At 45.7% G+C, this 144,179-nt stretch overlaps 1 protein-coding gene across 4 annotated transcripts; it reads right to left on the bottom strand.

Annotated features, from left to right (window-relative positions):
- Nucleotides 1-33,425: 33,425 nt before the first annotated feature.
- Nucleotides 33,426-138,037, bottom strand: LOC135910235 (uncharacterized). 4 transcript variants are annotated; one of them, XM_065442284.2, is made up of 19 exons: nucleotides 137,641-138,037; nucleotides 132,641-132,692; nucleotides 129,718-129,785; nucleotides 127,812-127,891; nucleotides 117,323-117,398; nucleotides 106,185-106,279; nucleotides 102,317-102,495; nucleotides 97,679-97,725; nucleotides 94,459-94,520; nucleotides 88,432-88,535; nucleotides 83,767-83,881; nucleotides 75,584-75,672; nucleotides 72,963-73,038; nucleotides 67,576-67,737; nucleotides 64,202-64,336; nucleotides 61,165-61,209; nucleotides 50,760-50,804; nucleotides 41,836-41,880; nucleotides 33,426-33,573 (listed from the first exon to the last, which is right to left on the bottom strand). In XM_065442284.2, the coding sequence occupies exons 3-19, from the start codon at nucleotides 129,758-129,760 to the stop codon at nucleotides 33,475-33,477; spliced, it is 1,497 nt and encodes a 498-aa protein (XP_065298356.1). In that variant the 5' UTR covers nucleotides 129,761-129,785; nucleotides 132,641-132,692; nucleotides 137,641-138,037; the 3' UTR covers nucleotides 33,426-33,474. The 4 variants fall into 4 exon arrangements, with proteins under 4 accessions (XP_065298356.1, XP_065298357.1, XP_065298358.1 ...); XM_065442285.2 differs by having other exon boundaries at nucleotides 83,767-83,878; nucleotides 137,641-138,035; XM_065442286.2 differs by having other exon boundaries at nucleotides 41,831-41,880; nucleotides 137,641-138,031.
- Nucleotides 138,038-144,179: the final 6,142 nt, after the last annotated feature.

The raw sequence follows: 144,179 nt of genomic DNA, 5'->3' as shown, positions 1-144,179 counted from the left end.
TAATTCAGCCGCCCTTTCCACAGTGTTTACATTACCTCTGTCTTGCACCCACAGTTTCACAGCTTGGGGGATGGTTTTGTAAAACTGCTCTAGACACATGCATTCAATGATCATGTCTCTGCTGTCGTATGCTTCCGCGCTTTTAAGCCACTCGACTAGGTTGGCCTTTAAGCTATACGCAAACTCCGGATAGCCCTCGCTATCTTTCTTGCCTGTGCTCCTAAACCTTTGCCGAAAAGCTTCGGCTGAAAGGCGGTATTTCTTCAGGAGACTAGCCTTAACTTTTGCATAATCATATGCATCCTGCACACTCAATCTGGCGATTACTTCCGCCGCCTCACACGGCAACATAGACAGCAACCGCTGTGGCCATGTACTCGGACCGAAGTTCATCTTTTCGCAAGTCCTTTCAAAATTGCATAGGAACAAGCCTATGTCGGTCCCGACCTCAAATGGCTTTAATAGCCTGTCCATGCGGTACGATTCTGCCTCACTTGATCGACCCAGAGCGCCTTCACTTCCTTGAGACAACTCCAAACGTCTGTTTTCAAGTTCAAGTTGCATTTTTCTTAACTCGCGATCTTTATCGCGTTCCTCTCTCTCTCTATCCCGTTCCTCTCTCTCTCGTTTTTCTCTGTCCCGTTCTTCTCTTTCTCTTTCCCGTTTCTCTCTCTTTTTGAGAAGTTCCAATCCCATTTCAATATCTTGCTCACTGGCCTGATTGGAAATTAGCTCCAATAATTCCGATTTGAGCATTTCCTTGCGTACATCTAGGCCCAGTTCCTCACCAACAATCAACAACTCGTCTCTCAGCAGTGTCCTTAACTCCATGACTGCTGCTTTACTGCCTTGATTCTGCTCTCTAAATCTAGCTAGGAAAACACAACCTAGCTAACACACAACAATCTAGCTTCCCTACTGTTCTAAACAGAACAACCACAAAATGAAGCCTAGAAAGTCAAAGCAAAAACCAAGCACTCACCGCAGATACAGCACCATGTCGCAAAGTCCATCTCACCGCTGTCAGCCAGTTGTCAGGATTGGGGGCTCAATCCCTTCGTCCGTGGTCCTTTGCCAAGATTGGAGTACGGCATGAATTCGAAGGTAGCTGGCCCATGCCGTCGTCCAACTTATTTACGCTGAGATCGTTGAGGAAGTGAAGAACTGCTTCTCATCGAGAACGGGGAAAAGGGTTTAATTACAAAAATTAACTCAGTCTAACATGACTGTTTGAGAAAAAGAGTAACAGTCCAACATGACTGCTCAAGAGAAGTGTACCAGTCTAACATGACTGCTCAAGAGAAGTGTGTCCAACATTCGCACAACCACAGTTTTTATACACTCGATCCGCCGGTCCTACGACGCGGCGGCTGTTCGTTTACACATCACCAACTCGCAGCTGCTCTGAAGACCAGTTTACAGACACAAAGGCACACACATTCCGAAGCCCAAGCGACGGCGTTGAAGGGGGTGCCGTTCCGGAAAGTTTCGACGCCGCTCGAGGGTCGCTCGTTGTTTTACGTCATGCAGAACCGTGAGAAGCGCAAAAATAAGTCGTTCCCGCGGTAGCTTCTCCAGGCGTGTCAGATCAGCTCCGCGTTGGGGATCTCTGGAATCATTGTCCACACACCAAACTCGTCCCGTCACAATGTCGAAGGGGCTGGAGGAAGGCGGCGGATTCCAGCGCAAAGGTCGCTTCTTTGAACGCCTCGCAGCTGCAGCGACGGAGAGGGGGAGGTGCGCGTCTTGCACCCCTTGTCGTAATCGGGTGGCAAGGTGGCAATCTTGTTGCGCAACTCGCCGTTCTTGACATCACTATCGAAACGGAAGCCAGTTATTCTACGACGGAAAAATTCACCAACGATTACGATACCCCCTAATGCGAAACTTGAGCGCAGCTCTATACGTGTTTTCGTTATGTCCGTATTATGCAGTATGATTATATATATACACCCTTCATGTTAGGAAGAAAACGCTGCCAGAGCGCGCTAGCAGGCGCCGACAGTCTGTCTCGCGCGGCATGTTGCAAACGGAGCAAAGAGTGGCGCGACTGCCTCACTAATCGGAAGATCTCGAGGGGCAGCGCGTGGGCGATGCGTGGGCGCAATTCACAGCAGCCGCCGCAGACAGACCTCCACTCATGCAGCGCTTTGTTTCTATACAGACGACACGCGCTACTCTGGCGCCATATCGTAGCCATCGTCGCCTTACAGTCTGTCTTGCGCGGCACCAGGCTTTCCTTCTCACGCTTTCCCTCACCAACGACGAGAGCAGCCATTAGTCGCGTGGAAATCCTGCCACCAGTGTCAGCGGCGACAATAAGACTCAAGGCAGCGTCACATCGAGCCTTAAGACATAACCACTGGTATGCGTCAGCAAGCTTCGGCACGCGCCTAAGCGACAAAAGCGTCGTTCGGGAACAGGGTGGAGCATGGCGACACGCAGAGATTTTGTCAACTTCCGATGTTAGAAGTTCGGCAATGCGTTGCGACCCTTCGCCGACGTGCACCAATCAGAGGCTGCGAGACCTCCGGCTGCTATGCCTATCATGGCCGCCAAAGCGAATACGCCGACACGAACGACCGTCCGAGTTCTTTGAACGCACGACACGCACCACAGTGTTCCTGAAAGAGAGTGTTGCGATAGTATATAGGCCGACAACGAAATGACCGACGGCCGTGGGTTGTGGCAATGCGATGTGGATCCAAACCAACTTCGAACGGCGCCGACAAATCCAACCTGTCCACTGGGTTCTGCCGGTCTCCGTGCGATTGTCTGCTAAAACATTCAACCGAATCAAGATTACCGCAACGTTTGTACTTGGTGTATGTGTATTTTGTTTGCTCGAAAAGAATGGAAACATGCTTCCGAACTCCGAAGTCTGGCTAATCAACACTCGCCTACCGCCGATGTCTAGGTTACGCGTAGGCCTAGCGCGTCCATTGACTTCGTAACTGGCGAGTGAACGAGCCCAGCTGAGAAACTCTGTCGAAGGAAATGAATTTTCAGCTCCGTATGGCGCTGTAGCGATATAAAATATGGCACTCCTGACTTCGTGCCGCCCAACTGCCAAGTACGTGATCGGAGCTTGCCCAGGGCGTCCTCAAGGGGCGCTCCGCCAGGCAGCAGGCCGCCGCAGCCTGTCCAGAGGACGCTCCCGCTCCAGGGGGCACTCTCGCTCGGGGGTCAGGATCCAGGACACTACCTAGGCCGATGGAGTCAAGCAGAAGCCTCCAAGGGTAAAGAAGGGTTCGGCGCCAGAGCATAGCAGTCCTAGAGGTGTTCACTTAGAGCAGAAGAATGCGCAGCTCAGAGCCGCATTTCAGCAGCTCAAGGTCGAGTTTCGAGTCCTTTCGCGAGTCAAGTTCGTTCACGTCGACCGCGCCGGCTCCCAAGAAGCTCCCCGTGGAGGCGCCGACACTGGCGCGGTCCGCCAAGAAGCGGGCCCTCACAGCTCCCGGTGAGGGAGAAGGGGACCTCGAAGAATTCCAAAGTGGGATTAGGAACTCTATGAAGGAGGTTAGTGAGTCGGCACACAGCCTGCAAGGCTCGGTCATCAACTTAGTAGAAGCGGTGTCTGCTCTCACGAGCGGGGTCAGCACCCTCGAAACTAGGGTCGGTCTCGGGGAGTCGACTCCCGGCTCCTTCGGCGAGGTTAGAAATGGTCTACCCTCAGAGGCAGAGCGTTACAAACGCGGTTCCCCATATGCAAGGACAAGCAAAAGCTCCAAGCAAGGCGGGTTGGGATAACGGATTCCTAATCTGGCAGCGGAACAGCGCCGGGTTCTTGCCAAAAAGCGCGGTCCTGCAGCAGTTCGTTCGCGCGAGCGCAAACCGCACACGTCATTTTATTACGGGAAACTCTCCGGGAGACAGTTTCGCTGCAAGGTTACAGGTCTCATTCCGCCTTTGGCGAGGGCAGGAGGTGCATTAGTTTCCTCGTGTCCAAGCGATGTTCTTTTGTCGTACACTCCTTGCGCATGGACCACATCAAGGTCGAGCTTTCGCTAATCGAAATCACTTGCAACAACTGGCTAAAATCCAACATCTTTATTATTAACATATACAGTTCCCCCAGGGACGAAAGACACCGCTTTGCGTCGCTTGTGGCAAAGGCAGAGGGGCTGGCGGCGGGCTTTCCACTGGTGGTCGCGGGCGACTTCAACGCCTCGCACCGCGAGTTGGGCTATCCGTCGTCGACCGCGAATGGGAGCGACCTCTGGCAAAGGGCCTCTTGACAGACCCGTCCTTCCCCACCAGAATGGGCACTTCGATCACCAGGGAGGGACTCCATGCTGGATCTCACCTTCTTAAAGGTGATTGGGCCGACCTCGTGGAGTAACCTGCACGAGAACTTGTGTAGCGATCACTTCAACCTGGCCACCTCCTTCGAGGTGTAGAACAGCCCCACCCGCGAATTTAGGGTCACGGATTGGGACCTCTTTCGCAAAATCAGGAAGAGAAAGACGGCGGATCACACACACTTTAACGAATGGTTGTCGCACTTGAAAAGGGACGTCGAGTCCGCCACCAAGACGGTCCGCACGGTCCTCAAGGTGGACAGGAAGGACAGTCATCTAGCCCACCTCCTCGAGGCCAAGGCTGCTCTCCTGGGCAGGTGGAAGGGGCAACGGCTCAATCGTAGACTCCGTAAGAGGATAGCTGAACTCAATCGCAACAACTGAGGAACATTGTCGCACGCTCGCTAAGCAACAGTGGGACGAGATTTCTAATTTCGTTGACGGGCAAATGCGCACTGAAGGCAAATGGAACCTCCTGAAGCAGCTCCTAGACTAACCGACTTCCAAGTCCAACCAGAGACTCGCTATGGATAGGGCAAATGGAACCTCCTGAAGCAGCTCCTAGACTAATCGACTTCCAAGTCCAACCAGAGACTCGCTATGGATAGGGTCTTGCACGAAGCCAAACGGGAGGGCTCCACGGTGGAGGACATTATCCCGTCGTTGGCCGACAGATCTCGACCCACGGGCCCCTCGGGCGACGCGGATTATCCCTGATACTGGGCCCTCGAGAGGGAGAACATGGACGGCCCTTTAGCCAAAAACGAGGTTATAAAAACCCTTTTTAACCTTAACGGCCGATCAGCCCCGGGGCTGGACGGCTTCTCGAACAGTCTGCTTTGCAATCTCGACGAATAGTTCACCGCCACGTTAACGGAGGAGATCAATCGCGTGTGGGACACGGGTGACGCCTCGGATGATTAGAAGCGCGCGGCGGTAGTTATCATTCCAAAGCCACGTCGCACTCCCAGCCTAAACAACCTCCTACCCATCTCGGTCACTTCGTGCGTGGGAAAGGTCGCGGAACATGTCATTGATAACCGGATATCTAGGTACATTGAGGAACGCGAACTCTTCCCCTACAAAATGGTGGGATTTCGCCCGTCCCTCTAAACTCAGGGCGTCATGAAACTCATTAAACACCACATCATCGATAGGGATACCCGAGACGTCAGAGTTATCCTATCGCTGGTCTCGAAAAGGTCTTCGATAACATTTCGCATAGGCACGTCCTCGATTCATGTTCGGACATGGGCCTTGGGTTTAAGTTCCACGGGATCGTCAGTTCATTCCTTTGGGGCAGGCGCGCCATTCTCAAGGTGGGCGAGGTAGTCTGAACCCTTCGAGCTGGGGGCGAAGGGCGCCCCTGAGGGGTCAGTCCTCTTGCCGCTTCTCTTCAACGTCACCATGCACGCCCTCTCCGCGCGTCTCTCCAAGGTGGACGGCGTTAATCACGCTCTTTACGCTTACGACATCACGATGTACTGCGGCGGCGGCAGCAGTGAAGCCAGAGTCGAGGAATCAGTACATGTGGCCCTGAGCTGCACGAAAGAATTCTTGGCGGGCACGGGGCTCCGGCTCTCCCCGTCGAAGCCCAAACTTCTTTTTTATCGTCCGACAAGGAGGGGGTGCAACCCCAAAGGGCAGGTCCCTCTCGGGAAGATCGGCATCTCCATTCGCAAGGCCATCGGGGAGGTCATTCCCAGGGAAGAGGTCATTCGCATACTCGGTTTGCTGTCGAGGCTAACCGTAGTAACAGAAAAACGATCGCTCGTATCGACACCAAAGCGAACAACATGGTCAGGCTTATCACTAGCGTTTCCAATAGTCGCGGAGGGCTGGGGGAGGACAACCTCCTTAGGTTGTACTATGCCTTCCTAATGAGTCACATCACGTACGTGACCGCCGCGCATCGCTGGCACGGATACGACAGGGCAAAGCTTGAAGCGCTGATGCGCAAGAGCATCAAAAAGGTGTTTGGCATCCCCATGGGCGCCAGCACGGGGAAGCTCATGCAGCTGAGAGTCCACAACACCGTCGACGAGGTTGTCGAGGCACAGCAGACGACCCAGGTTGTCAGGCTCTCTTCCTCGCCTGCGGTAAGGCGGATCCTGGAGGGGCTGGGTTGCAACTCAACTACCGTTAGGGAAAGGCGGTTTGCACTCACGGCGGGGATGCGGGAGGCCATCACGATCTCGGCGTTCCCGCGCAACGTGCACCCGCAAAACAGTGTAGGCAGACGCCGGGCGAGGGCGGCCGCGCTTCTCGGGTCCATCGCCGGCGATCCATGGTCGGTCGCGTTCGCCGACGCCGGCCAATACTGTTCGCCCGACCGGTTCGTGGCAGTCGTGGTAAATCACAGGGGTGACCTAATACCGCGTCGGTGCGAGGCTCCTCCCCGGCACTGGCTGAACAGGTCGCGGCGGCCTTCGCCCTCCGGGACGGGAGCCGACCGCAGGTCTACACGGATTCTCGGTCGGTGGCCAGGGCCTTCGCCACGGGTTCGGTCTCGAGGGAGGCGGCCGCCCTGCTTTGCGGCAGGCGCATCGTCGCCCCTCACGGCATCAATTGGTTCCCGGCCCACATGGGGCCTCGCGTCTCCCCCGTCATTACCGACGCCAACGAGCTGGCCCACGCCCGAGCGCGCGAACTCACCCACCGCACCAGGGAAACGCTACCTGCAGGCGCAGACGCGGACGCAGGGCTCCACAAGGACTCTCCCACACGTTCAACAAGATTACAAAGCATTATCGATTCGGCAGGAGGGTCTATTCCCTGCCTCACACCAAGCTCTACAGACCACAGTCGTCCGCCCTTCGCATGCTGTAGACCGGGTCCTATCCCAGCCTAGCCAGGATCAGCAGGCACGCAGACTTGTTCGAGCCCGATTGTCCGGACTGCGGAGATCCCTTCTGCATTTTAGAACACATGCTCTGGCGGTGTCCCTCTTTACGGCACCCCAATCATCTCGCCACTGAAGAAGAGTGGGAGGGGGCGCTCAAGAGTTCCAACCTCGCCGCTCAGCTACGGGCCGTGCAGAGGACCCGCGGAGCGGCGGTCAGGCACAGCCCGCCGTCCCGACATGGGAGCGGCCCGCAGCGGCTCCTCCCTCGTAAGGGGGTTTCGGAGTTCACTGCCTGCCTGACTTCATGTGGTGTGTGATGTGGTGGATGAACCGTGCGGAACTTCGGGTGCTGAACCGCGGCGTGTTTCGTGTGGTCTCAGTGACTCCAGTTTAACGGGCGAGCTCTGCTCTATTTCCAGTGGCAAAGATAACTTTCAAAAGCGGAAGACACTAGTAACTGAGCAATGGGAAGAACATCTGTCATCACTCATGCCATCTGTTTCAGCTGACAGTGCGCTGTTCTATTCGGCATGTGAATCCAGTTCAGTACAAGTTCACAGTACTTCTTCGCTCACTTTTTTCAAGTGCATGCATCTTATCGGCTAGGTATCGCTCGTGAAGCACTGAAGAACGCTGACGCACTGAGAAAAAAAATTAAATTATGGGGCTTTACGTGCCAAAACCACTTTCTGATTATGAGGCACGCCGTAGTGGGGGACTCCGGAAATTTAGACCACCTGGGGTTCTTTAACGTGCACCTAAATCTAAGTACACAGGTGTTTTCGCATTTCGCCCCCGTCGAAATGCGGCCGCCACGGCCGGGATTCGATCGCGCCACCTCGTGCTCAGTAGCCCAACACCATAGCCACTGAGCAACCACGGCGGGTACGCACTGAAGGAAACATGACACAGCGCAGTCATGTTTGAGTCAATGTGTCCTTATACTTGAGCACTGCAAAGAGAAATGATCTGTTTGCAATATGTGCACCATGTGCACTGCATAGGAGGGCCTGCATCATGCAAGATCTATGCACGCAGCCGCGTATACCAGGATTGCTTCAATGCTTGCTTGAGAAGCAGCACATACTGAGTCAATAAAACTGTAATTGGCTTTTTTATCTCGTTTTCTGTTTACGGAAAGAGCAGATGGTGTGAGTGCACTGCGGGGAAAGTGCAAATGTCTTTTTTTTATTGAAGTAAATGTTAGGAGAGGTTGGCGCCTTTATGGCAAATGTCTTATTAGTGCTTCGGGCAATTGGTATGCTTAAACTGCCCAAATCACTTCAGCTTCCACTAAAATGTATCTCGCTGCGACCAACTCAAAATCATGTTCCTAATGCATCTTCGCAGAATGTGTTTGATTACCAAGTTAACACTTCTACCGCAACTTTATGCTGATGTACAGTACAGCGTATGCGCTTGAAATAAATACATTTCGTAAAGGTGAACGACTGGGCCTACAATAACAAGCTTTGTAGGAGCACTGCAAGAAGTGCTGACATGCGTATCAGCCTCAACAAAGCTGCTGCTTGTCCAACCTACTTCCTCGGAGGCACCCCTATGAAGACTGCTGGGGCCCTTTTCATTCTTGGTGTAACATTTAGCCCTTCTCTCGACTTTTCCGAATATGTCACCAAAACTGTATCTAAGGATCGTCGCATTCTTGGGTTTGTATCACGTGTCTCCCTTCCCTGTGGGCCAGAGGTTTTCCGAGCACTCTACACTCCTATCATTCTAACACGGCTTGAGTACTGCTCATCAGTATAGTCCTTGCACCAAACCCGCGTCGCTGACGAACTTGAGCTTATTCAGCGCAGGGTAAGACGCACTCTATACTCCCATCTGTTCGGTCGTCACAAGCGCACGCCAATCTACGAGGATTGGCTCAAAGCCCTCAAGGAGCACACCCTGCAATACCAGCGCAACATTGCACTAGTATGTCTGTTCTGCAGGGTGCTTGATGGCTCTCTGGGCAGCAGTCATCTTTCTCCTTCAATCTGTCTGAACAAGTGGTCAGCACAGCCTGAGCCTTATCCCACCTGTACGGCCCGACTTCTCTCCACCCCCCAGGTGGAGAGACCCTCGCGACCGGACTGAATTGGCACTCCTGTGTGTTGTTCACCCGTCGACTGTGTGCATGTGCCATGCTCTGCGATTAAGCAAGTGCGTGCGTGTGTGTGGGGGGGGGGACGCTACAGGTGTTTCAATTCTTTTCGCTCACTTTCTATGAGCTCACCTTTTCAGGTTTCTTTCATACACCAACAAGCTTAAGTATATTCACCCGCACACTTATTTATCTGCATCCAGTGACCATATTTCACTGGCTAACAAATGTTAAACGTTATTGCTCGGCGCAGGACGCGCCTGCACATATCGGAAGTTTCGGGAACGATATCTATGGTTCTATCCGTTGTCTGTTGTCGACGAATTTTGTATAATCTGATTGCATACGCGACACGAGTGGTGTAGTAGTTTCTCGAAGGCGCGCTTGCACAGGCGAATACGCTGGAACTTTCCACGACTGATATATGAAAGCCGACGCGCTTGACACGCAAAACAGATTTTCGACGAACGCCGACTTTTCTCGCCGCTTTTGTTGCAATTGAGCGTTAGTTGTTTTGCTGGGAACAAGTTCGCCCAATAAAGAGTTAAATTTGTAACTCGCAGTTCTGATCCAGCCTCACCCTTTGCTGTCACTACAACGTGACAATATTTATAATACACATTTTTCAATGATACATTGCACGCCTAGTGCTTACATAGTTGGCTCTGCAATGAGGCACCAAAAATGAAATCGGACGAAAGCCATAAATTGGCAGCGTGGGAGAATACTCAGTCACACTCAATTTTTCGAGGCCCCACACTCACTCATGTTCACACTAACCTCCACACACACTCACAAGCGCCCACTCACGCTCACACTCACTCACGTCCATTCACACTCACTGACACTCACTCACACTCACCTCCACTCACAATCACCGGCACTCACTCACACTCACCTCCGCTCACTCTCACTGGCACTTGCACTCGCCTCCACTCACACTCACTGGCACTCACACATACACTCACCCCCACTCACACTCACTGGCACTCACTCGAACTCGCACTCACCTCCACTCACTCGCGTTCGCACTCACCTCCGCTCACAGTCATTGGCACTCACTCACACTCGCACTCACACCTTTGAAATGAGTACGAGTGAGTGAGTGAGTGCGCCGACCTATGAACAGCTGCTGATATGAAATGGTATGGTCGTGCAGGTGTTTGCAAAGCGATCCTGCAGACAGACGACGACGCAAGCGCAAGCGCTGATGTCGCTATTTTGCGCAGTATTGTTATTCAAAGGTGAAAAGAAACCAGTGCTGCAGGCGTACCTTCATCAATCAAACCTGTTTTTTTTATATCTAAAAGAGCATACAGATCATTAAGCTATTTCTTCAAGCTCAGTTTAAAGAAGGGTGTTTTAGGCCGAACTTTGACGGATGAAGACAAAATAGTCTAGCAACAGCGAGCTGCAGCAGAGTAGCGAGCGTCCGCGCGCCTCGGAGCGTTTGTCCAGTGGTTGCGTGCCATCTTTCGCCTACCGATTAAAAGCGATGAGTTCTCTTGTCGGCGTGTGCCGAAGCTAATGCATGCCAGTGGTTGGGCTTTACTCGTAGACGTTTGACATCAGCCCTCGCAGCAGCAATGATCCGCGTCACACACGCTGATAACGCACACTGACCTGAGCAGCTGACAGCTCGGACGACCGTAGCCCTCCCGACCTAACGCAACCCTGGCCCCTCCTCTAAAGCGCAGATGAGATCGAGCACGCGGCTGCGGATGCAGTGGCTGCGCGCAAGTCAGCGCATGCGCAGGCCGTCTCCCCTCCGCTTTATGCCTCGTGCTTTCACTGTAGCCTCTTCCTCTACTTTCCTTCTTGCACTCTCTTCTTTCATTTCACGCTGCACTCGGCATTCGCTTTCATCTTTCGCTGTGGTCATTCGCTCGGTTACAAGGTACGGCGCCGAGGCACGCCAACGCTCAACGCAGGAATGGGTAGCTAAGAACTGCGCTCTAAACGAATGTATTGCCATCGTTTGGGCAACTATAACATTTCGTCCTTACCTATACGGTAGGCTACTCAAGGCTGTGAGTGACATGAGGCGTTGTGCCGGCTGGCAAATTTAAACCACCCTCAATTCAGGGCGCCAAGCACAGTAAAGCCTTACATTTCAATAATTTTACGTCACCGTGGTCTATAAATTCGAACGGTAACACTGACGCCGATCGCCTGTCTCGCGCCCCCATCGACCCACTACCGCAAGACGCCCAAGACCTTTCTGGTGATATGCGCCGACGGCTTCACCGAACAGTAGCGAGAAGACCCTGAATAAGAAGGCTTGCTTAGTACTAGGAAGCCAAGACAGACTTTGTCCCGAGGGCATGCCCTGATCGGAACACGCCCTTGGAGACAATCGATTGTTAAAACAATCGATTGTCTTCATTTTCGCTACAAAACCGCGTCCTCCAAAAAGACTTCTCAACCCTGTTGTGCCGCAGCACCCTGGCCAGAGTCCTGCACGCTCTGCATGATGATCAGACAGCCAGGCACCTCGGGTTTTCCCGCACGCTCGCAAGAATTTTACTATTGGCCTGACCTGACCACCGACGTCGCCCGTTACGTCAAGACATGCTGAGACTGTCAGCGACGCAAGACACCAGCAATAAGGCCAGCAGAACTGCTACAACCAATCGAGCCTCCTTGCCGATTGTTCCACCAAATCGGGATGGACTTGATGGGGCCCTTTCTGACGTCAACAACCGAAAATAAGTGGATTGTCGTGGTGACGAACTACCTCACCCGCTTCGCTGAAACGAAAGCGCTGCCGAAAATTAGCGCAGCCGAAGCTCCTAAATTTTTTGTCGAGAATATCCTGCTGCGACATGGTGCCCCCGAAATGCTCATCACCGACCGAGGAACGGCTTTTACAGCTGAGCTTACCCAAGCGATTCTGCAATACAGCCAGACAAGCCAAAGAACAGCTGTCCACTACCCGAAGATGAATGGTGTTAAGGAGCCGCTGAACAAGACCTTCGCCGACATGCTAGCAATGTACGCCGACGTACACTATGTACATAACATCCATGGATGGATGGATGGATGTTATGACATCCCCTTTGGAACGGGACGGTGAGTATTGCGCCACCAAGCTCTTGCTATTATATTGCTTAATGTCCTACCTAGGCTAGAAAAGAAAGAAAAACCCTATGAACTTCCACAACCAAATTTTCTGATCCCCTATTGCGAACTTTGCTTTTGTATGTCTTCATTTTTTTGTCGTTTCCTTACTTTTCTTCCACCAATCTTCCAATCACCTCTCACTGCCGCGTCGGCGTGAGAGCACCGCATGCGAGCAAAACTCAACTAGCGGGTGTACGCCTCTCCCATCTCTTGTTCACACCGCCTTGATTGCCTCTCGCACTGAGCGTGTTTGGGCATCTTTCGTGCCGCGCGCGGTGTGTGCTTACGTATGTGTGCGTGGACGTTTTATTCGAAGGACGATCGGTACGCTTGACGGTTATTTTCATGGCTGCAATGCGGCGAAAGGGCAGCGTCTGCTTAGCCATGCAAGTGACACCAATGCTTTGGTGACACTGAGCAGGAAACAGCATCGTATGTGCCGCCGGAAAAATCGACGGCGCATACGATGCGTTAGTTAAAATAATTTTTGCAGTTTCCCACAAGATGTTGGCTACAAATCCGTGTTCTCTAAGATGGCGACAACGGACTTCCATCGATACTGTACGGAAATAAAATGTATCACCACATAGCACAAGTACGACACGCACACACAGCTTTAACTAGTACGTGCCCTACAATATAGTATAAAGGCTGCAATGTAAATAGCTTGGCCATTTTTTAACAGCGCTCAAGAGACAGAAGCTGAAAGTATTAGTAATCATTTCTGCTTCAGCAATGCCGGTGCGACCAACACGCGCGCGTGTTTCATCCAGTAACTCGATCGATGGGTGCAGTGGTGATGCAGGAATGAACTCCGGTCATGTTCAATCCATCGTGCACATATTCAATTTCTCGGCACGCGTGAACTTCGGCCACTGCTAGCGCATGCAACAGAAGTGGTTTCCATTCTTGGGCAGCGCACACACAAACGAAACACGAGAAAAAAGACAGGACAAGCGCTGGTCGAACAACTGAAAATTTTCATTTTAATAAAAGAATTAGATACCCAGCAATCATGAAATTCATGTGGATTACATGTAAAAACCGTCATACACTTACGAGTGATCAATGAACGAGATCGCTTCATTTGCAAGTTGTTTACTTCATTCGGCGCACCGCAGTAATCCGTCTGTCGTCTGCTTTTCTCGTACCGCTTTCTTGTGAATCGGCAGAATGTCACTGCTGGCATCAACCCTTTCGTGTTTACATTGCTGTCGTTACAGTTAACAACACAATAATAATTTACAGTCATCCAAAGTAGCGCCGTCGCAAACAAGAGACGTTTCGCGCGCAACGCGAACTGAACGCGGGCGCGACCTTGAAGAGAAGCGGCAGAAACCTACACCCGTTGGAGGTGAAATCGTTCCGCCAGGGGAGAAACAAGCGCTGGCGTCTAGGATGAAACTCACATTGGGCGCTCACGGGAAGACTACAAATGAAGCTGTACAGGGTGATATGGGCTGGACTGGTTTTTAAGTGAGGGAAGCTCGCAGTAAAATTGAGTATGAAGAACGGCTGAGGAATATGGAAGAAATTGATTCACAGTGGAGGAAAAGAACTAGGAAGCTTACCAGCAAGTATGCGACCTGTAGGGTGGGCAACACAGCAACAGAAAAGGTCAAGCGGAAAGTCAGAGGCTGAAATAATCTCATGGGTGGCGGCAACGGAAAGAAACCTGCCATCAGTAACAACTTAAGAGGAAAAAACGAAATCAGGAAAGAAACAATTTATGATAACTCAAAGGGAAGCTCATTATTTTTCGAAGCGAAATCGTATGCCTTAGAACACGCACCTATAAAGCGAGATAGAAGAAGGCATAAGAAGCATGTGCTTGCTGCCGTAAACCTATGGAGCATGCTTTATTAGAATGTGAAGACGTCTACCCGGTGGTCGATTTAGGCACCACTGGCCTCCTTGAAGCCTTTGGGTTCAGCGAGAGCAGTGGAAAAGTAAACATGTCCACAATAGAGATTAGTAAGAGGCGATTGGAGGATTTGTGGAAGTAGGGAAACGACAAAAGACGGAGACGTACAAAGGCATAGTTCGCAATAGGTGATCAGAAAATTTGGGTGTGGGAGTTCATAGTCCTTTTTTATTGTTTAACCTAGGTAGGACATTAGGCAGTATAATAGCAAGAGCTTCGTGGCGCGACCCACCGTCCCGTTGCAAAGGGGACGCTCACAACATCCAGCCATCAAAACTTGGCGTGCGGACATGGGTTGCGCGTGACGTCAATTCCCGCTTTCAGAGCAAGCGAGCGCCATATTTAAGAACACGGAGAGCTTCTTGTCGACATGGCGAAAGAAAACGTGCACGCGCTTTGCCCTTCGTACTTTCAAGAGCTCGTGGGACCGACCCGGGTACGTTACCGAGCGAAAATTGAAATGTGTGATGGCATCGACCCCTACGAACCACGCATTGGCGAGGACGCTGCACCGAACGTCGATCTGCTGCCTGCCGTGACACACGGCGACATCGTCAATTATTTGGTACTTTCGACAAGCCACGTCACTCTGCAGCAGATGAAGGCCTACAAGTGACTGGACGGCCACAACTACTTCACCAGCGGATGGGTAAAGAGCGTAGCGGCAAAGCAGCTTGAATCGCAGCGTGTCATTGTTCTAAGCGAGGTTAGTTGACGCTGTTTCATGTTGCGGCCGAAGTAAATGTGAATTTTTTCGACGTCTCTGCAGTTGTGCTCATTTGGTTCCTGTAGAGAATGCCTGGTTTGTTTTCCTTTTGTGCGCTACGATTTTGTTGCTTACAACGGCCGCACGCGGCAACGATAAAAGTGATTCAGTGGTCAGAAAAAAAATTGTATAAATTGTGAGGACATGACCAGCCCCAAATGTCGGTAGCATTAAATGAAAGCTAGAGCTCAACGCTCATTCCTGGAGGCTACTTCTTGGCTTGCCTGAAACTAGTAATGCACAAAATCAAAATCATCTAGCTCCTGTAAATTTTTAAGTATGTTTGTTTATGAAGTAGCATGGAACCACACAGCCAGCTCTGTTGTATTCAGCACATTCAAGCTGTCATTTGAAAAACAGTACTTACTAAGATTTCAATCAACCTTTCAGGTCAACTGCTCCCAGCGCCTACGAGAGTCACCGTTGAATGTGTGGATTTCGGCCAGAACAGATAGCACTGTTACTACCACTCATTGCACTTGCATGGCAGGTGTAGGTGAGGAGTCTTCGCACGTTGCCGCGACACTTTTCGCCATTGAAACTGCTCTGAGGCTGAGGGACTCTGTGACTTGCACAGAAAGAAAAATCAATGGCTGCCACACCATATCCGAAATGCTGAATTCAAGAGGCTAAGGAACATTGACTTCTCATCAGCGAAAATGAAGAGGAAAATTGACAGCATTACAAACAGCAGTTATGCTGAAGAAGCCCTATCTCCACAACCAATCCCAGCTCCAACGAAGGTAGAGATTGAGTGTTTTGCAGCAATAGCAAAAGCAGGGGCCATGCCAGCGCTATTCATGCTATATGAAGAATATAACGCCCTTTATCAGCCACCACAAAAGAAAGAACCTGTGATCCTCCCTAACCTTATGTGTGAAAAGGCCACTTCCGAGGATTTGTCTGCCCTGGGGCGCCGGGCTGAAGTGTTTTTTTTTTTAAGAAATGGTCGTAACAGAAGAGCTGGCGCAGCACGTGGAAGCCACAACAAGAGAGCAGTCCAAATGTGCCAAGTGGTTTGCATGTAGAGCAGGCCGGGTAACTGCGTCTGTTTGTGGGGCCCCCTTTTGGACCCCTATCTCCTGTTCACGCGCGATTTGGGCCACTTGCCCTCGCGATCGCTGGGGACACGCAGTTCCAGCCTTATTTTGGATAGCGTACGTTCCCCGCTGGCGCCGGCGCGTCGCGGAGCCTGCTGCTTGCGCGCGCGGCTCACGTTACGCCGTGAGCCGCGCGTAGGAACAGTGCCTGGGGAGCGGGCCCCTCTCGCCCTCTCTTCGGCTTCTCGCCTTCGCCCGACAGATTTACTTTCGCTGCTCTTGGTTGTCGGACGTGCGGACCCACGTGGTCCCGTGCCCTTCTGCGCAAGGCGGCCCCCCTTCTGTGTGGCGGTGTGGCGAACCTGCTCGGAAGAGCCAGCGTGGCGGAGCACACTTCCCAGGAGCTTTCATCCGCAGTCTGCGACTGCCACCCCAGTGCGGTATTCCTGTATTGTACGTGCATTTTGTACATAGCAGGGAATAAAGCCCCATTCGTTGGTGCCACGGCTGGAGTCGTCTCTACGCCTTGCCGGTGAGTCAGCGAACCCGCCGCGGCGCCCCTTTGCGTGCGCTGTGGAGTGGGGACAAGCTACGTGTGTCCTTAGACCTTAGCTAGCCGGGTCCGGGCACGTTAGCCTGAAGCCCCACATGTTATGAAGCGTGTGTGCAGTGCAGTGTGTGAAATGTGTGTGCACAAGCCTGAGCCAGCCGGCAATTAGTTTATTAAAAAAATATGTTACCCAGAGAAAAGTTTTCTTCTGCAGCGACAGAAGGGGGACGTAGGCATGAAGGCACCGCCATCTCCGCCTACCAGAAACAAGCAGCGCAACACCACACCATTATGACACTAAAAAGAGTTGGTGTTTGTTTAAGAACAAAGTATCCCCACCTTGCTGCATCCCCAGATGCTCTTGTCAGCTGTTTATGTTGTGGTGAAGGTATTATTGAGGTCAAATGCCCCTACACTGTGGCAAAGTCTGGGATAGAATCTGCGTTAGAAAGCAAAGATTTCTGCTTGGAGACTAGTACAGACGGATTTCGCTTAACGAGAACTCATGTCTACTTTTATAAGGTGCAGACACAACTGGCAACGTGTAGTGCAAAGTATTGTGACTGTTGTTTGGACACCTCGTTCAGTGCATATTGAAAGGATAATGAAAGACAATGCATTCTTTCATGGAATTGTGGGATCTGCAACACAGTATTTCACGCATGTTGTCCTACCGGAGATGTTTCCAGGGTATTTCACCCGAAAAGATGCACCGGAGGCTGGCACTAGCTCCCAAAAACCTGTCTACAGCTACTGTCAAGGCCCAGAGACAGAGAATATAGTGGCACGCGGTGGGGAACTCTGCCGATACAAACGGTTCCACTACACCTGCATTGGACTAAAACGAGCACCAAAGCAGAAACTCTAGTTTTGTGCAGATTGTGAGCCACTAAAGAAAGCGTAGGAGAGTCCCAACGGAAGGCGTTCAGGTTTCCAGTGGACAGAAACAATTACAAGCACTATCCATTCATTTGTCTCCCCACATGAATGTTCTTCATCTTGCCTAAATTTCCGTGTTGCATTGTACAAATCCACACTGGGCTGAAGTGAGAAAGTGCCGCATATTACTTTGTGTATCAAGCAAGCTTGTAGCATGTGTAACGTAGGAGAGAGTAAAGAAAAATTATCTCTGTTACCACAGCAAAATTGATGATGCAAGCAAATAACAAAGCATACCAAAAGCAGGACAACATTTAATGCACAACGAAAGCATCAAATATACAGGATAAAACTCTGCAATAATGAGGAGTCCTAACTCATTTGTCAGACAAGTGCAAAAAATATAGGCTTTAATGTGCACTTGATTTAATTTATACATGAAGTATTTACTGGCAGCAAATAGCAATTGAAGTGCTTGAAGAAAAAAAGAAAAACATCACACTAGTCTCTGAACTGTCATCATTAAGTTGTGGCTTCAACTACATTTGCTTTTATGACTCACATCATGTGACAATAAAAGGATGTCATTTGCAAGTCTTTTAATTTCTTCTGCACATTTTTATGTAATTAAACAGGGTGTGCAAGTAAACATGAAGAAATATTTTCTGCATGCAGTCAAAATGGACAGAATTACGGACACACTTCAATGAATGCATGCAAGTACTGCCATTTACAAACTAACACGAATGTGTCGCAAACTTAGCCACATAGTTTTGGATTAGCAGGAACGACAGACTGGCAGAAATTAGTACACAGCACATGACAGCAATCTTGCCGGGTGGAGTGAACTGGTGTTCCGCTTTGCGAGTCACATACTCTAGTGGCAGGACTTACTTCATTATAACATACTTGTTCCTAACAAGGCCGATTACCCTTTCTATATGTATTCTAACATTGGCAAGTTTAACTGTCTCTACATCTACTGCCGAGAGTTGCCTTTTGCCCTTTTTGAATGTAGGAATGTGCAGCCTTGCACAGTACAGACCTACAGTGTCCGCAGTGTTGAAGCCTCGATCAGCCAACACCACGTCCCTTTGTGACAAATGGTTAAGAATGCCACTGAATTCGGTAATGTGCTTGTCAGGGGTCCTTCCTCCCCAGCCCTCAGAAATGAAAGTGATCACACCCTGGGGACATATTCCTATCAGGTACTTGGCTGTATTACTGCACTTGTACTGAGACCAAGTCTCACTCCTTGGCTATAGAGATGACCGCCACTCAAGTTTGATCTCAAAGCAGTCGAGTATTACAGTCACCTTTCCTCCGAAATATTCGAAAAAGGCCTGTGGCATTGTCCTATTATACATGCCTTGAGGGCCATGCTATTAGGAGCTGAAGTCTAGCAAATGCAACATGCAGCCATTTGTCGAATATTCGACTTACAGTTGATTCAGACACACTGAAGCGGTAAGCAAGGTCTTGGAATGGCAGATTCAACATCAGCTTCATCAGGAACACCAAAAATTCCTTGAACTTTCCCAATGGGTTCTGCGGTATGTGCTTGACAAACACCTACAAAAGGTTGAACACTGACAGAAGCACCGCAAAATTCGAATGTCCTGTGTAAAAGGCCACCTTCTCGGCCTGTTCACGAAGGGATACCTCTTACATTAACGCAGACTATTTTTGGCTTTTCAAAGTGGCCAACTCGCTGGTTAATTTCTGGTAGTCCTCTTGTAGCGCCTGAAGATCTTGGCACGTGAGGTCGGTTTCCACTTCAACTTCTGCAAAAGGTAATGAAATGAGTCAGAAGTGCCTATCAGCGTGAACCCCAGGCATATAAGAGGAAAGCCTTAAACAGTACAAAGTATAACAAGTACGGTGATTGTGATTTGTGGTATGAGAATGAAACAGAGGAAAGAAAGCACGGATGTTACCCAGTCAGGAGCACAGTTGGCTATGCTATGCTCGGAGAAGGGAGATAGGGAGGTAGGATATATAAATGGACATGGACGATATGTCTATCGTGAGCAAAATAATCAGAAGGTTGCACCAATAGAAGGGTAGGCAGCATACAGCATTTTATTTTATAATATATTTGATAAATTATAGAATATATTTATTAACATACCATCGTTCGCCCGAGCATTACAGGCAGCCGTGTAACGAAAAATTGCTACATTACGTGAATATAAGGCCAAGAAAACACATAATGGGCAACTTGATGCCTTTCACCGTTTACTTGGCGTTTTTGCGTTTCGTTTCACGAGAAATCGCTTTGTACTCTGAACCGAGGCATTGAATGATTCCCGTACAGTCGTACTGATTGTTTATGGTAAGGGGAGGTAAGATAGGTTGCCTGCTACAAATAATTATGGGGTTAGAAAACAACGATGTCCTCCCAGAAATTCATGAGCTCTCACCTTTCTCTCTTTTTTTGACGCGCTTTCAAGACCATGGCAGGGATGAAATTATTAGATTGTGATTTGTGGTAAGGAAGAGATGCTACTTTCTGCAGCCCTTGTAGGGAGCACTACTCAGCGTCCTTGGGTGAAGGTGAAAGGGAATGAAAGAGTGGAAAGAATAAGAAAGCCGTAGTGGAGGGCTCAGGAAACATTTGACCACCTGGGTATTTTATTGTGCAACCAATCTAAGTATACGGGCCTTTAGCGTTTCACCTCCACCGAAATGCAGCCGGGATCCCGTGACCGTCGGATACGCAGCCAGTCAAGTGCCACAACCACTTACCTGATTTGGACTCCCGAATGGGGCCTACTGGAGAGGGCTCATTGCGCTCTGGTTCTGTGTCCATGGCAGGCAATACGAACGATGTTACAGGCTCCGTGGACGGTCTGCTCGCTGCGACAGCATCCAGCTTGCTTTTCCGTCGCTGTTTACAGCGGTGAAAACGCACGGTTGCTGCGCCAGTAGTCCGGTCATAACGGCCGTGGCCCAGTCGTAGACTCGGCGCCCAGTCGGGGTTTGTGTCATCCATTAAATTTGCAGGTTTCTCTTTTGAAAATGGACACGTGCACATATGTTGCACAGTTAAGCCACAGTTAACAATTCAAGGCACATTTATTCAAGGGGAAAGCTAGTCTGAACGTCAGTATGAATCTCGGCAGCAATAGGAGAAGCGACGCAAGTGCATCAGTAAACGTGTTAAACCTGGGCATAACTTGAAAATATCCTTCCCTGCGATGAAGTGAAGACTGCAGACACGGACGTATTTCTCGTTTTTCAAGTCTTCTCTGTTAATGCGCGCCAGCCAAGTGTTCTGGCACTGTTCGGACAACAGCCTTGTTCGTGCGCACTGATTTGTGATAATTGCGGGCAAACTAAACTTCTAAGGCTTGGCTGTGCCTTGTCTTTAGAAAAACAAGCTCCACTTCTTGCTCTGCAGACGAAAATAGCGCAAATCGTCATGATGAAGCCAGACGCGCGTCCGCAGAACACATCTCGTCGTTGCGAACTTCTACGATTCCAAACAGTTGCAAGTGTTCTCAAACATGGCGGTTTCCGGTCCTCTAGTTCCCCGTTGTGACGTCCGTGCAAACCATCTATAGCGCTCTGCGAATCGACAATAGAGGCGTGGCTGAGGCAGCCTAGAGAAGGGAAGAGCCCCGTCGGCAGGGAGACGGACTTGAGAAGAGGTGCGAGGAGGACGTGTTGGCTTGACTCGGACGTCCATGATCGGGAGGCCAACGGCTGTACGAGGGACCCGGTCGAGAGCCCACGCACGAGGGGACCTCTAATCGACACATCTTCTGCTCCCGTCAACCAGCCAACCAACAGGTCTCCGAGAGCCCGCCAGGCGCCTTCGCTCTTACCGTTGCGTCTTACCGTTACCGTTACGTTACTGCGTCGAGCGACGCAACCTCAACCAAACTGTGAGCGCGCGGAGGCAGTCGCGATGAACGCTGATCTTGCTCTCCCCCAGGCCCTGCGTCTGTGTATTTGTCTTTTGATGTTTGAATCTATGTTGGCGTGCGGTGAGTCTTGCCGTTTGTCCCTTGCTGCCCTCGGAAGCGTCTCTGACTTTAATTTTCAACCTTCTCCCCGAACCACATCATAACAATGGCGTCCACGACAGCAGTTTCTCTTAAAGCTATTAAGAAAGTCGGAGCAGCACAGTCAGAATCCGTAGCTGAGGGCTGCAAGGAAAATGGACATGGCTGGAGAGGCGCAGAGCTTAGAGTATGGGCCGAGGAGGACGCAATGAGAGCACGTGACGAGAAAGCGCAGGCACGTGAAGCCTATAACCTTAGGCTCGAGAGAGCGTGATGTTTTGCATAAAAAGTTGCGCCTTGAAGAACTTCGCGAGCAACGACCTTTGTCCAATGCAGGTGCCATGGTTGAGTAACAGGCGACAGCGCCACCCAAAAACCTTATCAGCCCTCACAACCTTATTCCCCTCTTTAATGAAGAAAGGGACAACTTAGACGCCAACATTGAAAGCTCCTGCTTTTAGTATCTGTCTTTCGGGAAACCCTTTAACTGTTAAGGCAGGATGTTCCCAGAGGAGACCTTAGATTATGAAAAGCTGAAATTGAGCCTTCTACAAGAGTATCGTTACACTAGTGAAGGCTACCGTGAGAGGTTCAAAGGAGTTATGCTTGAAGATACAGAAACAAGCCGCCACTTTGCAGCAATTAAGGCTCTCACCAGCTTGCAGCAAGGATCTCAGGATACTTCGACAGATGGTTGGAAACATCCAGAATGGAGAAGTCATTCGAGGCTTTGAGAGAGAGGATTATAATAGAGCAGAACATGAATCACTTCCACAAGGGTGGTCTCGATGTTACCTCAAAGAAAGGAAATGTTCTTCACTTAAAGAAATAGTATAGCTACAACACCTACTTACCTAGACGCACACAGACAAAGAACTCTACATCGTAGGCAAGCTTCTGGCACCGATGAGAAGGTTTCAAGAGAAGGAGAAGATAAACCTCCCCGAGAAAGTCTGAATTTTAGTGTACAAAGAAATGTGACCTGTGCGACAAACCAGTGCGGCTGATTGCCGTCGATATACTAAGACTAATACTTCATCGGCTTGTGGAAAACGTGGACGATTTGGCCACCGCGCTGACAACTGTCCGCAGTGCAGGAGCGGGGCCGCTCAAGCCTCCTGCATGGTAAACCCTCAAGATGGAGAAGCATTTGTCAAGCTGGAAACGGGAGAAAAAATTTCCGTCGTGAATGCAGCATTCGGGAAACATGGCCTTCTATCGGTTACTTACAGGTGAAGAGGGGACGAATGGGAGATAGAATCATTAGCGTTCTTCGAGATACAGGTCGCAAAACGGTGATAGTCCGCAAGGATCTTGTACCAAGTGAGAATTTTACTGGTAAGAACAGCCCTGTGTTCCTGCTGGAAAGAACCGGTGAATACCTTTCAGAAGCTGAAACTGAGGTCGTGACACGGTTCTTCTCAGGAACGGTCATAGCCAAATGTATTAATGATGTATCGTATCAGTTCAACGAGCACAAGCTATCTTTGCGTGCTGGAACGACACGTGCCTTTCCTTGCCCTCTATTTCCACTACCCCCATTCCCTCGCTCTGGTACAGAATGCCCAGCGCAATAAACATAAGGGTTCACTGTTGTCTTGACACGCATGCTGTTGGTTTCTTCGACCGGGACCCGGTCGATACAAACGACCCCTTGTACGATCTCGTCCTTGGAAACATCGAAGGGGTATCTCTGATAGAAAACTGGATTGAAGGGCAGCCGTTCTTTGAGGGAAGTCCTAAGTTTCTACATGAAGAATTGCTGGTCAGGAAAACGGAGGAGGCACAAGAACCTCTCCACTCTGAAGATGAAGCCCATGAGTAAAGAGAAACCTGTATGCCTTATCAGCCGTCTCAAGTGGCCTATGCAAAACAGCCAGAGAGAATCAATGATCTCCTCGCTGTGCCTTTGGCAAGTATGAGCCAACCGGACCAAAGCAAGTTTATTGAAATCCAGAAACAAGACGGTAGCTTCGAAAGTGCTTTGACGCATTGCGAAAACGGTTTGCCTCCCATGCTGGACATGAGACCGAACTTATAGTGGAAAAAATATATGCGTTACAGAAAACACAAATTTACATCAAGAAAAGAAGTGAAACAGTACCAAGACATTATATATCGACAGTGCTCAAGCTAGCACATAAAGGTCTCCTTGCAGGTCACCAGAGAATTAAAAGGACTAAATACAAAGTGAACACCCAGTTTTACTGGCCAGGCATCAGTGAAGACAAAGAGATTTGTCAAGTCGTGCGATATATGTCAGAGAAGCATTCCAAAATACCTTGTCCCACGGGCACCTCTGGGCAACATGCCTATTATTGAGACCCCATTCCAGAGGTTTGGAATCGATATTATGGGCCATTGAAGCCTTGTTCTGAGTGCAGGAACAAATATATTACCACGATAGTGGATTTTGCTACACGGTATCCTGATGCTGTGGCTTTGCGAATAGAAACCAAAGTGGTAGCTGAAGCGCTGCTACGAATGTTTTCTAGGGTTGGCTTACCTCGTGAGATATTGAGTGACCGGGGCCGAACATTTACCTCCGAATTAATGGTAGAGATCGGCCGCCTACTCTCCATCCATCATATTACTACAAATCCATATCATCCTATGTGCAATGGCCTCGTTGAGAAATTCAATGGGACTCTGAAACGAATGCTCGATCTATCGCATGTGTCAAGAGCAGCCAAAGCACTGGGACAGATACCTGATTCCTCTTCTTTTCGCATATCAGAAGGCTCCACAAGAGAACTTGGGATTCTCTCCCTTCGAGTACTTACATGGCCGCCATGTGCGAGGTTCTAGACAGTGTTGAAAGAACAATGGATAAAAGACACGCCTTGACATGGAAATAAAAACTACTTACGAGTATGTTGTGGACTTACTAAATTATCTTGAGATCTGCAAAACAACGCATGAAGAGTAGAGGCACGCCAAAAACAGCCAGAAGGTCCGCTACGATGCAAAGAGCCGTCCTCGAGAGTTGAACACCGGCGACAAAGTTCTCATCCTGTTGTCTACAGAAAAATTCAAGCTTTTTCTTCAGTGGAAAGGACCCTTCACAATTCAGGAACGGAAAAATGAAGTGGATTATTTAGTTAACCTGGCTACGAAGAACCGTTTGTTTCATATAAACCAGTTAAATAGTTACGAAGATCGAGACAGCATCCTTCAGGGGAGAATTTCGACAGCGTGTTCAACAAAAGCAGCGGAAGGGAAGGCACGGGGAAGCGCGGATATTTAATTTGCGCCTTTAGCTAAAACACAAAACTACACTATAGTACAGGTCTGCCATGGAATTCCATTTGGGCAAGCGGGTACGTGCGCTGAGAAGGTTCGTCTCACCTTTGGTGTACATATTTTCCGATCAGCCAGGCTGAACTAAACTTGAAGAATGCCATTTATCATCGACGACTCAAGGCGATTCACGTGAAACAATACCCTATACCTTTTGCAGTACAGAAGGCTATGGATAAACAGATATATGCAATGCTTCAGTAAGGGATTATCGAAAAGTCCGTGTGACAATATTCGTCGCCAATCGTTGTGGTTAAAAAACCGGATAACACGATCCGATTATATGTTGATTTTCGTCATGAACAAAATACTACCAGACGACTGTGAATACCCCGAATAGACACCATGTTTGGGAATGCGTCCCAAAAGGCATATTTTCAAGAATAGATTTTGCGAAAGCGTATTGGCAAATGTTCATGCTCCACACCATCACGTCTGTACCAATTTAGGTACATGCCCTTCGGGCTGAAAACAGCACCCGCAGTTTTCACGAGACTCATTAGGAAGGGAGTAGATGGTTTACCGAAAGTATTCCATTATTTTGTTGGCGTATTAGCGGCGACCAACTCATAGGAGGAGCACCTGAACTCACTTCACATGCTGTTTTCCCGGGCTCAAGACTCCAGTCTGACAATCAAGCCTTCGAAAACCCAGCTCGGATATAGTGCAATTAAATTTCTAGGTCACGAAATAGGCAAAGGCATGATTAAGCCTGTGGACCATACTGTAGCAAAAATCAAGAATGCTAGGCCACAACAGACAAAGAAGGACGAACAGTCCTTCCTAGGACTTGCAGGGTATTACCGAGAATTCATACCAGATCACGCTCAGCTATAGCCTATCCGTTAACGGTACTAAAGAAGCGTGCACAAAATCAAGTCACTTGGATAAGTGAGCACCCAACCGCGTTTAAGAAAATAAGAGGGGCCCTTTCCAAAAAAGCGGTGCTCAGGGCTCCCGATTTTACATGCGAATTCGTCCTCAGAAAGGACGCATCAGAGCAGTGTTTAGGGGCAGTACTTGTCCAAGAACATGACTAAATACTACATCCAGTAACATACGCCAGTCGAAAGCTGTTCACAAGGGAAGTACCATACTCTGTCATAGAGCGGGAATTGGTTACTCTGAATACTCTGAATAGAGCGGGAGCAGTGGTTTGGGCAATCAAGAAATGTTATGTCTTTTTGTACGGTCGACGTATCATGTTAGAAACAGACCACCAGCCCCTACAATACATCAACTCAGCTAAGCACTTCAACGCACGCATTCTTCGTTGGATATCCCCTTGGGTTAAGCGAGAGCAGGGGAAAAGCAATCAAATACGCAGTAGGGATTAGTACGAGGTGATCGGAAGATTGGTGTAAGAAACGTAGGGAAACGACAAACAACGGAGGCGCACAAAAACAAAATACCCAATAGGGGTTCAGAAAGTTTGGTGATGAAAATTCTTAGTGATCTTTTTTTTTGACGATAAGTAGGCCATTATAGGCATTATAGTAACAAGAGCTTGATGGTGCAAACCACCGCTCTGTTTCAAAGGGGACGCTCATAGCACCCATCCATCCATCCATCTATAATTTTATTTCTGCTAGCGGCGTGAAGCCCTGCGCTTACGCATTTTTTATTAATTAATTAATTTATTTAGAAAGACCTCCGGGGCCTACGAAGAGGCATAGGGTGAGGGGGGCATACGGCACAGTTTATCACAAGATACAATTGGTGAAAATATATCGATGCATAAGCATTCAAACATTGGCACAAAACGATGAAATTTACATATGTACACAAAAATGTCAAAAATAAAAAAAAATCACTGCGAGACCTGCTTAAAACACGCGATGTTACTTCTTATGTGGCGCAGTTAGCCCTTGCCGTTATGTGTTACTGCTTTTAGTGCTATTTTGGAAGAAGGAGGAGCAGGAAGTAACTTTATTGTGTGCCCTGCGAGTTGGTGGGGAGGGCCAAAGGCCCTGCCTAGGTGACGGCCAGGAGTTCGTGGGTCCTGGCAGCATCCTCGGCCCGCTGGACGGCCCAGAGATGGTCCTCGAGTGCGGGGCTGAGGAGCGCGGCCTCCCAGCGCGTACGCAGGCTGCTGCTAGAGGCCGCGCTCTTTTTATAGTTACATATCCCTCGGCATTCCCATATGTCCCAGAGTGGCTCTGAATTCACATTTGTTGCATTTGTCCGCTTGATATATATCCGCATATAAGATATGCAAGAGCGCAGGATTCGGATACGTCCTAGTTTGTCTCCGCCGCCATGTGACGGACAGCTTTTTTGTGAATTTTGGCTGAGGTCGCGGGAATATGGCCCTCTGTAACCTATAGTGTTCTGTGGTGTCATTATATCTGGCCATTCTATCCTCCCACTCCAACTCATCTACCTCGCAGTCAAGTCTGGAGGGTGCCGAGGCGTCACTTGCGACCGCGGCTCAGTCCGTAAGCCCTCGAGCGGCATCGTGTGCCACCTCGTTGTTACCGTCCTCCACATGGGCGTGAGCGGGTGTCCATATGATGAATATCTTCCTTTTGCAATCTTGACCTCCTGCAAGAAGAATGCGTAGTGCCTCCGGGGAGATTCGGCCGTTGGCAAAGTTTCTTCCTGCCGTCTGAGAGTCACCGACTATCACCATTGCGTTGTTAGTCTGAGCTTCTGCGAGTGCTATGGCTATTTCTTCCGCTGTCTCGTTACTTGTGGTGCGTATCATCGCGCAACTCTCGCTATCGCTATCGATTACGGCTGCCGCAAACCCCCGTCTGCGATTGTATCGACCCGCGTCTACGAAGACTGCGCCCTTGTCGCTGCCGAATTTCTTCTGTATCTGCTTCGCTCTGTTCTCTCGTGTATCCTTATTGTGTTCTGGGTGCATGTTCTTTCGTATGGGGGGTATTACCATTGTTTCCTTCGTCTGTCTTGGGATATCCACCTTGACACCATGCTGTGTGTGGTAACGTATACCTAGTCTCCCTAGGATGTGTCTGCCTGCTCTAGTCTTAGGCGTTCGTATTGTGCCGTACATTGCGCTTCAATGAGCTCATCTATCCTGTTGTGTAGGTCTAATTGTAGCAACTTGTCCGTGCTGGTGCTGATCGGCAGCCTTATGGCTGGTTTGTATACTTTCCGAATGAGGCATTCTAGTTTGAACTTATCCCCGACCTGCCATTTCAAGTACGGCGCTACGTATACTATTCTACTTATGACAAAAGCCTGTATTAACCTGATCGTGTTTCCTCTCATCCCGCTGTGTTTGTTTGCTAACCTTTTGATCAGCCTCCTGATTTGCACTACACTTCCCTTCAGTCTTCTGAGGGTTTCTCCGTTGTTGCGCATGGCTTCAATGAGTAGCCCCAATACCCTGATCCTGTCGACCTTGGGTATGGGTTTTCCTTCGGCCGTCTTTAACTGTACCTCCTCTATATAATTGAGATCTTCCCTGTAGTTGCCTGCTTTGCGATCTCTGCGAGTCGGTCGATCTGTACAGCAACATCTCCGATTTCTCTGCCGAGCAGGTTAGCTCTATCCCCTCTAGACACCGTCCGACTGTTTCGACCGCTGTTTGAAGCGTTTGTTCTATTTGCCCGTCACTTCTGTTTCTCACCCATAGGGTGATATCGTTCGCATACAAGATATGATTGAGTCTCTCGATTTCTTGTAGCTTGGCTGGCAGCCCGATTAGCGTCAGATTGAATAGCATCGGCGATAATACCGAGCGCTGTGGCGTACTTACGCTGCCTATCTCGATCTCCTCCGAAACTGGGTCCGCTATCGTGATATTTGCCTTTCTGCCAGTTAGAAATTGCGTACGCAATCGTACGTCCGTTTTCCCAGTCCTAGTTCTCCTACTCTAGCTAGTATCGTTGCACTTGTTACCTTATCGAAGGCCTTTTATGGGTCCAACCCGGGAATTGCCGTTGTTGATTTGCCCGTATCTCATGTTTTAGTTGTAACATAGCATCCTGCGCGCTGAGAGGTTTCTCCAAAAATCCTATAACCGCGGGTGGGAGCGCGTCCCAGTCCTCGAAGTAGGTGATTATCCTTGCTAGCATCACGTGCTCCACGAGTTTCCCCACGCAAGAAGCGAGAGATATGGGTCTCAAGTTCTCAATCTGCAGTCGCTTGACCGGTTTGGGTATTAACACGATTTTTGCAGTCTTGTATTGCTGGAAAGTCTGCCCTGCCTTCCGGAATGCGTTAATGCATTCTGTTAACTTAGTTATAGACTCATTGTCCAAGTTCCTTAGCGTTTTGTTCGTTATCCCGTCTAGTCCGGGTACCGACTTGGTAGTGAGTTTAGTTTCTGTAGGGCTGCCCTGACCTCTGACTCGCCGATTTCGTTGTCTAATTCATCATTTGCCTGCCCTGTGCAGTCAGGGTGTTTGACGGCCATCGCTTGCGAGATGTATATTTTCTCGATTTCATTGAAGAAGTCCTGTTCTGTTACTCGGTACGCTTGTATTAGCAGATTTATATTTTGCATATGTGCCGACTTGGTCCGGTTCGGGTCTAACAAATATCGAAGGATGTTCCACTTTTTGTCATTCCTGTCTGACTGTCCATGTCGTTGCATTTTTCCTCCCACTGTTGTCTGCATAGCTGCTGGCCGTACTGTTCTATGTCCCTGTTCAATTTGGCTAACCTACGGAGCGTCCGGTTGTGTTCTTTTTTTTTTAATCTCCGTTGCAACCCTGCCTTAGCTTCCCATGCATGTGTAGAAGCTTATTGTCTACGTTCTCTAACATCGCCTCCGGCGGGACGGTTTTCATAGCTGCCGCCACATCTCCCTTTAGGTTTGCGGTCCATTCCTCAATACCTTGTCTTGCGTCGTCGGCCTCCTCCCTTATTTTCCTGAATTTATCCCTGTCGACCATATTAAGTTGTCTACCTTTTTTCTTGCGCGGTCCTGCCCTTGCCGTTATTTCTAGTATTTTGTGATCGCTCCCAAAATCGTGTTGCATATTTGCGCACAGCGTGTCCCATGTTCTTGGTGAATGTTAAATGTGGCATAGTATCCGCGCAAACGTTGGTATCTATTCTCGTGGGAACCGATGACTCAGTCACGAGGGTCAGGCCTTCCTGTTGCACATCTAGCCCGATGTTCCTGCCTTCTTGAGTTTCGATTTTGTAGCCCCATGCCACGTGTTGAGCGTTAAAATCGCCTCCGATCATTACCGCTCGGTTGTCCGCTATGGCTAGGGTTTTTCTAAAGAGCGTTCGAAATTTATGGTGTCTGCATTTTGCACTGCTGTAAATATTTATTACAAAGAGACTGTCCTGCGTTTTCCGCGTGGATATACTTCCAGCAGAATGTGATCGACTGATTTATGTGTCATGTTCCACGACCGTGTGATTTCACTTTACCAACATCGTCAGCACCTTCGTCTCCCCTTTGGCACCACCAAAAGACTTGTAGTCCGACAATTTTGCCAGCCCGTGCGTTTTGTGCATCAATATCCGGGCTTTCTTAGTCTTTAAGGTGTTATTGCAAAATGTACTGCTTTCGACCATATCCTCTACAATTCCATTGCCAAATCATGTACCTATTTCGTCTGTCCGTGGCGGCGTTACAGGTTTTCCAATTCCTCGGCGGGTACAGGGGGCCTAGTGTACGGCTTTATGGCCGTCTTAACCGGTCCCCCCCCCCCACTTGTTTTCTGTCCCCATATTGCTAGTTTCGCTTCGAAGTCAGCCAGCATTTGTTGCACTTGCTGTAGTACTGCCTTTCCAAGCGCCTCTACCTTTGCCTCAAGTCTCGCTTCTAGTTCGAGTTTAGTTTCAAATTTGGTTTCGTTCTGTTTGATGCTGGCTTCGATTTTCTGTTCAAAATCATTCTGTCTTTTGGGAGCATCGTGGCTGGCTTGGGTTTCTTCACTCCGGTTACAATCGGAGCGTTCTCTGTTTTACGTTTAAATTGGGAAGAAAAATTTAATGTGCAACTAACAACCACCTACCGAACTCGTTCTTGGATCTTGATTTCCAGTGCGGTCATCCATTATAGAAAGTCTTCGTGCTTTTCAGCACGTTTTCCACGTACGTTTACTTAAGCGGAAGCTTTAGCTCGAGGGCTATCTAAATACATGTAAAAAGAGAATTCGTTTACCTCGGCAACTACTGCACCAAATTTGACGAGGTTTGTTGCATTTAAAGGAAATTAAAATATAGTGACTGTTGGTTCCAAATTTTCGAGTTTGGTCATAAATTTTTTATTGAAAATTGGCAAAAATCGAAAATTTTCAAAAAAGGCAACTATCAAGTTTACAACTCTGTAACTCAAGAACGAAAAATGATAATATAATTCTGTGAATTGCATCTAATAGCACATCTAAAGCGGACAAAATTGATGTTACATATCAATATAAAAAAATTTGGTAACATGTAAATACAGCTTTTGCAGAACCCTTGCAAACAACGTAAGAAATTCACGTAAGATGTAAAATGACATTTCAACTTTGTCCGCTTTGAACGATCTAATGGATGCCGTTTACAGAACCATATATCTGTTCTGGATGCAGAGCTATGAATTTCTAAACTTTGTGCTTCTATCTTTATTCGAACTGTCGGATATTTGAAAATATTTTTTTAACAAAATTCAACCCCCAAATCGAAATTCCGCTCCCAACAGTCACAATAATTTTGCTCTCTCTCTCACATGCAACAAATTTCATTAAAATCGGTCCAGGGGTTATCTCAGAAAAACGTTTTTGCGTTTTACATGTATTTGAATAGGTCGCGTCGGAGTTGGGGCCCGAGCTAAAGCTTCCTTTGAAGTTACTAGCCCCGGTCTCAAACCTTGCACTTATCTAGCTGTGCATGTGTTGTGCCTCAGGTGAAAATTGCTGCACCGCAGCCTCGACTGCGCGTCGGCGGGCAGGCAGTGGTGGAGATGTACTGATGCGGTCGACGCCGTGCGAACATTTTTGTTTGGATGTGAGAGAAAGCTGGAATTTTCATCCGAGTTCAACCCCTTTTTACATATTGTTTGGGTGACAAAGAATTGTTCTAGCATTTATGTAGCTATCGCGTGCATAATGCAAACTTTAATACATTTCCCGTAGAAAAATTTCTGTACAATCTTGTGCTTATATTTTCTTCGCCCCAGCGTTCCATGTTAGTATTCAATATAGTCGTGGACTCTACTCCGCATGAAATAAAAGATTACAATAAACAAACTTGCAAGACACTCTTGATTTGAACCGAGTGTGTCCCACGGATTGTGCGGCTCAATTCTCAGCGTACGCAGGCCTGGAGCGCCGCGCTTCTAGTCTCTGAGGCCACGCGCGGACTTCTCAGCAATGAAACTAGATGGCGCAGCGTGTCTAAAAAGAAGCGCGAGAAGGGCCCGATTGCCGCATTCGCCATGGACTGGTGGGCCATGCATTTCGGAGGCTACACACAGGCTTCGCACAGCAACGCTAGACGGCACCGAGTGTTCTCGGGGAAGAACAAATGAGCAGTGCCGCTGCAGTAAACCCCGCGTACATAACTCGTTTCGACAGTGGCCATACCTTGTGTTGCTACTTAAATCGAATTCTAAACGCATTACTGTCTACAGTCAACGTGTGATGGGTTCCATCAAATTTTTATTCTCTCGAACATAGGATACTTGCTGGCCGAAAATCTGAAAAATAACCCCCTCGTAACGAACTACAAGCCAGTTCAATATATGAAACTCGGGATACGTGCTGCTACACAAATGCTGCAAATGCGCTGTTCAGGGTCGGTATAACGTAAAGCTATTCCCATCTGTTTTTACTCCAAAGCGGTCATCGGCTCTCCACGATTGGTGAAAATGGCTTGGGCTCTGCCCATTAGCGTGATGCCCACCCATGCGCGGGATGGACACTAACCATTCTGACCTAACACGGAGGGCTAATGGCAGATTTGGAATAAAAATAGATTGGAATAGTTTTACATATTAAATGGCCCAAGGAGTTATTTTCTATCCTTTCCTTCGTCTTTTCTGAAAATTCGTGCTAGAATTCTCGGAAGTGTATCGAAGCGACATCCACTTATGCCTGCATTGCTTTACTGCTAACACGTGCTTACGTTCCTTACGCGAGACATCTTAATGCTTGTGCGTAGCATTTTCAGCTTGGTAAGGCATTCTTAGCAACACTGAGAAACGCTTTAAAGCACGACCAAAGTTACTGCTTACTACACGAGTTTCTTTGTAATACATGGGCTCCCTTGCTTTTCTCCACTGCAGATATAACAAATTCGTAAGTAATGAATGCAACACAAAAGTTCAAGTGTGTCAGATGAGTTTGGGATATCGAAATATTTTCTAGATCAAGCTATTCTCAGCACAATATGTTTCTTATAACAGGATTCTCATCTCATCTCATACGTGCCAAAATCATGATTTAATTATGAGGCACGCTGTATTAGTGACTTCGGTTCAATTTTGACTGCAGGGTATCTACAATGTGTCCCCAATGAACAGGACACAGGCGTTTTCGCTTCTTGATCTCACCGAAATGCGGCCGCCACGGCCGGGATTTGATCCCGCGACCTGGTGCAAAGCAGCGCTACACCATAGCCACAAAGCCACCGCAGTGGTCATAACCGGATTCAACTCAACAAAACTGTCAAAGAGCCGCAATAGCACACGCGGCAAGATTTATTGTCACACTATTCACACAGAAAACAACATGCAACAGGGACATTCTTTTTTTGCTACTCTAATCCTTGCAGTCTTGTTTGCGTCTGCTGGCAGTGTCGTAACCTTCACGACCTGCAAATCACAACCGGTAATTAGAACACACACCGATATTCATCTGCGCGGGAAACGTACGAGAAAGCATATAGGCAGCTTCACTTGCGCATAGTTCGCCAAGCTGCTACACTCACCACTCTTGTAGCCGAAATTTGGAGATATGTACTATGGTTGTGAGCTGAGCTAGTTGGCCCATACTTTTCAGGAAATCGGCAGTCAATTTGATGCGCAGGATGAACACACTTTGACAAGCATGCCAAGAACATTATAACATCACCATCATCATCACGCTGTTTATGTCGACTGTAGGGATCTACAATTACTGATCTACAATTACCTACCTGTCTTAGGCCAGCTCACCCCATCGTATGCTTGCGAAGTTCCAAATTTTATCGCACCACCTAACTTACGAGGGTCGTTCAAGTCAATCCGGGACTTTTTTAAAAAAACGAATAGAAGAACAAATTTCGAAGTGTGGAAGGTGGACTTATTTTTCCACATAACCTCCAGCTACAGTTATATACTTATCCCAGCATTTAACTAATGCCTGGAATGCTTCGGCATAGAAGGATTTATTATTACGACGGAACCAATGTAGGACACCATTTTTCACTTTATCATCAGTGTTGAAATGTTTTCTTCCAAAGAATTCCTTCAGGGGCAAGAACAGGTGGAAATCACTTGGTGCTAAGTCGAGACTATAGGAGGGCTGTGGTAATATATCCCAGCCAATTTCCTGGATTGTTTGGATTGTGCATTGAACGGTATGCGGCCGGTTGTCATTGTCTTGCAAAAAGACCACATCCTTTGTGATCAAACCTGGACGTTTCTTCCATAAACTCTTGTGCACATCATGCAGAACATGACAGTAATGCTCTCTGTTGATAGCGACACCATAGGGCAAAAAATCAACGTGAATAATTCGCTGTTTATCTCAGAATACACTTCCCATCACTTTACCAGCAGACGCAACTATTCGAAATTTCTTGGGAGGTGGTGATTCCGTATGCCTCCTCTGCATCTATGCCCTTTTGGATTCTGGGGTGAAATGGTGAACTCATGTCTTGCCACATGTCATGATGTGATTCAGAAAATCCTGGCCTTCCTTTTCATAGCGTGCCTTCTGTTCTCTACAGACTTCAACTCTTCGGTGTCTGTCAAAAACAGACAGCCGCTTTGGAACCTAGCATGCACTCCCTTTTCGTAACAACAAATGATCATGAATTATCATGTTCACTGTTCCTAACGACAGATTACACACCCTTGCAATTTCACGACAGGTTATGCGACGATTGTGCACAATCAGCTGCTCCATGCGCTGAATGTTCTCAGGAACGACTACCGTGGGCTGTGATCCACCATGACCGGGATCGTCAGTAATAGAGATACGACCACTTTGAAGTGCTTACACCATTCAAGTCTTACTGCGACTGTCTCATCACCGTACTGAGCCTGAATCCTTCTGTAAATTTCAGTACGTTTTATGCCCTCGTTCACTAAAAACTTCATCACAACATGCTGTTCCACGTAAAAGTTCACATTGTTGTCTGTCATCTTGAATAACTGTCTATCCAGAAGTGCGGGAAATGAGCGCCGTCTACCAGTGACAGGACACAGGTGCCAGTTACTAGTGCATACAAAACCTTCAGCCTAGGAGTCCATATAAACCTGGAAAGAAAAAAAAGTCGCAGATTGAGCTGGACGACCCTTGTATTTGCCATCCGTGACTGCACTTCCCCTCCCTTGGCAGCCATTCTGCAACTCTCACAGACAGCCAATCATCTGCGCTGCATACTGGATGGCTTGCCCAACTTCATTTCTTCCTTTTCATGTCAACTAGAATATCGGCTCCCCTGGATCGCTATCTAATCTACACTGGTGCCCTCCTTGCGCCTGCGTTACATTACGCCAATCAATTTTCGTTTCATCGCTTGTTACGCTGTCATTCGCTTATCCTCAACCTTATGGTAAGGGGCTCCGGGGCCCAAACTCACCAGCGATGCCGAAGCATGAGCGCCCCCCCCCCCCCCCCCCAAAGTGTCAGTACCAGAGTTCTGTCACCCACATTTGAGGTTTCCTTTAAGTTGCCTCCACCCTCTCACTTACCTTTCATCGTGGCTAAAAGCTTACTGCATCATTGTTGGTGCGGAAGTGCACGGCTATTAATTCACAGTTTCGTTTTATTTCTGCGAAGACTGATAACAGGAGGACAAGCCCACTAGAACAACCTGCTGCGGCTACTTCACCCATAATTACTCACTTCACTATTTTTTTTTATTTCCACTGTTAACACCATGCCGAGACACAATATATTTAATTATATACACAGGACAAAGTTTATTCTTTTAAAAAAAAGAAGGAGGAAGCCAATTAATAATTAATTCTAATGATATGAATAGCCTATGCCTAAGAATGAATTTGGTGTCATACGTTCACCTCACTTCAAATTGCTTTGCATGTTTTATTGACCATGAAAAACGCCTGCAGACTTCGGTGACCACTTCGGCAGAGTCTTTTATCGACAGGGTGTAAATGTGCATGAATGATCTGTGTCACTATTCTTTTTGTTTCCAGTGCGCAATTCTAAAGACTCATGAAAAAAGGAACTAGTCTAATAATTTACAAGTTTATCAGGGATGGAAACATCGCCACTTCCATGCAGAGGTCATAAATATATATAATTCACTCAGTAACCGAAATGAGCACAAGCCGAATTCACTCAAAATTAGACTCAACAGCAATCATGCGCATCAGCGCTTATACTCGGACTTGGGCTAAAAAAAGTAAGAAAAAGAAAGACTGCAATTTCCCCAGAAAGGCAAAGCAGTATTAGTGATAGTGAAGCACGACAACACGAAGGAAGATTACACCACTGAGGCGCCAGATGCTTGGTGGTGCGAGAGGACTCGGACTATGAGGCTGCGATATTAACCTGTTTGCTACTACAAGGTCCTGCAAATATTCGAAGGCACTAATTTTGATGAACAATTCTTTAGTCACACAAAGTAACTTCAAGTGCAACGGTTATTATATATATATAGTCATATTATAAGAAGTCAACAAAGAAACCAAGGACAGCATATGAGAAGTTACTGTTAACTGAATTAAAGAAATAGCTTGACACTGTTGTGAACAAGGCTTGGGTGTGAGGGCCAAAATGTTAGTTACGAAAAAATAAAATTCACCTTGGTCGGTATCTGTTTTCGTAATGATGAATTATTGGAAATGAAAGTTGCTTAAAAATCTGGCCACGGGAAGGATCTTCGCATTACGCGTGCCCACATCTTCCCCACATCTTCGCATTACGCGTGCAATGCTCTAACCAGGGTGTCTACCAAGTTGACATTTCCAAATTCCCTGAGTTTTCCAGGTTTTCCCTGAGCACCTTTGCGAAATTCCCTGAATGAGCCAGAACTTTGTTTTATGTCAAGACAGGCCGACACCACGTTGCCCGATGCTGTCACTCTCTAGTAAGCATACTGAAACAAAAAAAAGACTTAATCCAGTTTGAATAGTAAGGAGTAATATCTATTTTATTTAAAAAGAAAACAGAAGGAAGGTGTAAAATGCACAGAGAAAGAAATAGTAAAGCCCATTCCAAATTGAGTCGAACATTTTCAAATACGAATGAAAAGGAGATGCATACATAAGTAAATATTTTTTTAATATCAGCTATTTCCATCAAGTGATAGCAAGCTCATCTGTATGAGGTCCTGAACTTTGTCACAACTAATTATTAAGGTTCTCTCTCAGCAGCTGGAAAGTCAACCTCAACTGTCCTGACATACTCTCAGCCCGTACACAACATCTCAGTGTTGGGTTTCACTGCTTAAACAATTTATTTTGGTTTGGATGAGGGTCACCTGTGTCTCAGCGTCAGCCAACACTTAGTTATTTTAGCTCAAGCTCCTTCAAAAAGGCGCCGGCAATTCCTTTCCCGTTAATTCCTCAGTGCGTCGGTCCTTTCTGTTCTCATCCTCCTTCTACCACGCTTTCACCACATGGATCATCTGAAGCATCCTCTTGGTCAGTTGTACAGTCAACATTTGATTTTTCGGATTTCCGAGGGGCCGCAAAAAAAAAACGAAAAAAAACGGGCAGTCTGAAAAAAATTAATGCATGTCTTTAACTGCCTTTAAGGGCTAAAATTACCACAGGCAAGTCTGAAAAAGCTCTGAAGGCCTGCCAGTACGCTTATTAGGCATATCAGGGCTTGTACTGTGACAGGAGACGGGGTGCACGCATGTGTAATTAAGGAATACATACTATGTCCCGTGACAATTGCCCCCGTCCCACGCTTGTTATGCTTCACCGCCTAACACTAGTGTACTGAGGCGAAGCTAACTTTCGGAGACTGGCATTACGCAACGCGCTGTGCTTTGCGAGTTTCAAAGCCAATCGCGAGGATTACAAAGGCGGAGTCGGTGCCATTGGTGATAGCGGCGAATTCTTTCAATGAAAAACAGGGCACCGCACGGCAAGAAGCTTAATAGCGAACATAGAAGCAGCTAGGCCTAACGTTGCCGCGGTGGTGGTTACGGCTGCCAGCGGATCTGCCTGCGAGAGTGCCGGTTCGAGGCGGCGAGATAATCAAAATAGCGGCGGTGGCGGCTTTGATTAATGCCATTTCAGACCTGCAGTCAGGGCAGTATACATTGACTATATGGAGTACGTGGTGGTGCCGCAATACCGTGCAAATTATCGGGCATGTCCGAAAAATCGGGCGTCTAGAAAATCGGTCGTTAACTACTCTGGCAATACATCGTGCCGATGACACGGCGTCAATGACGATTCGTTGCGATTCCTCTGTTACTGGAGCCAGCATTAACACGACTTTCGTTCCCTTTCAGTAAGTTACAGCTAATTTTCCCTGATGGAAGCACAAATTCCCTGAGTTTTCCCTGAGTTTTTCCAGACTGTTCAAATTCCCTGAGAATTCCCGGTTTTCCCGGTTGGTAGACACCCTGTCTAACCGATTGAGCTACCGCGACACCGTTTTACCGTCCACTTTCATTGAGCAAGGTAGCATGTGTGGGTTTATTGACCAGTCCCCTTCACCCAAAAAAGCTCACGTACACGTGACGGCTGCAGCAGAAAGGATGTTCCACATATGCCACCAAGGCTTGCGAGTGGTGGCGCTATAGCTAACAATCCCAGGATAAGTTCTAGTACATAAACATAAGTACCCTATGAAGTACCCCTCTCCCCCCCCCCCGAAAAATAGAAAACCTTCCGCCTATGCGCTACCTTTTTTGTTGCTATAAGATATTTCTATTTAAAGCGAACACGCTGCCTCTTACATAATGCTGCAGTGATAAGCGCAACCTCAAACCTAGAAGCGAACATTTATGGCGATCTAAGAACAAATTACTGATAATGCACTATCGCAATTCTCCAATGTAATCTCGTCTCCCTTTTTGCAAAGCATGTAGGGAAACCACTATAGCACATGCATTATCACTGCAGTTATTGCACAGTAAAAAGAAAGAATGAGAAAAAATGTCGGTCTCGCCCGAAAGGCGACGCTTTTCGGGTGAGACCGACATTTTTTCTCGTTCTTTCTTGGATTGCGATATCAAGTTAGTGGACAGCTATACGAAGTAAGGATAGTAGTTTTACCTGCAGTACCAACTTGTAAACATAAGCATACTAAATAAATTACCAACCGTGATGTCACGCGCACATAAGCAAACATGAAGACATCCCACTCGGTGACAGCGGAAACACGCTGTCAAAACGCTGGAGTGAGGAAGCGTAGCAGCAGCAGCGAGCGAACTGAGCTTCGTGCTGCCACTCGCATCAACGTGACGTTGCGAAAACATAACACTGCGGACTCCTATCCTTCGCAGATTGCTTGAGGGTGGGAGCATTCTACTCTGGGCGGCCGCGCATGCCCGGAGCAGAATCGCCCACTTCATTCCCGCTTTCCTCCCTTGCATGCACAAGACTTACACGATCGCCAGCTCCGCCTCGCACGCTTTCACTCGCACATACAGCACAGGGCGCGCGGAGACGATTTTATCCCCTCTGGACTTTATGCAGTATCTCACGGCGACACTGACGGCAGAAATGTGCCTGGAGTGTCCCTATAATTGCTATCGCAATAAAAATTGCTGATCAGAGCAACTCCTATAACTCGATGCTGAAAAAAAAGAAAACCAGCAGGGAGCATTACGTCAGGCTGCCTGACTTCGCAAACCAACTGTCCGCGAAGCCATCCCCTTCGCTTCTCTGCCAAAAAGTAGGCCGACTTGCCTTCACAACTCCTGGCTCTGTGTGCTCGATCAATATCTAGCAAAGTAAAGAGCCATACCTATACTCAAAGCAAAAAAATAATGGTTGAGCTCTTGAAAATATCCTGTAATGTGCTCCCAGAAATATATCCTGTCTGGCTCAACTAAATATTGCCAACTGCACATATTATATATAGGAACTCCTGGCAACTTTTTTTAAAGCAATCCACGTTGAAAAGCAATTCTTTTTTTAACCCAAGGGTATTACTTCCCAAAACCATAATATGATTATGAGGCACACCGCAGTGAGCGACTCCAGATTAATTTTGACCAGAGGGTTTTTTTTTTAATGGACCCTGAAGCATTTAGAATGGCCTCATTATCAAAGGACGTCGTCTCACGAATCTCGCGCAGCAAAAGCTTTCCCAATCCTTGAACCATAAGAGAAGTTTTCACGCTGACACGCGGCTTTCTCTACGTCTCCACTAGCAGCTGGAAGCTACAAAGCAGAAAAGTCACGAGGGAAAAGGCCCGACTGTAAGTTGAGTGTAGCGGCGGCGAATGGGCTCATCGGTGCAGCCCGTGGTGGCTGCCCGCGGTAGACTACACTAAGCATCGCCTCCGAGATTGTCGCGCGCCGGCTGGTTTTTATCCGGCCGTTTCATTCGTTGCGCTCCCCAGGAAAAATGCATTGTGCACACCCGCTTACCCCGAAATTGCACTGTTAGCCGAGGCGTGCGGCGCCAGCAGAGGCCGTGGAAGAACGCAGACAGCACGAGATCTCGGCGTGCTTATTGGCTCTTCTTTTTTTGTGTGTGTGTCTTTTGCAGAGCATTTTCATAGCCAAGGGGAAAGAGCAGGCCCAGATCTTACCAATGCATTTACTAACAGGAGTGCGTTAAGGACCCAGGGTCGCAGAAAATCTGCCGTCGACCGTCCTTGACCGAAAAATCATTCCAAACCACGCATATCCAAACGCAGGCATTCTGCGTAGCGCGATGATGTTACTGGCCTAACAGAATTTCCGAAAGTAAAATGCCTCAGAAAATCATAAAGTACGACTGACACACAACCTACGGACATGATAGCATGATGATGGCAACTCATGTAGTGGGTCTGATAGCAGACCCACTACAGCAGTTCTAGTTTCAACTTAGTAAGCCATGTCAAGACAATCCAGCAGCTGATTTGTTCTTCGCGCACGACGCTGTGAGTACATCACGTTTTTCGCTTGTGCGACTGGTGTCGGCATGGTGGTGTTTACTTTGTGTGCTGTGTCGAGGATCCGGTGATCCAACGCGGCATACGGAAACATCGCGTCAAGTGTCTAATGGCGCCGACAGTGCCCGCGCAGACCGTGCTGGGGAATGCCGGCAAACGGGTGCCGGGAGGCCTAAGATTTGTCGCCTTCCGATGTGCTCCCTACCGACGCGGCAAATGTTTTGCCGAGACTTGTGCAATGGTTGCATTGCGATTCCAGACACCATCTCATTTGACAGTTTCACAGGTGCTGACACTGCTGCACTGACATACACAGAACTCGACAACGGCGAGATCATTCGTCAGGTTTCTGCTGCACCGCCGGACGATGACCGAGTCGGAAAATGACGCACAATGTGCTACGCTGCCGTCGCATGCGGAGCGTGTACAAGCAGTGACTGGGCTTTCAGCCGCCTATAGTGACCGTACGACCCTCTCCGAGATTCAGGCTTATCTGATTGTGCGTAAACGGAAGAGCGTGCAACGGCGCATTCACAATTTCTTCAAGCCTACTGCCGAGCCCGAATAAGTGCGTGGAAATAAAGGATTTCATTTTTTGTCTCTTAATCTGCTTTTTTGGACAGCTGTTTATTTGGACATTTATGCAGTCCCCGTGAGGTCCGAATAAACAGTCGGCGACTGTATAGTACATGCAGTCTATAGTCTATGAACATTTTACACATAAAACATAGCAACAGGTCTTTCTGATCAGCAAAGGAATGTTCATACACAACTTGGGTATTAGAACTGCCATTCTCCAGCTTACGAAATTGATTACTGACCTTACCTGTTCGGAGGACCGCTCACTGCGGAGTTTTGCTGTCCTTGATCTCTGTAAAAAGACACACATTGGCGCAATGCTTTAACACTGACGTGGTGACGCAATGAACTTTTCACCGAGAAACATGAAGTGAAGCTTGCATCAATGCGCAATGAGGAATAGCTTGGAACATAAAATCACACTTCTTCACAAAAAAAGGAGGCGGGCTGACTGGGCTAGTTAGTATTCTACTACGCTGCAAGGGTGCATAGTGCGAAGTAATAACAACAGCATGACATCCGAGACGGACAATTGCTAGCTTCAGACTGAGGCTCACGGTGAAAAATGCAGTGATTTATACAGCTTACCACTGCTTTGTACATACAGTCACAGTGTAGTGATGGTGAAAAATAAAACTGCCAAAAGCTCCAGTTAAAATTGACGTCTTTATTGGGCGAACGAGGAAAAGCAAGCAATTCCTAATGCGCAATGGAGTGGCAAGCCCAGTTGTCAAAATCTGATCTAAGGGTCACCAAGCGCACCAAGTGATAACTTCACAACAGTTGCTAGACTGTGAAAAACGGCCACCATAAACAGATAACCTATGTGTGTCGATATTTTCCTTGCGCTTGTACACTTATTGGGTCATTCTACCCCAACCATCCCAGACACTGCCCTCAGCCATTTTAGATTTCTCCATAAAAAATTATGGCAGATCGGTGCTTCAGAGAGAGCGTTTGCTGAAAGTTATTTTTTTTTAAATATTACTCATCTGATCGAATGAATTTTCTTTGAGTGGGTGAAACTACCTACAACATAAAAATCAATTACGCATTTGGAATTAGTGCACACTTTCAAGAGAACCTTTTGCATGATTTAGGAACTTAGTTCATTAGCACTTGCAGAGACTTTGACATTCTTTGCATCTGCAGTCCTTTATTGCCTTTTTATATTGTAAAGTATAGCACAATTACAAATTTATATTTAAACATAGTGTTACAGCACAAGCAAGAGTGGTGGCAGTCAGAAGACGATCTGATGCGTAGACATGGAACTGGTCTCGAAAGCCATCTTGTTTGTGTATCCTTGCCTCTCTTGTAACTATTGCGAATACACCATTATATGTAACTTCCCCAACGTAAAAAATTCGTGGGAAGTGCGGGTTAACCACAAGATACAAAATAGAGCTCCACAGTGATCGTCACCTCGGACTGGACAATGTGACAGATGAAAAGGACTTGATACGGCGCGGCCTACATCAATGCCTACAACAGTTCTCTTGGCTTAGCCGTGGCATCCGGGAACATTCTGCCACAGCACCAACCACCTCGACATGGAAGGCTGGATCGCCATGTGTGAGCATGTAAGTGCCCACAACAAATGGGATCTGATGAATATGTTGGCTAATTTGGTGTTCTATCTACAAGGCATGGCAAAGGTGCAGTATTATAACCACGATGAGCTTAACGAGCTGCACACATGCAAGCAGAAGCTAAGGAACTTGTTCGGCCATCGCACAAGGTGGAAGAGCAGTGCTAAGGAAGAACCAGCGATCCGCGTCCAAACATCCACAGAATCCACATCCAGGACATGCTGGCTCTCTGCCATAAGACCGACAGCGATATGGCTGAGTCAGACAAGGTTGTGCATGTACTGAAGAGGATCGCTGATAACGCTTTCAACCTGCTAATGTGCAAAAATTGTGAAACAGTACATCATAAAAGAGTGCCAGCACTTTAAGGAGGCCAAGAGCCGCCATGTTGCAAAACCGTTCCCATGTCTGCCGACCACAGCTGCGACATCCTCTTGTGACAACAGGGTAGGAATGCTGCGACAATCGTCATCAGACGACCTAAGGCGAATAGCAAGGCGAGAGCTTGAAACCATGGCTCCAGCAGCCTTTTTTCCGCCTCAGTGAGCCTTACTTGCTTACAGTGCCATTTGTGCAGGTACTAGTCGGCAAAAAACTCGCTAACCTTGGAGTTCATTGTGCATGCGCAGTTGCCGCTTCACAGCTGTGTAATAATCCTTGTCCATCCACTGGTCAGCAGAACTGGTCAGCAGTATGAGAGGTTCCTCTGAAGAAACCTCCAATTCACCTACTCTCGACACAGACGAACTTAGCAATAGGACTGCACCTGATCTTTCTGCACAAGCTGCTGACCTCTGTCTTCTCTTGAAAACTTACTGCGACATTTATTACCTTGACGGCCGCCCTTTAGCCCAGACGTCGGTAGTTCAGGGTGTCTACCAAGTTGACATTTCCAAATTCCCTGAGCTTTCCAGGTTTTCCCCGAGTGTCATTGCAAAATTTCCTGAGTGACAAAACTTTGTTTTATGTCAAGATTGGCTGACACCATGTCGCCTGATGCGGTCGTTCTCTAGTAAGCATAAGAAAAAAAAAATGACTTATACCAGTTTGAACAGTAAGGAGTAGTACTTATCTTAGTAGTACTTATCTTAGAAAACAGAAGGGAGGGCGCAGTAAAATGCATAGCGAATAAAACATCTTCGAAAAAAGAATGGTAAAGCCCATTGTAAATCAAGTCGAACATTTTCAAGTACAAATAAAAGGAGGTGCATATAGAAGTAAATGTTTTCAACTATGAGTCATTTCTATCAAGTGATAGCAAGCTCATTGGTATGGGCCCGAACTTTGTCACAAGTGAGATCCTCACTCAGCAGCTGGATAGTCTACCTCAACTGTCCTGACATACTGTCAACCTGCACAACGCGTCAGTGTTGCATTTCACTGCTTTTAAGTGTTGATTTTGGTTTGGATGAGGGACACCTGCACCTCAGCGTCAGCCAAAACTTTGTTGAACTCAAGCTCCTTCAAAGAAGTGGCAGCACACTTCCGTCTTCATTCATCCCTCAATGCACAGTCCTTTCAATTCTCGCCCTCCTTCTGCCCCACAGACCATGTGACGCATCCTCTTGGACAGTTTTAAGTCAACACCCAATTTTTCAAACTCTGTAGGGGCCATAAAAGCGTCCGAAAAATCGGGCAATAAAAAAATTGGTACCCATGCCTTTTACTGCCCCCAAGGGGATCAAATCGCCACAGGCAGGTATGAAAAAAGCTCTGAAGGACTGCCAGTACACTTATTAGGCATATCAGTGCTCGTAATGTGACAGTTTCTCCAACACTGCTCACAAACTCGCCAACTTATTTAAAAAGGATGTTGCTTTTATATAAAGCCTTGCTCAAACTAAAGCCTTCTCCGCCCTCATATGCTTGCTAATGGCTCCCCTATTGCTGGCTCATTATGATCCATCAGCCCCCACTGAACTTCACACAGGTGCCAGTGGCCGTGGAATTAGGGCTGTACATATTCTATGGAAGCTTAACGCAGAGCACGTAAATGCATAAGCCAACTGTCTCCTGTCACTTGCCGCAAGGAATTTTTCAATTATTGAACGGGAGTGCCTGGCGTCAGTTTAGGTAATGGCGAAATTCCGCCCCTACTTGTACGGCCACTCATTTTCCGTGGTTACCAATCACCACGTCTTGTGCTGGCTTTTGTCAACTAGAGACCACACTGGACGACCGAGCTGATGAGCGGCACGGTTTCAAGAATATTCGTTTGCTGTTTCATACAAGGTCGCTTGCACAAGGACGGCGACTGCCTCTACTGTCATCCTGTCGACTGCCCTGAATATGATGCACGACACCAATGCTTACACCTTGGCCATTTCTAATGTGCGTGACGTTTGCACTGAAGAAGGTTATGATGACTGCTTATCATATTTACTCGCATAATGATTGCACTTCTTTCTCAAAAAAATTGAAGCAAATTCAGGGGTGCGATCATTACGCGGGTTAAATTTCCCGCAAAAAGAAAAAAAAATTTTTTTTCATCCTGCGTTTGCTGCAGGATGACAACAGGTCAACAAATAGACGGCTGCCGATGTATGTAGTGCGGGACACCGAAACAAGAATGGCGGCAGGCGGAGCAAGTTGAACGCTATTTTTCTTCTTCTCGTGAGTGCATTACGTGCATTGAAACAGTTTCTTCAGTATCAGCAATAAATAATATCATTAATATCGGCAAGTTTGCAGCAATAACGTAGCCATGTTCACTTTGAGGGGACAGAAACAGATGGGCGCGTTTAGCTGGCAATGACATAAAAAAACATGGCAGGCATGCTGCGGAAACTGCGGCATTTGTCTTCACTACTATCCTAATACGGCACGTTTCCACTAAGGGTGGGCAAATATCTTAGCTGTGTTACAAGCATCGGCGTATGAATAGGGTAGACTTCTAATGTATCGGTGCAGACGTGGCTGCTATCGTTGCCACTTGTGATTTGTTGCGTTCCCACAAGTGCAGATGTGAAGAATCGAAAGGTGCCTTTTTTTTTGTTGTTGTTGACCACAGCCATTATAAAGCCTACACATAATAAAGGCAAATTTGGTTGTAGCTTTTTTTTTTGCCATGGAAGTGCGGAAAGTGATGAAAGGAATGAAATGGGGCATCTGCTTAAGAATGTTTGGTGCGTGCAGACGTTTGGTTTGTCTTGAAGAGTCGTTCGCGTAGCATTCGACAGATGGTAAGCGTGATCACTATTAGCTAGACTTGGCATACGACATATCGCTGCGGCAAGTTCGGGGTGCGAGCATTACAAGAGAAATTCAGGGGTGCGATCATTGCGCGAGTGCGATCATTATGGGATTAAATACAGTATGTGTTCTCGTCGATCGTCTCAATTCTGGACATTCATAGTACACGCTGGACATGTTCCTACTCCGCAACGACCTTCTCTACAGTCGCAGCTTGCTCCCTGCTGCACAAGAGTTTTCACTGGTTGCACTGTGCCATTTCCGGACATCAGTTCTTGAGCAGTTGCACGACACACCTACTACAGGCCGCCTTACCATTTCTTGTACTTACGACTGCATACACTGGCACTTTCACTGACCAGGCCTCTTCTGCCCTGTGTGCCACTACCTTGCAGCCTGTGCACTGTCGGCGCCCCAAAAAGCTGCTATGCTACCCACCTTCACCCCATCAATGTACCCTCAGAACCATTCTTTTGCATCAGTCTCAATGTTCTTGGACCTTTTCCAACATCGAAATCTGGCAATAAATGGGTCGTTGCTGCGACTGGTCGCACAACCTGGCACGCAATCATGCGAGCTTGCCCACAAGCTGTGCAACTGAGGTGGTGGAATTTTTTACATGACATCCTCCATCACGGCTCACCTCAGAAGCTCACTAGTCGTGGCCGCGCCTCCTTGTCTCGAGTTGTTGCAGACATATTTCGCACCTATTCAACTAAGCACAAGCTTTCCGCCACCTAGCACACACAGACACACGGACTAACGAAGTAGCTCAATCGCACGTTGACAGAATTGCGTACGTTTCTGACTACAACAGTTGTTGGGACAGCATGTTACCCTTCGTGACCTTCGCCTATAATTCGTCCCGTCAAGAGACCGGCTTTTCACCCTTTCACCTTCTGTTTGGCCACCACCCTACTCTGCCATCTGACACACTGCTTCCTTCGTCGATGAATGCTCGCACTGAATATGCTCAAGACGTCTTCACCCGGGCTCACACGACACACCAGATTGCCGACATCCACCTCAATTAGTCTCAGGCCACGCAGAAGGTTCAATAAGACAGCCAATTGTGGGATGTTCGATTTCCTCGTGGTTCTGTTGTTCCCCTATGGACACCATGTTCCTTTGACCACATCAAGTCAACCAAGTCAACATATCGATTCCCAGTGATGGACCTTTCTTGGATAGGCCCAGCCTCATCTGCTGGTGGCTTTGCAGCACGGCGCTGCTGTCAGTTGTTGAAGATAACAGTTGTGCTTCACACGTCCACGATGTACAAACAAGGAAGTGTCACAATTAGAACCGCTGACAAGCTCCGGTCATTCCACTGGGAGTCTGGAACACCCACCATACAGTCCGGACCTCGCCCCTAGTGATTTCGACTGTTTCGGTCTGCTGAAGAAGTTTCTGGTAGGACAGCGATTCACGTGCAACGATGAATTAAGCCGCGACAGCAGTTTTGATGGTGGTTCCACAGTTTGCCAAATTCTACCACAGGGACATCTCAAATTTAGCGCTGCGATGGGACAGATTTCTGAACTGAACCAGTGTGGGGACTATGTGGAAAAATAGTGCAAGGTACGTAGAATAGTACGCATATTTGTAATTACATGTATGTACCTTATTTTGGCTAACAAGATATAGGGGCAAAGACTCTCTGATTCGCCCTTGTACACGATATTGTCAGCTTGGCGATGTCAACTACGAGATAGCTCCTCTGGAAATGCCTGTCCCCACTGACATCGTACATGTGTGTGGGCTGTCATGTTTGCCGCGATCAGCACCGACACTCTCTCCTTGCTGCGTTTGCCCCCAGCACAGTCGTCGTCCTTGAATGTCAGGGTCTTCTCTGGTGGAAGCCGATAGAACAGTGCAGTCTCATCTGCATTGAAGATGTCTTCCGGTCTGTATTCGGCGAGATATTCACACAGCTTTCCGTCCTTCCACGTGGCGCATGTTTCCTGGTTAACGGAAGCCTTTTCACCACACACGCTCTTGAAAACCAGGTCATGGCGATCTTTAAAGCGCGTCAGCCATCCATCTGACGAAACAAAGTCATCGATCCCCAACATTGCTGCGAGCGTTCGGGCTTTCATCGCAACGATGTCTCCGCTGAGAGGAAGTTTGTTACTCCTGGCCTCCCTAATCCAAACCAGCAAAGCCTTCTCCAACTCTGGGTAAGCGCCGGTGCGCATTCACTTCCGAGAAGTCTTGAACTTGTCGTTTTCAAATGCATCCATTATTGTGCGCTTGTTCTTGATGTAGTTTGAGAGCGTGTTCGGCTTGATCCTGTTGAGCGTGTTCGGCTGCGGTGGCGATGACACCAACGCGGAGCACGGAACTGTTGCAACACTTGAAAAATTGCACATTCTACCAAAAAATGACGGTCACCTCGAGGATCCCGGCTGAAAATTAACTTCCAATTAAACAATATTACTGGATGAGGACTTCGAATTATCGAGCAATTTCTTCTATAGGATTACATGCAAAACTGACGGGACCAGCACTTCACTTCTAATTAACCGAAAATTCCAATTAAGTGGCTTCGAATTATCGGGAGTCGACTGTATTGCTGCTTTCCTCACCGTCACTACTACATGACAATATCATCAGCAGCAATCTGCCAGTATCCAGAACGAAGATCAATAGAAGAGAAATAGCTGAAACCATAGTCGCAGTCAGGGGCGTCGTCTATGACGACGCCCTTGACTGGGAGTGGTTATACGTCCTTCTTAGTAATGTTGTTCAGATGACGGTAGCCTACACAGAAGCGCCACGTGCCGTCCTTCTTAACGAACACCACAGGTGGAGACCTGAGACTGGAAGAAGGCTCAATGATGTTTTTATCTAACATTTTGTTCACTTCACTTTGAATTACTCGGTGTTCCGATGAAGAAACACGATACGGTCATCAGTGAACAGGCGTAGCATCGCCAGTAAGAATCCGATGTTTGACCACAAGCATCTGGCCTAAAGGGCGATCGTCAAAGTCGAAAATATCTTCATAGGACGATTACACTGAAGCATAAGCCATTGCAGAGGCAGTCTTGTCACCGGGAGGCATGGTGACAAGCTCGATGTACCAAGCACTTCTGAGTTCCGTGGCAAGGACAGGGATCGCTAACCTCTACAAGAATGTTACGTGTGGAATGATACAGACGAGAGAGGCTATTTACAGGCTATTTACACTGGAGCCAGACAGTCAGGCTGACCCTCGCTCGCGCCAAGGGCACAGACCCACTTCATTCATTCTCGTGGTGGCGTCTCTTGAGAATCTCTCGATATCGTAATAATATACTTATATTATAAAATTCTCACATCATTGAAAAATGGGTTACGAATGCACGAAGATCAATGATCTGACTGCAGTGGAATCTCGATGATACGATCACGGCTAATACAAATTTCTGGATGATACGAATTTTTCTGTGGTCCCGGCTGAGCCCCATTACTTTGCAACGTGCTAGAGAACGGTTGTTACGAATCAATTTTCAACCCACGTCGGTTGATACGAAAATTACCGAAAACACTTTGGAAATTCTAAAGTGTGCTTGGCGAAAGTCAGACGCTGCTGCCATCTGCGCTCCGCTTCCCTGGCTTTGCTGTTCGGTGAAATGGCCAGTCGCTGCTGCCGTCTGCGCTCCAATTTACTCGCTTTGGTGTTCGGCGATATCGCCTGTCGCTGCTGCCGCTTTCGTTCTGTTGCCCTGCCTTTGGTATCTAATGAGTCGCTGTTGGCGTTTCCATTCTGCCTCCTTTGCTTTCGCATCGGGTGACATGTTCAGTCGTCGCATGTGCATTCGCTCCTTGTTCTTCTGGAGTTTGGTGTTGGGGGAATCCGGCGTCCACTGCCGCTTCCCCGAACCGCTTTGCGTGCAATCACTGGGCCGCTTCGGAGCCATGTGTCACACCCACTCGAATGCAACGAGACGTCTGGCGAAGGAGCGGCAGTGCAGCTGCCACCGCCAACCGCCAAGGAGCAGAAGGACATTAGAGACTTTTTCTTCAAGAAATAAATGATTTTTACGTACGTGTGCCTGAGTGAGTTCACCTCCGACTCTTTAATTTAGCTAATTTTAATTGTTCAGATTATATGAATTTCGGCTAATACGAATATTTTTTGTGACCCCGTAAGATTCGTATCATTAAGATTCCACTGTATACCAGCCGACAAGTTGTACCGATTGCACTGGCCAATGAAATTGAGAGCCTCTCATACAGCTGTAGCACAAGGCTGCAAAGGCTACCTTGTGCAGACTTCTGCAGACTGCCATATTGAGTCCCTGCTGGCCAATGCCTTTAACCAGACAAATAATACACTAACAAATGGATAATTCGTGCAACTTAACAGAACTCATTGCATAATGGGAAGTATCATGCTCACCGTGTCATAACTACGTTTGACTGCATTCCTTGGACGTCCACGCTTCTGAAAGAAAGGAGAGCATGCTTGAGCACCAGTGCATCCAAAAGTTTATGCTAAAGAGACTGTCTACCACTCAGAACATGTCTGCAGATTGTGGAGGGAATAAGATCATGTGTCACATTGGCAGACTGATTTTATTCCATAAATAAATGTCTGCATCAATTTGGTTCTGGAAGTGGTGCAAAAATAACATGGCATCGTCCGACCGTGAAACAGTGTAAAGCAAACTGTGCACCAGCAAGCGACCTGAAACGTGTACAGGGCAAGTTCTTTTGCTTACACACAGTAACACCTCATTAACTTGAACTCGCGTATCTGTACAAGCCAGCCAAGTCGAAATTTTCCGCGGCACCGAATCATTTCCCTTATGTGCCGTGTATTTACCGCCCTTTACCTCAAAGTCCGAACGCAGAGGCATAACAACTTTGTAAGGCAACTCCGTGGAATGTCATGTGACGGGAGAGACGTGTGCAGAGGCCTCGCAAAATTGTACACGGTAGCAAAATAGCACGCCTGATGCAGTTCGTAATTGTTTGTTTTGTTTGCTCTATGCACACATGCATTTTACCATCAGGTGTGATTTTTATTTTTATTTTATTCTATGCAATGCATGCTGTTCTGAATTTTCATGATACTCAATGCAGAATAGAAATACACGTGCCATGTACGTTCCTGTACATCCTACTCGCACAGCGCGTACTCGTGGATTCTCGCGTCGCTTTCTGTGGCACCTTTCCTGGCAAGCCCGCACCACATACGTTGCATGGTAGAAACCTACGTGAGCATTTATGAGCACGTGCCATGCGAGCAGGATGTACCGGTGACAGGGGAATTTCGTCACGCCAAAATCGCTGGGATGGCTACAAACAGAGGGGACGGTCACTCAACCGAGTTCTAGCACATTCTAAATAAGGCCGCCCTAACAGTTCCCGAAAGCAGCGAAACAGTCAGGAGTGGCCGCACGCACACCGGCCACTGCCTGAGCACACATGCTGAGGCCGTTCTGGCACGGCATGGTGCAATTTCGGTCAGTTTTCTGCATTTAGAGCAGTTTGGTGCAGGAATTGGCGTTTGTATCAAAATGGCGCCAATGGTGCAGGAGTCCCACCTCTGCATCATAAGAATTGCGTAGGTGCCCCCATAGTTTTTTTTTTTTCTCCTAATGTCAATCGGAATGTCGGCCACCAGCGTGCCCTCTCTAACCCACCACACTGTCTTCCTGTCTCCTCATATTATGCCTGCAGTGATGAGAGGCACTTAGTCATCTGGAGCCAGTTTTTGGACCCGGAATAATCGCAATTCGGAGCAGTAATATATGCTTTTGGAGCAGTAACTTACTGCGCTGGTGCAAAGAGCAAGCTCTGCATGCAGTTAACGGGGGGGAAAAAATGTATGGGTTAGTACTCTGAAAAATTGCATTCATTATGTATTATACGAAGATGCAACTTCTTTTCTTCAACTTGCTGTTCCATATTATCATACAAAAAGATGAAGATAAATGCAAACTTGACCTGAAATCATAGTTAGTTCTGCAGTTTAATAGAGTTCATTCCTCCCAAGCTGTCAGTGGCTTCGTTATCCCTTCCATCATCAAACTTACATCCACTACTTGATACGTACAGCCACTGAATTCAAGGACGCTGTTTTTGTTTGTTCTCCTTGCAGGCACAGATCATTGATGGAATAGCATCTGTGTTGTGTAGCTTGTGCATCCGTGTCAGCTGCCTTGCCCCCTTCTCGCATATTTTTTTCGATCTTCGGGCTCCCTAACAATAATAAAGTGCGCCGCACATGAAGGCACATTGAGCAGCTATGCCATCACAGTTGTGCGTCGCCATAATTATACAGTTATCTCTAACTTACACACAGCAGATGTAAAACACTCCTCCAAGACGTGCAGGTACCATTTACGGACCATGAAGCAACTGCAAATATCTAGCACTTGTAGCAGTGACAAATTATGTGGCATGGACGTGCATACGGTCAAAAATAAGGATAAATAAATGCAAAAATAAAAGTAATCTCACTGAACTTGGCAAAGAAACGGTCCTATTAGAGTCCTAAATCCTAAACCAGGCCCGTCGGTTAACCCCTTATTGCAATATGTTTCTCGCTGACTGATTTTTTGCACCTGCTCTGATTATTCGGTCTCCCCCATTTCCCACGCTGCCGGATTCTCTATAGACACTCATGGATATATAAAGGGAAGGAAGTCCCAGGCCCTGCTAGGTTATGCTCATATATTTCAGTGCCGACAAAGATGAACATGTTTTCAATTTCTTTCTGCCTGCTCAAACGTTCAGAGCAGGTGCATGTCGGCACAGGTGTGGCACAATTTAGCAGCATTTTCTTCATGGCGCAGTTCGGCACAGCATCTGCAACACTGCGCCTCAGATTTCTCATTCCATCGCTGGTTGCGCGGTCCTTAAAGGGCTCCTCACCAGGTCCCATAGCAAATTTTGGTTATATTCTAGAAGTCGTTATGCGTCCTCTAAGAAGCATTCTGACACAAAAAATTTTTCAGATCGGCTCATTAATAGCCGAGATAGAAATATTTCAGTGCTGTGAACCCGTAACTTCAGCAGGCAAGCTCCACTACCAAGCAAGACACTCTCTCTACTTGTCCCGTCTAGCCTCCACAAGCGAAACTGCTTCCCTGTGTTCTCCCATACTGGACCTCGAGGATCATGCGATGCATACATTATGGGCCCCATCATTTTATTTTTCTCCTCGCTTTCTTGCAGTGCATCGCACTCCCACTGACAGCATCGCACACGGGCTGTTGTGATTGTCTCGTTTCGCGCAGCGCATGATTTTGCGCACTGTGCACGAGGACATCTGACGAGCACTATAAGTCAGTGCTACACGAATACCGAGGCACACACAAGTGGATCACAGAGCACGATTCCGCGCTGGAACATGGTAGAAAATGACAGTGTTGGTGTCTGTGCGCACAATTGCACAGCGGTGGGGACAATCAGATGAAAGGGAAGTACATCTCTCTTGCTGCGGTGCAAAGTAAAACAAAAACGTGAAGATGTACGGTTTGTGTTTTATTATTTCTCTACTCTTTACGTCGTCAATTCGAGCAACAGATCACGCAAATGACAGGTATTGCCTTGAATACTTCCTTAACTCACGTGTCTCGATGAATGACGTCACACGGCGAACACGAGTATGTATGTGCAGGAACACATGTACATCACCATCCGGCATGGAGCGCGGTTGCCACGAGGGAAATAGAAAACGGGATTCAGATTGAAATTTGAGACATATCCGTGGCGCGTAGCAATGTAATACTTTGCAAACACTATCATTTGCATGCATAGTATGCTCTGTGCTTCAGCTAAAAATGGGCAGACCTGGTGAGGGGCCCTTTAACTTCTTCTTAAGCCTTTTCAGCCTTCATAAGCCTTCATAAGCCTGATGATGTTTCTGCCCTGTAGGCAAGTACCAGCACAATTTTACTGTACTTTCTACTTTAGAACCATACCTCTTTCTTTTCAAGAGGTTGCCAGTAAACCGACGGTCATCACTTGAGCATCATCATCATAGGCAGGGTTCACTGCAGGGTGAAGGCCTTGCCTTACGTTCCCCAATTACCTCTGTCTTGCTCTAGCTGATTCCAACTTGTGCGTGCAAATTTCCTGATTTCATCACCTCACCTAGTTTACTGCCTTCCTTGGCTGCTCTTTCCTTCCCTTTGAACCTATTCTGTAACTCTAATGATCCACCCGTTATCTGCCCTATGCATTACATGGCATGCCTAGCTTCATCTTGATGCGAAAGCATTCAATGGCCCATTGAGCGAAAAAGCCAGCATCTCACAGGGAAACGACACCTAAATCCTTATTGGCTGCGATGCCGCATCACGTGTGCACCTCGACAGAGCAGAGCGGGCAAAAGGGAACACCTACCACAGTGGCACACCAGGTATTGCGTGAGGGGAGAAGACATTGCAACAACACGGCACTCTCGCTCTCGGAAGCGTGTGTCATGCATGTATTCCTTGTCTGCGCAAGCTCTCGCCTGCGTTGTAACCTCGCTATGGTAATCACTCGTAATCGCTATGAAGAAATCAGTGTGTAAAGCAACAAAATATATTCTAAAAGAAAAATGTTGGCGGCAGTGAGTTTCTAACCTACGAGCCCACGCTCAGAAGCCGAGTGTCTCAACCATCGGGCTTAGCCAGCACCCCCTGGATAGCAGGCCTGTGCACTCTGCTTTATGACATCATGCTACTTGGACCGCAATTTCCACTGCTAAGCCCAGCATGACGAAAGCAGTGCTGTTCAAAATCACCGCGGCTTACTCGGGAGCATCCCCGTTAGTTTCTATGGCAGTCGGGCAAGGTAGCTTAACATCACGGATCAAAGTGCACCGGCCTTGTGCCATCTAGGAGGCATTGGCCAAGCATCTCAACGCGCTCACTTGCCCGCAAGGAGTTCATAACTTGAAGGACTACTTAGAAGCGTTGAATGGGCCATTAATGCAGCAGAACTGATAGTTGTGCGAGTCGGTACGCATTCATAGCTAAATATTCAACGTGCACAATTGACAAGGGCACAGTAAAGGGGGACACACGAGCGCTCGTGTGTCCCCCTTCACTGTGTCCTTGTCAATTGTGCGCGCTGAATATTTCACCATGGCCATTAATGCTTTCGCATTCACAACTCATAAGAAGTGCTCAGATGTTCTCAGTCTTTTTCTCTTAATGTCAACTAGAATATTGGCCACCCTCGTTTCTTCTCCGTTCCACACCACCAGGGTCCTCAAATATTTTCTATCTCGTCGTGAAACTTCCGCATTACGCTATGGGAGAGCTTAATATAGTGCCCGCAGTGGGTGCATCGCGGTGCTGGCGCAAGTAGAACTGGAGCAGACGCTGAACGGACACCACAGTCGTTCTGCACGTACGCTCGCTACTGTGCAGCGGTTGACTGCACGTACTCGTGTGTGAATACAGCCGACACACAATGTGTAAATCGCCATCCTGTTTCTGAACAGCTTTCAGAAACTTAAACGTGAACAATTTTAAAACAACTAGAACGCCTTGTTTCATTCACAGGTACAAGTGCATTTGCAACAGCGGCTTAATTCATAATTCAACTTGTACAGTTAGACGACTCCATTGTTAGAAACCGACTATGGAGCAAGCTCAAGGCACACTTTTATGCAATTGTACAAAAAACAACAGGCGTTTCAAGCTAGTAAAGCTAACCAACTGATTACTGAACAAATTACTAAACAAACTACTAAATGACTAAACTTATTACTAAGTGTTACTAAATTTCTAAATTATTACTAAACTAATTACCGACTACTTACAAATTACTAGTTGCCAAGTAATCACTAAAAGCAAATCAACTGTAAACCAACTGATAAACTAACCACACAAACAGGTGATTACAAAACGAATTATCGAACTAATACCTAACTAACCAAACGTATTAATTAAACCAACCACTACATTAACAAAAGTTCATAATAAGCTTGAAGAAAAAGCAGCACTACAAAGACACGGACTAAAAGAAGAACATGTACGATGGACAGGTGCTACTCCATCGTACATATCCTTCTTTTAGTCTGCATCTTTGTAGTGCTGCGTGCTGTAGTGTTTTTCTTCAAATATGTTACACCAACTCGCCCATATCAAGCTCCTGCTGCTTCAGTTAATACTAAGTAACGTAAGAAACAACAGTAACAAAAATGACTCAACCAATTAACTAATTGCACAATAATAACTAAAGAATACACCAACTAAACTCAATAAGTAAGCTCACTAACAAAACTCATTACCTAATCAAACTGCCAAAGGTAACTGATTAATTATGTAACTGAAATAAAATTATTCACCAATAACCTACCTAACTATAAGTAAGCAAATACAACTTAGCAACTTATAACTAACACACTGAACTAGCTAACCAAATATAGCTAACTTAACCAAGTAACTAACTAGACAAAGTGCAAATAGACACACCCAAATGAAAGTTTGTGCACAGAAGGCTACTAAGGGCGAGGGGGGGCGACATCAATAAAAAAACGGTGCCATGTATAATTTAAGCATAAACCCATCGCACATTGAATTATTCTGCCAAAATTTCCTGTTGCATGTTCACTCTACAAACACACAAAAATAAATGCGGGACAGGTGCCTTTGCTCATGAAAGATTTGCACGATCGCGCAGTCTGGCTATGCGTAGCAGGCAATTATTTGCCTTCTACTTACGGCAGCACCTCTGGTGCCACCTTCTGTCCCCATATGATACTCTCGGGGAAGTTTCATGACCAGATGAAAAGTATTGAAAGACCCTGACACTGCTCTCTTAACTTTATGCCTAACACTTTTCGATCCATTGCTCTTGGTATGTGCCATGACTTCGTACTACTTGCCACATGGCTTCGAATCCAATTTTATTCCGTGAATTTCCTTCTCATAATCAGGGTACCCTGTGATTGGCCTAGATAAACGTATCTTCGCAGAGATTCTAGAGGCTGACTGCCAATCCAGAATTCTCATTTTCTTTCCAGGCTCTTGAACGTTGCCTTTGTCTGCTGCATATCAATTATGAACCCTACTCAAACTATGTTAGCTTAAATCTTCAATCATTTGTTGCATTTGTTTTAAGTTGTGTGGGGCAGAGGAAGAATATCTGGTTTCTATGCTTGCTTTATGATGCCACCATTCAATTTTTTAATGCTTTATGAGAATATTTCGAGGTTCTGCGAGTTATTTTAACGGCTTAAAGCAGTAACAGGCCAGCATGCAGAGAATGAAAGAAATTGCAATCATATCAATTACAATTAAATCTAACAGCTTTCTTCCGCACAGCCTCAAGCTTTGATAGATCAGACGCACAGTGATGTGACCAGACAACACATGCATTTCTAGAGTGGGCCTCACGAAGAATTTACAACCGGCTAGTTCGTATTCCTTGATTGCTGTTTGTAGTGTTCTTTTTAAATAGCCAAGTCAATTTAGTGCTCTGGAACAAATGAAATCGACCCATTACACCATTTCCATGTTTATAACAGCTGATTGCAGTAGAGGGAAGATGAGTAGCGAATAAACTGTTTGGCTTCAAGTCGCTTAAGAGATACATTGATTCCATAGGCCACTGCATAATCATTTTCCTTTTCTTTTTTTTTGTGAGAACTGTTCAAAATCTTTGCATAGAGATACACACATTCAGCCCACTCCCTAGCTTACATCTGCTGTTTGCAGCAAAAATGGAATGCACCGGGCCCGCTTTTAGACAGTTAAAAGGCAACATCGCAATCAAGAACAAAATATCCTATCATATTTCAAAATATAGCAGGACAGGCAGTTTTACCTCTCTGGTCCAATGATTTCTGTAGCAATCGTAAATGTTTTGCGGGAAAAAACCTGACATTCAAAAAAGAAAAGTGCAGGACTACATTCAGAAATGTGTGTCAAATATTCCATTTACATGATTCGTCAACTTTGTGCCGCACACAAATATGGCTCTAGCTGATGTTTCACAAATGCCCTTGCATCGCATCGTGCAAGGTTAGGACTCTGTGCTGTATGTTTGGAGCCAGCAGCCTCGTAAACCCGTACTGTAAACCTTTGTTATAAGGAAGTAATCCGGACGGAAAATTGACTATGTTATATAAGCAGTACTTTGTTAAAAGCACAGCAGTAAGAGTGTCATAGTAGATCGAGAAGATGAAAAGCTTCAAATGAAGCAATATTTCGGATTCAGCAATTTTGGAAAAAGAGCAGTTTTTTAAATGAGGGTTTACTGTAACCGCCTTTGGGAGACACAAAATCGGTCTTCAGAATAGAGTTCATTGTGATAGGTAATTAAGTAGCCTGAAGACCCTCATGCTGCTTTTCACACATTCTTTTGGCAGTTCGTGAGAAATACTTTCAATTCATTGCCAAAAAGTATCAGTGAAAAATTTCTCATTTTACCGTGTAGTTTGTCGTTCATATACTTAATTGTAAAATTCTTGTAACATCATTGAAAAATGGTTTACGAATGCGCGAAGATCAACGATCTGACTACACCAGCCGACAAGTTGTACCGATTGCACTGGCCAATTAAATTGAAAGCCTCTCATACAACTGTAGCAGAAGGCTGCGAAAGCTACCTTGTACAGTGAAAGCTCGTTAATTCGACTTCCGTTAATTCGGAAAATTCGATAATTCGGCCTTCGCGCCTGGTCCCTACAATTATATATAGGAGTCTATGGGACGAAACTCTCGTTAATTCGGACGGATTCCAGCCCACCTCGGATAATTCGGACGATTTCGGGCAGCCACCGGGGCTCAAAAACTAAAATACGGCAAACGCGGCACAAAAGTGATACCCAAACCAACGCCTCGCTGCCCAAAAGCAGCATCGTCACTGACATCAAGTGGCTGAAACTTGGCCAATCTAATCCAATTGGCTCGACTTGTGGCTGGATGGGTGCTTTTTTTTTGTTTTTGCATGTGTCGCGCGGCCATTTTGTCGCTTTGTTGCTGTTGGTGCGCTACATCCTTGCACGCTGTTTTGCCGAGGACCGCTGGATTTAGCACAGCTCAGTTATTGAACTTTATTGCTGCTTTTCTGTTGTGCGCCCGTGTCACTGCATTCTCCGCCGATGGCAACGCCGGCGAAGCGGCCAAAATACGAGGCGAAGGACTTGGCTACCAAGGTGGAAATTTTGCGGGCCCTGAAGGACGGACTCTCTTGACAAGAAGCCATGAAGAAGTACGACGTGAAAAGAAGTACCTTGAGCACGTATGTGAAAAATGAAGAACAGATTCTTCAGGCGTTCGAAAGCGAGAAGTTTCGAGCGTCACGAAAGCGTCTGCGAACAGCAGCTCATCCAGAGTTGGAAGAGGCTTTGCTTCGGTGGGTGGTCGACTCGCGTAATGCGAATCTGCCATTGAGTGGACCCCTCATCATGGCGCAAGCCGAGAGGTTTGCACTGATGATGCATATCGATGCATTCAAGGCATCGGAAGGGTGGTGCGCGCGCTTCAGAGAGCGACATGGCCTCGTTTTTAAGACTGTGTGCGGCGAAAGAGGCGCTGTCAACGAAGACGTTGCCAACAACTGGAAGAACGCTCAGCTGCTCGAGCACATCGCCGCCTACGATCCAAATGACATATTTAATGCTGATGAAACAGCACTTTTCTTTAAGGCTTTGCCAGACAAAACTGTGACCATGAAAGGAGATCCGTGCATCGGTGGCAAAAGATCCAAGGAACGCGTCACCATTCTTTTAGCCGCCAACACGACAGGAACAGAGCGCTTGCCCCTTGTCGTCGTTGGAAAGGCACAAAATCCACGGTGCTTTAAGAACATGCCTGCTCTTCCGGTGGAATACCGAGCGAATAAAAAGGCCTGGATGACGTCGGAAATTTTTTGTGGCTGGATGCAGAAGTTAGACCGACAGTTTTCCGCAAAGAACCGCAAAGTGTTAATGGTGCTGGACAATTGTAGTGCACATAACAGTGTCACCGGACTGGACAACATAGAAGTTGTTTTCTTGCCGCCGAACACAACATCGGCCCTCCAACCGATGGACCAAGGCATAATTCAGTATGTCAAGACGAAATAACGCAGGCACGTGCTGGAACGGATGCTCCTGTGCCATGAAGTCGGCAAGCAGTACGACGTGAATCTTTTGAGCGCGGTCAACATCCTTGCCTACGTTTGGCACAACACGTCCGCGCACGTCGTCGCCAACTGTTTTAGACGCAGTGGCTTCGTTGTGCGTGAGCCTGGCGATGATGCAGTGGCCGAAGTGTCGCTAGATGACAATGGAGATGACTGCGAGGATTTTGGAGGAGTTCTGCCGGATGCGGTGACACTCGCTGATTACATCGGCATTGATGACGGCGTTGTTACAGCCGGCTCGCTTACCGAAGAAGAAATTGTCAGGGACGTGCTGCACGGAGAAGATTCTGAGCAGGAAGAGGAGCCGCAAGAGGAGCAGCCTCGGCCCCCTCGCACTGTGAAGGCCCTCGCTGTGCTGGAAGAATTTTGTTGGGATACTCCAGACAGCATGCGAGCTTCTAAGCACCTGGAAGGACTTCGTAAAATAGTATCCGCGCGGGTTTCTGCTCGAAAGCAAACGAGCATTCTCGATTACTTTGCGCAATAAAGGTTTGTTGATGAAAGTCGTGCATTTATTTTTTTTTTGTCCGCTCGATAATTCGGACATAATTTACGGTCCCTAGAAGTCCGAATTAACGAGCTTTTACTGTACAGACTTCTGCAGACTGCCATATTCAGTGCCTGCTGGCCAATGTATGTGACCAGACAAATAATACACTAACAAATCTATAATACATGCAACTTAATGGAACTCATTGCATAATGGGAAGTATCATGCTCACCGTGTTGACAGCTCGTTTGGCTGCCTTTCTTGCACGTCCGCGCTTCTGAAAGAAAGGAGAGCATGCTTGAGCACCAGTGCATCCAAAAGTTTATGCTAAAGAGGCTGCCTACCACTCAGAGCATGCCTGCAGATTGTGGGGGGAATAAGATCGTGTGTCACATTGGCAGACTGATTTTATTCTGTAAATAAACGTCTATTAATTTGGTTCTGGAAGTGGTGCAAAAATAACATGGCATCGTCTGACCGTGAAACAGTTTAAAGCGAACTGTGCACCAGCAAGCGACTTGAAACGGGTGCAGGGCAAGTTGTTTTGCTCAGACACAGTAACACCTCATTAACTCGAACTCGCGTATCTCTACAAGCCAGCTAAGTCGAAATTTTGCGCGGCACCAAATCATTTCCCTTATGTGCCGTGTATTTACCGCCCTTTACCTCAAAGTGTGTAGATTCAGAACACGTGTGTAGATTGTGGGGGGAATAGGATCATGTGTCACATTGGCGGACGGATTTTATTCCATAAATAAATGTCTGCATTAATTGGGCTCGGTAAGTGGTGCAAAAATAACATGGCATCGTCTGACAGTGAAACAGTGTCCTGATCCCGGGTTCGATCCCCAGAACAGCACAAATTTTTTCTTCGATTGCAAAGATGTTGTTCCTAGAAGCCTGTATGAGGTTCCTTTATAGGAGTGTTTCCTTATTAGCTTATAGTGTTTCCCTTACACGCCGAGTGGATGAAAATTTTTCTCTTTTAGCACTCTGCATAAACACAAACCAAAACAAAAATGTGACTTTGCAAGTGGGCTATGAACCAGAAGGCACTAAGGCAAATGCACCCTCGATGTCTTGCCACATGCTGTGATCCAAAAAATCCAGTCACTTTAAGAAGCACGAGTCACTAAAAATGTGAAAGCATCACCAGTATAGCTCAGTGGCTATAGCATTCTGCTGATGAGCACAAACAAGCTTGCGGTTTCGATGTCCAGCCACATTACGATGGGAGCACAATGCAAAAACACTCCACCACTGATCATAACATGGTTTTTCAACAAGACGCCTTTTTAACCCTTTGAGGGTCGAACTTTCTGTGCGGGAACCGTGCCCCTAGCATAATGTTTTTGTTTATTACAGATTCCAGCAGTAGGAAATGACTGAAAACTCACAAGTACAGCAAAAAAATATCTGCAAACAATACTTTGTCTGAAACACACTTTCCTTGCCCTAACAGTACACAAACGAATATGCTTACAGCAAGAAGTCAAGAAAAATGCCTAGCAAAATTTATGGGCATTAATTTGGCGTCCTAAAAAAATTCACCAACAATAATGATGCTCCCTAATGAGAAACTTCAGCGGACTTAATTAGGCGTTTTGAACTCACGTTACATTGAAGCAAAGACTTTGAACCTGAACAGCAGGTTGCTCTCAGCAGCGGTGCCGAGCCTCTGCTCATGCAGCTTGTTAGCAGCAGTGGCAGATGAAGCTACCGGTTGTGTCACTCATTGTTCAGAAAGGAAGAACACATTTGCAAATGGCTAGTGGGGCGCATTCTCTAGCGGAGTTGGCGCAGACCAGGTAGCGAATGTGCAGTGGGTCCCTGCTGCGGAGCGTGTCTTGTGTGGCACTCCCCCTTTTTCTTTTCATCCTGTTTTTCTCCTCCACCTTCCACCTCATGGTTCTGCTGCACCCTCCTCCACTTTCCTCCTCCCGCCCTCTTCAGTGTTGCCACCTTGCATGCCCCACTGTGCTCTGCATTCACTCTTGCGTCCTTCTCTGTGCTCATTCGCTCGGTTATGAAGCACACCGACACTCAACGCAAGAACGGGTGCTTAAGAACTGCAGTCTAAAACATGTTTTATCAGAAGAAGAAATGCATGAGAGATAATTAGGAAGAAACATTTGAGCAGTATCCACAAGAAGAGGCACTGCGTGGGGCTATACCGAAATGACAACTGCACGCACCCCAGTGTACTGGAATACGCGAGACGAAACCTGAAGGGTAACCGTGACCGAAGGCATAAGAACCCATTAGTACCTCTGACGTTTGGCCACACCACGCTACCTGAAATTCCAAATCTTCTAATAATAAGATTGTTGCCCTGGAACGCGAGAACCCTTAATTCACTTGAACTCAACCAGTGAGGTAACGACAATAACGCAGCAAGGTGAGCTAGTTGGTACAAGTGTTTCAAGCAAGCAGTGCTAAAATAATGCAACAAGAACAAGGAGTGCAAGCGTGAGCCACAGTTTTGAAATGGGTGCATCCTGATGACTTATCGCGAGCGACATGCTCAGGAAATTTTCGAGGCTCTTTTGCTCTTCGTCGCAGTGAGGCGTCACGTGTGTCAGCGTTACGTCCACTGGGCTCAGCAATACAGAAATCGCTTACCTTTACGATTAGTGCACTCATTGCGCCTTAAAGCTGCACGATTCACTGCTACCTGTCTCTTTCTCCTTCACACCTGCCAAACTGCAAACTTTGCAATTCGTCACACTTCTGCTGACACGCATTATTTATAAAAGCTTTCCCTGGGTACACACCTTTTGTGGGCTACACATGCACTTAATGATAATTTACCATTTGACAGCACGCACAAACAGCAGCAAACTATTTCCTCGTGACTTTTTCAGTGACTCGCACAGCGATGTTGTTGTTGCAGATTACGTTTGCATCAGGATTCCTTCCTGCATATAAACTTGCTCGAAGCAGGAACCCTTCTGTGTACCCTTTAAAAATCCATAAACTTCCACGGAAAGCTTTGAGAATGATGAGAGAAAGCTTTTCACAAATAATTTCTTTTTTCGTATAACTTGATGAAACATTCATAAAATAGTGGGACGAGCCCAAATTCATCAATTTTAAAAAGAATTTTAGTAAGCGAGTCACTTTTTGTTTCTTTCTTCTCTTCCTCTTGTAAGGTTTAAAGCTACCATTCATGCAATAAACCTCTCCGTCCATAGTCGGTGCACCATCTTGTGCCAACTTGTCCTCGTCTTATTTTTAGTGCTGTTAGCTCCCAAGACCGTATTACTCACCGTTTTAGAACTCCGGTTCGATGTGGGCCTTGTGCAGCGATCACTTGAGGGTAGTTCCTCATCCTCATCCATGGTAGAGTATGCGTCCTCTGCCTCCTCGTTGGCTTCAGCCATAGCTTTTGGAGGATTCACCAGCTAAAAAAGGCAAGCAAAATTTTGTAAATGAACAAATACTAGCGTAATGTGCAATTCTACAGCTTCCACACAGGCACCATTTGTAAAGCAAGGTGTTGGCCAGTATAAATGAGAAGCCAATGAGTTGAAACTATACGGTACAGCACTGAGAATAGTAAAAGCCTGATGTACAGTTGTCATTCACCCAAAATGGAACAGGCAAGCACAGCATTGAAATGTGGTTGTGAACAAAATGCATCCCAATATTACTCCGTGCGAACTCTCATTGTGAACAGTTGACAACATGAGACGACCCAGGAGATTTTCTAGTAATGGGAGAGGAAACGGAGTGTGTGCGAGCATTTTCACGCAAGGTAGGCAGGGGAGTATTATGGGGAAGCTGCAGCGGCAGGCAACTACTACAGTCGAAACAGACGATAACGAAATCCCGTGACAATGAACTGCCGCTGCACTAAAATCCCACAGTAACAACATTTGCCAGAAATTAAGCCCCCGAATTACCTATTTGCGTGAGGCTAGCAGGCTCCAAAATGTGCCCAAATGCGATTTGCTTTGCAGAAAAATTTCGCAAAATACCACTACAAAACACTTGCATGGACACCGCCATGTTTGTCTACAAAAACAACCAAGCACCGGAAGCCATCGCGTGCACTGGAAACACGTCATGGCCACCATCTTGGTTGTTGATCGCCCATTTTCAGCGGCACAGGTGTTGCTACCGACACGTGACGATGGTTTTTGCGCACCTAGTGCAGTGTGTAATGAGCGCCTCGGCGAGAAAAATACAGCAAGAACAAGGAAACCCATGTCCCACCGATGTAGAATGGCTTATGGCACCCAAGATGGCGGTCACAGCATGGAGTACCATGCATTGAGCCGACATTTAGTGATCTTCCGGGAATACGCATCCCTTGCTTTAAGAAAACTGGTTTTGGTGCCAACCGATGGGTATCACGTACGGATTCGGTGCCAGACGTAGATTTGCACAAAGAAGCCGTGATCTCGATAGATTGCCTTTGGGTATACAATACACAATCACTTTTGTGCTCGGCACCGGATGCATCGGCGCCTATGGATGACAGTGTGTGCTGGAGAAATGGAGCTGCATGTGTGGAGCGCCGTTGCTCTGCGTCCGGTGCAGAGTTACGCAAAATTTAGCAAAAGTGATCATATCTCTAAAAGCAATTGACAGAGAATATTGTGCCACAGCAGTGCTGCCACTGCTGATCGAAGCATACAGCACATTTTGTACTGTCGACAATGGTGTTGTATATCGTCTAGCAAACCTTGCCAATTTAGGCTAACGGAATTTTGACAGTAAAGTTTCGTTCTGCATTACCTATCTGTGCCGTCTCATTTCGGAACAACGAAATTCTTAAGAAAGTGAATTTTTTCGCGTTCCCCGCTGATTTTGTTATTGCGAAGTTCAACTGTATTCGCAATCGTGCGTCCCTTCGCTTGTTTACATGGTATCCCGCAGCCAGAAAACATATCATATGATCGCAGTTTGGCGATGTATTGAAAGTTGGTGTAGAAAGATCGTGTTATTGGGAAACATATGAAGCAGTTCAAAAGAAGCGTAACGGTATTGTGTTATTTCTTGTGTTTTTGATCGCAAACATTGGTGCCGGGAAATTGTACCTAACAGGATTGTATCAGCAAGGTTCTACTGTATTGCCATTGCAGTGGAGAATTCAACCCAAAACTTACAATTGTAATGTGGTTCTTTAGAATCTCCTGAAGTATGGCTGCCCACAGTTTTACAGAAATGTTGAAGTACAGCCACGTTGGCATACCAACACTGTCATTTTCTAGCTTTAAGGATCAAACACACAGTACTTCGGTCCATTCACATGCATGACCACAGTTGCACAGATGCATTTCGTGTTTTTACCTTTCTGCCACTTAGTGCAAAACTGAGAAATTGTTTGTGGAACAGCCCAAGGTGGTGGCACCCATGAATTGAAAATAAAATAGTTAAACCTAACAAAGCCGGTAAAATCAATAATTTCTTTCGTTATATCAAAATTTTGTTGTATTAAAATTCGACCTTTAACGCAAGTAAGTAAAGTTGCCAATAGATTTTTCTTACACGGAGAACAGCCACAGAATTCTCCGAATTATCAGGCAATAAAAAAAAAGCAAATCTGAAAGAGAAAGCATTTCATTTTGACGTATTAAGGAGCCAGCAACGAATGATACGGTTTCATGCCACGTCAACAATATCTTCACATTGGCGCTACGAATTAAGCGAAGCCAGCTGCACTTTCGCATCCTTTCGCATCCACTCTGCCCCAGTGGCTGATAGCTTTGGCTGCACTGGGAAAACGCTGTCATGAAAAGCACTGACAGCGTGAAGCAAATGCTTCGTCTGCTTCTCCCTTTCAGTCACACACGAAATTGCACAACCTCCAATACCAAACGTGTGGGAAGCATGTGATGCCACGCCGTCTCGGCATGCCCACTCTTTGCACAAGTGGCAGATTAACTCCAAAGCAGGGTGCGAGGCGGCGTATGTGCCCAGCCTCGCTTGCAGCCTTGACAAAGACGCGCATGAATGCCCCCTCACGTATGCTTGATTGCACTACTGCGAGCGCACTCTCCTGCTCCTCTTTCTCTTTGCTCGCACGAGAATGCAGCACTCGTAAAGCCGCCTTCTTTTCCTCATACTTCCCCTTTCACCTAAAGCGTACATTACACACGGCGCAATAAGATCTTATAGCACTTGGAGTTTATATGGAACATGATGCGGCTCTGCTTCGGCAGTCACTCTGGTTTGGTGGCGTGCGATCTAAGAGGTGCGTTTGCAAACAGCCGCTTGTAATTCAGTCATTTGAAGATCTGCATTCGCGGAAGTTTCCACTGACCATATTTACTCAATTGTAATGTGCCGTCGAGTGTAACGTGCACCCGTTTTCCGTGATAAAAGAAAGAAAAAAAAAATGCCCTCGATAGTAATACGCATCCATTTGCAAAAAAGCGCGCATTAGATTCAAGTAAATACAGTATCGTCTCAGCATTCCTTCGTGGCGGCAGTAAAATTTCGTTATGTTGAAATCATATACAAACATAGTTCATTATACTGGGGTTCTCGATACGTGGTGTTCTATGGACAAGAGGTCATAAAAAGGTAAATACTTCATTATATAGAGAATTTCGTTACATTGAAGTTTGTTATATCAAAATTCGACTGTAGTCTGAAGAGTAGATTATCGAAGTTTCAAATATACAACACTCACCGACACGTCAGCTGATCTAACGCTACTGACCACTTCAGCAGACGGCGACAATGCCAGTAATGCCACGGGTTGAGTTTCAAGGCTCCTTGGTCTAGCGCCAGTTAACGGGTTTGCATTCATGATGGCTGCTGCTACGGATGCACTGCAAACATTCTGCACCAGCTATGTAGGGGAAAAAAAGAAAAGTGGCAAGGAGGGAATTTTACTTTGCGATAGTTAAACTTCAGTAAAACAACATCCCTCTAACAAGATATTTAAACTGAACTGATCTTTGAACTGACTTGTACAGCACAAGAAACCACACAGACGACAGAGAAGCACACACGGACAGCACTGTGAGATTCAAAGATAAATCAAGACCAATTAGCCCAGCTGTCTGTTCCATTACTTAAACTTAAGCTAACCAACCTACACCAACCACTAATAATTGTAATAATCACACAGGAAAGAAAAAGAGCAGCTTCCAGGGTGCGCTCCATCTGCATTCTGCAACTCATGTGTCTGCAAAATCACAATGGAAAAAAATCAATTAAAATATGCAACAGCACTAAGATTACGAGGGTGGAAATGTACAAAGAATCAATGGGATTATGAATAAATTATAGAGAACACACAGAGCCCTGTGTCTGAACGCAGCGATTTTCTTTTTCAATTTTTATTCTAAATACTGTTAAAGGCCTGCCTGGGAGGGTGTCATGTAAATAGGGAGAGAGTACAGACACAAAGCAAATGGTTCACTACCACAAAAATAGAGAGTAGGAAATGAAAGCAAACTGATTATAAGATCTAAGCACTACAGCAAAACAAAAGGTACAAAATAATGTACGAAGATATATTTATACAACACCTGCGCTCCCTCCCCCTAGTTTGTAGGTCAAGGGCATCAGCTTTTGTACATGGCATGTCAAATGTTCCAGCATAATCACTGGTGCTTGCATAAATTCCAGAAAAAAAAAACACTATTCGCGTTGCGCATGCAGTCTTAATTACACAGGTTTGGTGAAAGCAAAGAAAACAGATAGAATCAACGACGAGATTCGACTAAGTTCCAAGTGATGCAAGCGCACCTTGCATTAAGCGATAACAATAAGTTGCTAGCAGGTGATGTGGTTCCTGGAAAAATGATAAACAAGTACACATGGCAATATTGTCGCGTAGTAGTGACGGTGAAGAAGGTAACGAAACTGTGGTTTGCTAAACTAACGTGTTATTGGGCGAACCTGTGCCCTCAAAAGCAGGCTACACTCAAAGGACAATGATAGCAGCGAACACAGTTGACGATCGTGGAAAATCTGATCTGTCGGTCAAGCACGTCGGCTTTTATACACGGGTCATCGAAGATTCCAGAGTAATTGCTTGTGCCTGCGTGCTTCCAAAAAATTCTACACAATTCGCGTCGCACATGCAATCAGCTTGCGCAAGCTTGCAGGATAACAGACAACGGGTAGAAACATCGATAACATTCAATATTCGATTTGTATTTGAATATTCGAGTATTTGCACACCCCTAATTATTGGGAGTCTGGTTGCAGGCATTGTAACCGTATGCGGAGAATGCGCACCTTTATAATTAAGGAATGCGTACTACGTCCCATGACAGTGACAGCTGTTCATACTTAATATGCTTCACTGCATAACACATCCATACTGCAGCGAAGCTGACAATTTCAGGACTTGAGTGTTAGCATCTGTTCCGGCAGAGCTTAAGCGACAGCGACAATGCTGAAGATGCACAGTCTCCCGTCGAAAACATCTATTTTCACCTTGCTCTAGGTCGATTTTCAAGAAATAACCATTGCAATCACACATGAAACCAAAAGTGTCTTTGCAGCGTTTTTAGGCTTTATCACATAACACAAATATATTGCGCTAAAGCTGACTTTAACTACTGTGTGGCAAAGAAGGCTTCAGGAAATCGGCCGCCAATGTGCAACACGTATTAGACCCTTGCCCATTTTTCTTGCTAAAAATTGAGTGCCTGTTAGATTTCTGGCTTGTTTAGGAGCTTTATTGTCATCTGTACATCAATCTGCTGCTTCGGACACATAGAAAGCGAGGGCGCGTTTTGTTTGGAGGCGTGTTAGAATAAGGAAAATATTGCCAAATGAATCAGCGGGCTGTTTTGTCGCTTTTTCTGCATGTACTTTATTTCTACTCACTGGATAACTCAAATTGATGTATTATATAGTGTAGTCATTTATCTATTATATACATGAGTTCAATCTTCAATTTAGTGTCTTCTCTCCCTCTCTCTCTCTCTCTCTCTCGAGAGAGAGAGAGAGCTGATGTGGTGTCACGGATCTCTGCACGAAGGGTTTCAGTTTTAAAAGGATGTTACAGGGAACACCTAGTGTTAATAAAACTGTTCAAAGTGACGTCATTGAGCCCTATGTATATGGACTGTGTGTATATTGAAATCAGTTCCAGCGCAATACTCTGTTTTTCCTGACATCCTTTTGTTATGCAATCTCTCGTTCAACGGCATGAACGTCGCCTTTGCCAGCGATACGACAGTAACCAACAAGTGAGTGGCACACCTTTCTTAAACCCCATAGAGACAAGGCCACTGCAGCAATATCTAACAAAAATACCTCGCCTGCAAGGCATTTTTCACAAAGATATCCCTTCCACAGTGCACCAGAAAAATATGTTTTCGCCACTACGCAGAGCACAATGAAAGCTATGATCCACTGATGACCCACGCAGCAATGAAATCACAAAATAATCACATTGTAAAGAAAGCTGTTTAAATCAAAGAAGTACACCATGTGCATTCGTGTAAGGGCACACTTTATGTTTTCAAGCTCTTGATGAGGTGTAGCTTCCAGAAGAGGGTTGTAGCGCCGAAAAAACACAACACAGAGCAAGCGAGACGGGACATGCGCCTGTCCCGTCTCGCTTGCTCTGTGTTGTGTTTTTTCGGCGCTATAACCCTCTTCTGGAAACATGCACCAACTAGCCCCCCAACAAGCATGAGGTGTAGCCCTTATGCAAGGACAGGTTCCATTTCGATTGAAGTTTTCCAAGCATACGTAATCCAGGTACTACTTTTGTACCAAAAGAATAAATCGTACTGATTTCCTGACGCAGTTATTTGTTCATGCATGCACACCATGCATCTGGCGCCCATCTAGTCCTCACAACTGTCACTGTCCGTCTCGCAGGCTTGGTTAGGCATCCCACTCATGAATACCTGCCGTTGTCCATGCCATCTATGGTGTTGATATGGCAATGACATCAGGTCTTTTCACAACCATATCTGAAGCCAGCGCACACCACGCACTCGAAATAAAAAAAAATTATGCAGCTGCAACGCACTTGTTGAAATCTATGTGAAATGAAGCTTTCCTGAAACATTTCTTCAAATGCTATAAATTTGCCTGTTGCATTCCTGCGTCTCTGGCAAAAAAAAAAAGAAAGGGATCATCACCACCATGAAGTGATCATCTCAAAGAGTTAGCTGGTGGCATTATGTGTGCCACCCACTTATGAGCCAATCTCCCGTTGTGGGTAAGTGCCATAGTATGAAAATTATCACAATTACCAAGTGAATGCGCTTCCAGAGTGATTTATCATTAAAAGTTAAATTGTGGAGTTTTACGAGCTAAAACCACAATACGACTATGAAGCATGCCGTAGTGGCTCCGAGACTCCAGATTAATTTTGACGACTTGGAGTGCTTCCCATGTGCACTCAGCGTATGGAACAGGGGGCATTTTTGTCCTCAGCCTCCATTAAAATGCAGTCGCCACGGCCAGGATTTGACCCCGCACTCTCGGACTTAGCAGCGCGAAGCCATAGCCACTACGCCACCATGGCAGGTAGGCTATCATGCTGTGCTTATATGCTGTGTACAATCGAACCTCGATATATCGAACAGCGCGGTGATCGCAAAATAGTTCGATATAGCCAGAATTCGATATATAAAATCACGTAGAAAACGCGTCAAAAACTAGCACAAATCAATCAATGAACCAATCGTGGCGCAATAGATACTCACATGAAGCTTCAAACAAAGTATTTATTTAGTTCGCTGAAAGTACTGAAGCAGCGTAGCCTGCTTCATATTGGCAACCGCGTGCTTGACCACGGCGTCCTCAACATAGTCCAAACGGTGCACAAGAGACGGTCCAGTGCCTTCTATTGCGCCGCAGTAGCGGCGTACAACGGCCAAAGCAGCTACAGGCTCAGTTGCAGTTGGGAGCAGGGCAACATCAGCGCTTGCTGGATCAGCCTCGGCAGCGTCTTCGTTTGGCCGCTCAGCAGTCACTTCTGCCGCGATCTCACGTCTGTTCACTACGCCACTGTTCCGGTGCTGTCGTCACCGCCAACGAAGTCCTCAATGCACATGATGTGTGGCTCAGCACCGACAAAGCGCTCCAACTGGCTCCACAGCCGCCTCGATCACGCGCGCACAGCGGGGGCGCGAGCGCGCGTGATTGAGGCGGCCGGGCTGGCTCACGGCCGTTACCGGCCGTGGCTGGCTCCAAGCCGCCGCGTGTGTACGCCGCTACGTTCAAATGGCGCCCTCGGCGCAACCGATGTGGGAGCTGTCGTACGCAGCAGTCTGGAACGCCCATCATGCCGCCGCTATCTTCGAGAGTGTTGCGGGAAAGCTCGCCTCCTGTCAACAGAGCGCACTTGGTCTGGGGCGGCGGAGTTCGATATATCCATTTTACATCCGGCCCCGTTCGAAATAACAAATTAAAAATGCATGCGATTTTCCACGTGATATAGAAAGTGTTCGATATACGCAATAATTCTATATATCCGTGTTCGATATATGGAGGTTTGACTGTATATGCTTTATTATAGAAACCATAATCGTAAATGCACAGGGATCATCTCGAAAAGCTAATTGCTGTTGGCACAATTTGTACCACCCCCATCTTTGGCAATTCCATGTTGCAGGCATGTGCCACAGCATTGAAATCATCATCATAATCAACACGCAGTGACCACCCGAAAGAGCTACTTGGTCTTGGCACGAGAGAAGTATGCATGCAATTATGCCTACTGGTTAGAGCATTGGGCTGCTGCACGCGGGGGTCAAGGTTCAATTCCCACTGCCGGTTGCACATTTTTTTTTTTTTTAAGTGTGACGAGCAATCTGTTGAGTGAGAACCCGAGAAATGACCAGCCGAACCTGGAGAAACTATGGGATCGTAAGCAAAGAAAGCTTCACTTTAAAAGCAAAGTTGTAGCAACACACTCTCTCTGCTTCTTTGTTTCATTAACATCATTTTTTGGGAGAGAGAGTGACAATATGGCTACTACATCAGTAGGATAGAAACTTTGGCCGGCTGCTCGAACTAGCCTCTTACGTGAGCGCCACAATAACCTTTTTTTCACTGTTTAACTGGTACACAGGATGGAACACAACATACTGTGTTTTGCTGCAGTTGCTCTTCCTGGTTGGTTGCAAGGCTGGTGACGGGGTGCCCCAAGTCCCGAACGGCGCCGCTAAGCATTACAGAAAACAGATTTGTCACAATTCAGTATGCAGCTCCCAAATACTTGTACAACATGCATTTAAAAAGGCAGCTTTCTCAGCAGAGAGAGAGAAACAACTTTATCTGACCAAGGGGTTCGGGCACGTAGGTCCCATGGTCCCCGCACGACCCCAGTGCACGACCCCAGTTTGCGAGTTCATGGAGTTCCATGCAGTCTAGTTTTTTAATCACTTGTAGGGGGGGGGGGGGGGGTACAAATATTTTACATTTTCAAATAATGAATCGGATATTGTCCTATTTTATCCACACCTCCAATCAAACAGTTACTACTTCTACAAAGACGCAAGCATTGTTTTAATACTTGACACTGCCAGCTGTACACAATCAATAATGAAACTGAAGCAAAAATGAAGCAAATTTCACCCCTGCCACAATGGACATAAGTGACAGGATGCCACGTAGAGCACCCTCTGTCGCTCGAGGAGCCAGACTTTTCGAGTTAAACTACAATGATTTGCACTCACACTTGACCCAAACATGAAATTGGGCAACGTGTGTAGTTTTCGAGCACTCCTGTATTTATCGATGCTGCAACTGTGTGTTCACTTGGGATTAAGTCTGAATAAACTTGATTGCAGCACTGCTTATACTAGAGGTGTATGAGTATATCAAATAGTAGATTTGGAATCGAATGAAGGAAAGAAGCCAAATTTTTAATAGAATATCAGGAAATATTAACAAAAATGTTTATGCTTCCAAATTTAGTGCAAAAGCATGGTGCTGCACACGCTCTGGAGGTTAACCCCATTACTTGAGCAGACCCCAAAACCATTTTGATGATTTTGCACAAATGTACTGAGTCGTTAGGGTAGACCCTTCTCATCACTGAGCAATGCATTGAGGTGCTCCATGTAATGCACGTAATTTATTATAGGGTTTTAAAAAATGTGCATCACTACCGTTCACAGCGGCAGGGCTCTCGGGTTTTCAGCCGTTCCGTCAGTCTACGTAGCAGGTGCGGGTGACGTCACTCGGGTGTTCTATCCAATTGGCTACCAACACAGCGTCGACACTTTTACCAACTTTTAAACAAAAATGTCGAAACCAAAACCTAATCATGAGGCTCGCAGTACTGGGGGGCTCCGGAAATTCAGACAACCTGGGGTTCTTTAACGTGCACATAAATCTTAAGCACGCGGGTGTTTTCACATTTCGCCCCATCGAAGTGCAGCCGCTGTGGCCGGGATTTGATCCCATGATCTCATGCTTAGCAGCCCATCACCATAGGTAATAAGCACAACCACGACGGGTCTTTTTCAAACTTTACGGTGAACAAATGTTGTTCATAATAGTTGGAGTATAGATTAATTTGTTTCCATAGAAACGTAATGGAATGAGAATACACAATGACAATTTATCACTAAGCTCAAGCTCTTCCAGCACACAGCAAGTGTCGTCTGCTTGCTTTACAACGTGCAAACACAAGTCTACTGTACTAAAATGGATGTTCAGTCAGCTAACTGTCATTTAATTAATTGCTGATGAATTACTTCATTAATTTGTACGTTCTGATCATTATTTGCTATTAATATTCCTGGTTGGGCAGCTATCCTGTGCAGTGCTGTCGTTTTCTGTCATTAGGGTGAATAATAATTGTATCATGTCTGCCACTGCTGCGTGCCTGCGTGCGAGAGCTAGTCAATCTTCTTTCAGATCTTTTTACCTCGCTGCTTTTACAGTGAAAGACATCAATCCCTCCAAAAAAAAAGTTTCCCACACTTAAAAACAACACAAAGCACAAACAACAAAACAACTGCAGAACAAAGGCTGGGTAGCAATTAGGCAATGCTCATTTAGCAGAACTATAACAACTATACCACTACTTTTTAAATATCTTTTCTCAAGATCTGAAACAAAATGTACTGGTATTCTATTTAATTATAGGTTTCTCAAAAAGCTTCATTGATGCAGTCCTATACAAAATTAAGTGGAGTGCTAGGGTATTTCACATCTTGTACATGAATATGACCATGACAGTACTATACTCCCTGCATTTTGGCTAAGTGGATGTTTATTTATTTATTTATTTCTAATAATTTATTTGTTTATATATCGCATAATGTTGGGCGACTTCAGGCAGGGCAGACAAAGAAAACAAACAATACTGAGGTGAGGTCATACGAAGTGAAATGCTGGTGCACAATCAACTGCACATACACTGCAAGTTGTTTCACTTTGTATAGAAAAGAGAAAAAATTCAGTATTCAATATTAGAAGGCCATTTTTCTCTAACATTTGTACATAAAATTTGAATACTTAAAAAATTATGCAACCTTCTAATCTACCTAGCTGAACATCAAATGTGTCCTCTAAAACCAATGTCTACTTTATAGGGCAACCAATGTAGAGAGCTATCTGCTCAAAAGTAATTCTCACGCATGCTCAGATCGACATTTTCACAGGGTCACAGCACGTGTAAATAAATTAGCGCAACAACAACTACGGAAATGGACAACCAAGTCAGCACGAAGCATTAAAAAGTAGGCATGGCAGACCTTGGAGCCTCTACCGCGTCAACTGCCATTGCGCACGGCTGCAGTCTCCCGGTCACGTGCTGAAATGCAGCCAGCTTCTCTTCCGCCGCCTGGTGGGTTTTGCAAAAGAGCAGTAAGATTAGGACTTTAGTGCCATAAAACAACTAGCACCCCCAAGTGGTCATGTGATAAACATAACAAAAGCAAGTAGCATTTCGTGTCTTTATGCCAGTCAAAGCAGTTCTGCAGTGCAGGTTGCAAGAAAACACCACCGGTGCCATGTGCAGGACCGTGTCAGCATTCTAAATTTTTACAAGACTGTAGACAGTCTACCATGATGGCTACTAAGACGGCTTTGCGGCGAAGTTAACCAGGTATAGTAGAACCATGTTCATACTTTTTGCCCAAAACACAAGGATGTACCAACCTACAATCCGACAGCTCTAAAATATTCGGCAGACTCAACTCCAGTTGACATCTACGTAATCCAAAGCATTCAGCATGAAGCGGCCACGCAAATTAACCAGGTAGGGCCCTAGTGGCTAGAGACGCGTGTTGTCGCTTTACTATTGCATAGCATTTTGAGACAGCCGCAGGAACTCGAAACGAAATCGAGCTGGTAGGAAACGCCTGAACACAATATGTCAGAGCAAAACATTAAGCTCACTTCACAAGCCTGCACCTGGGAACAGTGGCACGTCTGAGTTTTGTACATTGAAAGTGCGCAGTGCGCTTCCAATGGCCCTACACCACACATGCTGAGAAATTGATAATGACGATGCTTATCGGAACAGGGTTGATAGCTATAGCTGGGAATGCAACGTGCAACGAGCTGTGAGGGGGCTTGCTGGTATTAGAATAGGAAGCTGAGTACACTCCAGCATTTCTGAATGACACGAGCAGGCGAGTGCTGCGGGGAAACTGCCATGGTGAGCGCCTACTGCTCTCAATCCTGTGTGCCTCGTGACTCTTCTTCACACAGGATCTAGCAGCCGGGAAATGCATCCTACGATCAGTTTCACAATGGCGCAGTCACAGATCGCAGTTGATGCTGACGCTGAAAAATCGCGTTTTCCTCAAATGTGCGAGGGCGAATAAGAAAGTCATTGCCCTTATTTTTTTTAGGAATTTACGGCTGCAAATGTGATGTCGACATATCCATTCCGAGCGGTGGACCTTCCTTGGATCGGCCCGGACTTTTCTGCCGGTAGCTCCACGGCACGGTGCCGTTGTCAGTTGAAGACAGCGGTTGTGCTTCACACGTCCACGGTGCACGAGCAACAAAGTGTGGTTCACTTTCTATGGAGCAAGAGACAGACGGCCATCAAGATCCACAAGGAAACGCAGCCGACGTATGGGGAAAGGTGTCTCCCTTTGAGAGGTACGAAGGTGGCCGTCGTCAAGACTTGCATGACAATGAAGGCTAAAGTTGTGGAGACTCGCATGACAATGAGCATTCGGGGAGGCCGCGTGTGCTGTTCACTAACGACAACATGGCAGAGGGGCATCTCAAATTTACTGCTGCGATGGGACAAATGTCTGAACCGGTGTGGGGACTATGTGGAAAAATAATGTAAGGTACGTAGAACAGTATATACATTTGTAATTACCTGTCTGTACCTTATTTTCGCAAATAATAATAGGGGCAAGGACTTACTCATTCGCCCTCGTATTAACAGGTAAAAATGCAAGTGTAACTGTTTTGGCTCATTTCTTGTGTTCTCGTTTGTGAATGTTGACACCGGGATATCGTACGAGACGGGATAGCATCAACAAGGTTCTATTGTACTGGAATACTCTTGGAACCCATCTCCTGAGGTTTCACACCAGAGCACATCACCAAATGAGCTAAAAGAAAATAAAAAAGAATGTTAATAGTATTGCTATATACAAAAGCACCTAATAGCAATACAACATGGCTTGCTATAAATGCAAATGAAAGCGACACTAGGCTTTCTTGCACATAGGTGACGTTTCTACTGAGCTTCTAGGCAGGATGCTCCAACATTACCGGCAGTTTCCAATAAAAATTACTGGAGGGAAATGTGGCATTACTGTCTACAGGAGACGCAAACGCAACAGTTCTCCCAGCACAAGAATAACAGTTAGTACTATTATGAATTGCCTAAACTTCATCAATCTTGTTTCAAATGGCCCGACTTTACACACTGATCCCTTTCAACACCACCATACATGCAATAATTCATAATCACTGCACACGCCCAGTACTGCCTCCTGTATTTAGAAATGTATAGCTTGATTTGTAATTTAGCCCAATGTAAGTGGATAAAGTGCAATAAACAAAGTAACAAGTACGTCTGAAGCCACAAGCACAAGCATCAGATATATCTATGTACACTAAAAATCAGAAGCCATGGTGGCTGACCAATAGCAGCACCAGAGTTCTCTCTAGTAATTATTGTAGGACACAGTGGTTACTACAGCAGCTTTTCAGCCACCATCTTCTTTGGACAGCAAAGTAGCCTGCATCATTCTCGAGTTGGGTGCTGTCTCCATGAGGCTCTTCTTTACCAGCTCTATCACATTGGAACGACAATTAAGATGTCCAACGGACTTGAATGAGTTGTCTATTTAGTGATCTCTGATGATTACTAAAACATGCACTGTAAATTGCTGATAAGAGCAAGCGAAGCACTGCAAGAAAGGACCCTCAAGTTTAAGTTTCCACTCCAAAGAAACGTGAAACAACAGCAACAAAAACTATGGCTTGAAACCTAGTAGGACAACAGCGAACCATTTCACAATTGGAAGTGCAATACTCACCGACAGCTTTCTACGGCAATGAATGGATAGCTACAGGGGCAGGGCTTCAGCACACCTGTTACCCTGCCTAACTAATAGTTTGGCAGTGTTCATCAATGCTTTTGGCTTCTTAGAACACATACTGAATCAGCGTAGCTTCCACATGTGACAGTTCCACATTTCTTCAGATGCTGATAAAATATTCATATTTTCTTCTCCCAAGCTTAAACTAACAGGAATGAAGATGTGAAGCTTATTCCAGAAGCGCCCCCACTTGTGCACGCTTTGCCTCAGTAGCTTTCTCTTTACTGCCACAGAAAATTGTGAAGTATGGAAACTTCGCCTATGGTTCAGCCATAGAAGCACCTCATACTCTGCCCAGAAGGCAGGCACCTGTCAATACAAAGTGGATACTCCGTGTCAAGACAACGCAAATTCCTTGCAAGCAACAGTTGAATGACATAAACTGGTGCAAATGGTATCTACCTGTGCTATCAGCGCAGACGGATCGACAAACACTAAACTCGCTATCTTTCAAAGGGCAGTGGCCACCATCACCGAGCTTATTTTCTACATTTGTCGCAATTGTTGCATCTTTCCTTAGTTAACCTTCCATCCCATGTCGAGAAACTGGCTACTAGAAATTGGCATTAGTGTTCATTGATATTATAATTAAGCTTGCTTGCTAGTTGTCACACACTTCTTGTTTTTCTGTCGCCAATCTTTTACCAGTTTCTATCACACTTTTCCACCACTGCCTTTATATTCGAGGGCCGCAGCACGGCTGACCATATGTCTGTATGTACAGTGCGTTGAACTGTTAGAAAGAACATGCGAGTCATGGCTCAAATTTTTCGGAGGCTTCCAACCAGGCAGTCTGCAGGAGCAGTACACTGCACAGGCACGTATAGTTGTAAAATGTTTATGAGGTGCTGGTTCCCCGATAGCAGAATTCTCACACTGTTTGTCCGTGCAGCTGGCAGAACAATGTGCACTGTGTCAGACGTACATACTAGTGCAAAGCCTGAATTCCACTCTGACTGCACACGCTACAGAACCATCCAGCTCTCTTGCACGTCCCATGTGCCATGCGCTTTTGACATCAACCACATGAGCAAGAAGACCGTCTCCTGCAAGTCATCTGCCGCTCAAAGCCACATGCTTTAGGACTTGTCACTGCGGGAAATATGCTCTTGCTCCATGTGCTTGCGGATTTCTTTTAAGAAAATACCTCAGCATACTTCTATGCTGATAAGTGAGAAACTTGAACGTGTTTGACACATCAAGAATGGCCACGCCACATGTGACATCGATGCCCCAGTTTGCTCTTGCTTGCGCTAGTGTGTATTTGTTTCTCTTTTACAGTGAAGCTCTTAAGGGGAGTTACACGACAATTTTATTTCAGCAGCGTGGCAGGTACTGAATGTTGCCCAAAGAAATGTCAGCATCACACCGCACGCTGGAGCACCGGAGCAGCCACATGACCACAGCAACAGTGATGAACCATCCCCAAGAACAGCTAGAAATGCAGATTGTACCACAGCCCCGAAGCAGCCATATAACCAGGAAGTGTGCAGCCAGCTTAAGTAGAGCCAGCGCAGAATAGACAAACATGGATCACTCATATCAAGCACTATAGAAGAGTCAAGGTTTATGTAGTGAAGCGTTGCAAAATACTCAGGGCAAAGCGAAGGAATCACAGCAGTTATAGCGAAGCGTTTGCAGCAAAGACTTTGGGCAATGGCATACCCGATACCTAGAACATCAGAAGAACGCATCAATTGCCTTGTACAGCTTCGCTGTCATCCATGCACCAACTGTTGCATAAATGGGAGTGACAAAGGCACGCACCCAGGATACTTTTCTTGCGGGGGGAGAGGGCAACCCAAAGTAACTTTTCTATGCAAATGAGGGGGGTACCTTTACTAGTACAAATGTTAGTAACGCCTACCGTTTTCCATAGCGATGCGTAAACCCACAAAAGAGAAATAAAATAGGGTGTGTATTTCCCAGTTATGCTTGTGAGACACACCTCTCCCTTACTTGACAAACAAGGAACCACATCAAATGGACTCACGCAGGAAAGAAGAGCAGGAAGAACACTGCCAAGAAAAAAGTAAACAAGTGAAAGTACAAAACAAAGATTTCTAGTAGCATTTTTAAATTAGCTTTGGAAGAATTACAGAGAAATATATATATAACTACCACAGTTCTTTTGGATCCCTCGTCTACTGCTCTACTAAGCACCAAAACCGACTCGTACTGTTATTTGGGAAGTTGCGTAACGATGTATGGCCGCCAGTCCCCTACAATTCTAGACGTACTGCGCCCACTGCGGAAGGTTAGAAAACCACCCACATAAGCACAGCAGAGAAGTGGCTACGTCAGGCGGCTCAACTGATAACTGTAGAAGCAGCATTTAAAACACACGGAATCATTCTCCACTTCTGGTGGCATTTTCTCTACTTCTTTTTGAATAAAAAAATGTTGATCCATAAATATTTTCACAAACAACGATAAATTTGTTAATTTTCGATTTTCCCTTCTCTTTTGGCTGTTGCCTTGGCTCTCTCTACTAATAGATTGCTTAATTTCTCGACTCCTAGCGACTCCTGTTTCCTGTTGCCAATTTTGCACGAAAGCTGCTGTACAATTAGGTAAAAGCCAGTCGAGGTAACGGGTGACATTCATATTGCTTATGGGTTTAACGGCTATTGCAGGGTTTGATGACGGACGCTGCTTCACACAATTTCATTTTCCACCATACCTAACCCATACCGTGGATACATGGTTCCAAGGATCTGCCAGCGTCGTGGCGAGCCGTCACTCGAAGAAATAACGAAGCAAATGGAAAAGTTAAACGCAACTGACATTTTTCTTCAGCCGGAACTCGGTCCACGACTATACAGACCAGCTGACTATGCACTGAATCTCTTTCCTGGACCCTCGATCAGTCTAAACAAAGGAGGTTGAGCTACCGAAGCAACAGCGATACGCGTAACCGTTGCAATAGATTATGACAACTGAATGCACCTCGAGTTAATTGTGTGGGCACTGAGTCAATGAGAAAACTGGTCTTCACAGCCCAGGAGATGCCGGTAACTACTGCCATCCAATAGGAGTAAAAAAAGCAGCAAAATGTTGACCACTGAATAGCAGTCAAATCTCAAGATTGGTTGCGTGTAAGAAGTGGTGGCATGGACGGGGGGTGACCCGGGCTTCCCCCCCACTCCCTGCCTCCCTGGGTATGTGCCTGGAGTAAGAGGTATACTTGACTCTTGTTGCTAAACCATGGGCTTTTCCGTGCTCAGAGTTTGCACATAGGTAGCACTTTGCCACAAGTTTAGTTTTTTGCCACATTTCAAGGCAACACTTAGCCCCCAGTTTCATCTACAATAAATCCAAAGCCATCTGCAGCAATGCCACTCAAACATTTTTCTTCCCATTTTAGTGAAATTCCACTTCTAGACTAAAAATGCATTGTTCATAATGTTTAACCCTTTTCCTATGGCAAATACTGAAAAAAATTCTACCAAATTTAGCAGAAATTTTTTTTGCGCTTAGTTTGTAGAGCTTTTTTTTTTCTGAATACTGAAATGGCGCCATTATTTCAGTTCAACCTTTATTTCACAAATTGCGTAAAGAGATAGGTTGTAGAAGGCTTCCCTGCATGGCCCTGGTGCCTTGCAAAAGCATTTGCAAGGATCGATGTAGTACTATGAAAAAAAAGGAATATGAAGAAACAATAACCTAACGTTACAAAAACATGCACATGAATAGCATGTGGCACGCAGCTCCTAAAGCAGTTAGTAGGTCGTCTTTGTATTGTAGACTCACAGGCAGCCGCAAGGTCCTCCAGGCCATTTATAAGTATGGACAGCTGGGCTATTTGGTTATGATTAGCATTATGAAACATTGTTCCAGTGCACATTTGGACACAGACGAGGAGAGAAAGACCGGCGTTTGTGTTGTCTTTCTCTCCTCGTCCGTGTCCAAATGTGCACTGGAACAATGTTTCATAAGGCCATTTATAGTATAGTTGTCATCAGACTCCCCAGATGAAAACACATCACTTTCCGTTTCCAAGCAAAACTCTACAGAGCTGTGGTCTAATGAGGAGTCGTCAAAATACTTTCCTTCACACGCACTTTCATTTGCCGCGCTTCGAGGAGGCAGCCATGCTTCATGCAGGGTTGTCAGAGGCGGCAATATAATGACAGACGAGCCGCAGATAGCCCAACATGGGCAAAGGTGGCCATCTAGTGTCGGGAATCGCAACTAGATGCAATAGGACAAATATAGTCACCATAGGTTTACTGTATGACAAATTTTCGTTTATGATGACTATATCATCACTGATTATATTGGTACAAAGTTTCACGACTATACTCGTCAACAAGAGGTAAAGGGTTAACGTAACATTGATAGACCATTCTGCTCCAATGGCATCGTCACATTTTGAGGGGTGTCATGCCACAGATGACATGCACTTTAGATTTATTGTTGGCAAAACCCAGTGGGCGTAATCACATTGAGTGGGTGCCATTTCAACAGCCACTGCAAGGAGATGGATACCCTTGGGATGTGCTAATTTCTCCAGCAGACATCCCTCGCACCGGTGTTTGGTCACACTTTCCGTGTCCTGGGGACATCCCATTGTATGTGCATGAGGAACGTCATGGTGACATGCTGGGTATGTTGCACGAACACGTTAGGAGAATTTTGCCCAGTTTGCTATAATGAACACAGTTGGCTCCCAATAATTCGACCCTCCCGAGACTACAAGATTTGGCCAAATTGTCCAAAAGGTCAAATAGTGAACAGCAGCAAAATGAAAGACTTCAAATCTGTGTTATTGCTTTAAGTAGCCTGTGCAGTCTTCTCGTTTTTTAGTCTTGGAAGTGCAACTCAACCAGCGTGAGGCGAAGACCGCTTACAACTTTAAGCACTGCCTCAGTGCGACAACATGAAACAAGCAGCTATAGATTGCTTCCTGGACAGAAGGAGCATTGGCCTCTCAAAGGTTTAAAGAAAGAAAGAAGTATATAAAGCAGCGTCATGCCTATGGGAAGCAAAATCATTGTCTAATAAATTTCTTATGTTTTCAAGCTTTGCTAACTGTTGTGCACCTGAGAAGGTGCTGCTGGGGGTCAAATTGACCGAAGCGGCAATGCTTTCGACTTTTAACTGAACAAGTTTTTTTTTTTTCTTTTCCATAGCAATGTATGGTTTTTCGCTCTAACCTTCAAGTCCATTCAAGTTACCAGAGGGTGAATGAACAGGAGTGAACTGCAGAGTCTTGGCGCTTCTATTCTTGCAACACAAAGTAAAAGTCGCTTGGATAGGCACATACATCCGCAAAGGGTTTTCTTTTGTTTGTCTGTCTTACAACTGTGTATGCATCGCCATAGCATACAGCAACTGTCGCATTCAAACCGCACCTTGAGCTTCTCTCGCAGATCCATTATCATGCTGTCTTTCTCATTGATCACGGCAGCTTCTCGGCGGCAACCTTCCGCAGAACTGCAGGCTGTAGCCGTTGCCAAGGACGCTCTGCTGGTGTGCACATGCAAGCAGCCATCAACACCATTAGCAAAAGCTTATGCTTACATGCCAGTGTGCAATACAAGGAATGCAATAGAAGGGCCTCATTCACACAGCTTGTCCCCAAATATCAGTGTACAATTCAGGCCCTTTATGGTGCCTCACATTTAGGCAGGCTAAAGTAACAGATTGAATGCAGAGGAGTGAATTTGAATACCACGTGATGAAGCCCGGCACAGAGAGAGGCGAATGGGAGCCAGTGTTTATGGGTTCCAAAGTGAAATGAGTTCCTTCCTATACTAATGTTGTGTTCATTACCAAGCACAAGCCACACTCGGCGCCAATCATGTTCACTTTCCGTTCATGCCACGAAACCCATATTGCCCCTCAACAAGGGGGTTTCACCTCCTGTACTAAATGTAAATAATAAACACAGCACAGCCGTTGCCCCCTCTAGGGCACCCTGCATTAATTAAGAATTCAGAGAGGCAATGAAGTGACAGGAGTCAACCGACACTGGCAGTTCCATTCACTGTCTATGTTGTTTATAAAGTAGCCCAGATACCCTCAGGTTTGCCTGCTTCTGTCTGTTTACAGTGCTAGCCTTCTCCACGGATGCATGCAAGCTACTAGACGTGCGATGCAGGCCACGATGAGAAGTCATAGCAGCCAATCACAGAAGTCAGTCTGAATAGAATGGCACGTGGCCTATGGAGGTTTTAAAACTAAATTGTGGGAGTGGAGATACGCAGTCTTACCACAGGCATGTAACAATATTCGCACAAAGCGGAGAATACAGAAAGCACTCTGTTCCCACTTTGTGCGGGTTAAGACGGCTAACATTGCCTTACAGATCTTTGTCGACATTTTTGTGTCACCGGCTAGAGAATTAAAAACCTCAACATCTTGTCAAGTTTTATGGTAGATGACGAATCAGTACTCTGCCTAAAGAAACATTTTGTCAAGAAATAACGAGCTGTGTTGCCATCATTTTATATACTTTTGTGAGTTGCCTAATGGCTGACATATGTAGTTTGCAGTTTTATGTGGTTATACTTGTTGTTAACAATCATGGAGGAATGGAAAGCGTAGGCGAGGTCCCGGACTGCACGGACATGTCGGGGAAAGTGTGGCGGCATCACTGGGACTGCTACCCCAAATGTCAATGCTGCCACAGCAACTGCACTCCCGACGCTCTCCCTGCTGCTTTCAGCCTCACAAAAGCGAGGTAAGATTTTTTCACCTGTGTCTTCTACGCTACACACTCTGTTCACGAGGCAAGCTGACTTTAGAGCGTGGTGTATGGCGTAAGCTTGAAAGTTGTGTTTAGGGGCCCTCAGTCTGAGTGTCAGCCAGCAACAGAGACACTCAAGTAATCATGGTGTGGATCTTTGTCGTCTTCTTCAACGTGCCATGGAAAAACACAGGAGCACGTCTGCTTCATTTAACTGTTACAGAAGTTTCGTAGGCTTTGTACTGACGCGCGTCGGCAGCACACACTTCCAGAGGCTCCTAGCAATGCAAGTTCAAAGCTTGCACCCATCTGCTCTGGCAAGCTGATTGGAGGCACAAAGGGAGATTGCCCACCAACAGGGCTGCCTTTCAGGCTGCAAAAATGTGATGCCAGTGCCTCTCCTATTACGTTTCTTTCCTCCATGGTAACATTATTCTCTTCCGATGCTAGTGTGCGTACTTGAAGTTTGTATTTTTTTCTTTGCTGCTTTTAAAATGTAATATACCTTCTTTCATGGATTGGATACCCCCATACACCTCTATGCTCTGGGACCACCTCTGGCACAGTATTCTAATACGAAAGTTGCCTGAACTGAAAATGAAATGCGACTGAGCTGTGAGCACACTCCAGCTAGCGTGGCTTTCTATTAGAAGTGAAGTATGGGCAAGCGCCGGCTTTACTTCAGCTGGCAAGGAGTTGTAGGGGGCTGCCACTTCAGCAATCTTGTTTTAGAACCTGCTCAATCAGGCCATGCAAGACAGAGCCCCAGGCAAGGCTGTATTTCCAGCACAAAATGTTAGAAACAGGCACCTCAGAGCAAAACGAGCAGAGTAAAACGTCGTTAAACCGTACCCGCTAAAATAGCAGTTGCGTTTTAAAAGTAGTAAAGTCAAATCTCTGACTCAGCGGCCATAGGACATAGTGCGTTTTGTATCCACATAAACAGTACCAGCTTATTGTGTAGGTTTCGGTAAACAGGTAGCATTTTCACTTTTCGTCGCAAAATCAGGGTGGTATGTCGGCCCGGCTGAACGAGCTTCAGAGATTGCAACGGCCTCTCCAAACACATACGCAGAGGGCGCTTGGAAGGGTGAAGCCACATCAACATCTACAACATTTTGGCGCCGTCATAGGCACCGTGCCAAAGTTGGAGCGTTGTGGCCCATGTTGTGGTGGTGCACAGGCTAGGGCAAAAACCGGGCACTCAGCATAGAAGAAAAATTGGACGTCGTTCGTGCTGTCTAACGTGGCACAAAGAAGTAGGTGCTGGCACGCAAGTGGGATCTACCGTTAACTACAGCATGTGGCATTTGGAATGCGAAGGAGAAGTTGGTCGGCAATGCTGCTGCGACCCAAAAAATACGTCGGCTACAACTTTTAACTTTTCACCACTGTTGCCTCTGTTATTTCTGAAGTGTTACCTAACGACAGTGATGAGAATAACACAGAAAGTGACAGCAGGGGCAATTCAGGTCCAACAATGGCAGATGCTGAGCGTTATGTCAGCCTCTTGCGGGTGTTTGCCGAGAAGAGGGGAGAAGAGAAGAGAAGACGCCACCGTCGTCGTTGCTAGCTCGTCGCGGTATCAAATGAAAATACCATACTTTTGTTGCATGAAGTGAATAAATACTACATGTTTTCTGCCTTTTCATCACACTTTCTCATAGTTCCATACTTGACAGGTAAGTGGACGATCTCGCGCTATTTCGGTTAAGGAGTACTACCGTTTAGTATGTACTTTTTCCGAGCTCCGGCCAAGTACGGTTTAACGAGGTTTCACTATACTTTCACTAAACGGACTAACAAAACAAGACAGAAGGTTAGTATTCACAGCAAGACAGAGATTTCCAGTGATATCACCAGTTTGCAAACAAGGGTTGTGACTCGAGCAGATGTTCCAACAAGGGGACCTGTTTTCATTAGGGCAACAACTTATCTTTCATGCACTGTTTATATAGTAAACTTTAGCTTTCTTGTGCCAAGCCTTAAATAAGCTAGGTGTGGTAAACACGAATGCACAAACTCAGCATTGTTGACTATCCTCACGAGCAACACATGTTTTTATATGAGCCTAGGTCATTATTCAAAAAAATTTAATAACGTTTGAAGCATAGACTCAACCACAAAACATTCAAAGGAGATGTTGTAGAGAGTATTCATAAATATCTAATTCATTACTTTTCATGAACATGAGCTCCAAAGACGGTGCATGAAGTCTCAATATGCATATGTGCTTGCTCGCAGCAACATTAGTGCCCTCGAACATGCTTGGAAAGAATGGTCATCAGTACACAAAGACGTGATACATGAGTAGGTCGTAAGCAGCAAAGATGGGTCAAAGCTAGCAGTTTTCGCTGCCACTTTTCCAGGATAATTTGTTTGCGGAAGCAAATGGAACTGCAGTAGAGATAGATAAATAGCAAATAAATACTCTTCAGGCTCTGTCAGCTGTTTTGCTGTCAACAGACTGCGTCAAGGGCAAGGATGGTTTAGTAATGGATGGCAACACTGTCAAGATGACTTGCGGCTGCCACACCGCAACTGCCATTTTCATTTGTGGCTTATTCATACATCCTCTCTGCATGAAACACTGATAATTGATTAAGGACATTCACAAGGGGGGGGGGGGGGGGGGGCACTGAGTCACTGAAAGCAAGTGCCTAGTCACCTGGTAAATTTTCAGATTTCACACCCTTTCTTTGGAGCACCGTAAAAAAAACATAAAACCACAGCGGCAATCTTCATGTAAAGAATGAAACTGGACATTTCTCAATACACTCTTCAACTTTTTCTTTGAAGGTATTGTGTTTCAGTCGATACAATTGGCTAATTATGTTAGTGACTGACTTATACTCATACATTTCTTTTTTTTTTTTCCAGTTGCTGAAGAGGATACTTAACTATAGTACCAAACTGGTTGCATTTGCATATTGCATATGCAGATTTTTCGGGGTTTTTTTTAAAGGCTTGGGAGAAGTTAGCTGCAGCACTGTGTATATGTAGCTCACTCTCACCCCATAGGCGAGCAGCTTAAGTTAGATAGCTGGAATGTGTTCAAAAGGAGGAATTAGGGTAGTAAGGCATATGGAGATTGTGCCTCACATCCTTCCAAGAAGTAAGGTTGACATTACAAAAAAAAAAGAAAAAGAAACAGTAAAGGACTTTGATGTATAGGCTGACAAGGTTTATGTGGTGGCCTTAGTTCTGAATTGCAGCCGAGCAGTTGCTGCCCTGATGACAAATTCCCTTGTTGAAACAGCACCAGAGACACACCCGGTTAGCCCACTGTTGAACGATCACTGCTACAAAGCTATGATAAATCACAAACTTCAAAGATGTGATCTGTTCTTGGGCAATGGCCAGCTCTCTGTCCTTTTCGGCTGTAAGGGCCACGAAATTATCAAGTCCGTCGGTGAGGGCTCGGCATTCGTCCTGCAAGTAATCACATAGAGGACCGACTTCAAATGGTCAACTTAGAGCAAGTTTTCTTGTTCTGTGGCAGAGGATTTGAGTAACGCTGCTCAAAACGAGGTGTGTTTGACTGCTCCACTGCGGGTCGCTTTCTTGTGCTCTTTACGCACTGCCTATGCCAGAATTAGGTTGTAGCATTTTACAACGGAGCATTGCTTCTGCTGACTGCACATGTCAGCTTCCACAATGGTGCGGCAGGGACCAGTGCAGGCAGATATGCATTTGTGAAGCAGCAGGGCTATCTCAGCATTTATTAACAGATTTGGGTGCACGTTCTTTCAAATGGTCAGTGGATTTTGCCTTTATATTTTTCACATATCTACAATGCCAAATTATGAGATTACAGTGTAGGGTTGGGAGGCAATAGGACAAGTACAACAAAAAGTGCAGATCAGTTGAGGTTAACCACAAATAAATAAAGTAAACACAGCACTAGAAAGAACGCAAGAACGATTACTGGCAGTCATACAGGTACACAGCACATCACACGTCACAATCGTTTGATGACACACATCACATCACGCACATCAAGAGTAAAGTAGCCTCACTGATTTGAGGTTAATCTAATCAAATATTTGTGTACAAACATCCTTGTGGTGCAAAAATACATTTAATTCGAGTAACATGGTACACTAATACATTCAACTGCAAGGCTTTTTCGGAAAGCAGAAACCATGGAAACATAAATTTTCTTGTTGCCCCACAAGTAAGGTTCAAACTCGTGGTTGCCACAGCAGTGCCCACACTGCACTGTTCTTATTCTAGGGCGTAGGTGTCGGTGTTGAGGAAACTTTTTTTCTGCAAGATTCATGCTCCAAAAAACTTTTTGAAGTTAGAGCTACTTTTTAACCTCCTTCGTCCATTGAATTAACCGAGTTTGTCAGGGTACTCCAACTAACAATCGTTTCTTTTTTTTTTTCAATCTCACCATTAGAAACTGGAACTTAAGTTGAAATAGCATCATTTTCTTTATGTCCTTATGGTGCCCATTTAACTTATATCTACAAACCATGGGTCCAGAAACCTATTAGTGGCAGTACTTTTACAGTGCTTATAAATGCCTATTTTGATGTTGATGCCTATAATGAATTTTCAGAGCCTAAAACTGCCCTTTTCCATGTTTTGTCCAAGCTTCATTTTGCATATCATGTTACTACTACCTGCTGTGGAACTTTGCTGAAGGCCCAGCTGAATATTAAATCAACGCTCTGCTGGCATAAAGGGTGTTATTAACAGCGTTGCTGCAAACTACAGCACTGCTGTGAAAAGTGCTCGAACTGCTCTATGTGACAATGCACTTAAAGAGCACTTGATGAGCACTTGGTGTACTTGCATGCTCACCTCCCCCTTTTTAGGTGACATCATCTGGAAACTTGAATGCCCAGGTGCTACAGCAACCCCGAGTAGGGGGGCAGGGGGGGGGGGGGGTATTTCGAACGTTTAGGAGAGGTTTGCCACACTCCCCAAACGACCTGTTGTGGATAGAGTTAGATTGAAACTGCAATTTGTTATGGATAAAAAATTCTGGGTTGTCAGTACTGAAAGAACTGTCAAAGGTTCTGGCCAGTGAACACTCTGCAATTCTAAAGGGCATTGGATCATCTAATGTTACGATGTGCCGGTATGTGCAAACTTTGATGAGCGTTGAGCATTCCTTTTCTGCATGCAAACTAACATTCTTGTAACATTCTTAACTCCTTAACTTGTTTTTAACAGGATACAGTGTTTTTTAACTAACCGAAAACAGTTTGTATATGCTAACAACCTTACATCTTCCGTTTCCTCTGTTCCATCTGGTGTACCTCAGGGCACTGTTCTTGGGCCACTCCTATTTTTAATCTACATTAATGACCTGCCATTCACTGTAACCCCTGCAATACGTCTTTTCGCTGATAATTGTGTCCTATACCACCCTATCAATATCGTTGCTGACGTCTCTACTCTTCAAGAGGACCTCTTTTATATTTAAGACTGGTGTGCTACATGAATCATGTCTCTAAACATTAGTAAGACTGTGCATATTTCATGCCATCATCGACCTAACTACATCCCCCTGCCTACAAGATTAACTGCACTATATCTACTACCGACTCGTCAAGTACTTAGGAATTTACCTATCCAAAGATTTGTCTCTGACAAAACATGTAAGCCACATAATTACCTCAGCTAACAAAATTCTTGGTTATCTTCGCCGTGATCTCTTCATGGCACGACCCCCCATGAAATCAGTTACCTATAAAATGCTTACCTTACCAAGCTTACCAAAATGCCCTTACCAAACTAATCTCACTAAAGCCTATGAAAGTGTTCAGAACCGTGCTGCTACATTTATTCTTTCAGATTACTCATATCACACTAGCGTTTCATCACTAAAATCTAAACTAGACCTATAGGCTCTTGCCTCTCGTCGTCGCCTCTCTTGCCTATGCCTCTATCACAGGTTTTTTTTTTATTCCATACCTCGCGACAGCCAGCTGGTCCAGCTGGCTCATCGTGTATAGTATATAGTGTTCCTCGAACAGGCCATCCGAACTCGGTAATCCCCTTCAAGCCCGCACCGCTATGTTCCTGCAGTCATTCTTCATCCGAACTGCCAGAGACTAGAATGGCCTTCCCAGAAAAACTGCACTCATCGGCAATAGAGCATGGTTTAGATCTGCCATTGAGTGTTCCGACTCATCTTTCTAATTTTATCACCATCAATCCCGCCTTTTATGTGCCAACCCCTCATATAAAGTGCTATTTTGGACCCTTGAGGTATTAATAAATAAATGAATAAACATTCGGTGAAAAAAGCCAGAACATGGAATTTGAAAGATCTCCAGGTGGTGCTTGTTCGTCACTCCTAGAATCAAAGGTAAACATTCGGCAGATATCTGCCTGGTTGGGACCAACTGAATTTTCAAGCAACATTCATAATTCAATACCTTTTACTTATGGTCGACACGCATAAACAGCCACGCCCCTAGGTTTGACAGCCTCCCAAAGATTCAAAAAACAGGAATTCCTCTACGGCCCATAGTAGATTTCACGTTTTACCACCGAAGAGCTTTGTCAACCTATATTCGTAATATAATCTCTCTTCTCACAGGAAAAACGGAAGCCTACATTTGCCATTCAGGGACCTTCGTGAAAACGGGTCCAATGCGAGTCCCAACGAGAACAACTGCCTAGTGTTCTGTGATGCTGTTTCACTGTCCATAATAGTGTGCCAATGCCCCTCACACTTTCCTTGGCACGTGGTGCGCTCGAGCGTGACCCCATACTGAAAGACCAAGCCCCCCTCTTTCTATTAATCACATCTGTCGGTTACTGGCCTTCTGCCTTTCAAGCGTTTACTTCGCTTTAAACAGCCAGTTCTGCAGACAGACTAGCGGAACTGCTGTCGGTGCCACAATCTCCGTCACTGTAGCCATGGAGGACGTTGAAAAGCGGGTGCCTTCCACTTTTACAAATGCTTGTGCGCTACGTGGTCAACTTTTTTGCAAGGTGAAGGTTCACCCGAGGTGAACAATTTGCTTGTGCACGTGAACTCCATATAGCCTGCTATACCGTACGGTTTACAGTGGAATGTGAAAATTCTCGTTCTCATCCTTTCTCAAACATCCTCGCCAAAAAGAGATAGACTGAACCTGTCCTCTTCCGTACTAAAAAAAACCAACACATGTATAACAATATCTTTATTTTATTCAACCCACCTGTCACAAGCTTTATGTAGTTTCCGAAGCCTCAACAAGAGATTCGAAAGAATTTGCTCGTTTCCGCACCTCCAGAAGGGAGAAAACACAGTAATCTGTGACCTTAGGATGAATGGTTACACAAAGGCAGTATTCAGTGTGCCTAGGCACGAGGCATCAGTGAGACATTAGCCCGTGTGCCATGACAGGCGGTCGTTGACATGGCTCACAAGCGTCTGCCCACGGTTGGCAGCCTCCTCCCTCGTCCAGAAGACCGTGTTCCTAACAAAAAAAGCGCAGGACATTGTGCACAAGGGTACCTGCACCGAATGCCCCGCACTGTATATTGGCGATACTCAAAACTTCACGGAAAGAGTTCATGAACACAAGAATGACCTTCGCCACCTAAACGGAGAATGCAGTGCTAAAGGCACGTTCACACCGAAGGCGGAGCGGACAAGCGGACAAGCGGATCCGGCCAAGCGGCCGCGGATTTTCCGCTTTGCGGAAAATGCATGGCCGCTTGGCCAGATTGCGCCCGGACCAATTTTTTCCGTGCGGACAAGTTGGCCGCTTTGGCCGCAGCCAATCAGAACCCGACACAGCTGAAGCGCTGGTGAACGAATGTGAACGAATGTCTTTCTCTGGGCTTTTCGCTTCTGTTCTTGAAAAGCGTCAAAACGGCAAGTTGGGCCAGTTGGTTGGGATTTATAGTAAGGTTTGTTACAGCGCAACACAAGACAAGGACAAAAGGAGGTATAAAACAACGACACAGCGCCGTGTCGTCGCTTTATACCTTCTTTCGTCCTTGTGTTGCGCTGTAACAAATCTCCAAAAGCGACTATACAATTGGCAAGTAAAATGCCAACGATCTCGTCTTCTTCGTCTGAGCTCATCATTTTGCAAAAGTAGATGGCGGACGGGAGCGCGCCAACCCACGACGAAAAAAAAATATCAATAGTGCACGTACAAGCCCAAAGTGCCGTGAGATGGTGGCACGTCCCTGAAATTGCTAAAGATACTGCGAGATGCCCCGCCTTCCCGGCGGCACGGATAGCCAGACAACGCGGCTGGTCTGAACAGGCGCGGACGCTCGTCGCCTCGCTGCTTTGAAAATCTGCTTGTCCGCTTAGACGCTCCACTTTCGGTGTGAATGTGCCTTAAGTCAGAACACTGCGTGCCCTTTGATCACCGAATTAGCACCGACGGCCTTGTCGTCTCGCAGAGAAAAAACAACCAATGATGGTGGCTCATCTTGGACTTTTGCCTTGTCCAGAAGGGGCTGGGCAACATCAACTGCTTGCCAAGAACTCTTCCCGCCACTCAACGCTCAAGGTCCACAAAAAGTGTCTACGTGCCTGCCATAGCGCCAAACATGCATATAAGCAGCGCTACACCCAATGCCATCTCACCCCTGAAGGAGGAGCAGGTCTGGCTTTGAAATGTCGGGTTTTTAAACTAATGTTTAGTTGGCTTTTTTTTTCTTTTTGTTTGTCGCTGCTTTCACAACTTTTTCCATGTTGTCTAGTCAAATAAGGTTTCAGATAACTCTTGAAACCTAAGCAATCTGCCTAATTCGGTCTTATGGAAAATGAATTTCACGTAAATGGCCTTTAGTGGGTTGTGTTCCTTAAGAAAACTATCGTTCCTCAGATGCACAGTGTAAATTCTCATTTGAGCCTATACATATGTATAGGCCCACAATTCCTACCTATATATGCCTTAAATGGCAGCTTTAGTGCCTGGTTTAGGCAGCTAAAACAAGATTTAGTGCCTAAGCATCTGATATCTACTCATGATCGACATCATTTCTGACTGCATGCAGTGTCAGCTAAGGAACCAGTATGGTGGAAGTTGCAATGCGTATTTTTTCAATTTGTTGTAGCCTATTAGAAAAAAATGCAGTTAGGACACTACAGTAACAAGTATTTCAGCTCTTCTCATGATATGATGCATCATCTATTGCAGACCAATATATATATATATATATATATATATATAAAATCAATTTTGTAATCCTGATGACTGGCCTAACTGACAATCAAATCATTTGCGGTACAGTTCCAAAATTCCTTTCTGCAAGGTTACTACCATGTTTCTAGCAGAAATACATAAGTACTGAGGCCTTGAGAACACTTTCATAATTTGTGACTGAAACAATTACAGTGAATGAGAAAGCTGGCACTTGTATGGCTAGACCAGCCCACCTGGAGGTTGTCGTAGTCCTTCAGCTTTCTTCTTAGTCCTTCGTTATCTGCCATGATCGCGTCTAGAAGAAAAAAAGTGTGGAAAAAGAAAAAAAAAGGAAAGAAACAGTGATGAGTATGTGTGGTGTCATAGTGACTCCAGATGATGCAGCCCATCTGGCTTACACAAAACAAAAAAGGCTTGTTGAATGAGACAAAAGTTCACAAACTGTAATGAGACTGACACAACATAGTAAAAGACTAACATGAAACAGCTAAATGGGTGAGAGGGCAATAAATGATAAGTGAATGAATCAAACAATTTTTATTGACAAGTCACAAGGGATACTAGATATAAACTAGCTGGATAAAGTATAGCCTGCTATCACTAGTCACTGGCACAACAATGAGTCCATCAAACAGGACGGCAGTGCAAAACAAAATATATACAGCAAAAATGTACGAGGGCATGTCTGTCCCCGCATCTCTACAATAGTCGAACAGGCAACATAAGTGAAATACACTGCGGACATCAAGTGAACATAACTGTTTATCAATGCTGATTTTACAAGCAAAATATTTTCAAGCACTATTTAGTTTTTTTTCCTACCCTAATTTTCAGGGGTAGCCTATTGCAAATTTTCGTCCCATAGAATTGAATGAATCACATGGCACCGAAGATATTGTATAATGCCACAAGAGTTTCATTCACCCTCGCTCTGCTGATTTGTTATCTCATTCCTGTTGTGGCATGGGAATGCACTTGCAATATCAGGTAAAACCCGATCCTTAACAGTCGCCAACTGATAATTCAGACATGCCTTGTTATTCGGACACCTCTATGGCACCGCCTCTCAGCCCATAGATTAAATATATAAGGACGATCAAAATTTTGGAAATGGTACAGTGTACCTTGCCATAATTCAAACCCATGACTACATGACCAGTGCTAGCCTGATAAAGAGACAAGTAGAAATAGCGATATCTTGTGCCTGGCTTCTAGCTCCCAATTTAAGCAGGTCAGATAATGCAAAAAAACTGATTTATTAGCAACAATACTAGCCATAATAATGCCTATGTTATATGGGAATGCAGTAGCTTCATGAATGTGAAAATGGGTGAGTTACTATTGTACAGGGAGCATTTGTTTCTGCTCATTGCAGCAGGCACCTGGTTGGTTCTCTACAGCATTGCTTACGCTCGCGAAGCATGGTAGTCAGGTCAGCGAGCGTGCAGAAGCCTCCTCATACTTGATTATTGCGTTCGATCAGCTTTTCTGTGCAAGCAAGGTAACCTAGTGGACATTCAAATGGCACTGGAGCCTCCACGTGCATCGTTCAGTTCCTGTACAGCACTGTAATGTAGTGTTGCGAAATACTGTACAGTAATGAATGATAGCACTTGCACGGGCAGCGTTCAAAATGTAACTGATTAGACTGTCCATCAAGCTTTGGTCGAAGGTCAATCCGTAGAACTGTGTCTTCTTGTGCGAGCGAAAAGTATTGTTGAAAAGTATGGGAAAGACTGCTCGTATTAATTTGTACATATGCTGTCGAAACGCTGACGGATAAAAGCAACCCATGGTGGGAAAAACGAAGTTGCACTTGATAGTAGTCAAACACAATTATCAAAGAATTACACACTCATGAGCATCTATACCGTTGTTTGAGATATTATTAACACAGCCTAGATAAGGGATAAAAAAATTAAGCAACTTGACAGAAGTGTCCGTGTCTTCACTGCTGCTGCCCCTGAAATGGGCCCTGAACCATCCCTCGGGCTTGGTGAAATAACATAGTCCACGGGTAGCATACACTGCTGCGAACATCTCAGCCAAGTTTTGCTGTTGTACACGGTGCGTGGAACACGCAAGCATATTGCAAAGTCACCTTTCTCTCAAACACTCTCTCTTCAACAGAAGGCCCAGTCCTCATGCTCTTCTAGATGCACTATTTCGTCACGCCCTTAGACGCCTGCTACTGGCTGATAGCTGACATCAGGCTGCAGTCGGCTACATGGCATAGATACTGCGGCCGCCACAAGTCCACTGGCTAAGCGCACTGCGGCTCACTGAGGACAACTGCGTTTGGCTTACGTTTAGCAAGTCATAGGCACCCAAGGCGGAAGTTGTGGCATCTACTTTAACATCTAAAATGAAATTTGAACTACACACCTCGGTCACATTTAGAAGGTGGTGTTAAGGGCATGCCCCACTGCGCCATAGCCTTCGCAGTGCAAAGCATTGAAGAAGGCACGGGAGCACTGTGGAGGCCAGGTTTGACTGCCGATAACTCCGCTTCTGCAGAACGCATTGAAGTACTTTTTGCACCAAAGTAGTTCTGAAGGAACCTATTTTCACTTAAAATGCATTTCACCACTTCTATATAAAGCGGTTCAGGGCCCTTTCAAAAATTATGTTGCCAAGTCAACCAAAGCGCTAATTTTCTGTCATTTTATTGAGTACGTGCTATGAGCACTGGAGCCTAGTTTTGACGACACCTCCAGTTGAAGTTCAGATTTTTTCCCCTCTCCACCAATCCACCAAAAATTGTAAAATTTGGCCAATAGTTCAGCCATCCTTTCCGACGGTGCATGAGACTGCTAGTAAAAGAATTGCACTGGAAATGTTCAACGTGTAAAAAACCTGTCGATCAAACTGCCCAATTTCTATCAGCCCGGTAACGAGAGAGTTAAGGTGCTGTGCCCCCTCCGAGTATACTCATGTGGCAGTCGATGCGCACTCATGGCCATGTCTGTCCGTCCGTGTTTGGGTGGTGTACACGTGTGCATGCGTGCACGCGTGACATGGCCTGCGAACTGTCAGTGTTGCTGGCATCTCATTTTCCGATACGACTGGCACAAAAGCCAGCTACTTTTCGAGAACTCCGATTCAGTGGGCTTCGATAGTAATTACAAGGTGTCCTCAAGAAACAGGGACAAAAAAGTATTTTTGCCTGAAACCTTACTTACCCTAATTAAGACCGTTATAAGGCATAAGGTATCACCCTTGTTTGGGTTTTCAGATTTACAAAGCTTTAGCAAGTTGAGCAACATATCGCAAATAAATAGAATCTGAATTTAAAGCCTTGAAGTTGTTGCACTTGGATGAACACCTGATATCCAAATTAAAGCCATAGTAAAGCTTTCACAAAGGTTGAGTAAAAGTAACAAAGAGAGGCCTTGTGCCTCATATTTCCATGGCAGAAGTATAGCTAGCACAAATGAACCCTTTGGAAAGTACCTCTTTCCGCTGACAAAGCGTTGACTTTTGTCTGGTCCCAGGATTCCCTGCAAAACAATTTGAAATCCCATGTTGTTGAGAAGTTGTACAGCTGGGGATAAAAAAGAAGGAAGAGAAAAAGGCCACGAGAACCAGTTTTAATCAGCATCACAGCAAGACAAGACATAAATGCACAGCGACTTAAGTGTTACTGTGGGAGCAAATATAGGAACACCCGAGGCACATTTCCACCGTCGTCATCAGCGTCACCGTGATGTTCCATACAATGCTCAAAGGGGCGATAACATCGTGGCCCCACGCAGTATGTTGCAGGTGCAAGTGAAAGCGTGCTGGCTTGACCTCGCACGCACAGGGGAGGAAGTCCGCTGTGTTCTATTGCCCACAAGGCACTAGGAGGGGAGGTTCCACTCCAGCGATGGCTGCGTATGGCACGGCTGAGCACAGCCACGCGGGGACAATCTGGAAAGCCATCTGTGAGGCGTACAGAGTCTAGGTGCACCGAGTGCTGATAGCTTTGTGTGCACTGTGTTCTCGCCTCTCAGTTCACTCTATAGCGAGAGGCAGCACAAAGGTCAATTCGCTCACTGCTGTTGCTGCTGTTCTTCCTCCCGCCAGTATTTCGACAGCGAGTGTCCATGCTCATCGAGAGAGATGAGTACATATATGTTTGCCTGTGCACGCGTGACAGCATGCTTGTTAATTTAGTTAGTAATGTTTTAAAAGTTCAAACGGCCAATAAAACTACTATCGTTACTTTGTATGGCTGTCTACTAATCTGCTATCGCAATCGATGCTTTACATTTTGGAAAAAACTGTGGATGTTTTTCTTTGAACCCAAAAGAAACGTAATCACGCTTGCTGCTGCTTTTGTCTTCCTCAAGCTTCGAGGCAAGATTGCATTTTATTGTCCAGATCATTCAAAGAAACACTTGGCAGTGACACTGGCCTTGTTTATGCACAAACACACAATGTAAATACGCATAAATAGGTGCGCAGCCCATCCTTACTGAGAAGAGATTACCCAGACCTGAGCAGATGTCATCGACATATACGATGTCTGGGAGAGCTGGTGCAGAAGGCCCAGCATCGCCAGCCATCGTTCATTCTTGTGTCGTTTCTCACTGAGCAGGCCTCCCTTCATGATAACAGTGGCTTTATTTTGACGTTGTACAAGTACAATTTACTAATACCCCTCAAATAAGTTTTCTGTTCGGTGCCCCTTTAGAAGAAAAATGCAGGTCATTGTAGTTCCTGGTGCAGTGGCCACTTGACGAGGTTGCTAGGCCACATACACAGGCTCTTTTCTACGCTCAGCAGCCTACAATACTTTGCATGCATCTGGCTGCATTCGACTACATTCAGCGAAGTTCAACAACTCTAAATAAAATATGCAGTAGGACCTCGTTGACACAGTCGCGTTTCATACAATTTCCCAGCGTCAACGTGCGTGATAGAGAACGCAAAATATGACAATACAGCTACTCTTCCGTTTTATTGGTTAATACATTCTCGCAAAACTCCATTTTTTGGCACCAACATTCAGTACATTGCCAAACTGTGATTGTGTGACATGTTTTCCAGCCTCCATGTCCCATGTAAAAGAATTTCCGCCTCCATTCCACCCTGTGAAAGTAGATCTATAGTGGAGCTGATGCCGACGGTAAGCAAGCACAACCAACGACGACATTACACAAGCAGCACCACCACAAGCAATGTACGTCACGCGTGCACTCGTGTGTGTAGAAGCAGAGCATACATCCTCACTCCGCCAAGCGAAAGTGCATTACTGAACTAAATGAATGTTTAAAAGTAAATTGCATCACAAAGTGTGAAAAGTATGACTTAAACACAGCCTTCAGACATGATAGGTTCAGATTGTCATTCAAATATATGAGAAAACAAATCTGTTACGTGCGAACAGAAAGACAAAGCCCTTTTCCAGCTGCCATTTGAGGTCTGTCTGAGTGGCACGGCCCGTAGGTGGGGTAGCGGTACTGTTAGGATAGCATACATCCTTATTCATGTCGGCCCTCTGCCTAACATAAGTTCACTATTCAACTAATTGAATTTCTCAAAGTAAAATGCATCAAAAAACCTGAAAAGTACAACTTACACACCACCAGCACATGATAGCATCAGACTGTAATTTAAATATACTAGAAAACGTAATTCTGTTATGCAGAAACTCAAACACAAACACAGGGATGAAAGTGGCCAAGGAAGTTTTGGAGCAGCTCTGGGAGCAGTAAATATTTATTTATTAGCATTGATTTAGACGCAGTGAAGGTCTTGGATGGCAAGGCTAAAGGTAGAACATTGCCTGACTAAGGCCCTATCGCCCATATATTGCTCAACGGTAAGGTAAGGTCGCCAACATGCGGCTCGGCTCAGCTCACACTGTTGATTGCTGGCGTCTTTTTGGACAGTGCTTCGGGCTGTCTCGCCGTTCCCGGTCGCTGTGCCTTTGCATAAAGAGCCGCAAATAAACCTCTTTTCAAACCATCTGTTATTACCTTACTTATTCAACAAGGTGCCAATGCAAAGGTTATAGAATATGATATATGAGCAATAACAGTGTACATAACGACCTATAGTCGGATACAACTTTAGAAAAATAGGGGAGGCCCCGCCCAGGTGACCGAAACGCGACAGCCGATTGCCTCCGCGACTAAAATAATCCCACTCCACCTAGGCCTGGGACCAAAGGAAATGGGACCCGAAAATACAGAGGTGCCTGTACCGGACGCAATTCGTAGACGGCTACGGGCATGTCCAGTACCAAGAAATATGAACCCCGAGTTTCACAAAGAGCGGCGGGCGGCGAGGGCCAAGGCGCTCATCGATCTCCATGGCAAAGACAGGGGTGCCGTGTTTGTGGACGCGGCAGAGTATCCACATGACAGAAAGGCATTCGCCGCTGCAGTCGTCGGGGCATCGACCGGTGCAACTAGAACAGCGGCGAGTGTGCGGACTCGAGGGGCGCATCAAGCCGAGGAGGTGGCCATTGCTTTGGCCATCGCCGACCCCGAGTGCACGACTGTGCTCTGTGATTCTAGGACGGCAGTGAAAAATTACGCCAGAGCAAGGGTGTGTGGTGAAGCCGCGCGTGCGTTGCGTGCGGTCGATCTCGCGAGTGAACGTCGGTGTGTGGTGATAAAGTGGTTTCCGGCCCACATGGGCAGTGATGTGTCGGATCGCGGCAACGCTAACCACAACGAGACGGCGAACGCGGCGGCGCGAGGACTAACCAACCGTGCCGCTGCTACTGCAGCCGACCCGTCGTGGTGGTGGGAAACCAAGGACAAAATGACTTCCTACAATGAAATTGTGAAATGGTACCGACTAGAGCGAAGGACTATGCCGCCACCTCATCCGGGCTTGGCCCGTAAGGAGGCGGTTTTATACCGACAACTTCAAACGGGGTCGTTATTCACCCCGGTGCTGATGAGACACGTGTGTCCAAGTGTTTATGAAAGTGATCTGTGTTGTGTGTGCCGAAAGGAAAGAGCCACTGCAGCTCACATCCTTTGGGACTGTGCTAAGAATCCGCATGAAGCTGCAACACTAACAACGATCCCGCCGCGGCTCGAGGCCGCAACGAGATGCTATGACCAAGATGTTCAAACCCAGGCCGTCCAGCAGATCTCGGCGGCCCTCGAAAGGCAACGACCGAGCGAAACCGGAGGGAGGCTGCCACCCCAAAGGAGGGGCAGGCGCGGTCGACCAAAGGGAATAGTGCGGCCGCGGCCGAAGTAGAGGCGCCACACGGCGCGAAGACGTCATGGCCGCGTTACGGTAACGCCTCCCTAACAGGGGAAGGCTAACCGTTCTGCAGGCGTTCAGAACAAAGTTTCGTCACTCACTCACTCACTCAAGAAATCGCGCTTCTGAAACGCGCAATTCTCGGCATAAATAAAGACAGTATTTTGATGACTGCTTTAGTAGAGCTCCCATGTGCTACAGTGCATGACGGATAGCGACAGAAATATAACCCCGTGCCTTCCACAACGCTGCCCGTCATCTGCTCCTTAGCTTCATTGTGCAACTGACAAAAGTAGAAAGAGCAGCTCTGCATGGCTTTTGCGCTTGTTTACATGTACAGGGCACATTTACTACTCCTTTTCCGAGCTTAAAATGAATCAGTTGCTATTGAACAAGTACTTATATAGAACAATGCATTTATTGCAACCATTACAAACCTGGGGCGTGAATACTCGAGGCAAGAAAGGCACAAAAATGCTTCATTCATCATTTTAACTAAATACTCTAGGTGTTAAATAGCATAAAATTTATACTTTAGGGTTTTGTGTTTTCACAAATTTATTCCTTCTCCCTTTTTTTTTTTTTTGCGAGCCTGCAATCTTACACAAGCAAATCTTGCACAAGTCGGCAGTGGCAGCTATTTGTGCTCGATGTAACCACACTTTTTGTTATATATTTTCGTTGTAACATTGCAGTGTTCTAAAATTGTAGCATATAAGTGAAAATTCCATGTGCGCAAGTACAATGTAGTCGGGTTCAACGGCAACAAAAATACAGCTTCAACAGAATATTTTATCAGGTTAAGCTGATTTGGTATTACTCTTCAGTATCTCCTCTTTAGAAGGCTATGTAATATTAGGCTGATCCCATATTTACCTTTCCTTCCATAGGGATTGGTGTTTGCTACGAAGTAGCTCATATTCACGCAAAATGTGGTCCACCATCTCACTGATGCCATGCGTCAATTCCGCCGCTGTCATGTTGCTGAAGTCGTACTTGTTGCACAGCTGGCCTGCAAGGCTTCGCAGGTACTCCACGAGCCGCCTATGCTCCTCCTGGTAGGAAGTGGGACAGGCAACAGTTTTACCACACAGCTTACAGACGGCCAACGAATGCAAGAAACAAAACACGCACTGTACTGAGTTATAACTTGGTGGTTTTGCTCCCCCTTAAGAGCGCCCTCACTAGGCACCATTGCAAATTTTGGTTATGCAATGGAAGTTGTATGCCACCATCTAAAGAGCATTTTCGCACAAAGAATATAATTCTAAAAGATTAAACTGTCTTATCATGCCGCAAGAAGGCGAGCATCATTGCCAATAGAGACACTGTCCCCCTTTGTGTCGACTGGCATTTGCAAGGGGCCCCTTCCTTCCGTGCCTTCTCCTAAACCAAGGCCGAAGGCCTGCATCATGCTGACAGCATTTAAAAAAATTTTTTTTTTATTCTCTTCCTTTTCCTTGCCGAGCTTCCAGTCAGCATTGCACATCCTGCATTGGATGATTAACCGAAGTACTATGGTGGTGTCGGTGACGTTACAAGCAGTGCATCTTGCATAGAAGCATTTTTGTGTGTGTGTGACCTCGACTCTCTCAAGGTGCGGCTCACTTTAGAGAAAGGGCGTGCAGCCTTCTGTTTGAAATTCTGACTGTTTTTGCAACACGCAGTAATTTCATACTGCAATCTACATGCTGCACTGGTCTGTTCGAATGTCCAAGCCTGGTGTGGGGCCCGTTAAGAGAGCCAGAGAATAACATACATAAATGATGGCTTCCGCTTATGCTTTCCCTTTTAAAAGCATGCCGTCGTGGTCAAAACAGTGCAGGCATACCTTAGTACAATGTACCTGCTAACCATCGCAGAAAAGGCTCAGATTTCAGCAGTAGTGTTAATGTAAAGACACAGACTACACAGACCGTGCCAGTAGAAAACAGGTGAGATTACATGAGACTAAGAAAAAAAAAGCTGATGACTTATTGAACCAACTGCATGCCGGGGATGGCAAGTGGAGTCAGAACTTCAGTATTTAACACTAAGTGACCATTCCTGCAGAAACTTTATGTAGTTCACGTTTCTCACTCTTACTGGTACAGCGTTATTAGTGCATCAGCAATCATTGTTGCGGGCATGCATGCGAAGTTTTAAGAGGAGACTATGCAGACAGAAAAATTCTGTCTTCAATATTTCTGTTCGCTTCTCAAAGAAAACACTGCATGTTCAGATATCTTGAATAACAGGCTTTCTATTGTGCTACAATATAAGAGGCCCTTGAAGAAGGTAAACAGTCCCTTTGCGAACGCCTGCCTTAGTGTCAACTCCACACTCTCGAGACGCACACAGAGTTTTACACAAGGGACAGGTCCCAATACTCAACCATAGACGGCTGAATTGATCATGAAGTGAACAGTGGCCAATTCAAGTCTCGTTTCAATTCTGACTAAGCCGGCATAGAAAACAGTGTTGTGGAGGCAACATTGAAGCCGAGAATGATGCAGGCTTCTTTGCTGTCTAATAAAATGGTGGCTCAGTAGCTTGTTCAAGAGTTCAGCAAGATGTTTTGTCTGCTTGAAGCCCGTGCTTCAGAAAACGTCTTGTTTTCCTGTTGGCTTTGACGAGACAGCAAAGAGAGAAATTAATTTATGTATATTAGTAGACTACCCTACTGCAGCACCAAAAAAGCCCCTTGCTACGACAGGCGGCTTGGTAAGCAGTGTTCGGCTCCTTCCCCTCTTTCACATTAGTTCATTAGTATTTGAGCGCCATGCATGAGTGCCATAAAACCTTGACACCGTGAATTTCAATTAATTCGACCCTCACAGGATCGACAAAATTTACTGAGTTACCCCACGGGTCAAATTAAAAGAGATGCATAAGAAATTCGCCGAGGATTACAATACTCCCCACTGTGAAATTTGAGCGCCGCTCTATATGCGTTTTCATTTCGCGTTGTAATGGATGGCATGAACAATCTGTCTCGTGCGGCAAACGAAGCGAAGTGTGGTGTGATTGCCTTGCTAATCGGGAGATCACGAGAGGTGGCGCGTGGGTGATGCATGGGCGTGATTCACAGCAGCCGCCGCAGACAGACCTCCGCTCATGCAGTGCTCTGTTTACATACAGATGACACATGCTACTCTGGCACCATCTCGTAGCCATCACCACGGCAAAGACCGTCTTGTGCGGCACTACGCTTTTCTTGTAATGCTTTTGCCATACTCTCCCCTTCCACTTTCAACCCCACGGTTCTCCTGCACCTTCCTCCTCTGCTTTCCTCCTCCCACACTTTCCCTGTCACTGTCTTTCATCCCCCACTGCGCTCCACATTTGCTCTTTCATCCTTTGCTGCGCACATTCGCTCAGTTACGAGGGATGCCGACGCTCCCTGCAGGAACGGGCACCTAAGAGCTGTACTCTAAATTGTCAACATACACCATCGATTAATTTCGCAGTATTTGCCAGAATCTAACACGAACCACAATGAAATGCGAACCCACAATCTACGCCTCTGGCGCACAGAACTAACGTAGAAATTAGATTAAAGCCGCTGAACAAAGTAGAAATCTAATGCGCACACAGATCTTTAGCAAGAAAAATGTGTTCCACAATGATGGCCATGTTTTTTTTTAAGTCACTTTCGTCGCAGTACACTTGTGTTATGCAGTAAAGCATACAAATGCAGTTGTGGCTTCATATTCGGTTGCACCGTGCATGCAATTTACGACCCAATTTTGCTGAAAAAAAAAAATTGCATAAACACTGCAATCAGACACTGTTAGCTGTGGTTATAGCTTCAAAAATCTCAAGGGGAGGTCGGAAATATGTGTTTTCGACACGAGATAACGTGTATTCAACACATTCACTGTCGCCTAAGCTCAGCCCAGACAGACAGAAGGGGTTGCTACTGGGGTATCCATAGTGGTCAGGTGCATGCATGCAGACTAGGTAAGTTCCAATTACACAGCAAAGGCCAATTTTAGGATCGAAATAATGTCTATCGGTGACTGCTTGTTTACATGAAAGGTTAGAATTCAATATAATGAAATTTATATATAACAAAGCAAACTGCCTATTTTACCGTAGTCGTTATACAAGATTTGACTGTATATGCTACCCTGTCACCAATTCACACGCCCTAGCTGTGCCCGAATTAGTTCGTGAAAAACATTCGTTGACTGGTTGCATCATCTACTCAGAAGTTCGTTAAATTCGTTGACTGGTTGCATCATCTACTCGGAAGTTGGTTAAATTCGTTGACTGGTTGCATCATCTACTCGGAAGTTAGTTAAACTAAGATGTTATGGCAACTTTTGTTTTTTACCTGACCTATGGCACGACAAGCTTATCGATCAGTCACATTGCTCACATCTAATTTTCTTGCATGACTGACCCCGAAGTGTGCATGGGAAGGATGCAGCAATTCAAGAACTTCTTATGAACTACAATTCAGGGAACTTCAATGTTGATTATGAGGTGTCTTCAAAAGTCAATGACAGTAACAAAGAGGCCACGTTGCCTGAAGAACACTATCCATGGTAACTAAGGTCATTTCTTACTATGTCTCATTTTTTTTGTGTGAATTTTACAATTTTACTTTTGTAAGATAGTTACAACAAAGCGGCAAAAAGTATCATTAGAACATAAAGTCGGCAAATGTGTCACTTAATCAGAAATCAAACAGGTTGCACTTTTGAAAAACACATGGCTACCCAAGGGATTAGAGAGGCTGATGACATCGCAAACAGACCTTCTTCTGCCTGCACTCATCCTCCAACGCTTCCCGCTGAGCCAAGAGTTGGCAGTGCTCGTCGGCTAGCAGGGACATTCGGTGCATGTTGGCATCTGCATAGCAGAGAATAACTCCATCAGGCACTGTGCATAGAACATTTCACTGAGGACGCTGCCATTCTGAAATCACAGTGCCATCGTCTGGTGCCATGCTGGCATGTGAAGAGGCGAGGGAGGGTGCACGACAAACATGCTGTGGACGAGTGGCACGTTCTTGGGTTTTCCGGACAGGTGTAAAGTTTTGGGAAGTAGAAGACTTCTTGGCGTATCGTTACTAAGCTCTGAGCTTCGATATAGCTGCAATATTGAACGGCAACAGGCCTAAAGGCACTGCCATGGCTCTGCCTGCAATCAAAATAAGAGGCGAGTCAAGTCCGAACATTGTCGATACGTAACACACCTGCAACATGTTATTACTGTATATCACTCAGGTGACAACAATCAGAGATGCCTCCGTGTGCCATGCTGTGTGCCACACCAATTAGAGAAGCTCCGAGAAAACACATTTTGCTAGCTTTCGTACTCTTAAAATTTTTGCAGTACAATTTTCATAGTATTGTTTACCTGGTGACCAGTCATCAAGCTGTACGAAATAAGGAAACTGCAAAGTAACTCGACCAGAATGGCTGGTACCATGCATAGAGAGACCTGATGACAGTGGCCACAAATATGCCATGATCAACCAGATGCAAGCGACAGGCTGAAATATTATTTGCACTCTCAGGTCTTGAGCGGTGCCTGTGCAAGGGCACCCAACTGACTCGAGATATGAAAAACGAACAACTACTCTTTTCAATAGCAACTTTATTTCTGAAGTAAAACAGCACACATGGTGCAGCGTTGCCCAGACAGCTTGCTGGCTAGATTCGAAAATGTGGGAGAGCTCGTATGAACTAGGGGCGGCCAAACCACAATAGGCATGCCGTTGGTTGCAGAACAAGAAAGAACCCACTTTCGTTTTTTAGCCGGCACATCATGTTTTCATATGACACCCAAGGACAACTTCCACTAGGACGTTGCCTGTCAAGCATGATAATCTTTGAACACATTTTAATTGAATGAATGTGCTTGTACGAAGAAACAGTAGACTTCGTCTATTTGCAATCACTGACCGACACATGATTTTCGCTCATATCCCAGAGTTTCATATTACTATAACTAGAGGGAAATCTGCTACTCTGATCCTTCAACTATCATGGGAATGATGGGAAGTACAGGCTATGGGTTGGTATTCTGTTGACTGGCGAACTAGTCTACAGGTATTTTTTGGCAGTATTGGTTTCGCTCGAAGCACAATTGCTATAACCTGCGGTGGGACGGGGCGATGAAAAGCTCACTGCCTTTTTTCTGTTGCTCGAAGTGGCGACAGCGCACTGGGCAGATGTTTGTGTCGTGGTGTCGAAGCCCTGACAAAAAAGTGACGGCATTGTAAACTTTAAAAGAAAGTGTTTTGACCATCTTGACCTTGGTTTGTTAAGTAAGTTAGGTTGGCGCTGTAGCGTTACATGCTCTATGAAACTTCAGAAGAGAAAAGAAGGTACTACTGATACAAGACATATACAGTTGTACTTTTAGTGCCTTGACAATCAAATTTGATTGAAGGCTTCATTACACATTGCTCGTTTACGTGCTCACTGAAATGCGTGTTTTGAACTTTGAGAACATAAACTTACTTGTGGTAGGAAAGCTTGCTGCTTCCTGGCTGTAGTCTAGTGTCACAAAATGGGTAAGTGCAAAGCCACGCCGTAGCGCTTCGGAAGCGGTACATCAACATAAAATGAAATGAAGCACGCTCATAGGAGGCCTCAAGCATCCCTGCTAGCAGAACAGCAGATGCGCTTAAAAGTGCTTGAAGACATTCAGCCATCGTGACAACCGACGCAGCCTTTCGAAAGAGCAAGAGAGTTTGCAAGTGCCTGTCGTCTGCGAGAAAAGTCTTGCGTTCACTGCGAGCAGGCGTAGTAGCAGGCAGCAACTGTAGCATTCCTCTCAAAGGCGCAACACTTTCTCGCACTACAATTTCCATAAATACTTGATGAGTATTTTTACTTAAGTACATGCACAGCTGTTATTGCTGTAGTAAAAATAAATAATTATTCTCTGGCACTAAATCGGAAACAGAATTGCAGAAGAATGCATACCCTGGTGTGTCCTGGTAGTAAACCGTGCTTCAATCCCAAAGTTATAAAGTTTATGTAATGTGTTGTGCATTGTATAAGATGTTGCAGTAATAAAATGAATTTCACGCGATAAAATTTGAGTATAGCTTCGTTTATTGCGCCACAAGCAAACGGCACTAGTCTAAAGACCGAAGTCAATCTGAAGCCTGTACTTCCCATCATCCCACGTACGGTAGGTTGAGGCAACGCTCATAAGAGGCCCCGTAGACACTAGCGCTACATTTCCCTCTAGGGTATTTATTAAGAAACTATGTCCTGGGTGCCGAGTTCGATGCCGAGTTCTCAGTGGAAACAAACTCCTATGAACACACACGCGACGAAGCTGATGGTGTCAAGTCCTTTCTGTATATGCTAGCAATCCAAAGTCAACACATGTCTGCAACCGCAGTGGTGGAGTCCACGGAGTCGGCACAGCTGAGGAGTCGCTTCAAGTTCGCTTGCTGAAGTTACTTTTTGCAGCCAAATACAGCACAGTGGTAGCCCATTGACTGAGTCATCTGACATCACAGCACCCACAGCCAGAATGTGATAGAACCACAGTAATTTGCAATGACACCGCTATTGTTCCAAGCAGCCGCTGGAAGAAACGGCGATCTGCACATACCAGTGCGAGGAGCTGAGTGGCGCACTGGTTTGAAGCTATGTTCCTCCTCGCCAATAAAACGGTCTATGAGTAGAACCTTTTTGAAAACCATAAAGCTTCTTCTAGCATTCTTGCAAGGCGCCCATGATGGCATGATCATTTTTGCAAATGGTTTACAGTTTACTGTAGCTAGAGAAGCTACAGGTAGCCTCCTAGAGGCCCTGTCAAGCCTTAACAATGGCGGGCCACACTAAAGAATTTTATCATATGGCAGTGGAACTGTGCCAGTTTTCAGAGTCAAAAGGCCCCACTGCAGCAGTTTATCGCGACACAGGCCAACAAACCACATCTTATCTTACTAGAGGAAACCAGAAATTAAATTTCATCATTTCCAGGTTACTGAGCTATCTCGGCAACCAGAGACAGCAGACTCGACCTGGCGGTCCTAGTTGTGAAGAAGTGCTCTTTTCAAGAACATGAATTGCAGTTGGGCAACACGAGGGCAAGGCTAATGCTCATCGAAATCATTCCTAGCAGCTGGCTTAAAAACAATGTTTTCATTTTAAACATTTACAGTTCCCTGAGAGACTGTCACCAGGCAGTCGTGTCTATTATAACCAAGGCGGCAAAAGCAAAGGATGCTCAACTTGTGGTAGCTGGAGATTTTAACGCGGCGCATCAGGCTTGGGGTTATATGAGACATTCCCCTAAAGGAATAAATCTACTTCAAGCGGTTACAAACTCCTCATTAGAGCTAGTTACCGACCCACAGTTTCCCACGCGTATCAGTAATTCAGTGTCGCGTGACACCGCGCTGGATCTGGCCTTCGTTAAGTATGCCACCTCTGTTAATTGGCAAAATAAGCAAGAAAACCTGGGAAGTGGCCATTTTATTGTGGAAATTTCCCTGGAAGTTCCCGCAGGCCCCCTTGGGGCGTTCAGCATAGTAGACTGGGACGCCTTCCGTAAACGGCAGGGAGAGGACTTGGAGGAGTATGAGTCCTTCGAAGACCACTTAAGGAGAATCAAAGAGGACGTCAAGGCTGTTACTAAAACAGTCGAAACTGACTTAGAAGTAAACAGGATGGATGCGCACTTGGCGCACCTGGTAGAGGTAAAAAACTCCTTACTAGCCAGACTGGCAAACGCAGAGGCTCAATCGGAGGCTGCGTAAGAAAGCAGCGGTTAAATCGTGAAAACAAAGCGTATTGCCAAGTTGAGCCAGCAGCAATGAAACGAGGTTTGCTTGGCAGTTGATGTACAGATGCGTACGGCAGGCAAATGGAACCTCCTGAAGCAATTGCTGGATGACTCACAATCCAAAAGCAATCAATGCCTAGCTATTCATAGAATAATCCATGATCTTAAAGGAAAGATGTAGACATACTCCAGAGCAGACAGGTATCTCCCCGTAGGCCCCATGGGGCACGAGGACTACCCAGGGTATACAGGTGAACCCGTAGAGGAGCTTGATGCCACGGTGACTAAAGCAGAAGTCAGAAAGGTGCTACACAACCTAAACGGCCACTCGGCACCTGGGCCAGCTGGCATCTCCAATGAACTCCTGCGTAACCTCAATAAGAAATCAATTGAGAAGCTTACGGAACAGATCAACCGCACGTGGGAAACTGGCTGGGTCCCAGAGGACTGGAAAACGGCCTCTGTGGTTCTTATCCCGAAATCAGGTTTGTGTTGTAGTCACTCTCAGAGTCAAGTCTTCCGAAAAGGCAGCATCCTCGGGCTCGCCACTGCTTTATCCATCAATAAAATCAGCCACAGACGCAGCGTAATCATGAGATCTGCCGAGATCACGATAAATGGCTGCTGCCGGAGGTGGTCATTTTTGCTTTTTACTCTGATGATCGCGAAGCTTCAAAGCGTATTCAAAAATCACCACCAAGCAGGAAAAAATCTAACTCCTTCAGAAACAGAAATATAGTTCTCTTCCTCTACATCTGATGGCGCAGTGAGTTCGTGAGTAGCATGGAAGGTCTCGAAAGCAACGTCCCAAACTATCAATGGCAGGCTAACAATTCCCAGTGGGCACGGTAGAGGAAGAGTTAATTATCAAGTTGATTAGTAAAAGTGTATAATTAAGTTGGCATCCAACCACTCATCAACCACTCTCCCTACCGTGACCGCGCTGCCTCGGGCGAGCCGTCGACACCCCCCTGCAAAAAATGATCCTGGCCCGCCCGCAGCGCTGGCTCAGACAGCCAATCAGAGGACCTTGTGCCCGCATTGTGCAAGATGGCGAAAGTGCAAATAGTCTCGCTGCTTTTCTGGTTCATTGTATTTGCGCCTCGTGGGCCTTCTCCAGCAATGTTGCAGTGACGATGCAGCAGAATTAGCCTTTCGTCTTGAAGCTCAAAATCATAAATTGGGTCGAAAGCGGTGAGAAGTCGGATGTCCCCACAGCGTGCAAGATTCCGAGGAGCACTCTCAGCACGATCTTTCAGAATAAGGGGGAGATTAGGGCTAAAGTGGCCAAACTCGTGACCCGGTGCCCGTGACGCCCAACACGTACGCACGGCCATGTACAAGTGGTTCATCCAAAATTGCTTCAGACATACCGGTTTCCCCGTGCTCGGTGATGACTCTAAATTCTGATAAACGCGACGAAGTCGATGCCAGTGTTGCCGAAGTTTGGAGCGAGCCGTCAGAATTTCCGGAAGCTGTTGACGAATCAACAATGAATGAGTTTGTGAGTGCAGATGATGGTGTCGCGACCGCGGGAGAGCCTGAAAACGAAGACTACATTGCCAACATCGTACCGAGCCCAAGTGAAAGTGGGCACAATGAGGAAAGCAACGACGGTCCTTTGCCCACATTCTCCGAAGTGATTGGTGCGCTCGCACTGGTCCGGTGCTTCTATGCAAATGCAGAAGGTTGCGGCCTCAGCTGCTCCAACTCTTGAGACAATGTGGGGTAGTGCGTGCGTCGCAGGCAGCGAAATTGTCTAAGCAGAAGAAAATGCAGGATTATTTAATGGGAAACTAAGCTAATTTCATCAGCAAAGTGATATTGTATATGGTATGTGCTTTTATGAAATCCAATTATTCAGCAGGCTTATATCAAAATATGCTCTATATCGAATTGATAGGCGTTTTCTTGCGAGTTCGATGTAGCCGGGTTCGACTGTATATTTCACCTACAATGAAAGAAAACAAGCAGGTCACAGTTTACCCTATGCTTTGCATAGTGTCATTGTTTGTTGGCTTCATGTGATTCTGCCCCTTCTGTTGTGCAGGTTCTGTGGCCTCATCATGTAATAGAGCTGATGTTACCAGAATTACAATATCTACCCCAGAGATCTTACGCAAGTCTGATTTCATAAACCCTTTTAGTACCATGCTGAAATGTGTACTCATTTGGCTGACGATGCACACTCCCAACTGTGCTCGAGATTCATGGAAGTGAAACACCCTTAGACTGGTTAAGCCACCTACTCAAAAGCTGGTTAAGCTAAAATTTATGGTAAGCAGTATTTTCATACACGACAGATGCTGCGACGAAGCTCATCGGATGCTTGCGTCTCATCGCTTTCTGACGTGACCAGCACAAAAGGCTGCAAGTTTTCTGAACGCATGAAATTCAAGAACCTATCAGGAACTCATGATTCACAGGACTTCCAAGTTGAATATGAGGTGTCCCCAAGGGACTATGACAATGACAACCCAATGGATCAGATATCCAACAGTCATCCCAATGAGGTCCGAGTGTCAACATCCATACTAGTGCATTCTAGGATATCAGCTGGACATCCTGATAAGATATGAACGCCAACGTCCTGCACAGAACATTGATGGATATCTGCTGGACATACGGATAACATCCGAACACTCAAATTCGATATAGGTGGTTATGTGGACAAACAAGTTTGGAAGAGCTAATTAATTTTATTCGGTGGATATCCTACGGACATCATTACTATAGGATATCCAACACGGAAATTGCTGGGAGCTATACTCACTAAAACAATCAAATGTTGATACACTATGCTCAGCGTTTCTCTCTTCTTCCCAATGGTTTACTGTGCAGTAATATTTTACCACTATGCAAACACATCTCACTACCCATGCTAGTGCAGGTAACCCACGACGCAGCAAATGTATGGGTAGTAATACAGCCTGCACTTTGTCTTTAAGATAATACCAGGAACTTATTTCTACAGTCAGCACCAAAAGTACGTCATATATGTCTGTGTGTTATTTTTCTGTGCGGCGTTGCAGCACCGCGCCTCCGTGCTTCCAAAGTACGCCGGTACACAATGAGAAGGAGCACGGCCAAGTAGTCTGGACTTCCGACAATGGTGGTACAAAAAGTGATCGGCTACGCCATCCATCTGCAGATGTTGCCATGCATGCAGATAGCGTGCTTTGCTTGCATGTCAAGTATAGAAGTGAGCTTGTTGTTCACTGTTGTAGGAAAGCTGTGGCCATGTATCTGCTACAGCTGTGCCGACTACCTGCAGTCTGAAGTCACTGTCATGCCTAACATTGAAGTGCACGAGGCACATCAAGCTGTTATAATAGGTATGTTGCAAAGTGCCATGCACCCCATTGAAATCATGTATGAACATTCTGAACGAAGCAGGACAAGTTTAGTTTGCACACCGGCCATTTGTACATTTATTTAGCTCTGTTCAATTATTGTAGTGTGTGTAAAATGCTTGGCAGAGATTAGATTTTTCTGCTTTGTGTTGAGGTATGTATTTGTAAGCTGAAAAAAAATGTTTTCCTCGTTTTCTTGAGTACATTTAACATGTGTGACTGCATGATTCATACATTGCAGCACTTTTTTCTTGAAACTTGCAAACTTTTAGACGGCATCAATACATCTGATGCTTCAGATGCACATTGACTGAGGAATCACCGAAAAGCAAGCAGCTTGTTGAAGACAGCCATACGGCATTTTCTAGAGCATGTGGATAACCAGAGTTTGCTTACCTCCTTTTCGTAAATGTCGCGTAACCTGCACAGAAGCCGATGCCTACGTCACCTGAACAACATTTACGTTAAGCAGAATGCCTGCCCTTGCTTGAAAAGTGATGTGGTATCCAGAATTGTTGTGGAGGGACATGCATATTTTGCTTGAAGTATTCGAAACATCTTGCACCAACCACAGCACTGTTCTTTCTCAATTTTCGTAGAAAGATCGCATTTTGGAGTCTGTGTCGTTCACTGCAACAGTTACTTGCCCGTTTTTTAAAGAAAATAATGATAAACTGCTTTTGTCGGTGAGAAAAATAGCTACCTTGCAGACGACGCTAGCACTGACTTATGTAGCCGCCTGCTGGCAGCTGCAAAAAACGTCTGTTCAGGCAGGGTTGCCGCAAGCTCCAGAGAGTGGGGAACAGGTGGCAGCCCTCCCTGACAGACTGCTTTCTGCAGTTGCTGGCAGGCAGCCACAAGTTTATGCGGGCAAAGGCAACTGCCTACTTTTTTTTCTTAAACACCAGGCAACTGACTGTGCCAACTGTTAGACACCAACATCTGATCTTTCTGCAAAATTTGAGCAAGAAGAATGCGGAAGAGCGCAAAATTCTTTTTCGAACACACGCAAAATATGCGCGTCTCTGCGTGTTGACTGTTACATGTTGCTCTTGTGATGTAAATAAATTAAAAAAAATAGAAAACTGTGTGAAGATCTGTTCCTAGCTTTGCACCAGCACGATGGGTCTCTCCAAATTGGTGCCGTAATTGTTTGTGTGTTGCAGCCCTTAAACTGCGGTAAAAAAAAAGAAACATGTATATGAATGTTGCAACAGCACTGACGTGCCGTCAACCTGAGAGGCGGAAGACCAAATATGGTGCCAGTATACAAGGTGTCCCATGAAAACCTGCGAATACACTCAAAATTGTGGCTCAATTGGCAGCTCGAGGCACTTTGCTTGTATTCACGGGTATCTTTTGCTCGTCTTCACAGGTATCTTTCACGCTTGGAAAAACACTTTTATGTAGCATGTATTTAGCAAGACAAAGCTGTATGGGAGTTTTTCATGTTGCTCTACCCAATTCTCTCTGACACTTTTCACCTAATTAGAATATTTTAGTAGCCGATTACTTAAGACAAATTATGTAATTCGGCAGAATGTGATGAAAAATAATCTGAGTATCTCCAAGCGATGACAAACAATGTTACCATGGTTCTGTCCAGCTACGTGGCATTTGCATATTTTTAAATCTTGGTGCATAATAGTTCGGACACCCTGTATATGCAATGAAAAAGTTGGCAGTCGCTTTAGCATACGCCAAAGAGGATGAAGGCAAAAGCTTGCGTCTTCACGAGACATTCATTAAATTACCCGACATTCTCATCTGAATGCATTGTTACTTCCTATTGTTTTCTCCCATCAAACGCTGCGAGTTCGACTCACAGCACCAATGTACGTGGGTTCGATCATCAATTTTAGTAACAGTGATTTTTGATGCCACCTAAGGTCGAAGCTTAGACTCACATCAAAGGTAGTGGGTTCAAGTGCCTTAATTAACCCTGTTTTAATTACCTATGCTTGATTTAACACCAAAAGTCCTGCCGAGTTAAACTCCCAGCAACGGCCGTGGGTTCAACCATCAATGGTAGCACCATCAATTTTGGTGCCACTGAAATTTGGTCCCACCAAAAGTCGAGGCTTCGAGTGCCTTCATTAACTTTGCCTTAACCCCTTAACCATTTGGGACGACCCAGCTCGTATTTGCCAAACCGTCCCAAAACTGTTTTGAACAAGTGCACGGCATCCGCTCGAGATCCTATCTCTTTTTGAGCGTTTTGAACAAGGCACGCTCGTTTGCAGGCTAGTTAATATGTCCCTTTGCAGATGGCAGCACTTTGCACGCGATTTGTTCTTTTTTCAACTGCCGTGTCACGTTTCTCTGGGGGGCAACTCGCGTTTCAAAAAATGCCGTCTGGTGGAGGCGACGCATGTGCTGCTGGTCCGTCGTCACGGAACATAAGCTTTTTGCCACCGATTCCGACACCGAAGTTTACATCGTTTCTGGAAGCAAAAGCGATAGCGATGACTTCGAAATTAGCAATTCAACAGATGGAGACGACTGCTCAGAAGACACTATTGGCAGTGAGCGTCGTTGGGGGCTCACTGACACTAATGCCATCCCCATGAAGCATCCTCAGTTGCCGTTTTCGAGAGTCCCTGGTAAGGCGTTGTCAGAATGATAAAACTTTCCTAACTGCACTCTTGCTGTGTTTTTTATTGTTGATTGCCAGCAGGTAGTCGGCCTCATTTATCATGAGCAATAATAAATTTTATTATGGTAATTTGACTTAGGATGTGCTTTCTTTTTTTTTTTTCAAAATAGAAAATTTGCTTTTTAGAAGAAAAGCATTAGACATCAATTTTTTTTTAAGTAAGCAGTTTGTGCATGGAAATTGTCAAAACATATAAAACAGTTCAGGGGTTAACCCCAAACGTTTCCTACCAATGGTCGAGTGACACCATCAATTTTGGTGCCATAATGGCGGACGGCCAATTTTCTTATAAGACCAGACAACGAATATTTCTACCCATGAGCCACTTAAGGCTTTCCCCTTAATAAAAAAACATTGACATCACTCGGACAACCCACATTTGCAAAATATGCATCTTATGGATGTCCCACGGGTATTTTGAAAGAGCGAATGGCCAGTTGTATGCATCTCTTGGAAATCCGAATATCCGACTTTGACGTCCTTGGGATCTTTGCTGGACGACCCTTTTGGTGGTGCCTTAAGCTCCACGAATGTCTCCAGTAGACCGAGCGGATATATGCGGATGTCCGCACAACATCCAAATGTCCACTGTTGTCCTCCGATTATCCAGTGACATTCATGGTCATTTGGGAAAGATACCATATTGCCTGATGAACGCTAATTATCTTATAAAAATAACTAGCATGTCTTATATCCTATGGCAGTCTTCAAAATAAAAATTTTCGAGCATTCAGCGACATATCGTTGACAGATAGCAGATAGCTATAATGTGTTACTTATACAGAGATTAAATTTATTGCACTTCAGAAAAACACCCAGCACTAAAAGAACTGAATAGCTAACGTACTTCTGCAATTTGTCGCGCAGGTTGTGTCCACCCTCTACAAGTAATCCAGCTGATGAATTCAATAGAATCATGACATCTACCACACGAGATCTTCGATAAGTCCGTTTGCGTTAAAGTAGATTCCACCAGTGCAATTCGTGCTTCCATCCTAATGCTTGCAGTGAAGCTGTCCCAGCATTGTTGGAATTCCCGGCTGCAAACCAACTGGAATCTCAGTAAAAAAATCGAGATCTATGCAGCTGCTCTGCCCTTGAACAGAGCAGCAGGGTCAGACTCACCGTTCTTGTCAGAGAGAAGCTCCATTTTCACCTTGGAGGCAGCCTGAGCAGCAGGTGCCTCCTCCAAGAGACTCCACTGCAAAGGTTTGAGCACATCAGGCAAGTGCTTGCATTTCTCCGGGCGTACGCACTGCTCAATAACGCAGCAACACAAAAGCTCGTGCAAACTGATTTCTGTGCCTGCAAGACACTTGCAATGCCAGTAGTGACTGGAAAAGCCTGCAGTTGTTTTGCATGCCAGTGCAGTTTAACCTCACTAAAGGGAAGTTGCATCTGACACAGATCCCTTTGTTTCTGATAATCCGTTATATCCATGTTTGCTATATCAAGGTGTCACTGTAACGTGGGTGCTAGCCACTTACAGAATGCATTAGCAAGCAAATTTCTTATACTGCCGTAACACTTTCTGTTGCTTTCACTTGCTATTATCAGGTTTTATGTTCACAAGCCTAATCTTGCAACATGACAGAGATGGAAGTGGCACTTGGTCTTTTGGAGCAGTTTTTGGAGCAGTTTTTGGGCCAGAAAAAAACAGCAGTCTGAAGCAGAAATATAAGCTTTCGTAGCAGAAACATTTGCCGTCTAGAGTAAGGAGCAATGCTTTGGAGCAGTAACTTACTGCTCTCGTGCAAAGAGAAAGCTCAGCATGCAATTAAGAGAAAAAAATTCTTCATGAGTTGGTAGTTTCTGAAAAATTGCGTCATGATAAAGATGCAACTTTCATTCTTCAAATTGCTGCTCCATTTTCTTATTACTATATAGAAAGATGAAGATAAATGCAGATTTAACCCAAATTCACAGTTAATTCTGCATTTCAATGAAGAGTTTATTCCTCCCAAGCTGTCATTGGCTTCGTTATCCCCTTCATCTGCCAAACTTACATCCATTGGTTGATACGCACAGTCGCTCATTTCAAGAACGCCATTTTTGTTGCCCCTGCAGGCATAGATCATAGATGAAATAGCGTCTTTCTTGTCCACTAGTCCCATTCTCGCAATTTTTTGTCCCCATGTCTTAGCCCCCTAATCGTAATGAAATTCGCCATGCACAAAGGTGTGTCGAGCAGCTGTACCCTCGCAGTTGTGTGTCACCATTATTATATAAAATAATTATTTCTAAACTACACACAGCAGACGTAAAACATTTAATCCAAGACATGTAGATACCCCCAACAGATCACGAAGTGTCCGCAGGTATCTAGTACTTGTAGTATTGACAAATATTGCGCCACAGAAGTGCACAGTGACAAATAGGCATCAATTAACGCGAAAAAAAAAAAGAAGCACATTTCAGCCAACCAGCCGAAGTGTCTGTCACCTTCAATACGTCCGTCACCGATCGATTTTTTGCACCTGATCCGATTATTCAGACTTCTTCACCAGGGCACTTCTATGCCTATTCTATGTTCCACCAATATCTATAGTTCTCTATAGACATTGGTGGAACCACAAAGGGAAGGTAATCCAGGGCCCCGCCTTAGATATGCTCAAATACCTCAGCGCCAACGAAGTTCAATGTGTTGTTCTGTTTTGTTCCGTCCACTCGTATATTCGGCGCAGCTGCATGTCGGTGCAGGTGTGACACAATACAAGCGACAAATGGCAATTCGGCGCAGCATTTAGCAGCACGTCCTTCAGGGTGCAGCACTTGCCATCACTGGCTTCTTCGTCTTGTTCCTCTCTAACAAATTCCTTTTTTTTTTCTCGAGTACCTTTGGAAGATTAAAGAATCAAGTCTTTTGTGTAACTGTGTCTTTTTTTTTTCATGTAACTTGCTAATTACATTGCTTCTTCCTATCAAAGGGGCCCAGAACAAGCCCTGGGGTTTGGTGAAGAAAGCAGTCCGCGGATAGAATACGCTGCTGTGAACATCTCTGCCAAATTTTGCAGTCCAGCACGGCATGTGGATCTCGTAAACGGAGGACGTAGTCAACTTTCTCGCAAATGCTCTTTTTTCAACAGAAGCCTTCTCTTCACTCTTTTCTGGTCAGGTTATTTTGTAATATAGCAGATTCCCATATGTGGCTGCTAGTGACCAATAGCCAACATCTATCAAGAAGGGCGTTTGAATCAGTGCGTTTCTTCCTACTGTTACTGCGTATATTTAATGACGCAGTTTATTAAACAGGCCAAAGTAAGTGAAAACATGTTTTCAAATTTCGCTAACATTGCATACTTCCGGAAGAGGCCGACTATCACCTACTCACGCTCGGTCGCGGCTGCACATGTAGGAATGAAACTTTGGCCACCCCACTTATTGGTGTCGTAGCCAGTGGATCTCACTAATTTTGAATAGTTCTGAACGCTCAACTAGCCTCGAACCACGGAAAACTTTGTCAGACCACACGCACGCTTGCCAGCACGCGCTGACTTCTTGCCCCTCCTGGTTAGACGGCTAGACAGACTTTGCTTCGTAATGATTAAGCTATTGATGGCACTTAAAAATGCATAAGTTGAATGTGGCTACTATCCGTCGGTCAAGCTGGTGCAGGACAAAGCCGGTCCGAGAAAAAGTGGTTCAGGGCCCCTATAAGCATACATATCTTGCGAGGCAGGGCTCAAGAATACAAATGGCCAAAGAGGTTTTGGACCAATCTGCCAATTTGCCAATCTGGAACAGGTTTGGTGCAGGCACATTATTGTGTGTTGTGCACTTCAATGTGAGCATCTTGTGGACTTTTAAAGCACAAGATTAGCTATTTCAAGCAGCTTGGCAAAGCTCTACTATGAGTGAAATACAGGGAGCTTAACAAAAGAATTCTTTACATGACTTTGCTTAGGCTTACTATATATCGGCCATATAGTAAATGTAAGGTTACTGCCCTGATCACTGCATATTTGCCAGTTTTTCCCATTGATTACAGGGAAGAACAATTTCACAAGAATAGGAAAGAAAAAAAAATTGTCCACTGGCTTTTTTTCTCTTTGGCCATACCCAGTATCCTGGTCCTATACGATTCCCAACCAATTTTTTTTTCACACGCTCAACTATTCGGACTTATTTGCAGCACTTCCACGGGCCCCATAGAGCCAATGTGTAATGGCAATCGGTATGTTGGATGTCAAACGAAGATTTACTCGATTTCTCCAATCAATCTAGTCAAAGGCATGATTTGTCATCACTGTCACGAACTCAGTTTTTAATTGTTTCCAGTTTGACCAGCATTTTACGACCTTTTGGCCGCTAAGGTTGACAATACAGTGACTAAACCAAAACTCAATCCCCGACACGTTCTTCCACGGCAAAAGCCTCATCTAGTACGATAAGGTAGTGCAGAAAATGGGGTAGCGAGAATTAAAAACTGAGTTGCCATTACAATTGCCATTGGAAATTTGCAGTCAGGAAGTTTCACGAGAACAAGCACAGTGTTTGTTGCCCTGCCGCAATGTCATCCCATGAGTTCACATGCAAAATAGATCTGGAACATTGCATGCGATTATTTAAAGTAGATTTGCTAACAACGCACAAAAAGTGAGCTCCGAAATGTGTTGTTATAAGTAAAATGATGAGCTACATGCTGAGTGGACTGTACGACTTATTCCCTCGGCTAACTGCACAACTTTTTTTTTTTTATGACTGACGCATAAGAAGAGTGCCTGTACGACATTAAATCATCTTTGGCTGGCCAACTTAGTTCACAAACATGTAAAGCTTATAAACTTCCATAATGCGTTGAATAGCATAAAAAAATTTTGTAATCTCCCGAAGGCTGAGTCGCAATGGCCTATGCAAAAACACACAAGGATGGCGCTGCTAAAATAGATTGCCTAGAATAGGACACGAGTCCTAAACGCTAGCCAACACAGGGCTATGACTCCGTGATTCCTACAGAACATGCATGTCCTGCTAAATTTAGTGATTTTATTCAAATCTTCTGTTTTGGAGTAGAATGGCACAGCTTGAATGTGCGATGCAGGATGCCGCAATTAGCGCAGTGCTTCCACCTCTAAATTTCAATGCCATGGTAGCGACCATCCCTAGAAGCACACAATGGATAAATGAGATCATTCACAAAAGATGTTTGAATGATGATCCCACATGGGCTGATAAAATCGCTGACACCTTTCACACAAACCGTAGTTGCATAGGAGCCCAGAGAAGGGCTTTGCTGCCAAAATCTGCGATTTTAGAGGAAGACCGCCAATATAACTAAAATATAACTAACAAAACAAATGTGCATTTTTGACGTAAGTTACAAAACTGTCACCTGTCTTACTGCATCCTATTGCAGAAAGTACAACACTCCTAGACATTTTCTGCGTTAAAGCTGAATGTAGTTCTAATTTCATTAAGCAAACAAAAGAAAAAGTGATGGTACCGTATTTACATGATTGTAAATCGACCCATTTTTTTTTATTTTAAAATCTGAAGTGTGGGGGGGGGGAGTCGACTTGCAATCAAAACCAAAACATGGCACCGCCAAAAAAGCGAGACCAAGGAGATATCGGGGGAGCTACAACGTAGTTACAATTTTATGTTTGCTCTATGGCCCTACCCGCAGTTTTCGCTATCCCGCACGTTTGTTCGCTTTTCGGAAGGGTTTTTCAACATTTCTCAGAGTTTTACAGCGCATACGAACAATGATGACACTTATGGGGGGGTGTCGATAGTTGATGGAAGTGCCGCTGTTCCATTCGCAGTGGCACACCCAGAACGGCGGCGCTTCCAGGGAGTATCGATATTTCATTGACGAGCAGACACCGCTCACGTGTTTCTTTTTCTCCGTAGTTCTTAGTTTGACGCGTTCGACTCGACTGTCGGCTACATGTTACTTCCATGCTTCCTCAGTCGTCATGAGTGCTCCAGGCCCATTACACATACGGCCCTCGTTCACAGCAGCGTTCAAGAGGGCTGCCGAAGAAACAAATCACTGCGCAGCAGGCCAAAGGTTAGATGTTTCTGAATGGGTGCTGCGAGAGTGGCGACTGCAGCGAAGCAAAATTTTCACTTGTGAAGGCAAGCGAAGAATTTCCCATGGGCCTAAGTCGGGACGCTTTCCAAAGCTATAGGCCAAACTTGCGGCGTATGTCGCTGAAATGTGTGACTGGTCCCTGCCAGTGAAGTGCGACATGGTCATGAAACAAGCCCAGATCTTCGCCTTTTAGGGACCTGCTCCACTGTGAGTACGAGTGGCTGGTGGCAGAAGACCGCGAACTTATGCCAACCGGACCTGTCAAAACAGCCTCCCTAACGGCTTGCATGTAGTTGGGTGCATTCGGCGTGGGCTGCTGTTCCACAAGATGTCGTGGTGCGGTCATTTGCCAAGTGTGGAATTTCGCTGGACGACGACGTGCTGTGGGACTGTAGCAGCGATGATGATGGCAGAACTAGTGAAGATACTGGCACAAGTGAAGACGAGTAGTCCAGTGACCATGCCAGCTACCAATAAATTTTCATTATCGAATGCGCCCTCGGGTATGCTTTCTTTTTTTCCCATCACACGCGATATGGGGGGGGGGGGGGGGGTTGACTTACATTCGAGTCGACTTACAGTCGTGTAGATACGGTAAGTGTAGATGATTGTCACAGACAGCTGACGGGCCTATGAGCCCTCTGTCCCGTAAGGTACACGCTCAAGTCAAGGACCTGGGCCACGGCCCCTTTGTTAGCCGCATACCCCCCCCCCCCCCTTTTTTTCTCCTGCCACCTGTCGAGGCATTGCCCTTTCCTTGTGTGTAGGGAATGCAATGGGATGCTGGTGGCTGACATTAGCGCAGACAGGTGCAGGAGCTTTTTGCTAATGCCGGCAGTCGACATTTGGACCTCAATCGATACAGTCGTCGAAGGATATGCGTGTTCGAGGCGGCAACTTGGTATCCGTAAGAATAGTGGCCACTCGTTTTGTAGGCTCATCATCGTCATCGACCCAAGTCACCAGCCGTGCTTCAACATCTAGTCAGCTTCGATACGCAAGACCCTGTGGATGGACAATTTTTGGTCTGCGCAGAACTTTTTTTTCCTTGTCTTTTATGTATATAATTCCAACTGGAATAGTGTGCGCTGCATCGCACCCACGTGATGAGTATAAACTTCTATAAGGGGCACGTTTTTTTTCTTTGACATACATGTAATTCAGAGTCTTCCATCTCGTAGAATATTTTAGTTTTTTTCTTTCTCTCATGCAGAGCTCTTGTGTTACTTTGTTCCTCCTGTGGCACGTTCCCATCTCTTCCTTTGTTTATATGATTTCTATCTGGTATTTTTACTAGATGCCTTTTTTCTGTTCTCGAATATGTAAATGCCCATGTTCGCTTCTAGTTTCTGTCATTCCTCCATGACATCGACAAACGTGGACCCCACAAGGGTCGACCGTCGAACCGCAAAATTGTGATTAAGCACATGGAGGCTTTTAGGGCGTCACAGACGAAAGCATCAAATGGGTCTATGGCGAGGTGCTCTCACAAGATGGCGGGCCTCACCAAGTGAGTGACAATGATTCAATTTTAGTCGGCTATGTGTGCAAAGCTTTGTGCCATGCCTTTTATGCGAACCATATTACGAGAGCTCAACCCAGCTCCTCAGGCGCGGCGGTGTCGCCTTCAATACCACGTGACACCGTGACGTCACGACACAGGAGAAACGGGGCTCCAACTCGTGCCGTCGCTCGCGGCGTCGCGGCGGTATATAAGCAGCTGCGCTTGCCTCTGCTAGACACTCACGAGGTGAGATGCCTCCTGGAGGCAGAGCTGCTCGTTGGAATGAGAAGCGAAGGTTGCGGCTTGCTACAGAGACTGTTTCTAGGTGGCTTTGCTACGACGCAGCGACTACGCGCCCCGCATCGAACGCGGTGAGCGTCGAGCAACGCAGCGTTCGGCGCGACAACGAAATGTGCGCCTGAGCAAGCTCCGCACGCCTGAGCCGACACCGACGACACCGGCTTTTTTGCGACACGAGCTCCTTAACGCTGTCGCGTTAAAATAAAGGCTAGTATGCTTCGCATCCTGGGCTTAACCTTAGCTAAGCCACAGCCAGTTTTTTATTTCCCGAATTATTTTACAAATCCCCACAGCACCCTTGCCCCACCCTGTCATCATGCTGTGAAATACTGCAACAACGTCCTCCTCCATATTCTTGACACCGACAACGCCGCCACACATGAAAACAATTACTGAACTGTTACACCACTTAGCTTTACTGTAAAAAACTGAAACAATTCGCCTCATCTGGTGACCCGTCCAAGGCAGAGCTCATTGCAGACATGCCTCTCATCTCTCCCGACTGCTTCACCGGCTTCCATTTGCATGTTTGTGGTGGGCCCAATGTGAACTTAGCTTTAAGAAAGCTTGTAGTTACAGTTGTCCAAATACTAAATGTTGAATACAAAACAAGCAGTCTTAGCTATTCTAGCCTTATTCGATTTCATAATTCTCTGTTCAAAATACGCAGTCTAATATTCGTTACTGTTCGACTCTAAGAGATGACACCATTTACTGAAGCCTACCAGAAAACCAATGCAAGAAAGTGACTGCTGCAAACGATTTTGCTGCAAGTGAGACGCGGTTTACTGCACTGGTTCTTCAATGAGCAAACGTTCATAGCTTCTGGATAATTTCCAGCCATACAATGCAGATGCCTGGCCTCTAGGCAGCCTATGAATTCATTATCTTGATTTAGGAACAGCAAGCCATTATTTGCCCATTTGGCTAACATACCTACACTTGCAACTGTTCAAAACAATGTGCAAAACTGCATTGAAAACTAAACTCGTTCAAGTGTATGAGCCATTCTGCTCCGAAACACAAGTTTAAGCGAGTACAATATTCATGTACAGTCGCGGACAGAATAAAATGGACCACAGGATCTCCGAAAACGTTCAATTCCCGAGCAGCCTGTAGCAGTAACCAGTAAAACCGCCCACGACAACGTTGTTAGCATATTCTAGTCGAGGTCCAGAATGCAAATACCCGATTGCGTTGTGAGGTCGCGGAGATATTCAGCTTTTTCTTAGATTTTATGGTCCGTAATATTCTGTCCGCGACTGTACATCTGGTGCCACAGCACTCCTCTTTTATTCATTATTATCACAGTGCTGCAAATACAGTCATCTTTGAGTTTTTCCTCACAAGCAGATCACTAAACATTCAATTCTGAATTGCATTCTGTCTACCAAATAGTGTGAATAAGTCGCGTTTATTAGCACGCCACATGGACTACACACACTATATACCTTTTATATTTCAATTTGCATACATATGGTAAAATATGCAGTTTAATTATTGGATGGTCAAAAGACATTTTCATCTAATATTTATACATGATTTAATTAGGAAGCTGCACTATTCAAACGTTCATACTTTCAATGAGACTGCCAAAAAATGTGGCAAATATTCATCCCCTACATCTGCATTCCAAGTGTCATTCTTCCCCAAATTATTAAAGAGCGGAACGCCCTTCCCGGCACTATTTTCCCCGCCGCCCCTACTGATGTTTTCTGCTGCGCTCTGGCAGCATTTGCACATGAGTGCAACATGACTTCAATTGATTTCATTGAGTGTGCCGCTGTCACCTGCTGATTCCACTGCAATCTGTGTCCAGTGCAGCAATCACACCAAACACATTTTTATGCCATGCTGGTAACTTTTTGCGTTTGCTCCCATATAATACGTCCCCTACAACAATGCCTCAGGGCGAATGTACAGGGTGTCTACCAAGTTGACATTTACAAATTCCCTGAGCTTTCCAGGTTTTCCCCGAGTACCTTTGCAAATTTCCCTGAGCAACGCAGAACTATGTTTTATGTCCAGACGGGAAACCACGTAGCCCGATGCTGTAACTCTCTAGTAAGCGTGTGAAAAAATTTTTTTTAAAATGCCATAATCCAGTTTGAACACTAAGGAGTAGTGTTTATGTTATTCCAAAAGAGATTAGAAGGAAGGGGTTAGTAAAATGCACAGCAAATAAAATGTCTTTGAAAAAAATTGCGAAACCAGTCAGACATTCTCAAATACGCATAAAAAGGAGATGCGTACAGAAGCAAGTATTTTCGAATAAGAGCTATTTCTATCAACTGATAGCAAGCTCAGTGGTATGAGGCCCAAACTTTGTTGCAGCGGGATTCAGCTGTAATAGTACTTTGGCCATCTCAAACACTATTAGCAAGAATTTAGACAAATCACCCCTCGCCAATCTTTTTAATGTGAAACATTCTTTGCCTCATTCTTGGTAGATTGAGCTATGTAGGCAGGCTCCTGTCTCGTCTAGCTTTCATAAAAAAAAATAATAATGTGCGACTGATGCGGGAATCGAACCTCTGCCATCACACGCCACAGCTGGGTACTCTAACCATCGGGCCACGATCACGCACATGCTTCTCTTGTTCTAATGCCAGCCAGCTGTTCAAGAGACTTGGCACGTACAACCCATGTCACTTTGTCGTCATCTTTCCTTGTGACAGCTCATGCCTTGAGGCGCCACACCCCGTCAGACTGCACCATCTCTAGGACTGGCCCACTTTGCCCAGTACTTCTCTTGTAGAAGCCTACGTTACTTAGAAACTGTGCAACGTTGTAGAGACTTCACGATAGCCCGAGTTAACCACGTTTTTTAACATACACCGCATGAAATAGCCATAAGTACGTACGATTGCATAATACATAGTTGCTGATGACATCACAATACCGCATTCATCTCGCTTCCGCTCGTCCACTGCCTATGTAGAACCGAACAATCGCTATGTCATAGGCTTGCCTTGAACGGCTGGCATGGAAATCACGCTATTGCCATCATACAATCACCTACAATGTGGCTGCTGTCACACTGCTTTTGTCGCACAAATACACTCGTGACCCACACGCACAACTACTCAATTTGCAGGAACTCCTTGGTCCACCTGGTATCATTTTGCAGAAACCCAAATGATACTGGATAGCCAAGTACTTGCAGAATGTTTTGCATAACAGATTCCTACAGTGCGTAGCATTCACACCATTTTTTTTTTAGTGTTAAAGGCGCTTAAAGGAGAGACACTAAGTAATTATATCTTTCTTTAAATTGCATTACTCCGTCAGTCCAATTGCAATCAGAACTCTGCATAGACAAGTAATTCTGCCTGCCATCACCTATTTGTGATGGCAGGCAGAATGAAAGTGTGGCTGAATTACAAATTTGACTGAATTACCACTTTGGCTTAATTACAAATTTGGCTGAATTACAACTTTTGGCTGAATCGCAAAGGTTCAGCCAAACACTGATGCTTTGCAGTTCAGTCTTTGGCTCTTATGAAATACACGGCAGCCCATCTTTATCGAGAAAAAATTGAAATACAGGCACCATCAAAATATACGACGTCATGGCAAGATAGTGCAGGAATTTCAAGGCAGTGCTGCCCCCTGTAGTATTTAGTTCTCACATCTTTCTTTTTGGCTTACCGAACCTCTTCTCACAGTAAGAATTACTCTGTTCGGTATTGCAGTAGTTAACTAATACAGCTCAAACCATTTTTCTCTTTAAAAACACCATTTTTGCAATCACAGTGCAGCAAGTATCATACCATTTCGTGTGCATCTTGCTGATGGCTCCGGGCAACACAACTGATGTCTGATGGCTCCTCGCACAAAGGTGCATCTGAAACTATGTAAAGTGAAAAAAAAAAAGCATTACTTCAAGACAAGAGGAGATCCAGTAAGGGGGTGTGAACCTGAAATGAGGAACGGTTAGGTGGAACCAAACTATTGATAGGTCGTGCTAGGGTGTTGGGATGATGTGACAGTTGTTCTCCATCCTACACACTTTGCAAACAGCTTTGTTTTGTAGTTCAATATGTGGCAGTGGTTCTCCCTAGCAGCTTTGCACATTCGCTATGGATAACTAAAGGAAGCTGCACAATGTTGCTGCAGCAGGTCTGCATACAGAAGACCAAAAATACTAAAGCCACATGCTATTACAGTGCCACAAATTCCATCCACTAAAAGAGGGCCAGAATATAGAAAAATCAAATAACTAAATAAATTTCTAATCGTGCATCCTCAAAAAAAGTAACTGCAAGGTGATGCAAAATTTATCGCTCCTAAATAGGCCCAGCAACACTTCTTTTTGAACACAGCAGATAAACTTGCTTAGTCACTAGCTAATATTGTCATCATTATCTGAACCACTTAATTATCTTTGCGCATGCACATGCAAGTAATGACCAGCAGCCTTACCACTCTCCCTGAAAAGTGTACAATCATTAGTGTAGACTGTTGGGCCAGTTGGTGCATCATGTAGCGTTGTTGAGTAAATACGGGCAGAGAAAAATGAGTGTCTGTCCTGTACACTCAATTTTTTCCCGCCCGTATTTGCACTTGATGACACTATATGTACGATCATTTTATTTAACCATTAGTACTAACATGTGCGGAGCAAGAACTTTTAAGTGGAAAGAGAGTTTAAGAGAGAAGCTTCAGAAGAAGTTGAAGACCGTGCAAGGGGCGATGGAATTGAAAAAAAATAGAGGTGTAACATTAAGAGACAGGAAGACAGTGGTGTGTATCAGAGAGCAAAAGCAGGTAGCCAATGTTCCAGTTGACATTAAGAGGGAGAAATGCAACTGGGAAGGCTATGTAGTGCATAGGGGATATAACTGGTGGTCTACCAGGCTTACAGGATGAATGTCAAGAGAAGGGAAGTGTAAAACAGCAAGGAACTGTGAGGAAATTAGGAAATTTGAATGGATACGATGTGGTCAGCTGGAGCAAGACAGAGGTCACCGGAGATCACTAGGAAAGGCCTTCATTCAGCAGTAGACATAACAAGGCTGATGATGATGATAATCGTGATAATGCCCCCTGCAAGCCTACAATTTCACTGAAAAGGCTGTCTGATTTTTCTGAGATTTTAAAAAGTCACACATATGCCTCCTTTATTCGAAGCAAATACCATGGCTATGGGAAGGATTACTTTAGACATCACCACGAAGCAATGGCTCTAACAAAAGCAGGGGGAGAGGATGGAGAAATATCATTACTGATGTGGTAGTGCCACCATTTGACGGTGAGTGACGCCGCTGATAACACGACCTCCGAGATGAGTGGTTACAATTAAAAGTCGTGGTACACTACCTTACCATCACACTGATGCAAAGTTTGGCACCAAGATGGACGGAGCATGGTAGGCAACACTTGCTTGGGCACAGTGGCATGTATTTGAGTGGAGTTTGAACAATATGAAAAGAGTGGAAAGGCTGCAAGGCCATGACAGCAGGAGCATAATGTTGCCGACCACTCCACCCACACGAGGCACATTCAAAAGCTTTTTGCTAGAAAAGACTTGTCAGGTAGATGACCCACAGATATTAGACACGTTCCACACCTTTCACAAAAGGCACTGCAAGGCCTCTTCACATACTGACACACCAAGCACCCGTGCAACAGGGCACATTGTAAGCAACACTAAAGTGCACAAAAGGTAACACCAACCCTGAGAGAAGGACTCTGTCTTTATTCCGACCGGCTTCAGCATGTCTAGAATCACCGGCTTCAGGATGCTAGAATAAAAATAAGAGCACTGTCACCTCTTTCAAATCCAAGCACCACAAAAGCATGGAAGCTAGTCATACACTCATTTATTAAAGCGAAGCTTTTTTTTTTTTTTGCCTCTTCCCCCTCCCCCTTTTATGGTTGTCGGCTGCAGCCGTTTTGCCAATTATACAACTTGGATCACTGGGTATGTGAAAATTGTAGCACTGCGTAAATAGTGATTTTCGAAACCAAGTTGAGCACGAGTTGAGTAGTGCCAGAAGTGAATTGAATTGAATACTTTTCAAGCAGATAATTTTATAGTAATGAATAGTTGTTATCACAACTAACATGAAACAATGCTCACATCTCAGTTATCGAGTTTCTGTCATTACACACAATACGTTAAGAAGCGTTAATAAAAGCTTGAATGGAGCAAACAAGTAGTTCCTTCACAAACACAGGGCTATTCAGGCATTGCAAATGATCGCTCTACAGACTGGTAAATATGGCTACCCATGTGATGTAGCCTCCTTCCCTATGCAATTTCTCATGTTTTATGTCTATACTATGCCCACAGGGGTGAAAATTGACTGTACTTTTGCTTCCATTGAATGTTTACTTTGGCACAGTTAGTATCTTGAAATATTACTAATTCACATTTAAAAATAGTGAACATTCGGTTTGAAGACCCTGTCGAATAGGACACTGTCCGATTTCGTTATTCGAAAGTTTTGAATGCTTGCACAACCCTAGCAAATGGGCCTGTGAGCATTCTTAGCTAATCATGAAGAATGGGCGTGTTCAGAATAGACAAGCAGAACAAAAGTAGTGAAGTTGCCAAGTGAGAGAGAAAAATGTATTTACAGAAGGGCAGAAAGGTTGGCCTTAGCTATAGCTTGCTCTGGCTTGCTACTCTACACTGGGGCAGAAGAAAGCTGAAGAAGTCAGCTACAAAGAAGTGGTCAACAAAAGCAGCCGAGTGCGGACAAAGACGTGAAGTGATGAGAACCTGACCACACCATGCAATGAGCGCGAAGCGTTGAGCTACAGAGAAGTGAAAACCTTTCTGTAAACATCAAAGAAAGCTTCACTTATCCCTGATTAACGCATGAAGTGGGAGCTGCCAGTTTTTGATGCATCGCATTATATGGTTGCCGGTCGAAAAATTTGTGTGAAGCCAAGCCCTCTTTCCCAATACAGGGCGAGCATGTGCAGTTTAAGCTCATTGTGTGCACAGGTGATAGCTGGCATCCAGTGTACGGTGACAAATGACCCACTGCCCACGATCACAATAGGCCTGCCAACGCAAAACATTCTACAAGCCCATCTGCTTTCACCGTTCCCCGTACACCATACATAGAAAGGAGACACTAAACCTAGGCAAGAAATGCCTAGGCCTATACAAGAAGGGGGATAGCAGGCAGTATGGTATGACCTCGTAAATACCCGACCAGTGAGAATGGAAGGTGAACTAATGGGGACCGAAAACAACAATATGCACCACTCATGCATTAATTACACATGCACACGTTGGTTATGCCACACCGGGCATCCCGCAAACAAATTAAGCAGAGCCTCCTTGAACGGGAACGGTCAGAGGTATGCGTAGCATTGTAGGGCAGTCGGCGTGTTGCGGAATGTGTATGCTCAGCAATGTAAATATGTGCATCTTTCTGCTCGTACTCCTTATGCATACATAAACTTAAAAATGCATACTCCATCAGCGTAACTGCCCTCTTCTCTTCTAGTATACAGCGACCAGAGTTTCTACAACAGCAACTTCGAAAGAAGATGTACTTCTCACTTCCTTTGTTCTTGCTCAGACTTTGCAGCTACATTGCATTTTTCTGCCTAAATAAATAAATAAGCCTAGGTCAGTCTAGGTCCTGGATTTGGCAAGATTCAGTCAACGATGAATGTTAGATCCTTTAGCCTTAAAAAGGGTGATGCTTTCGAAGCCATCCGTGAATGGAATATGTTATTGCCTCTCACCACTAACACAGAGTCACTGTCTCCGTTTGAATTAAAAATTGAAAAAATTGTTTAGCAGGTTAAAATTGCTAGTGCTATTATTGATTGTGCAAACCACCATGTACTTGTGCCCTGTGTATGTAGTCGGGTATGCAGCGTAGAATACCTCAATCGCCTTTTTTTTTTTAAGTTCGCATGTACTTGTGTTTGGTGTATACATTTTGTAGTGAAAATTGTTTATGTTTAAAGTGCTAAACTGACGTTATACATGTATTGATACTTAACATTATCAGTGTTCTTTGTCTATATATATATATATATATATATATATATATATATATATATATATATATATATATATAGTGCCCACCTGCTATGGGTCTCAGTAGAGACTGGCAGTATTGTAAATTAAAATATATAAAAATAACTTCATTATCATGCATAACACGTTCCGCACCACGCTGACTGGCCTTAAATGCAATGTATATTTTGTACAGTTCCCGCTTAGGGAGGTTCCTCTTTAATTTTTTGTACAACCGCACTAAAATGCAGGTGGGTGCATTAGGTAAAGGGGCGTGCAGTGAACCAATCAATGGTGCAATGTTAATGAACAAGCACTAAATAGCACACAGCGATGCATAAAAACAGAAGATAAAAGTTAAATGTTCATGCAAATATACAGCAGCATACAAAAATAAACGGTGGAAATATACATCAAAACCAGTGTATACAGCGACCAGAGTTTCTACAACAGCAACTTCGAAAGAAGATGTGCTTCTCACTTGCTTTGTTCTTGCTCAGACTTTGCAGCTACATTGCATTTTTCTGCCTACATCCGTGAATGGAACTGTACATTTTCTTGCATGTTTTATCCAGGAAAAAAAAAAAAAGGGCACTGGTGTATGCTCACCTCACTATACAAGAATTGAGCTCTTGGAGAGACGAACTCGCTTCCTGGATGTCTGAAAACAGAAATCCAGATAAACGCAAGTGTTTCATTCTACAATGTAGACCGAAATACTTAGAACTTGTTACAAATATTGAGCAGTAACAAAGTACAGGCTAGCCCATAATTTTCTATTATAGGTGCTGGAATAACAACATTGGTCGATGCAAAAGCATAAAACAAATCCTCAAAAAGTAGCGACCATAAACAACAAGCAGTGGCCCCTGTCACCGGCACGAGATTTTTGCTTGGAATTGGACACAGTGTTGGCATTTGTGAACTACCAACAAACAAACCCAGGACATGAGGCAGGACAGATGGCGGTTTCATTCACATATTGGTCTCAAAATTGTGCATTATCAAGGTCTGTGGCAGCATACACAACTAGTGCAAATTATCACAATTGTCTTGCCCTGTTGCACAAATGCCACCATACTAATTCCAATTATTTTTGCTGCATCCGCAAAGTAACTCAAGCAGTTTAAATGCTGTGAACAAAGAAAGAACAGATAATCCTTGTGTGTCTTCGAAGTCTAAATGCCAATTCTCTCTGCCCAGTATTATGGCAGAAAGACTTTTTATAGCTAGGGGAATGATAATAGAAGTAATCTATGCACCGCTGTTAAGCATGCGACTGAACGTGACCAAAGATTTTGCTGCAAGATAGTGCTTGCGTTTCTATCTTGAAGTATCTTGATAACGTTTCTATCTTGAAGTATGCGAGAACGAACAAATAAGCCTAGGTCAGTCTAGGTCCTGGATTTGGCAAGATTCAGTCAGCAATGAATGTTAAATCCTTTAGCCTTAAAAAGGGTGATGTTACCTCACATTCACTTTCTATTTTCTTGATTTATGCTTGAGATCTGGTACATATATCATCCCTTCCAGCTAAGCATGATGCAAGGTAACAGTGACACGATATTTACAATGGCCACCGTTGAACACAATATACAAGCACAACATTGTGCGAAAAGAAAGAGGGCATTGGGACACTGAAACCCCAACTTCATTACTTTTATGCTCAATGAAAAGATTTGTGATTGTTGCAGGGGTCTTATCTAGATAAGGCTAGACAGTACAATGTAAAACCCTCAACTAGACATTGTACAGCTGTGTGCAGTACATAATTCAATGTATTCAGAAATTATTTCACTCCAATAAAACAGCTCCACCTATAAGAGGTATTTCACATGGCAGGCTCTGTACGCCAGGACAGATGAAGTCGAGACAAGGAACGCGGCACAAGAACAGCCCGAGGTAAAATTTTGCAACACAAATAGTCTGTGCAAATGTTACCCAGACAGTTGTCACAGATATCAATAAACCACACAAAGAGATATCCTCTTTCCATAACAAACAACCACATTCCCAGATCGCAAGAACATCTAATTAATGTCTTTAACCTTTGCCATGTCCTAAAGGACACAGTTTTGCTCTCCACAAATAAACAATATGGTAGGTGCAAGATAAACTGGAGTCAAATGCTGCACCCACTGATGCGTTTGCAGTGTACCATTGGTGTGACAGGTGATCAGCAATATGCGATTACTTTGCCTACACAGCTTGATTCTAATCAATTCGAACAACTTCCCCTGTTCACCCAGTTTCTTTCATGGATTATATTTTCACTTCTATTGTGGAGCACTCAATTATAAAGGAAAATGGCAACTGAGCAAGTCACTGGTCCCACACACGGCTAGACACCTATTTATGCAGAATGATGAGCAAAACGAGAACAAGGTGAAAGCAGGAGCCAACGTTTCGACAAGTGTACTTGTCTTCTTGAAGCCTTGAAGAAGACAAATCCAGTTGTCGAAATGTTGGCCCCTGCTTTTACCTTGTTCTCCTTTTGCTCGTCGTCTTGAATTTCCATCTCCCGCCTACCCCGTGTTTTCCCTGGATTTATGCAGAATGTCACACAGGCAGAACGCTGGCTTTGCACCTTTGTGCTAGTCACCATGTCCCAGCCACCAGCACTTGGGAGTCCTAAATGCCATCAACAGCATAGTGCCTAGCTGCTGATGAGAGCCAAGTCAGGTTGCAAGCATGTAAAAAAATTCTAACACGCATATAAGCCCATGTCTTCATTTTGTATTTGCCGGTAGGAGCCCATCGGCATGAAGCAAACATCACAGGCCCATTAAAGGTTCTACTTCCTTGTCCTCTCCAATTCATCTGCCTTCTGTCATCCTCTTCCTTACAGATCATAACACCCTGCAAATTGCCGGGTATGTCGGCAAGGACTATCACCCTTAGTTTATGTCACAGGACAAGATTCAGCGGTACAAGACAACATTACCCAACATTTGGAGGTCACTCCTTTCTGTGTTGTACAGGCTTATAGTGGAATGGGCAAGTCGTTGGATAGGTCTCCAGCCAAAGTTCTTAGCACTGCCCACTTCCTTGATGTTTTGCATCAGAGTACCCTCAGGGGAGGGTGGAGGAGCTCGCACCAAAACATAGGAAAGGGTGGGAGGGGTCATACGACGATCACTGCACACACAGCTTTGCTGCCGCTGAAGCCTGAGCATGTCTCAGGAAGCCCCCCTCTTGATCTACCAGTGGGGTAAACGCTGCATTGTCCCACTTGGTCACTGCATTTTTGCAGATGGTGGTGGCTTGCTATGCAGACGTAGCCTTCATGATAGTACACTTCTTAGTCATGTGCGCCTTGGCTAAGTAATGTCTTCAGCATGAGCCAGCTGTCAAAGATGTTTGCCCACAGGAAGCAGTCCTTTGGAACCTGATTCTGCAGCAGCTTATGCAACATGCTGTCCTCAAGCTTTTTCTAAAAAAAGCTGTTGTTTCTGACATTCTCCTCATTCACGCTCTTGTGCATGCCCGATGAGATGGAGAAGGTCTCACCCCGGCCAAACGTGTCACATATTGCAATGTCATCCTTGCTGCATGTCTTCAGTGATGCACAAACCAAGAGCAACAAAAACAAGCCCAAGCATCCACTCTTTCGAACTTCAATGATGAACTTGAACTCCACGCACGCCCTCAGTGTAGACCTGCATGCATTCTGCCACCAAGTCGTGGTTCTCATCTGTCAGCTCCAGCTTTGACGCGACCCACGCAATGGTAGTCATGGTCACGTTGTACTCTGTCATTGACACACTCGTGCTGGTTCTTAAGAATGTACTGCGCCATGACCGAACAGTTTCATTCAGCATTAGCACTTAGTATGGTGTTACTTTACAACCATGTGCTGGATAAAAGTTCAAGTATTTCTGACTGCAACAAACCAGTGGGCACGACTGCCAATAGTGACTCCATTCACAGTTCTCCTTGCTTGTCATTCTCTTGTTTGGAATCTGTGCCACGAGCGTGTCGGGAGTTGGTCTAGCTCTAGCTGTCGACAGAGTACCAAGGCGCCACTTCAGCCACACCTTTCATTTCAGATGCAGTGTTGTCCTCTTTGTGCTCAGTCACCCATTCCTCAAACACAGCCTCCTTCTCACAGAATGATACGGCTATGCAACTCATGGCAGCAGCAGAAGGCCCAAGTCTGTTCGTCTTATGAAGGACCACCTGTGGCACCGCTGCCTTTCATTTGCAATCATTAAACTTCAAACCTGATCTATAGTTCTCACCAGCTTGTCCTTGTACAATTCCATGTTGTCCAATCTTACCAGTAACCCCTCCCCCACGTTATGTGAAACATCATCACATGGGTATGAACTTTGCTTTTGGCCTGCACGGTACTCAGACTTCCAGCTACCAGTGCTTCTTCCGTGTTATTTTCTATTGAAATTACCTGCTTTGTCACCTTCGTTTTATTCAGTACAGCATATATATGTTGTGATAAAACTGACTAAACGCACGCTTGAAAAAGAAAAGCAAGGAGTGAGCAAGATTGTTACGAGGATCGCAACTCCATTTCTGTTGTGTAGGGGGCAGGACAGCAGCATGAATGGAGTTATGCATGCTGTCAGTAACATACCTGTCATGCTGGTTGTAGCTAAGTAAGGCTGCAAGTATTTCAATATCCTAACTTCTTATCCATAGACATAACCGAGCCACCATTCGTCAGCTGCTAGGCATTATATCATATGCATTAAACGAGCATCATAGGTGCTGGGAAGGTTCCCAAATTCAGATAGTGTCAAACTTTGTCTTGACCAAGCTGGACAAAGGTGCCTTACAGATACGATTCCGTGTTTTAATTGCGACAACGTTTTCCGACACGACATTGCAGACAACAGCGGAATCTAAGGTAGCACACACCGAGGCGGCGGGGTTGCTCTGGCATAAGTGAAACTTCACAGCAGAGTAGTTTTAGGTTGCCCTCAAAGTGCGGTGCTTTGGACGACTGAAACAACGGAGTTCTATGCGCCCTCGAACTGTTGTGCAAGCACGAAATTGCCCTAGACGTCTTTAGCATCAAAGTCGCGAAAGAAGCTTGAATAAGCGGTCCCCGGGAAAGTGCAACAAGCACGTGCTCAGCGACTGCAACGCGATACTCAGTGCGCGTGGCTGCCGACGCTTTCTGCTCCACCGGTGAGCGCGGTGGCCTAGCTGGGCGATCGCCCGGGAGCCAAATGCAGCCAGAATGAGTCAAAAATGCTCCCGTATTCACCGCATACCACACTGCTTCATATGTCCCTAGCGCTCACAAGTGGCACAAAAAGAACCAGTTGCCATGCACTCCGAGCAGCACGCGTTTCAATCGCCGAGCACTACTTTAAGCAAGATATATTGTCAACGCTTCGAGTGCATACTAAACTGCTACGCAGCGCTAACAACTTGAACGTTTAACATAGTGCATGCGTGCATATGCGCGGAATAGCGAGCACAACAAACACACACAATACGAAACAAGATTGAGCATGGCTCATGTTGCGGAGTGTGAAACTGGGCGATCGAGTGTAGTGCGCGATTTAGCGCTCCTTGAGCAACTAGGCAATCAGCAAGTCCTTTTAACTGTATCTGGTGACGAATGACATATCGGTTAAACTTACCTCTAGCAATCAGACGAACGCGGTCGACCTGGGCCTCCTCGTTGTAGAAGCAGTTCAAGCATTGGCCAATATGGCGCTCCGTCTGGCGGTTACGCGTCTAAATGCGCCAGAAGCGAACGCACGTAACCGACAACGCGGACGTTTAAACAAAAAGCTTGGTATTGATTTCTGATCATTGAATTTCCCACCACTTAGACAAACGTTCATGAAAAATGCTGGCTTGAACTTCGTCGGCGTTGTGCGCTTGTCTCCTCGCACGTTTATCCAACACCACAAGTACGGCGCGTTATACCACAAGAGCGGCGCGTTTTGGACGTAGCACGCCACCTGCGTGCATCCGCGTGCAAAAAAATAGTGCGGTCATGTATTCAAACGAAAACAGGAATAAAAATATTTTTCACAGTTAATATATTGTTATAACCTGAGTGTTTCAGTTACTATACACGCTTAAAAGTTTGCACCCTTTGGAGCTCATCTCGTCCCAGAACGATAAGCGTCATCTGACTTGCTTGCGTTTCCTTTCTTGAAAACGCGGCGCTCGCTACTTTCTTGTCGAGAATGCTATGTCACGCTGGTAACGCGCAAGCCGTTCCTGACGTGGACGTACTGAGCAGCGTTAACCCTTTGACGGTCAATGACGTAAATATACGGAGCCGCGAACAAGTCCGAAAGTGGTCGAAACCGTATATTTGCGGCGCCGTGTGTACGTTTAAAAAGCGCGCCAATTTCCTAACTTTTCCTTTTCTGTCATGTGCTGCCACTATGTGGGAATACAGGGAATTTTTTTCGCGCGTCTTCCTCTCTCGGTTTTCGTTGCATGGTTAGTTTTAGCGCTGGTTTGCTCCCACGCTTCTGTAAACGACTGCTCGCGCATGGGCGGGCGGGCGGCCGTTTGGATTTTGTTTCGGGGGCGGTTTCGGCTGTTTGTGCGAAATTGATGGCTATCTCGTTCCTAATCGCTCAAAGGGCGACCGCTTGTTTCTCGCTCGTTTAGTGCTCACAGGGGTGCGCATAGGATGGATGCCGCCGTGCATGTGTTTATTTTCTTTTTTTTTAAGAGTCGCGAAAACTAATTGCCCTAGCTGGTTGGCGATAAGATGAAGATTAGCGGAAGTCTGTCACAAGTGTTGCTTTTTTTCATGGGCATACAACCAAACAGTTTTCTTGAGTGCGCGCACCTACACAGTTCGATTACGCTATGGACGTACGTATTAGTGTAAGAGCAGGAACATCTGAGGCTTGCGAAATGTTCTCGTGTGCGGATTTCCAAAGCCTTGAACTATGTGCATAAAAATGCATCAAATTTTTAATTCTGATAACTTTATTTCCATTTTTATTGTTGTTATTCATGAATGAAGAGTGCATTTATACCAACGCAAAATATTTTTTTCTCACTTTACGGTCACCCTGGAAAAACTACGGTAATATTTTTTCTCGATATAAGTGCCTAAGAAGAATCGGAATCTGCAATAAAAAAATCGATCCTGGGCGGTCGCATACGGCCAAAACAAATCGACCCTCAAAGCATTAAGGAAGGAAATACGGGCAAGACAGATGGCGATTGTCGTTGTGAGACAAGCCTCAAATAACGAAATTATTTTAAAAGTGTAACGAAATATTACGTTAATATTCGTTGCACTGTTTTTCTTTTGTTTCGTTTTGTGTGTGTGTGTGCACGTGTGTTCATCTCGAAAACAAATGTTTTGAACGCTTAAAGCACCTTTGTTTTACAGTGGATCTGCATTGCATACGTGTTATCCCAGCGTCCTAAAAAAATAATAAGCTTGATGATTCGCCGAGTTTATATTAGGAGCAAGCGGCTGGCATATGCTAGGGATGGTATACACAGGCAAATTTTCAAGTGTTAGCTTAAACAGATGCTAAATGAATATTCCCAAATCCTCGTTTTCGGCCTGCTTAGAGGTGTTATATGAAACGTTTTCAAATACTTCCTGTTGTCCTGGGATAACCGCGTACACTCTTAAACAGTTTGGCCCTTTGGGCCTTATGTTGTCCCTCAGCGATAATCGTCATTTGCCTTGCTTGCGTTTCCTTTCTTGAAAACTCTGCTCTGGGTATACTTTCCTGTAAGGAATGCTATGTGACGCTGATAGAACGCATGCCGTTCGTGACCTGGAAGTACCGGGCTTGCAGCGTTAAAGAAAGGAAATGCGGCAAGCTAGATGATTATCGTTGTGAGACAAGATAAGCCCCAGAGTGGTGGAAACATTTTTGTGAGTGTACAGTTGGCAGCTCTTTTATATTTCTATGCTTAAATAGAATTTGCAGCCGTATTTTCGTGCCATAGGTGCAAAAAAAAGAAAAGTTTTAAATGTTTAGGCTAATTATGTGTATGTAAAATATTTCCTGAATACTCTGTTTTCCCCCATTTTCATGCGTTATTGGACACACGTGGTTAGTTCTCGCGGCCTCCTCGGCGAACTAAATGAGGCATATTGCTCGTATTTCGTAGAAATAGGAAGCGTCTCCATGATGGGCGATGAACGAAAGAAAAAAGATTAAGACTGTGTAGGGTAATTACAGCTTTCGTAGAAAATTACTTAGACAAGAGTCCCGAAGCTTCAGAAGCCCATTTTTACAAAAAAGCGCAGCAATGTCGCCGCATATCCTGAAAGAACGTAACGTGCCAGTGAAATGACATTTCGACGGCATAGCTAGATGCCATGTTATGGTTGATACGACGGCAAAGTTCCGACAACGACTGTTAATTACGGTCTTTGTAAGAAAGCGCTTAGGATGGGCTCAAAAGCGTCGTTATACGACCGTTATAGGCAGCGTTTTACCGTGACCCGGCAGAGCTTCAGGTAGGCCACAGCGACATCACATTTGTAGAACACGATCTGGGGCCGTGTTATGCGTAATTTGTGACGAACGGGTGACACTTCTGGCCTAATTATGCACTCTGCAAATATTCGCTGGTACTCGTTTTCTTCCCATTTCCATGCCTTATACATGCTGTGGCACTATTTTCCGATTTCATAATGTGCTCGGCGATCTATATGACGCAATGCCTAGCTTGGGTGTATACAGGCTGTCCAAGCTAACTAGGTTTAAAAATATTCAACTGCCCCGTAGCTGGACAGAACAAAGGGAATGTTGTTTATCGTCGCTTGGAGATACTCAAACATTTTTTTTTTCATTCTGGCTAATTAGATAATTATTCTTACATAACTAATCAACTTCTCAAATATTAAAGTTACATTAAACGCGTCAATGAGGAAATTGTAGAGAGACATGAGAAAATCCCAATACAGCTTTCTGTTGCTCAATACGCTCTACATAAAAGTGATATTCCGATCGTGAAAGAAGCCCGCAAATACGCGCAAAATTGCCGCGCGACTGGCCGCTCGAGGCACCTTGCACCTTTATTTATCATAGACTTTGTTGCTACCCTCATATCTGATCTGAAAAACGCCCGAACTAGCGACAGGCTAAAAATGTGAGGCAGCGCTACGACAGTAAACTGAAGAACGCTTTTTTCCAAGGGGGCGAAATTTTATAACGGTTCGGAAAGCGAACGGTTCACATCACCGTGTGCGTCACTAAATGGACCGCTGCCATGCCGGAGGTGGAATAAGAGGAGAACGCGGCCACTAAACGAGAGGGTATTACCTCTGAAGTTCCCGTCATCATATTACGCGCTAGTCGAAGAACTTCACACCGTTTCTGTTTGCTCATTAAATATAAAATATATACCCCGAATATAAACTTGCAAGTTTTAACGTGTAAGCCTGCGGTGCCGAGTATTTAGGCAATGCTTCAAGTAATTTGTTTATGTTAATAATGGGAAAGAATTATATGGCGCACGAAGCGGACAATCCGGCGCCGTGACCGGAGAGGTTGAGCGCCGCGTGGGCCGCTGGATCGCTTGAAGTCCTACCAGATGGCTCTCATCTCTGCGCATGCGCGGTAGCGGCGGCTACTCGGTATAAAGAAGAGAACCAGACAGGTCCTCTTCGTACAAGACGTTCGCCACTAGTGTTTTCCGGTAAAGATTACCGCTGCATAAGGCTGCAGTTGCCGGGAAGCGGCAATTGTGTGGCCGGTCTATATATAGCGCCGCGCGTCGCGGCGCTGCCAGTCGGTGCGGTGATTTCGGTGAGTTCTGTCGTGCCTTCAACGGACCTTCAACTTTTCCGTCAGCAGAGGCGTAGCCAGGAATTTATTTCGAGGGGGGGGGGGATTTTACGCTGCCGACTACCATTCGTTCCCCTCTCTCTCTCTCTCTCTCTCTCTCTCTATATATATATATATATATATATATATATATATATATATATATATATATATATATATATATATATATGTGTGTGTGTGTGTGTGTGTGTGTGTGTGTGTGTGTGTGTGTTTGGAGGTTGTACACCACGCAAACTCCCTGGAAAAGCATCCTTTACCAAAGAGGATGCACGTTTTGCAGCCACTTTGCATCAAATTATGCTATCACCCTTATGATATTCTTAAAAATGATGATATGAAACAAAATTAAAATTTTGTTTACGAGTTGATGCCTTTATATAATGTATGTCGATGACCTACCTGGTACATGACTTGGAAAAACGAAGACCATTAAAAGCGGGGCCATGAAAAATGGCCAGGCTTAGCTTGGTTAAGCCAAGAATGTGTTGCATATTGTGCGAGTTGGGGCCCAGCCTTTCCTCCGGCTGTCGTGACGTCACGTCACGTGGTTGCGCTAAAGGTCAATGGTGGCTGCCCGGCCCCGCCCAAGGGCTGAACTGAGTGATTGCAATATGCAACGCATAAAAAACAGCGCAGGATCGTGTGTCTTCTCGTTTGCAGGCCAGACTTGTTGCAGCCCACGCGACAGTGGGGATCGCCGTTGTTTTCCAGCCACACCTTATCGTGAGTGGTCCGCCACGGCTACGCACGGGAGAGAGCGGGCACAATTTTCCATGTTTCCCATCTTCTCAATCGCACTTTCGGCGATGTGGGCATGCTATATTATTCCAAATTTAAAAATACAGCAACGAAACATTGCGCTAGAACTTCGATAGTATCATATGATACCAGTTTCACTCAGCTTTGATGACCTGCTGTCCGACTTGCTTGAAAAGATGTTTGGCAGTAACTTGCGATCGTGGCATCGTAGTCATCAGGCGGCTCATATTATTTGATTACACTCGGGAACTCAGGAGGCAGACAGTCTGAAGCAGGGCTGGTTCCTGTTTTGAAGCCTTTGTGAATGGTATGGCATCCGTTGTCCGCAGCAAAATAATCTAGTAGCTCCGAGAGGTTAGAAAGCGTCGTCTTTTGACATCCGTCTATTCTGAAAATTGCCGGGAAGTTTATAGTAAAGATCGGCTCTCCGCAAGAAGCAGCACATGTTACGATGGGGCAGATGAGCCTCAGCTATAGGGGCGACTGGCCACATTCGTCTGGTATTGATCAATCTGGCCCTGGCGAGCACTTTCCCTAGATCCATAATTGCCCGCCAACTTCGTTCTGAACGCCTGTTATGCGCATGCCCCCGTCCTCTATTACTCTCATCTATAACTCCCCCCCCCCCCCTTTCTTAACTTTCTTTTCCGTTAGTCACTGTCACACTCTTCAACATACACCGGTTTGTCGAACGGCGCGGCGACCGCTGACGTTCCTATATTCCTGTTTCCGCGTGGACTTCTAGGCCACTCCTCTACCTGTTTGTTGTGACGGTTTCTTAGCTTCCCTAACCCAGCGTCCCCGTCCTTGACATATTCCGCCCTGCGCAAATCAGCGTTCGTTTAAAACGAAGCTGTTTCTTTTTTTTTCTCTCGAAAGTTGGCCTGCGTCGGGAGTGGTTCAGAGCGTGTATATACATGGAAGGAGCCTAATAAGGTAAAAAGAAGACTCGAGAAACTCGTTTGGACTTTTGCACCGCGTCGAATAGACCGATGCCCTCTGGAGCTCCCTGGGAGTTGATCGCCCCATTAGCCTCTTAACAGCTGTAATTATCCGTGACCCCCCGCAAAAAACCACTGCACAAATTGCAGCGCTTACTTTTCTACTAACCCATGTCGAGAGGGAACCTAGATAGAATTGTAGAGAGGAGGGGGAGATGAGGGAGAGAATGGGTACAACCGACGTTGTCGCGAAACGAGTGAATAACAGGCTTGCTACTCTTCGCTCGCAGTTCCAACAACAAGGGGCACGTTCTTCAGGTCAGTTTAAATTCGCGTGACCTATCTCTTGCACAACCACCAGATATATCTCAGCATACACACTAATAATACCAGAAAGTGAAGACTCATGCTACGTTAACATTCGTTGCGTTCGTAAATCACGCACAAAAGGCAACTACAACTTTGAGTTTCTTGACGGGAGATAGGAAAAAGGTGACATGAGAAGGCAACGACAGCGCTTGTGGGCAAACTGGATAAACCTAAGTTTTAAGTACGGAGACATGACAACCCCCTTCTCCCCCTCCAGACTTTCCCTTTCATTCATGTCGTTTCTTCTGAAACTTTCTTCCATGGGAAAGAGCCTCCCTTTCCCACTTTCGGTTCATCAAAACATTTCGGGGA

This window comes from Dermacentor albipictus, chromosome 10 (genome assembly GCF_038994185.2).
Source record: "Dermacentor albipictus isolate Rhodes 1998 colony chromosome 10, USDA_Dalb.pri_finalv2, whole genome shotgun sequence".
Taxonomy (NCBI): domain Eukaryota; kingdom Metazoa; phylum Arthropoda; class Arachnida; order Ixodida; family Ixodidae; genus Dermacentor; species Dermacentor albipictus.
This window is presented reverse-complemented; position numbering and strand designations above follow the sequence as displayed.

Bases quoted from the DNA above. Each gene is read 5' to 3' on its own strand.
- LOC135910235 (XM_065442284.2), bottom strand. From the start codon at position 129,760: ATGCTGAAGCCGGTCGGAATAAAGACAGAGTCCTTCTCTCAGG. The intron at 83,882-88,431 runs GTTTGTGATTTA...TGTGCACACCAG, and splicing joins GAACAGATCACATCTTTGAA to CAGAGCGTCCTTGGCAACGG. The intron at 73,039-75,583 runs GTCTGCCATGCC...TGTAATGCTTAG, and splicing joins GACGCGGTAGAGGCTCCAAG to CGGCGCCGTTCGGGACTTGG.